We start from the raw sequence: 144,179 nt of genomic DNA on the forward strand, positions 1-144,179 counted from the left end.
GGAACTCAAGTTTATAAGACTCGAGTTCTGTTGTGGACGACTAAATTTTGAGTCTGAAATAAAGTCAAACAAGTACAATAGTTTCACAAATGCGAATTTGTATTGATGAATATGTGATACAATTTTCTGTGATTATAAAAGAGTGATCATTTGATTTGATCTCCTTGAAAAACTTGTTGATTGAAATTATGGTAATGTGATTTTGACTTGAACACCAAATATCCTTCAATTTGGTTGAAGGATAGAACGAAGACCATTGAAATAGAATTATAATGAATCTTTGGCTATGCACTTGTTAGAAATCCTTTGTTCTTCACATTCTTCGTGTGTTCTTTGGGTTCTTTGTCATCGAATGTTTGTGGTGGAAATTCTTCGAGTCTTTGGAGGCTTGAATCTGTAAAGCTTCATTGATTTGTGGTTTCTTAAAGTTTCTGAAGGCTTTTGGGCTTGATTCTAGCAAAATTTAAAATCTAAGCAGGTAGTTTGTATGATTTTGTTTCGAATGTTCTTCATATTCGAATGTTGAAGTTCTTGAAGTTCCTGGAGGCTTTAGGGCTTGAATCCAGTAGAGCTTCTGTACTTCTGATCTTGGTGTCTTCTGATCTCTTCCAAGATGTGTTGGTGTGTCCTAATATGTCTTGGTGTCTAGAAGTGCCTTAGGAAGGCTTCTATTTATAGGAGTTTGGGGGTGAGTGAGCGACACGTGGCGAAATTTGATTGGTAACATGTGTCATAGTCTGATTGAAGGAATTTTAATACTTTTTCTCCAAGACACGTGGCATCTTTTGATTGGCCGAAATGTTTTGATTTTCAAGGTGACACATGTCAGCACTCGATTTGACTGCCTGTATCATTATTTACACGCGCCAAGCTGCTTATGTCATTGCTTACACGCGCCGATGTGTGATTAGTTTTCGCATGCTTTTTGTGTCTATACTTGGCAAATTTCTGTTGGTTTCTGAATAGTGATAACAAAACCTAATAGCAGTGCTTTGTAATTGGCTGTACTTTGTGGTCTTAGTAGTATGATGTGTCAGCTTGTGATAGGTCCGAAATTTTCCCTCTCTACATCTGTATTACACAAACTCGAGTTCCACGCGACATTTACAATTCTAGAATTCCACGTCACTGGGTGCCACCATGGATTCCGTTAATAGAACTCGAGTTTTATGAAATTGAGTTCTACATAAAACTCTAGTTTCAAAACGCGAGTTATATAGCATTGGTACTCTCCTAATTATTTCATGAACAGTGGTATTGCTATATATTTCTGCAAATAGTGATATATTACCATTCTTGCCCTCGCAAATGAGAAGGCCTCCTTTATTTTTGGAGGGGGAAAAGGCCTTAATTATCAGGTTGGAATGAGTTAGGGACTCTCCAAGACATTACTTTTCGGGGTAGTGAGTTTGAAAAATCATAAGTTTGAATTGAAGATTCAAAAAAAAAAAAAGATGTTAAGTATTAGGGTAATTTTAAAAGATTAGCACTCAAAAGCAAAATTGAAGTATCGATCCAGTACTTGAACCTAGATTCTAGTTTTGTGTCCATTTCAATTTTTTGTTGTTGTTGTTGTGATTTTAACTATTTTTACTAATTTTTAAAGACATACATTTTAGTCTTTTAGGGCACGTTTGGTATATGTGTTTAAACAACAGTTTTTAAGTTTAAAAAGTTTTTTTTGAAAATACGTATGGTGAAAAAGTGTGTAAAAATACGTGTAATGTTATTTAAAAATTGAAAATTATTGTTTTAAATTATGTACCAAATACCCCTTAAGAGTTTGAATGTCGAGTACTCAACCAAATAAATAAAAAATTGTAATTAAAGTAATATTATTTTGCATATGAACCTATTATTGATATTATTTTTAATATGCACAAATAAGTTCTTTTGAAAACGTTTGTTTTCATATTTAAATAAGTGTTTAGTATTTTTATTAGTCGAACATTAGAGATGAGTAGCCCACTAGATGTTAGGAATTATGATATAAGTACTACGTGTCTGTCATTTTTTGGTTTACTAGTCATATCACAATGGTTAGATGTTAGGAATTATGATATAAGTACTACGTGTCTGTCATTTTTTGGTTTACTAGTCATATCACAATGGTTAAGGAGATGGTATCTTGTGTGGCAATCATATGGGATCTCCCCATTACAATATGGGATGATATTTTATGACGTGGATAAAGTACTAAATTTGGTTGGAAGAATTTTCTCAAATTCACTGCATTTCGGTTTGTAAGACTATTCATGTGGGTAAGTACTTAGAAAATGAATACCCAAGTTCAAAAATAAATTTTTTTTTAGAGAGTGAGAAAATACTTCAAGTGCAATTCTAAGCTAAATTTAAGTCTATAGCCGAAGAGCCCAGAATAATAGATAGATGTAATTCAAGTAGTAATTGAGAATAATGCTCTCTTCGGGTTGGTCCGAGGTTTAGTTTCTTATATATACTTAGTACAAGTTTTATACCAAATAATACATTGTTCACTTCCCTTTTTTATTTTTTTGTATCTTAGAGAAAATGTTCATCCTTTTTTTTTGGGAGGTTCCTTTCCTTTTATATCCTTCATTCTTGTATCATAACCCTCCACCTATACTACTCAAAGCATTTCTCAGGATACTTGTTCCATCAAAACTCTGCTTAAGGTGGTAGAAGCGGCTTCTAGCTGTGAAGTTATAGTCTAGGTATCATTTTCACATTAATACAGCTAATATGATTGGTGTAGGACATTCAATGCGGAGGTGGGAGGTATATCTTTCAGGAAACTTCCCCCCACTATCCTTGCTCCCATTATGCTCATTTCTCTTTTCCCTGGGCCTTCATAAGATACTAGCTACCCTGTTTCTACTTCCATCCTCGGATCAGCGGAATTCTCGGAGCTTATTTACCCCTTCAGGTTAGTTTATGTAAGCTACGCCGTGGTCTAATCCTCTTTAGTCCTTGGACCCCCCACAATGTGTATTATTGAAAAACTAAATTTGATTCTAAACTTGTTTAAATCTTTTCGTACCCATTAGCTATCAAATTATAAGGCTACACATGAGTATTATTTAAACAAGTTATTTGATATATTAAAAATAATGTTTTTTTTATACTTATTTTATGTATTGTTTGCAGAATTCACACTACCTTTTTTTTATCCTTTATTTCAAATAGTTTAACTTAATTTTTTAAAAAAATATGTTAGTTTTTAGGTTTTTTTTTTTTTTTTCCTTTATACCGAAAATAAGCAATTTTCTAATCAAATAATTTAACTTTAATTTTTTATTATTTAAAATATGTTAGTTTTTAGTTTTTTTTTTTTTTTTTTTCTTTATATCGAAAACAAGCGATTTTCAAACTAATCTAAGTAGGTTGGAGCAAGTTTAAAGAAGAGAAATGCTAAAGACAAGATTAGAAAGTTAAAATGATTAAAGACAGATTAGAAAAATGAAAATTCCAAATTCCAGGTGGGTGAGGCTTTTACTCGTGGCTCGTGTAAAGCACAAGCCAACCTTGTCTTTGTTGTTGGCCATGTTTCTGACTGACTGACTTGGAGTTCCTCATCAGATCAAAGTTTCTTCTTCTTCTTCTTCTTCTCTCTCTCTCTCTCTCTCTCTCTCTCTCTCTCCCCCCTCTGATACTCACAGAAACACACAGTAACCACTAACCAACAAGAAAAAGCTGGATAAACCCTAGGACCCAGATTAAGCTCTGGTAGTTAAGGTTAATGTGTTACAGAGACAGAGACAAGAATAAGTTCAATGGATCAATGGAAGACAGACAACAATAATTTCACTGCAGAATTAGCCCCTTCCACCTCTGCACCCTCCAATCCCAGGTTCTTAGTTTTTCCTTTTCTTTTTTTTTTCTTTCTTCTTTTTTTAATTATTAATTTTTTAATATTCTGTCTTTGAATTTGTTTCTACTTGACAAAATCATTGTTTGGTGGTGTTTCTCAGACAAAGTGTTGATGTGGAAATTAAGGATCCAGTTGCTGCGAGGAAAGTTCAGAAGGCTGACCGGGAAAAGCTGAGGAGGGATCGATTAAATGAGCAATTTCTCGAGCTTGGGAACACATTAGGTACACTCTAGTAACTTTACCTTATCTTTTCACTACATTTTCCACCCAATTATTTGTTACAAGGTTAAAAACAATAGAGAAGTGCTTGGGGGTACTACAAACTTTACTATAAATAGTTACTATCAAACTAATTTGGATTCTGAGTTGTCTTGTCAAGTCACACATGAGTGGGATTTAGTTAGCTCAAGGTAAAGTCTTTTTTGTCTATTAAGAGAACTGGGTTTGAATCTGTATACGCCAAAAAACCAATTCAAATCATATATATATATATATATATATATATTTAAGTCACACATAAGCCCACCTCATGAATTTGGGTGCGCGGATTGTGTAATTGACCCACTTGTTACACTCGGCAACAACAAAAATGGAAACGTAAGTTTATACCTAAATGGTAATAAAATTTGTAATATATGTAACATGTCTCTTACAAATCAGTTGTTATTTCAGTGAGTGGTTGCAGGTGTGTGTTTGCACATTCTCAGATATGCTTGGCCTGTTTGTGTTTGATGACCATTTGCTAGATACAGTCCAGCCAGTTCCAATATCTGTTGTCAGGATCATGTGTTTGTATCATCTTTATGACAATTTTTTTTTCATTTGTTTTCCTACTTCAGATACTTTAGTAATCCCAAATGAATGGAATATTCTAATTTTGCTGATGTAAATAGCTGAAGCTTTAAAAGAACTACTAGATATGTAGAAGAAGTAAGAAATTTTTGTGTGTTGGCTGTGTCATGACAAAATAAGTAAGCTGTTGCAAGGCTTTAACTTTTCAGGACTGCTGTGTGAGTTTATAGCAACACCACTGCTGACTTGCTCTTTCCTGGCTGAGCATATATTAAGCTGCTACTATAATTCAAGTGGAATTTTTTCTTGAAGTTGCTTGCCTAGACTTGGGAATTTGGTTATGAACTAGCTTATTACTCTCTCAAAAAAGAGGGCAATGTTCCCTTTGCTTTCAATATAAAGGATTGATTTAATTCTCATTCAAAAGGAGTTAAGCTACAGCTATACTGGATGTAAATTGCACTTGAAAACTCAAATGGACAAAATTATTTCTTCTCCTTTCAGAACATATACTGTGGAAGCAATGGCAAAACAATATTCCCTCCGTCTGACAATAAATGAGAGTTTGCAAAATGGCAAGCATGTTTAATGAAAAAAAAAATAAAGACAAAATACCTTGTGCCTGCATTTACGACTTAATCTTGAGCATTTTATGAATAAAATTATGCCTATTTTTCTTCATTAAGATGGAAGCTATTTCATATCCTCAACCTAGAAGTCTTGTACAGGTTGACAGATGATGTGACAAGTATATTCATTTCAAAACTTCTTTTATTGGCGAATGTCTTTTAATGTTACTACTACACTACTTTTTAAAGTCCTAGCCTGTTGCAGAGTTTGTACCATTAATAAAATGGTTGTAGAACATGTGCATCACAATCAGTGAATAATTTACTAATTATTCCATTGTTTTGTTTTTTCCCTGTTAGTAATGATTTAATTTTACAAGTGATTACTGATTTTGAGCAGTAGACTTTCTGTTGGTTTGTGAAATAAATATTCACCGTAGGCAGGATATGTGTACATATGTACACCTTCTCTGAGAGCCTGAGAGCTTTTGTATTACCTTGGCTGTCATAACATGTTTGTTTTAAATAATTATCTAGTTTGAAAAGAAACATAAATTTACTTACCCAAAAAGAAAAGAAAAGAAAAGAAAACATTAATAGTAATTGTGATCGTGATCTTAGTTATTCACTGGACTTCTTCTTGTGGTGATGACAAGTTTGCTGCACATTTGGACATTTACATGTTACTAAAAACAAAGGGAGGGAGTAAGGTTGCCTACCAATCACCTCTCCTAGACCCCGCTAAAGTGGGAGTTTTGTGCACTGGATACGACTTTTTACATGTTACAAACAAAATGCAGATCCGGATAGGCCCAAGAATGACAAAGCAACCATCCTTAATGACACAATCCAAATGCTGAAGGATTTAACTGGTGAAGTCAACAGACTAAAGGTTGAATATGCAGCACTTACTGAAGAATCACGTGAGGTGATGTTCTCTCCATATTACCTCAAGGTTTTGAAGCCCGCTGTTTTACTTGTATTATTAATCAGTTTTCACTACATACAGTTAACACAGGAGAAGACTGAGCTCAGAGAAGAGAAGGCATCATTAAAATCTGATATTGAAAATCTAAATGTTCAGTATCAGCAAAGACTCAGGGTTATGTTCCCATGGGCTGCCATGGATCCTTCTGTTGTTATGGGTCCACCATACTCATACCCAGTTCCAGTACCTGTCCCTTCAGGCCCAATCCCTATGCACCCATCTCTGCAGCCATTTCCCTTCTTTGGAAATCACACTACTGGTGGCATTGCTAATCCCTGTTCAACTTTCATCCCTTATCCAACTCCTCCCAACCCTCCAGTGGAGCAGCCGTCGGCCCAATATGCATCCACTTCACAGATTTCAAGCAAACAAGATTCCAAAAGCAAGTCATCAGATCATCAAAGGGGTAGCAATGTGGAAAGATGTGATGATTCTAATGATGTGGCAACAGAACTTGAATTGAAGATGCCTGGATCATCAGTGCAGCAGGTCAATTTAAAGATTTAAATTCAGTGCTTGCAGAAATGCTTGTAAATTGAAGATGACTGAGTTTGTTGATGCAGGATTTGTCTTCTGAAGGAAGGAAGGGCAAGCAATCACAGAGGAAAGAAAGAAGTGCTACTGAAATTAGCTCTTCAAGCAGGTATTCTTCATCTCAAGGTCATCAAGAGAGCTCCTCTAATAGTGTGGGTGACATGCCAAAGTCCCAAAACTGATAATATTCTGGTTGCCTGTATCTCTTGACTGTATCAAACTTCTAACCTAGTAACCTCTCAAGGTAAGGTGTGACCGCCATGACACCCTGATAATAATGTCCAGTCTGACTTTCAGGTGGCTTAAGGCCTTGATATATCATCTAACTGAATCTCCAGTATGAAAACAAGGGTGTTTTTTATTGGCTAGTTAGGAATAATTGTAATTGGGACCCTGCTGCGTGGTTCTCCCTGCACTAGGAGGACCTGGAGGCTCTGGTTGGGGGATGCTGCCATTAAATTGAACTATCCCAAAAACCTGTAATCTGTTTCAGGGCTGACTCAAAGAATGCCTTGAACATGTTTTTGGACTTTGTAGGCTTGAGAATGTAGTTGTAATGACTAGTTATTGCTTAGAGTTTGTAATTATATGTACCATGTGCCTAACTCTTTGATCTGTTCACACGTTTACATGTAAATGGCTAATTGGCACGTTGGTTTTGTTATCTATGGTTCTGGCCTGTCACATTTCTGGTTTATGGTACATCTTTCAAGTCTGTTGAGCTCACCATCCGGTGTCTTGACTGCTCAGTTAGTGTTAATATCGTGTGAAGGCTTGTTAGTTGTTACTGGCAATTTCTTTTGGTGGGTGTAGCTTTTAGGGTTCGTTCGTTTGGGGTGAAAATAAGGAGGATGGAAAACAAAGAGAAGAAAATTATGGTGGAAAATGTTGTTTTCACTGTTCAGTTAGGGAAGAAAAATAGGAAGGAGAGAAAACTCGGGAGAAAGTTTTCTCTCCGGGTCGACATTTTTTTTCCTCCCAAATCGGGAGGAAGATCTAGGGAGAAAAGTGCTATAGTAGCACTTTTACAAAAGTGCCTTATTCCCACCTATGTTTTTTCAACGTTCTCTTCGCTTTTTTTTTTTTTTTTCAACGTGACGTGATTTTGTAACTACTTTTTTGTTGGTCACAAAATCTTTTGCCCAATTAAATTTATATGTACATTATTATAATTTTTTACATTATAATAATACAAATAATAATAAAAATTTATATATATGATGTGATAAATTTTATATTATGTAACGAGTACAAATAAATCTATTTCTTTCATATTATGTAATAAGGGTATAATAGTAAATTTATATAAATTACATTTTCTATCCTTCTTTTTTTCTTTCTAACCAAATAAAAGTGTTTTCCACCCTCTCACTTTTCCACCCCTCCAACCAAATACACAAGAGAGAAAATTAAATATTTTCTATCCTCCTATTTTTTCATTTTTCTAACCGAACGGATCCTTAACATTGATGGACTAGAATGAACCCGGTGAAGGGTATACATTTAAGGCCCATAGCTAGTCAGGCTTAAAAAAATATTGAGAAAAATACAAACCCTTTATATAGTTTTCAAGTTTTGGTCTGAAAATTCCACAAGATAGCACTTGAGGATGGAGGACACTTCTTAAGTTGTGGGAGAAGGCTAGGCAGCTTCTAAAATTTGAAGTTGGAGATGGGCGCCAAATTTTCATTTGGCAGGACAATCGGCATCCTGATTGTGCTACTTCAGACTTATGGATACAGACTTGTGTGTGATGCAGCAAGCACATTTGATGCCAGTGTTTTACAGAATGGAGAGTGGAAAATTGGCAATGGAACCCTGCAAGATCAGAAGAGTTAGTTAGAATTTAGAGTAAACTCAGTCTCATAACACTTGGGGATCAAGAAAAGCCTGTGTGGAAAGCAGAGAACATTTGTTCTTCGAATGTCCCCTTACTAGAAGAATCTGGAGGCATGTCATGAGATTATGTTTGGTAGCAAATGTCCGTGTGTTTGGAATACATTGTTAAATGGGGTACCACAAATATAAAAGGTAGGGGATTTCGAGCAACTCTGTGCAAAGGAAAAATAGGAGCTATGGTGGTGAATGCTTAATAGAAGAGCAAATTATCAAGAGAATTAGTCGGGATATAAAAGGAAGGCTGGGGCATGCTGCAGTATCTGGTTCATTAATTGTCCAAGGAGTCCTATCACCTATGTACTAACTGGGCCTTTCTTTTTTTTTTTGAAAAGAGAAATTCCATTAAAACCAGAAACTGAACTACAACAATGCACAGAAAGCAACCCAGCTACAAGCAGTCTAAATGTATCAAATTTCTCACGACAGTGGGAGACACGCCCCTCCACACCTGATTAACATTATCACTTCTAGTAAACCTGGCCAGCTCATGTGCAACCTTGTTGAAGTCCCTTTTCAGGTGCCGGATCTGCCAACTGCTAAACTTATCAAGGGAGCTCAAAATACCATTGACAATGTGGCCGAAACCCCCATTGGAATCCTTGGACCGAATGCTATTAACCACTGATAGTGAATCTGATTCAATAATTATCTATTGAAGGTCCAGCTCCTTTGCAAGAAGAATCCCCGCCTTAATAGCTAGAGCTTCAGTCTCTTCCACAGTAAAGTTCCCTGGGAGAACACGGCATAGTGCAGCAACAGTTACTTCCCTACAATCCCTTATAATCACCCCTATACTCGACCGCCTCCCGTCATCTGCAGTGGCCCCATCAGAATTGATTTTGAACATCCCAGCTGGGGGCTTTTTCCAACTAATCTCACATAACGAAGACCCCAACCAACTAAACTTTGCAGCTTCCTTAAAGTCTTCAAGCAAACTAGTTGCAAGATTCCAGACTTGCTCAGCCCCCTGCTTGGGCTAATGGGTGATATACACTGTTGTGTAGTTCCTTAATTGTAGTGGTTATTTGTTTGTTCCTAGCTTGGTTTGTTGTAAACTTGTAAGCTAGTGGCTGTGAGGTGGTTGGCTCTGTTTTGCTAACAGGCCTTGTATGAACTTTGTTATGTTTGGTTCTTGAATGAAATAACTGATTTATAAAAACAAGCCTTATAAAAACTGATTTATGAACTTTTTTTTTTATTTTGTAGAAAAAAAAACTTTTTTTTTAAATTTATATATATATAATTTTTATTTTGAAAATCTAATTTATAAGTGGATAAAATAATTTGAAAAATAACAAGAGATGAAGTTTTTTTTAGTGGTCGTATTTTATAGAAAAAAAAACTGTGTTTTATTTATTTATTTTATATATATAATTTTTATTTTGAAAATCTAATTTATGAGTGAATAAATCAATTTAAAAATTAATTGGAGAGTAGTCCTATTTTTATGCAATGTTTTAGTGGGAGTTAGAGTTGTATTTTTACCGAATTGTCTTGCAGCTTTGTCTCTACTTAAACATAGGGGTATAGGGGCATTTTTGAACTAAAAAATTAAGAATCCAAACAGAGGAAGCCCTTTTTTTTTTTTTTTTTGAAAGGGGAAACAGAGGAAGCCCTTTAAATAATAGTATATAGATAAAATAAATAAATAAATTTTTTTTTAAGTTTTGAACGTGAATTATCTATATTTCTAATAAAAAGATTCTCCTGTATAGGTATCATCATTAAGCATTCTTCAAACTTACCGAAATTTTTTATGCCAACAACAAAAACTCCACCGAAAACCCACTACCTGCATACACTTCAATAATATTCTTCCTTTGAACTAAAATAAAAACGGTTACATATATGAATTCAAATATCTCCTTTTTATTTATATTTGTTATCTATTCGGATTCAAATATTTCAATCGTTTAACTCTTTTTTACTTCTTTTAAAAAAACAAAACTATTCATATTTATCCCAATTCATACAATTATCACCACAATTAATTAGTTTTAACTAAAAAAAAAATATAAATCCCTACCGTCCACTTCTCTTTTATTTTTCTTTTTTTAATTATTTTTTTAAATACTCATTCTTATTCCAATTCATACAATTATCACAATAGTATATAGGTTTAATTATAAAAAAGAAAATATTGAAATCCTCACCCATCCACACTTAAAAGGAAAAAAGAAAACAACTCATTCTTATCTCAATCCATACAATAGGTTTAACTAAAAAAAAAAAAAACCTATATGTATATCATTTATTCAAATGTAAAAAATAGAACAATTTCGTGGGATTCTTCTGTTTGGGTTTTAAATTCCAACTGTACAAAATTGCCCTCATTTGAAAGTGTTAAAATTGCAATAGGAATAGGGATAAAAACGTAAAATTACTACTCCCAAATACCCACTGTTATCTCGATTCCCACCAGTCACTAGACTTTCCTCACTTCACAGACTGATTCAAAGAAAAAAAGAAAAAAAAAACCAGTTACTATCCTTATCATTTTTAGTTTCTAGTTTCGCATTCAATTTGAAAAACCAAAGCAAATTTTCATGACAAAATCAAATGGACTCCAAAAAACAACATTTTGTTAAACATTTTCCCATTGTTATCATTCACACAGACGGCATCCAAAGATCCACGACTACAAGCCCGGTTGCTAAAATTTGATATTTATGAAACTTGGTGCTTAAAGGCAAATTATATCTTATTTCTATTGAGGTATGTATTTCATTTGAAGTATATATTTTCTTGAAGTAAAGGATGTGACTTTTTTTTTTTTTGGTTACATTTGATTCCTACATCTACTCTCTTGCCCATCATGTGGTGTTTGTTAATCTTCTTATACTTTTTTTTTTTTTTTTTTTTAAATTTTTACTTGTACTTGCTTGATATTGACAATTTGATATGCTTGATATTGACAGGATTATATGTGGTGATTTTTACTTTGCAGTTATCTTCTACATGTTTCCCAAAATTTGGTATATGTGGTCAAATTTAAGCCACACTTAGTTAAAGTTAGCTCTTTCTCCCGTTACACAAATTTAGCTTTGTTCCTTTGTAATGTTGAGCTATTTTGAGTTAGATTGCGAAAAATTATAATTTTCTTTTGGCTAAATTTAATTATTAATTAATATTTTTTTCTTATAAATGTGATAATTATTTTTCTGTGTGTATAGATTAGTTACTGTCATTGTTTCCACAAGTTTGATATTATCATATTAATACTAAATTTGGTCTTAATGTTTTTCTATTTCAATTAAGATTTTCCATCATATCCGTGATAAATATTGATAAAATTATTGTAAGGATAAGGGGCCCAAATATGGGTATTGGGCCATGGGCCGTGTCTGAGGATATTAAGTAGTCTGAGGACAGGTTATAGTGACAGAGACCTAAGGATAGTGGTCCGTGGAGGGAGTTCGGTCTTGAGGAACTGAAAATATTGTATGAGGAGAAGTACCTCCTCGGCTAAACAAAATAGAGGTCATAAGTCTGACCTTTCATCAAGAATAAGGCACCAGACGATCATACTGGCAAGGATAAATATAAGGTAGGGATAAGACAAAAGAGGGCTAAGAAATATCTGAGAAAAAAGCTGCTACTATCGCATTGAACGCTCTGCAACTAACTCCCTAACCGCATTAATGTGAAGGTGATACCTGAACAGTAACATTCAGCCTTACAACTACCCACAAAAACTTCAGGAAGGTGCGGATGGGATAAGTATCAAAGTCAGAAATTTGATCTACACGTGGAGGGCTAAAATGGAGTGAAGAAGGGGAATATAAAGAAGAAAAACTCCATTACAAATGGGGGATTAGAAAATCTAAGGGAAAATGGCTGTACACTGAAGAACTGTAATTTTAGTTAAGTCTAAGAGAAATATATAAGAACAACCTTCCTCGGACTTTGCTGAGAAGAATTTTCCTTGCTCAAAACTGTTTGTTTCATGCTTTCCAATAGCAACTAACCTACTGTGATCATTATACACCTAACTCATTGAAAGTTTAGTTTCAAGCCCACTTTCTACAAATTCATTGATTTTGGCTCTTTGGGCCATTGACCTTTCTTTTGGTCTTTTGGAGCAAAACGTGCCCTAACAATTATAATCATATTTGTGGTCATGCGATATTAAACGTTGGTTAACTTGGGCTAATGATCACAATTAATTTATATTATGGGTCTGTAATAATCCACAATGGGAGATTTGAGTTGGAACTAAACAATTTTCTGAATATACTATAGGATCAAAGCTTTATTCATCAAATTTTTCTCAATACATTTCTCACCATGTATCTCTCTTTTCTTTTTTCTCTCAGAATTTGAAAAAAATCCCCTTCTTTCTATAAGCTTCTTTCCCTTTATACTTCACCTTCATCTCCTTCATCATCCTTATTTTTTATTGTATTTGCTCCTTTTTCTTCTCTAGCATGAGCTCTAGTATGTGTTGTTCTTGTTCAACTGGACAGCCTTTTGCCCTGTTGGACTCTTCTTTCTTCATCGTTATGATGAATAGAGACTTTCGAGGCTTTTTGTCTTATCTTGATTAGCTATCCAGCATTAAATGCAAGTTTGTTAGACGGATTATTGTAGATTTATCTAGAAATTTTAGAAAGTGTCCTCAAATAATCCCATTTGTTCCGAGATCATTTTTCTGAGGCTCGAAACTTAAGTTGATGTTGTTAACTAAGTAGAGGTATATTACCATGGGTGATTTAACGTGGGACTCATAATGATGCACCTTTGTAATCCGTGGTCCAAGATATATGCCTTTTGTAGAGGCTTTCATCTGGGGATTATGTATTAAGCCTATTCTTGCCCATGGCCCAATATTATTTGGGCCTTGCAAATCTATTATTTGGGCTTTTACACACCATCTTCCTACAATATTCATTTATATCCTCACGAAAAGCATCTTTGACATGAAATAATGAAAATAAGACCCATTATTTTATTGCATTAAAATAGCTGTAAAGTTTTTTTTTATTCTTCTCTATCTTTTTTAGGTTGACTTATTAACAAATTTGTTGGATTGCATAAAGGCTAAATTTGATGAGTGCGGGTGATGCAGAAGCATAGTGGTAACTTATGTGGCAGCCACATAGACGACATGTGTCATTTATTTATTAGGCCATTTCTTTTTTATTTATCTTTATTATTCAGTCAAAGTTAATCTTGAGTCTTGTTGGTAGTTGTTCTAACCTAATAAATCTGATCATAGGGTGATGTAGAGTCAAAGAGTTGTTATTATGGATGGCAAAATAGGCCTGACCCGACCCTAATGGGGCTAGTTTTGGTTTTAATAAAAAAAAAAAAACTCGAAACAGGTCCAGGTCGGGTTTGGGTATTATGCAAACCCGGCCCGGACTTGACTCGTATACATATATAATACTAAAAAAAAATTTCAAAACCCCTTACCCTAGATATAAACATATTCTAAATTCTGTAACACCTAGTCTCACACTCCGCCTCTCCCTTTTCATCTCTCAGCTCTCTCACTCACACGCTGCTCTTCATCTCTCATCTCTCTCACTCACACGACCACGAGCAGTCAAGCCCAGTTCTCTGACTCTCTCATCGTTCTCTGTTTCGTTCTCACCGATCTCGCATAGCCCTGAGCCCTCTCATCCCCCTCACCCTTCTTGCACCGATTCCTTGCCAGTCAGCCACCCTTTAATAGCCTCACTCAGCCACCCCCCTCACGGCCTCGCTTAGCTTCCCTCTCACGGCCTCGCTCCACCTCTTTCTCCTTTTTTTTTTCTTCTTTTTTTTAGGTTCAGTTCATCTCAATCATGTGAGTTTGTGTTTGTGTTTATGATCTCTACGATTGTGTTTATGTTAGGATTTGTGTTTGTGATTTTGAAAGGGAAAATCATAAATTTGAAATTTTTGTTTGGTTTGTGATTTTGAAAGGGAAAATTATAAATCTGAAATTTGTATTTGTGCTTTGTATTAGGATTTGTGTTTGTGTATGTGATTTTGGGTCGGAAAATGATAAATCTAAGATTTGTGCGTTTGTAATTTGTGTTAATGATTTTGGGATGGGCATGACGGGACAAGGCCTACAGGACCCGATGGGGAGGGTTTGGGGTGAAAAAAATAACCCTTTTATTAAACGGGCCTGGTTTGGGTCACGGGGGCAGACTCGCGGGTCGGGTTTGGGCATACAAAAACCCGCCCCGAACACAACATGTTGCCATTCCTAGTTGTTATTTGTATTGGAAGTTATCAAGCATTTACTGTAAGCATTTATTTCACATACAATGTATTCATCCATAAATATCAATGAGAAATCTGAAGAAGAAAAGAAGAAAGTTTCTATTCCGAAAATTATTTGCAAGTTTCCTTGCTTTGGAGTTGAGTGTTCCTCCTAACAATCAAGTGTGTGACTTGGTCGTGTTGAGTGACATCTGCGATTAGTAGTGTAGAGTGACATCCACTACCTCTGGTTTAGTGGCATCCCAGAATTATTCATCCTATCATTAGGTTAAATCTTTGATTTAGCCTATCTAGTGGGTCTCGACCTGCATCAGCGAGTGAGGGATACTATTACTTGACTCTATTACTAAAAGTATTACTTTGGACTGGTAATTTATGTGGTGGTTGTTAAAAATTAGTTTTGTAGAACAAAGATCCTATTTATGTTTGTCTCTTTCAATACATGTACTATTCATATTCTTAATCCACAATTTTTACATAATATGTTCCTTCTTATATTTCATATGTAGTTTTTCTATATATAACTAGTGATTACAAGCTCTTCTATTTTATTTTTGTCCTAAAGGACAAAACTTTACATATATACAAATTCAATGTTGTTGCGTTTTCCAATTACCAAAATTCCAAAGTGAGTGATGAGATTTATGTGTTTTTGAGTGAAATAATTTTTTTTCATGCTACATTCTATCACTCTCCTAAGAATTTTGGAAAATGTAACAACCTCGAATTAGTATACATGAAAAGTTGTGTCCTTTAGGAATATATATATATTGTAAGTGCACAATTGCGCCTGGACCCAAAAACACAAGTGAGCTCAGGCCCAATGAGCCTTAAACAATGAAATTTGTAGAGTGTGGGTTCGCAATCTAGTTTGGTGGTGTTCGAAGCTTGATGAACAGGCTAGAATGTTACAGTATTTGCAAACAATAGACAAGTAGGGCAAATGAACCTCCTCGGACGTAAGCCGAGGACGATCTATGTATTATTTCTCTTTTTCTTTCAAAGATTACAGTTCTTAGTTCTTGTCTAGTTCTATCCACCACCTTTTGTCTAGCTACCTCCCTCCTTAAATACTTCTTCTTCTTCCCTCTTTATCCACGTGTCACACAAATCTTACCCTTAGATCCTCTCCCCTACTTTCCACCACCTTCCTGAAGTCCTTAAACAATGGCCAGAAGGCCCCTTCTACTGTTCAGGGGTCACTTCCCCATTAATGCGGCCAGGGAGATAGGTGCAGGGTCTTTAATGTGGAGGTAGCAGCCTTTTTCTGAGATATTTTTCTCACTTCATGGCCTCTAAAAGGTATTTAGATCCCTCTCTTAACCAACGGTTTGTCCAGAATACTGCCTATAATCTTCATGACGAATCCCAGGGTCATCACGGGTCTTTCCGAGGGGAGATCATTCCTCGGATGAATCCTCGGACCTTCGCCCTATGGGCCGACCTACAATCTTTAAAGGCCTTTAGTAAAAAAAACGGTCCGGAACCCGTCAATGAAGCCCAAGGCCCAAGTACTTGCTCAGGTCCCTTTACTCCCCACGTATATATATATAAACAAAACTTGGTTTTTTTTTACCATATTTAAACTGTTTTTGAAATTTTTTTTGAAACATAATAGTTTTCAATGAAATAAAAAAACAAAATATGTTTTTACAATTCATGCATTTTTTCTTCCATTTTCTTTTAGCATGATATTTTTCTTTCTGATCAAAAGTAGCATGATAGGATTTCCTTTTTTCTTTTTTTCTTTTTTGGTAGATTTAAATTCATCAAATAAAGCTACCATATCAATAATAAAGGCTTTGTTTAAAACTCTTAGTTGGCTATGAATAATAGGGGTTTGAAAATCGGGGGCAGTGGAGCTTGAAAATCAAAAGCAGTTGGAGACCCACATCCAGTCTCTTCTTCTTCTTCAATGACACGCTTGCCATGTTTAAAAGGATTCGTTGTTTTTGTGTAATAATAAGCAGCGCTTACTTGGGAGTTGTCACTTGCAATTCCTTTCAGCTTTAAATTAGGTTTTTCAATTTTTTTTTTAAGAAATCATTGAGATCTTGATCTCTTTTTGAAATTTCTTCAGAAACAGTAGATCCAACAAAAGAATGTCTTCCTTCTTTAATTATAAGAGGTTTGTTATCATCAAAACTTATTTTAACAGTTCCATCAAGATATTGTTGGATGTGGTCAAAATTTAACTTATCAGAGGGTTGATTAGGGTATGTGTTACGAAATGCAATGATTGTAAGAATAAACATAACAAGTAAGTGTTGAACCTAGGATAGTATGGATAGATTATTTAGATCCAATTCCTCTATTAGCTCCAGATATAGTGCCCCTCTTGATATTATAAATGAACAAGATTACTTTGTTGAAGAAACTAGTTTCACTGATTTTAGGAAATGGTGTATTCCTAAAGTTGATACTAAATCCATCTATAAGACTGTTGGGTCCAATCTACCTTCAATTCTCAGTTTAGTGTTCGTACTGTTGAGCAAACATATTCTATTTCAAGAACTCATGAAAAATGTGGTTTGTTTAATAGAAGAAGTATTAATGATTTTCTTGCTAAAAAATTTAGTTATTTGCATATTGGATTAGTTCAAGTTGCTGCTAAACCCCTTACCCAAAAACGTGTTAATGCTTCTGTGATTATATGCTTAAGAGATGCTAGATTTAAAGATTTTCATACTAGTATTCCTGGCATGATTACCTCATCTTTGTTTGATGGTCTTATTTATTTTAACTACTATCCTGATCTTACTCTTGCTTTGGATGATCCTAATATTGTTAAAACTTTAACTTTAAATATTTTGACATCTAGTTGTGATAGGGATGAAGGCAATAAGCCTCTTGCTATTATTTATCGCATTTATTATAGATTGGTAAGTACTACCCTTAATCCTCATGTTAGACTAAGAGATATCAGTGATAAAACTTTGTTAATCTAATATTCCACTCCTGATGCTAAGGGAGTTAACAATATCCTCTTGAGTGCAAGATGTACTACTAAACTATAGATGGACATATTGTTAGTGTATAATAGTGATGGTAGATCACACCATAAGATGGTGCACCCTCACTTATACAATAATCCTCTATCTGGTGGATGATGTTACTTCACCAATCTGCATAAGAAAATAAATTTAATGTTAAAATTAGTTATATATTGAAAAGTTATGTTTCTTAGATAATGTATATCTTTTAGAGAAAAGAAATGTCTTCCAAAGAGGCACAAAGGAGTCTTAAAATAGTGGAATTCCTCATTCATTCCATATGTTATATTATTTTCTCTCTTTGTCCATGTTGTCGATTCCCACCCTAATTGCATTGACATCCACATCATTAGGACAATCATATATCACCAAGGTGTGCAAAAAGTAAAGGCGTAAATGCACTTTTAGTCCCTACATTTTGGAGCTTTTTCTATTTTGGTCCCTACATTTTATTTTTACCACTTTTAGTCCCTAAACCAATTAACACGTGACATTTAAGTCCTTACTGTCACCCAACTAACAGAAAATGCTGACGTGGCTAACAGAGGAATTAAAATATTATTAAAAATCCACTTGGCACTCATCACCCATGCCACGTTAGATTAAAATTAAAAAAAATTAATTTCTCAATTTTAACAAAAGAAAAATATGAGTTAAAATAATAATTTCTCAAGTTAACAAAATAAAAAACAGAATTAGAAATTAAAAGTAACAAGAATTAAGATCTGAATTTAACTTGATCAAGAACACAAACCCAATTCAATATCATTAGTTAACCTATCACATACCCAAATGTTAACAAACTGAAAATACCCAAATATGAACAAAATACCAAATCGATTTACAACCACAATATTAATCAATATTAACACACCCAAAATAAATAAAAAAATTTAAACACATGGCTGCCATGCGTTTTTATATCTCCCAATTCCCAATTTCCAAGCATTAATAGATGGGTTGGATGCCACATGCAGGTTTTTAATTAGATTTTTTGGAAGAATAAGTTCTTCCCAAAGAACATTCATATGTTCTCTCTCTCTCTCTCTCTCTCTCTCTCTCTCTCTCTCTCTCTCTCTCTCTCTCTCTCTCTCTCCCACAGAAGCCGATTTTCATTTATGGAATTTTAGTTTTCTGGGTTTGTTTTTTGGTGGTTGGTTCGGGTTTATGGATTTATGGGTCTTTGATCTTTCTCTTTTCCTTAACTGAATGAGTGCTTAAGAATGGGACTTCGTCTAGATCAAATCTCAAACTTGGGCTCACTTCAACAATGGAGCTTTATGGACCAGTGAAGGCGGGCAACCACGCCGAAATCGAAGACTTCGACACCTCCACTTGAAGACTCGGATTCTCAAGTTCAAAATCTCAGATCTTCGGTTATGGTTTTAGTTTTATATGGGTTTGGGTTCTCAGTTTCATATGGGTTTGTTTGTATTGGGAAGTTGCAAGGATCGGTTGGGTTTGAAGGGATCTTGCTCTAATGGTCTTTGTTTGCTTTGAATTTTTAGTTTTGAAATTTATGGGTTCAAAAAGAGCTAGTAACGAATTGAGAAGATAACGAGTTAACTCACGGGTCGGACAATTCGCCCTGGTGCACCATTATGTTTGGGATCAGAGAAAGCAAAGCAAAGCGAAGAGAGAGAGAGAGAGAGAGAGAGAGAGAGAGAGAGAGAGAGAGAGAGAGAGAGAGAGCAACGTAGCTTTTCTGATAGGAATCTCGGTCCGATTCCGTCTCGGTGGAAGGGAGCTTGTTGGTGGGTGCTGGGTTCGACTGGGTTCGTTGGTTGGGATTGCAGGGTTTGTTGTTGTTGTTGTTGTTGTTGTTGGTCTAATCGGTGTGGGTTTGTTGTTGTTAGTTTGGGTGTGGTTTGTTGTTGTTGGGTTGGGTGTGGTTCGGTCTAATCTATTTTGTTGTTGTTGTTGTTCATGTTCTTGATTCTGGGTTTGATGTTCATGTTTTTGATTCTGGGTTTGTTGTTGTTGATGTTCATGTTCAATTTTTTGTTTTTAATTTTTTTATTTAATTAAAATTAATTTAAACGCTGATGTAGCAATTTTTTAATGTCAAAATAAAATTTTTAATTATTATTTTATTGTGCCGTTAGCCACATCAACATTTTCTGTTAGTTGGGTGACGGTAAGGACTTAAATGTCACGCGTTAATTGGTTTAGGGACTAAAAGTGGTAAAAATAAAATGTAGGGACCAAAATAGAAAAATTCTCAAAATGTAGGGACTAAAAGTGCATTTACACCAAAAGTAAAAATGACACGATGACACAATGAAGACTTATGAGTTATGATTCTATAAAGTATAATTGTATCTGGATCTTCCCTCTATCATCTCTAAAAGATCACTTTATATTAAGATGCATACACGCAAACTCATGATTTCGTTAGGCTTATCTTATAAAGAAGCCAATGAGACCAAGACCCTTGTAAATGTTTGTTTCACGTTGCTATACACCCCAAAACTCCATGACATTTCTTTAAGTGTGTTGGAAAATTTAGACCCTAGTTGATAGAATTAACAAGTTTTAAACTCAAGTTGTTAATTTGATTTATTATGAATAAACCTTGTTAAAACAAACAAAAAAACGTCAATATCATGTCAAAATCATGCACAGCGGAATAGTAAATAAGACAAGATATGATGATCTAAGAAAACCAATGAAACAAACTAGTTTCACAGTAAAAAACTTGGGGGGAAACCTTTCCAAAAAGTAATCCGCTATAATAAAGAGAAGTTTTAGATCTAGTACAAAACCTTTATCCCTAAACTCTACAATCCCTGTAAATGAACTTACAGCAGAAACCTTCTACCGCTTTAGAACTTCTGAACTCTTTAATATATGAACGCCACCCTTTTGCATGAATCCTAGTACGTGACTAACTCCAACAACTTGAAGAAGATGATGTTGGCTGCAAAGTTTTTCACTTCATCAACAATGAAGATCAAGAAGTACTTGGTTACAAAACCCTAAGGTGCAAAAGACGCAGTAACTTCTTGCGGAGAGAATAAGGCACTAGGTCACTTTCTGCATGTGTTCTCCTTGTATATTCACTCAATGCATATGTGACGGCCTTTAAAATAAGCCTTATATATGTCTAGGGTTGTGAGAAAAGAAACCCTACACAAATATACAAGCATGGGCTGAAAATCAGATCTGGAATTTCTGATTTCATAAGTCTCGATAGATTCAGCTTCTGTCGAGCTTCCTTCATTAAGTCTCGATATATTTTCTGTCGAGGTATCTGTTGAGATTTAATGAACAGCTTTTCTTCACTTGTTTCTTGGTCCAATCTTCATGGCTTTAATACTTGGCTTGAAAAACATGTTTTTTAAAGTACTAAACTCAACCTAGATCTACCCAATTGCAAGTAAAATGCATTTTGTCAAAAGATTAGCCAATTACATAAAATATGTCCTAACAAAGTGGAGTTCTCACAAGTTCAGGTTGTAAAACTAGTAAAAAGTGCAAGACACAAATTTTTAGAGTCTAAAATTAATAAAGAGAAAGTAAACATGAGAGAAAGAGAGACGTTGTGAGCTACCATCCAAAGACCACCAGAATACCTTTACATAAAAGTAGTGATGATTACATAATAGTATTGATAATTATAGTGTTGCACACTGTGTGTAAGGGAACACATTTGAAATCATTTTTTTAAAAATGTTTTTAGTTATAAGTGTAGAAAGGGAAAATTCCCGACCTATCACAAGCTGACACATCATACTACCAAAGTCCACAAAATACAACCAATTACAAAGCGCCACGTACTGCTGCTAGGTTTTGCCATCACTATTTAGAAACCAGTAGAAATTCACCAAGTGTCATTGAAATGAAGGCATGAAACTGCATCAGCAGGTGTAAGCGATGACACAGGCAGCCTCGCACGTGTAAGCAGTGACACAAGCACTCAGCACGTGTAAGCGATGACATAAGCGGACCAATCAAGCTGTGACAAGTGTCACCAATCAGACTCCGCCACGTGTCGCTCACCTACCCCTAAACTCCTATAAATAGAAGCCTCCCCAAGACATTGAAGGGGAGACAACAGAGAGAACAGAGAGAAGGAAGAAGATATCTTGAGTTCAGAAACCCAGAAGCTCTGCCAGGATCAAACCTCAAAGCCTCCAAGAAATTCAAGAACTTCAACCTCGAATACAAACAACATTCGAAGCAAAATCATACAAACTACTCGTCCAGATCTCAAAGTTCACTGGAATCAAGCTCAAAAGCCTCCAAAAACCTCAACAGACCATAAATCAATGAAGCTCTACGGAATCAAGCCTCTAAAGCACCGAAGAACTTCCACCACAAACCTTCAAACACGAAGAACACACGAAGAACACGAAGAACACACGAAGAACACACGAAGAACACGAAGAACACGAAGAACAAATAATTTCTAACAAGCTCATAGCCAGAGATTCATTGTAATTCCGTTTCAAAGATCTTCGATCCATTCCTCAGCCAAATTGAAGAATATCTTATGTTCAAATCAAAATCACATTACCACAATTCCAATCAATAAATCTTTCAAGGAGATCGAATCAGAGGATCACTCCTTTGTAATTACAGAGAATTGTACCACACATTTATCAATACAAATTTGTATTTGTGAAACTATTTTACTTGTTTGATTTATTTCGAACTAAAAAATTTAGTCGTTTACAAATTCTGGCACGCCCAGTGGGACATCTCTGCCTCTCATCTCATTCTCCTTCAAAAGAAAAGAAATTCGATCTGCTACTAGCTTCGATGGCTTCTAACAAGAATGCTCAAAAATCGGTGATGGATGCTTCCGTTGCGGATGATTATGTCGGCCCAATCACTCGTAGTCGATCCAAAGCTCTTGATCAACCGCAACCCCAATCAACCAAAGAAAACAAGCTTCATAATATCATCTCTCTAGACTTTCTTGCAAAAACGAAAGCCACCGCTAAGAATTCATCTGTCTCGACGGATCTTGAGATCAATGATGAATCATCCTCAACAAAGACCTTTTCTATCAACTCTTCACCCGTGATGAGAAACCTAAGAAACAAAATGCCTTTGACTCATCCTGTCTCATCGTTTTCTCCATCATATCTAGAGGTCATGCCAGTAATGATGACCAACACCTCTACTGTGGAAGAAAAAATGGCTGAAATGGAACAAAGGGTCACCCTTCTCACAAAAGCACTTGAAGATAAGGACGTCCAAATTGCAACCCTGATGAACAAACTGGAAGTCCAAGATTCGGGTGAATCAAATCCAGACCTTGAGCACCCTCCTGGCTTTACATTGAAGGGAGAAAACGCTAAGGGTGATAAGGGAAAAGGAGGTGAAGGCACTTCTCAACAAGGACATTCCACCTCAATGGCCTCAATATCTGTCCAACAACCGGCAGGACATGATAACGAACACCATACGAGCACAATATGGAGGTTCTTCTACACATTCTCTCATATATTCAAAACCTTATACGAAGCGCATTGACGATATGAGAATGCCAAATGGGTATCAACCCCCCAAGTTCTTGCAATTCGATGGCAAGGGAAACCCTAAGCAACACGTTGCGCACTTTGTAGAAACCTGTGAGAACGCAGGGACTCGAGGAGGCCTCTTTGTAAAGCAATTTGTTCGTTCTCCGAAAGGGAATGCCTTTGATTGGTATACAGATTTGGAACCCGAGTCAATTGATAGTTGGGATCAGTTGGAAAGGGAGTTCCTTAACCGGTTTTACAAAGACGCGCCGCACGGTAAGCATGATGGAGCTTACCAATACTAAGCATGGAAAGACGAACCCGTTGTCGACTACATCGCCGGTGGCGTTCTTTGAGTTTAGATTGTAAGGATAGACCGTCCGAAATATCCGTCGTAGAAATGTGCATCCAAGGCATGCATTGGGGACTTCGTACATCCTACAAGGGGTAAAACCCCGAACATTCGAAGAATTGGCAACTCGTGCGCACGACATGGAATTGAGTATCTCTTGCCATGAAAATGTGAAACCTCCCGTACCTGAAGAAAAGAAAGAAAGGCGAGAAATAAGGAGAAATGACAGGAATACAAAAAGTAATGTCAAACACTCTATGAATGTCAACCCCGCCCTACCAAAATTTCAACAGGAAATGTAAAGGCTAACTAGAAGAGGCCCGAGGGAGGTCAACGACGTGAGACGCGTCGCTCATCACTCAAGGAATGGGAACAAAAGGTGTATCCTTTCCTTGACGCTGATATACCCGAAATGCTAGAACAACTGCTCAACTTGAAATTAATTGAATTGCCAGAATGCAAACGACCGGAAGAAGCAGGAAAGGTTGATGACCCGAACTATTGTAAGTATCATCGCATCATAAGTCATCCGATCCAAAAATGCTTTGTTCTTAAAGAACTCATCATGAAGCTAGCCAAGGAAAGGAAAATCGACTTAGATGTTGGTGATGTTGCTCAGTCAAACCTTGTAACATTTGCTTGCGAGTCGCCTAGTTGCATGTCTCCAACTACTAAGCAGAGGGTGAATACCACGTTCATCCGATTTGGTTCTTTGGAACCTGTTCAAGTTCAACTCTCACAAAAAGCATCTGATTATAATTCAAATGATGATAAAAAGTCAACAATGGATGAGGAAGAGGGTTGGACGTTGGTTACTCGTAAGAGATGGAAGAAAAGACGAGTATTCCCTCTTCATTTGATCACCCAAGAGTCCAGAAGAGCACAAAACCAAATTCAGCCGCAGTCAAGAAGAAAGAATGATAAAAGGAAAGAAAGACTAAGAACGGAAATGTGCGATGATTCGGCACAAACCCAAAAATTTCGAAGTCTTGTCACATTGGAAGAATTTTTCCCCATAAAATTCTTTCAAAACAAGTCAGCGGAGGCTGTTCACACGGTCTCTTGTTGTGAAGTTGATGAAAAACAAAAAGGTGTTGACCATGGTAGTTCAAATGAGACTTCATCATCTTTAGAACAACTCAAATCTCAGGTTGATAAAGTGGAACCCTCGCAATCCTCCACCTCACCGAAAGAAGAAATCATCCAAGCTCTTGAAGAGCCAAAGATTTACACTCCTTGTACCAATACACTTCAACAAACACAGGAATGTTTCGCGTGCTCCCCAGACTTGACTTTCACTGACGAAGATCTATTGTTAGGCCCTAAGCCTCACAATCGTCCACTTTATGTCTCTGGTTATGTTCGTGAACAAAAAATTGATTGCATTCTCATTGATGGAGGCTCAGCTATTAATATACTGCCGAAAATGACAATGAGACGACTTGGCCTTGCTATGGAGGAATTATCACACAGTCGCTTGGTCATACAAGGTTTTAACCAAGGAGGACAACGCGCCATCGGCATGATACACTTGGAGTTAATTATTGGAGAATTGACAAGTAATATTTTGTTCCATGTCATTGATGCCAAGACAACCTACAACATGTTGTTAGGACGTCCATGGATCCATGGGAACGGAATAGTGCCGTCAACTTTGCATCAATGTTTCAAGTATCTTCAAGGTGGAATAAAGAAAGTAGATGCCGACTTGAAGCCTTTTTCTGAAACTGAAGCTCACTTTGCTGATGCGAAGTTTTATGTAGAAGATGATATCCCTAGTGAAGTTCTCCCAGTTGAAGTCCTGTTCACGAAAAGCAAGCAGGGTGAAAAGAAGCATGTTAAATTCATCACTAGAAAGGATATTCCTTCCCCAAAGGAAGATCCAAGATATGGGAATAACCAGTCTAGTGAGTCTACTAGCAATTCAGAGAGAGCAGGTGAAAGTTCTGCAACTTCCAATAACCCTCCATTCCTCCGTTATGTACCATTGTCACACCGCAAAAACGGACAATCACCATTCACGGAATGCCTTCAATCTACAATGGATATGCGAAGACCTTCTACAAAGCTCACGATGAAGGATGTAGCCATGTTGAAAGAAAATCATGTAATGCCTTTAACCTCATCCACAAATCCTTTGCCCTCAAGGCCACTAAATGGATTCGTGAAGTCTTCACAAAGTTTGACAGAGCATGGTATTCTACCAAGTGAGCGGACGAAAGAATGGTTTGACCCAAAGGCATATAGGCTATTAGCCAAAGCAGGCTATGATTTCTCAAAACAAAGCGGCCTAGGGAAACTAATTCCAGAAGCCACTGGAGAAAAGATGCACGGCCTTAGTAAAACGCAAGGAAAAATGCGACTTGAAGGGCATGAAATTCCTATCCCAAAGACCGGAATAGGTTATACTCCAGAACCACCAGCTCAAATATGGATCAATAAAAGAAACAATGCTTCAAGTTCCCAATACATAACAGCAGAGGTTGATGAAAGTCCGAATCAGAGAAAAGATCACTCTTCATCATGCATCTCGCATTCGATCGCATTAAGGCTTCATCGTCACGAGTTACGTTGTTCGACAAAGTTGAATACGGCTTGTTTAACGCAAAGTCGGGACACTTTTGCGTGTGGATCAGTCTTTAATCGATTGGGGGCAACAAAAAGGCCCATTGATACTTGCTCTGAAAGTTTAATAAACTCTGAGGACCAAAAGGAGGAGAAAGCTAATGAGGAGATATGTAGTAGTATTCCTTCACGCATGAAGCGTAACTTTATCTTGGATATCAGCACTGAAGGAGCTCTCAAAGTCAAAAGGCGAACGATTGTACACACAAGTCAGTCACTCGTCCACAATGAGCAAAATGAAGAAGTATCATCCTCGTTTCACATTACAGTAGAAGAAGATACACTGTCAGATGATCAAGCCGCAAAGAATGAGGTCGATGAAGCTCCCCTAGCCTTGGAAGATGGAGTACAGGCTATAGTTGATGAACTTAAAGAGGTCAATTTAGGAACTACTGAAGAACCTCGACCAACTTTCATCAGTGCCCTTCTCACTCCTGCAGAAGAAGAAGGATACCTCCAGCTCCTGGTAGAATATAAAGATGTGTTTGCTTGGACTTACAAAGAAATGCCTGGGCTCAATCCAAGTATTGCTTTACACCATTTGGCAGTAAAGAAGGGCGTGCACCCAGTAAAACAAGCTCAAAGACGCTTTCGGCCTGAGCTTATCCCTCAAATAGAAACTGAGGTCAATAAGCTAATTGAGGCAGGCTTCATCCGTGAAGTACAGTATCCGGAGTGGATCGCTAATATCGTCCCTGTCAAAAAGAAGAATGGACAAATCCGGGTGTGCGTTGACTTCCGTGATCTGAACAATGCATGTCCCAAGGATGATTTTCCGTTGCCTATCACTGAGATCATGGTTGACGCTACTACTGGTCATGAAGCCTTATCTTTCATGGATGGCTCTTCTGGTTACAACCAAATTCGAATGAATCCTAAGGATGAAGAGTTCACAGCTTTTCGTACCCCTAAAGGTATTTACAGTTACAAAGAGATGCCTTTTGGATTAAAGAACGCTGGTGCTACTTATCAACGAGCCATGCAAAAGATCTTTGATAATGTACTTCATAAGTACGTGGAGTGTTATGTCGATGATCTGGTGGTTAAATCAAAAAGGAGGGAAGACCATCTGGTAGATTTGCGATCCGTGTTCAACCGCTTAAGAAAGTATCAGCTTAAAATGAACCCTCGCAAATGCGCTTTCGGTGTAACATCCGGGAAATTTCTTGGTTTCATTGTGAGGCACCGCGGTATTGAAGTTGACCAGTCCAAAATTGAAGCTATCCAGAAAATGCCAGAGCCTAAGAACCTTAGAGAAATTAGAGGCTTGCAAGGAAAACTAGCTTACATACTAAGATTCATTTCAAACTTTGCAGTACGATGTCAACAATTCAATAGATTAATGAAGAAGGATGCACACTTTCAATGGGATGAGGCTTGCAGAATGCTTTTGCGCGCATCAAAAGATACTTGCTTAATCCTCCAGCTTTAGGTGCTCCTATCCCGGAAAGCCTCCGGTGTTGTACATCGCGGCACAAGAAAGGTCTCTAGGTGCTCTTATGGCACAAGAAAATAAAGAAGGGAAAGAAAGAGCCCTTTATTATTTAAGTCGGACTCTCAATGGAGCTGAATTAAATTATTCTCCTATTGAAAAGATATGCCTCGCTCTTTTCTTTGCCGTAGACAAACTGGAACACTACATGCAAGCACATACGGTCCGTTTGATAGCAAAGGTGGACCCGATTAAATATGTCCTCTCCAGGCCGGTGGTTTCGGGTCGCATAGCTCAATGGGCAGTCTTGCTGCAACAATACGACCTTGCATATGTTCCGCAAAAAGCTATCAAAGGACAAGTATTGGCAGATTTCTTAGCCGATCACCCACCCATCCGATTGGGAGTTCTCTCGATGATTTCCCAGAGGAGGATGTGTTTTACATTGATGTAATGCCACCATGGATGATGTTTTTCGATGGGCCGCACGTCAAGAAGGAGCGGGGGCAGGTGTAGTGTTTGTTTCTCCACAACGACAAATACTTCTATATTCGTTCTCATTAAGTGAACTTTGCTCCAACAATGTAGCCGAATATCAAGCATTGATCATTGGTCTACAAATGGCCATTGAAATTGGCATATCGCATCTCGAAGTCTTTGGGGATTCCAAATTAATTATCAACCAAACCTTGGAGCAAGATGATGTCAAGAAAGAGGACCTTGTCCCTTATTGCAAATATGCGAAGAAGTTGCTCGCAAATTTTGAGGCAATTACATTGGAGCATATACCGAGGAAGGAGAATAGACAGGCCGATGCTTTAGCCAATTTGGCTACCACCTTAGCATTATCTCAAGAAGAGACAGCCAAAGTTGCTGTTTCCCAAAGGTGGGTGGTGCCTTCCGTGATTGAAGAAGAAAAAGAAGAAAAGCAAGCCAACGTCATCTCTGTATGCCTTGTCGAAAATGAAGATTGGCGACAAACAATCATTGAGTACCTTCAACATGGAAGACTCCCGGATGATGTACGCCACAAGACTGAAGTTCGGCGAAGGGCTGCTCGATTTATTTACTATAAAGAAACTCTCTTCCGCCGTTCATTTGATGGTTTGTTTCTCCGTTGCTTAGGAGAGGAAGAGGCTAAACAAGCCTTAGAAGAAGCTCATTCTGGAATATGTGGTGCACACCAATCAGGTCCTAAGTTACACTATAGGATCAAGCGAATGGGTTACTATTGGCCTACGATGGTGCAAGATTCCATGGAGTATGCTAAGAAGTGCGAAGCTTGTCAATATCATGCAAACTTCATCCATCAACCACCAGAACCTCTACACCCAACTGTAGCTTCTTGGCCTTTTGATGCATGGGGGCTTGACGCAATAGGACCATTACCAAAATCATCTGGCGGCCATTTGTACATCTTGGCTACAACTGATTACTTCTCGAAATGGGCAGAAGCTGTGCCTCTTAGGGAAGTAAAGAAAGAGACGGTGGTCAATTTTATCCGAACTCACTTGATCTATCGGTATGGTGTCCCTCGATATATCATAACCGATAATGGCAAACCGTTTCAGAATAGGTTGATGACAGAGTTGTGCGAGAAATTTGCATTCAAACATTACAATTCTTCTATGTACAATGCCCCAGCGAATGGATTAGCCGAAGCCTTTAACAAAACTCTTGGTAGTTTGTTAAAGAAAGTGGTATCCAAAACTAAGCGAGACTGGCATGAAAGAATTGGAGAAGCATTATGGGCATATCGAACAACATTTCGAATGCCTACTCAAGCAACCCCGTATTCTCTCGTTTATGGAGTAGAAGCTATCCTTCCCTTAGAACGCCAGATCCCATCACTACGGATTGCCATTCAAGAAGGATTAACTGAAGAGGAAAATGCCAAGCTTAGGTTGCAAGAGTTGGAGGCACTGGATGAGAAAAGGCTCGAGGCCCAACAACGCCTTGAGTGCTATCAAGCCCGTTTGTCAAGCGCATTCAATAAAAAAGTTAAACCACGATCATTCCAAGTTGGTGACTTAGTCCTCGCTGTTCGAAGACCTATCATCATGACTCATCGTACAGGCGGTAAGTTCACCTCGAAATGGGATGGACCTTATGTTGTACAAGAAGTCTACACTAATGGAGCTTACAAGTTGATTGACCAAGAGGGTGTAAGGATCGGCCCCATCAATGGGAAGTTCCTCAAACGCTTCTATGCTTGAAAATCAAGAATTGCTCCTCGGTAAGAGCTTAAACTACCCACTGCAGCACTATAAGGGTACATGATGTTTTCCCATTATCTTTGAAAGTGCACAAATAAGGAGAAATTAATCCCACTTTATGTCACCATTTGTGAGTGTGGCGTAGTGGTTGGATGCCTATGTCACCCTTGAGGCCAAGGTCTCTGGTTCGATTAGAGGTGATACCCACTATTGCACAATTGGTACCCATGAAATGCCGTGGGGTGTAGGGCAAGGATTACACACGTGAGCCCTCCCTTTTTGTAAACAAAAAAAAAAAATAAATAAAAATAAAACAAAAGAAAAACAAAGAAAAAAAAAATCATCAAAAACAAAGCAAAAGAAAAAAAAAAAAAAATCATCAAAAAAAAAAATTTTGTTTGAACTACGTAAATGACTTGATCCCTCTCCAGGGTACGTAGGCAGCTTAGTACTTTTCACTAAGTTCAGTCACATAAAAAGAAGAAGGACTGCCAGTTTAGCTTGAAGAGTTTGTCCAAAGGTCGTCAACATGCTTTCAAGAACCCTTTGATTGACAAGGCGTCGCTTAAGATCAATCAATTGCTCACTATATGATGTTCAAAGATCATTGTGGTAGAAAGTGATAGCTGCAAAGAATTGGTGTTACGTAGCTTTCCTTGAAATAATGATAACTTGATTCTCGGTTGTGGAGTAAAATAAAATCTTCAACCTCTGTTGCAAGGAATGGAGTCTGCATGGCATTGCTCATCTTTTGTGGACATATTCCCACATCTCTGAAGTATACTTTGCATCACTTATCTCCTGGGGGCATCTTTTTTGTACCTTTCAAGTCTAGGCTATATTGTCTCTCTTCTAGGATGTGCCCCTTCACAACTCTGAAATTTGAACCACATCATCTCCCTTCTGAGTGGTGTTGCTTCACATCATGTCTCTAAAATCTGGACAACGTCACCTTCCTCCAACATCTGAAGTTGATGTTGCATCATCTCTCCTCTAAGGGCATGTTCGTGCAATGTCAAAATCATGACAGCATTCTTCTCACATCTTCAAGGTTTTATTGGCATCTCTTTGCATCCTCAAAGTCTTGATGGGAGCTTCTTGAAACTTCAAGCTTCATTATAAAGGCCAATATTAGTACAGCTTCTGTGCAAATGGAGTGCTGACACGACTTCATGGCAAAGATGAATGTTGGCATAGCTTCTGTGCAAATTAAGTGTTGACGTAGCTTCATGGCAAAGATGAATGTTGGCATAGCTTCTGTGCAAATGGAGTGTTGACACGACTTCATGGCAAAGATGAATGTTGGCATAGCTTCTGTGCAAATGAAGTGTTGACGTAGCTTCATGGCAAAGATGAATGTTGGCATAGCTTCTGTGCAAATGAAGTGTTGACGTAGCTTCATGGCAAAAATGAATGTTGGCATAGCTTCTGTGCAAATGAAGTGTTGACGTAGTTTCATGGCAAAAATGAATGTTGGCATGGCTTCTGTGCAAATGGAGTGTTGACACGACTGCATGACAAAAATGGATGTCGGCACGACTTCAATATAGATAAACTATTGGCCCAGCTTCGATGCAAATGAAGTGTTGACATAGCTTCATGGCAAAGATGAATGTTGGCATGGCTTCTGTGCAAATGAAGTGTTGACGTAGCTTTATGGGCGATAGCATTATTGTCTAGCTGAATATTCTCATGGAAACGTCGTTGCAAAGACGAATATCACTAAAAGATTGTTGATGCAAGAAAAGAATGTTACAACATGAAGGCATACGCTCTTGCAACGTTGCTATCAATGAAATACAAAGTCACCAAATGAAGGCAAACACTTCTATGAGAACGTCAGCGTGAAGTTTGATATCAAAACCCAAAGATCAAGGAAACTGAGCTGCAAAACAAAAACAAGCAACAACAAAAAAGCAAAGTCAGAAGAAAATCTCATTGCATGGCTAAACAAAGGATAAAAAAAAAAAAAAAAAAATCTTAAAAGCTGGAGAAGAAGACTGAAGGCTGGTTCTTGCCCAATCTTCGAATCCTTGAAATAAAGCATCATGATTCCCTAAAAAAAAAAAAAAAAAATCAGTGAAAATTTTAATAATAATAACAAATAAATAATGAATTTAAAAAAAAAAAAAAAAGATCTCTACACTTTTATTCAGAAGATTACACTTTGAATAAATGTATGTATGCCCGTATGGCTTTATATAGAAAAATTTCTGGGATAAACAGACAAAAAAAAGAGGAGGAGTCCAACAATGCTGCTTCTCTTCCAAATTTTCAAAGTTCTCTGACAAAGATGACCCAAAGATCAACATTCAGCGGCCACCATAATGTCTTCATCCTGTCAGGGCCGCCACCAGAATTTCTGCATCCTATCAGGGCGGCCACCACAAAATTAGACCAGAGAAAAAAAGAAAGCCATAAGTCCAACAAAGACCCACGACTTTCTCGTCCAAGTTTGTGAAAATACAGACCTTATTTCACAAATCTGACACCACAGGAGTCTTCTACAGCCTTCGATCCGGCAAACCTGAAAGTTACTGGCCCAGATACCCGGCCACGCGCCGCCACAAATTCTCAGTGACCCGCGGGTTTCTTATTCAAAACTGTGCAAATCTATGCACAATTTCACAAAACCGACCATATAGCAGTCTTCTACAGCCTTATAACTGCAATATGTGAAAATTTCAAGCCCAAACGATGAGCCACGCGCCTCCACGTGCCGCCAGAAGGTCCGGCAAGCCCAGCGTCAGTTGCACGCGCTCCCACGCGCCGCTAGATGATCACACGCGCTCCCACGTGCCGGCAGTCTCTCACGCGCTTGCACGCGCCACGCGTGACACGCGCCCCAGGTCGCTGACGTCATGGATGACATCATCATACCGACCTGGTTCAACCCGAAAACCCGACCCGGATCGGACCGACTGGGAAAAAAAAAAAAAAAAAAAACTTTGACAAATTAAGACTTTGACTTTGACCAAAAAGTCAAAATTTTCAAAACGGACCTGTCCCACTCAATTTTTCGCGTACTTTCCAATTTTGGGGTCTGTTTCTTCAATCGAGGCTCGAAAATTGCACAACAGTCCAATTTCTAAAAAAATTGACTTTTGCACAAATTTTGACCAAAAGTCAAAATTTTTAAGATTGACCTGTCTTGCTCAATTTTTCGCGTACTTTCCAATTTTGGGGTCTATTTATTCATTTTAGAATCCAAAATTGCTCAAAATAGTGTGATTCTACAACTATGGGCTTTGATGTAAACTTTGACCGAAGATCAAGATGGTCAAGCAAAACTTGTCCTATCAGGTTTTCGCAAAGATTTTGATTTTGGTATTTGTTTTGAACTTAGAGACTACATCCGCTTCTCCAAAGTACTAGCGGTGTCCAAAATTTAAGCTCTCAAGATCAAAATTTGAGATCCATCCATTTGGTCTGGATTCCCTCAAAATTATCCTCCAGACTTGATCAAGGCTCCCAAAACAGACGAACTCTCACAAGTATGTCTCAAAATTGAAATTACATTGGGTCACTGCTTCAACCTATTATTTTCGTCGGTGCCTACCAGTCTCCAACCTAACGTTCCCATTCGGCGCCTACCATTCTCATCCACCGTTCCCATTCGGCGTCTACCATTCTCATCCACCATTCCGACCGAGAAGTCTCATCCGCCATTCTTAACTACCCAACTACCATTCTTCATCTCTTCGCTATAAATAGAAGGGCCGGATTCGCTAAGTCCATCAAGAAAAAAAAAACACATACACTGAGTTATGAAATGAAAATTTGCTTCTTTCAAATTTTCAAATCCTCCTTCTCACAGCCAGTTCTCACTATGGTCTCGTCATTCTCAATACCAAGCAACCAAGATCACTTCATGATCAGTTTGAATTCAACCCCTTCATGGTTCAGTAGCAACCCTTCTCACAACATCATCACTATTTTAAGATTCAAACAAATTTTGTTTCCTCACATAATGACCACGTTTGTTCATAGAGTTATTCATAACAAGGTCGGCATCGTTGTTCCATGCTTTCTTGGATTTGGTTCACCAGGAAATCCAAGTCCAGCAGAGACACCCGTTCCTAAGACCAGGGCTTCCGTAGTCTCTCTTCAACTGTTTGGTCTCCCAATAGAAGCGGTGGTTCAGAACAAACAGCAGCTTGGCTGGTTTCTAAAACCAGGATCACAAGTTAGCTCCATCTTTCATTTGTTATGCTTTCCCAATAAAAATGCATCAAGTGAAGATGGTAAGAAGTGTTGGGGTATCCTACAAATTGTCTCCCATCCAACACTTGTGATGACCTCCAAGGTACCAGCTCATCAGAAATTAGCCTTTGGTTTAGGTGAAGGGTTACCAAAGCCTCATCCCATGTTTCCGCCATTATGGGGTCCAAAGGTCATCATTGCCGGTACCACAAAACACACTTTCTGGAATTACTCCAACTTAAGATCAGCTTGAAGAATTTCAGAAAATATACTTCTGAAATTACTTCAACTTAATGTCCGTTAGTATGGTCCAGTTACACAGGCGCATTCAACGACTTGTTGACGGACATCATTCAGCATGCAGCCAGTCCCACATCCGAAGGTGTACTTCCCAGAGACATCTACGCCAGAGAGTCCCCAACATGCAGGGTCAGGGCCATGGTGTCATATGTCTCACCCATTCACTTCGCTTCATCACCATCTTCTTTCACCATCAACAACAACATGCCCAAAATCCCTTCTGAAATTACCTCAACTTAACCAGAGTGATGCGATAACGCAAGCACATTCGACCACACTCCCACATGTTCTCTCTGTGACCCGAAGTATACCCTTCAGATATAACTTCACCAGAAGTCCTCAAAAATAAGAGGCTAGCTCCAGAGCTCTGCATGCTGTATGCCAACATTCTCACCTCTTCTCCATCTTCAACACCCTGTGATCGCCACCAACAATCCAAAATACTCTTCCGAAATTACCTCAGCTTAACATCTACCGAAATGTTTCAATCTTGCAAGTACATCCAACTTCTTGCAAATAACTTTCAGCCCCACCAACCCACTCCAAGTACCATTGAATACTCTTCTGAAATTACTTTGACTTAACCTTTGCTCAGAAAGCTCGGTCACACGAGTACATTCAAATACGGGCAGACCCCTTCTCAGTCTCATCAAAACCTTTCATATGGGTGGGTCTACTCTTCTGCAATTACTTCATCCTGCTAAAAGCTCCACCACCTTCAGCTATTTCACTAGAAGAGTCAAGTATAAAAAGGAATCCACTTTCTTTCAAGACTCATTCATTCACCACACTCTAAAAAAAACTGTGTGCATGAACGAGTCTCGAGGGGGCATTTGTAGAAAGGGAAAATTCCCGACCTATCACAAGCTGACACATCATACTACCAAAGTCCACAAAATACAACCAATTACAAAGCGCCACGTACTGCTGCTAGGTTTTGCCATCACTATTTAGAAACCAGTAGAAATTCACCAAGTGTCATTGAAATGAAGGCATGAAACTGCATCAGCAGGTGTAAGCGATGACACAGGCAGCCTCGCACGTGTAAGCAGTGACACAAGCACTCAGCACGTGTAAGCGATGACATAAGCGGACCAATCAAGCTGTGACAAGTGTCACCAATCAGACTCCGCCACGTGTCGCTCACCTACCCCTAAACTCTTATAAATAGAAGCCTCCCCAAGACATTGAAGGGGAGACAACAGAGAGAACAGAGAGAAGGAAGAAGATATCTTGAGTTCAGAAACCCAGAAGCTCTACCAGGATCAAACCTCAAAGCCTCCAAGAAATTCAAGAACTTCAACCTCGAATACAAACAACATTCGAAGCAAAATCATCCAAACTACTCGTCCAGATCTCAAAGTTCACTGGAATCAAGCTCAAAAGCCTCCAAAAACCTCAACAGACCATAAATCAACGAAGCTCTACGGAATCAAGCCTCTAAAGCACCGAAGAACTTCCACCACAAACCTTCAAACACGAAGAACACACGAAGAACACGAAGAACACACGAAGAACACGAAGAACAAAGAATTTCTAACAAGCTCATAGCCAGAGATTCATTGTAATTCCGTTTCAAAGATCTTCGATCCATTCCTCAGCCAAATTGAAGAATATCTTATGTTCAAATCAAAATCACATTACCACAATTCCAATCAATAAATCTTTCAAGGAGATCGAATCAGAGGATCACTCCTTTGTAATTACAGAGAATTGTACCACACATTTATCAATACAAATTTGTATTTGTGAAACTATTTTACTTGTTTGATTTATTTCGAACTAAAAAATTTAGTCGTCTACAATAAGTGTGAAATAAAAACAAAATTTCAGCTATAATTGTGAACACCATTTCACAATTATAACTAAAATTGTGTATTCAAAACATAATTTTAGCTGAAGTGCGTGCAACAATAATTACTATTTATATAATATCATGCCTACTAGGCCACTACACTCCCCAAATGTTGCTCCTCAAATGTTGTAGGGCTAGGTATGGGTTGAATTGAGTCCTTAGTAGCTTCCAATCACCTTACAAAAGAAAAGTGACATTTTAAATTTATAGTTTGGTGCTCACTTATATCTCACTTATATATATGTTGGGTATATATGTGTGAATGAAATCATATATATACATATACAAAAAAGATATAAGCGTGTTGTTAATATAGCATAGTTGGACCTAAAGTCATAGATTTCAGGTTTTAAGTTGAGTGGTGTCTTTGTGCTTACCGAAAAAAAAGGATAGATTATTATTTATATTTTTATTGATAAAAAAAGATTTTGGGGATTTGTCAAATCCTTTAGCTACCCTCAGTAAACCAATTGAAAAAGAAAATATTCTTGTGAACTAGGATTTCAAACAAATGTGGTTGTTCAAAAGATTATTTGTCATTCTTATTTAACCACCAAATCAATTGTAGATCAACTCATCAATTATGTTGGAAACATATTACTACTATTTCTCAAGATTGTCTTGTGAGTTTGAGTTGAGATTTATAGCATGACAAGTTCAACATAATACATTCCTTTGGATTTGATGAATTTCATCATGCAATTCCTAATCCCCAAGAACCATGAAAATAACCCGAGATTACCGGTTATTTGTATTGAATTGGAGCTCTCTGGCTGACGGTCCAAATTTCTAGATTTCTTCAATATAGTGGACATCTGTAGGATTTTATGGTCTGCATCACCTCAATTTTCACTGTGGTCAGCCATGTCCATGGTTTTCTCCCTCTTTGCTCTCTAGGTAATAGATGTCATTACAGCTCAAATGATTAAAATGATTCATTTCATTGAAAAAAAAAATTCAATTTTGCTTAAGGATCACGACCATTTTGCTTTATAGATACTCCAAATCTCTAACTATTGGGTTGCTTTATGAAAATTCTGAGTTAACCATTGGGAGTAATGTTGAAAAGATCAATTTTTTTTTTTTGTTTTTAACCGAAGTTACCCAAAAGCTACAATCTTTGTTTGAAACACATTGTTTTGTTATTTGGTTAAGTGGGGCAGGCTAGTTGCTTAAACCTTTCCATCTCAAAGAGCTTAGGAAGTTGCTTGTTAGCCCCATGGCTTATGGCTACCCAAGCTTATCTATCAATGCGTAGCATACATCAAATGAATGGCAATATGGGCCTTGCCCATTTGAATATCTCCAATGATGTAGGCATATCAAATATATACATAGGTTGTTGATGCAGATGAAAGAAGAAGGGATTGTCTTTAGAGAGGCCCTTTTCCTTTTGATTATGTATTATGGGACAACTAGTTCTCCCAAGAAAGCAACTAGGTTGCTTTTGGATATAAGGGGTGTTTATTCTTGTGAACCAAGTTTTTAATCTTATAGTGTTGTATTGGATATGTTGTGGCTGAAAATTGTTCCAAGGTTGCACCAATGTTTTCTATGACACGTTGAGTAAGGGTTTTTCTTTCTCCTACTGTTTACACATTTGACGTGGTGATGCGATAAAATCACTTTGTTTGTTAATGTGGTGGATTCTGCGTTCTCTCTAATTAGGGACATGGCAAGAAGTTGGCGTGTACGGAATTCGGTGTTAGAAAAATATTATGGAGCAAATAAGAAATTGACTCCTAATGTGTCTACTTGAACATAATATTGAAGTAGTGAAAACCCTTGAGTCCTACGTAGGAAATGATAGAGAATATGAGTTTATATGTTTATGGGTTGGACAATGGGTTGGGCTTTAGACATGTGTGGACTAGGCCATCTCGTCCAAATAATAATAATATTTTATAATTTTATTTTTAGAGTCAGTAAGTTTGTATACAACAGTTATTCCCGAAATAGTGTGTTTGTTCAGCAACATATATGTTCATAGTCCCTAATTTATGAAAGCAATTTTTTTTAGAAACTCTCCCAGAGAAAATATTTTGTGCATTAGCGTTTGAGTCAAAGAAAGCAAAATAGACATAGATTAGTTCGCAGAGCATGGACCTTGTATGCTTATTCTCCAAGTTGTAGATTATTTTATCCTGGGAGGCAAACGTCCGTGAGTCTCAAAGTATCACAGATTGTGTGAGGGGCGAAATCTGCTTTAACGAGATTGTGTTAAACACAAGACTTGATTTGTATCATTTATCATTCAAGCATTTCTATGAGTTTTTAATTATCTTGCAGATTTCTTCTTTTATATATAATATCTAATGATGCCGAAAATTGTCAGTAAGCCACACGGTCCTCAAGTATCCTAGACAAGAATCTGCACAACACAAAAGTTGAAAACCTTAAGAGGAGTATTGGTGTGGTACTAACTAAATACCCTCCGACGGTCAAGTTAGAGAAATCTCTTTCTCACAACTCTAGAGTGCCAGAGCAGGGGTGAATTATGCGTACCTTGATTCATGAAGGTTTTGGGGTATTTATAGTAGCGTAGGGTTGACATTCATGCCTTGGTTAAGAAGTTCTTTTCTTATAGTAGTGAATCTCCTTAATTTGCGTATCTCACGGAGTTCTTTCCTTGTAGGAGTCTTTTTGATTAGGGTTAAGCGTGTAGCACAAGATGTCTCCTTATACACAGATACATGGAGATCAAGTAAGGCCATGTTAGATTTGACGGAGGTTTGCTTATTCTCTTCAGCTTGTTCCAGTTAGCTTTTGGTGTCGTCACCAAGGTAGGGTCGTCAACCTCGGTATGGAGCTGTAGACTCTATGATGTGATCGTCTGTCATAGGCAATGTTGACGGCCTTATCACGCCGTCGTCGTCTTTCGCCCTTTCATGGTTGGACTACAATTTTACCCTTATCAATATCTATTTATTGTTTTTGCCTATCACATATTTTTGTGTTTTTCTTATAATTAGATCTATATGTTGTTTTTTTTTGCTTAATCACAAAAGTAAATTGTTCAAATTTATCCAACATTCAATAGTATACTAGAGTCTGATACGTGCACTTTCTAAGAATCATAGAGTGAATGAAAGCATTGAAACTTTCGGACTAAAATATTTCTTGTCGATCTATGGCCTTTGCAAGCTCAATTGATCGGATGCATGAGGCAAACTAAGTTGGTTGATGGGATGCTTATTTGGGGTTCCTCCCCTAATTCTATAACTTATGGACTTCCTATGCATGAATGCGTAGAATGAGGCAAGTTGATGAAGAAAGGGCATTGTTTAACAAAGTGCCAGGTCCAAATCTTGTGCTTGTCAATACCTTAATTGATTGGTATGTGACTAGTGCATGGTTTGATGAAGCCAAGGCTGTAATGTATGATTGCTTTGCTAAATAACAGCAATGTGTCTCTGACGTCTTTTAGGTTTAACATATTGGTCGTGGACTTTGCAAGAAGGTTGTTTGCCTTCAGCTTATGAATTGGTTAATGAGATGGCATTAGAGGACCCTTTATGATGTTTTAAATGAATGAGTAAATTGTAAATTACACCCTAAAGTTTTGGGGTGATTAAATTGTATGCCCTGAAGTTTCAAAATTTGAATTTTACTTCCTGAAATTTGGGGTGTTTGGATTTTACATCCTTACGTTTTAGAACTTGGATTTTACCCCCCTAAAGTTTAGGGTTGTTTGGATTTTGCACCCAAAAATTTTGAAACTTTAAGGCGTAAAATCCAAACACCCAAAATTTTAGAGAGTAAAATCCAAATACTTCTAAAATATAGGGGTAAAATCTAAATTCTGAAATATCAAGGTGTAAAATTGAATCATCACCAAACTTTATGAGGTAAAATCCAAATTCTGAAATTTCAAGATGTAAAATCCAATCACCCCCAAACTTTAGGGTTGTAATTTACAATTTACCAAAAATAAAATGTCAGATAAGAGAGTGTTTGTTTGAGAATTGTTTATTTTTGGTAGCTTATTTGCATAGTATTTCTCAAAAGATATAGTTTTTGGTAATTTTATGTTAAATGAGTTAAAAAAAAAAACTAAAAACTAGTTTATTTATAATAAAAAAAAAAGTTAGATTATAGGCAAAAAAAAAGTTGAGACAAAAAAAAAGAGAATTTTTGTTCAAAAATTCTCTTGGCATTAGCTTTTTAAAACCTCACATTTTCTTATTTTTATTACTTTTTTTCAAGGTACAAATATACTTTAACACGCTTTCAACAAAAAAAATTAGATAAATTATTTCCAAATAGACATTAATCTATCTACATTGGGGTATAATTGCCTTATATGTGTACTCAGTACAAAAATGAAAAGGTTCAAGAAGTTTTGGAAATGATTGGTGAAAATTTTAGCAATGGATGTAAACATAATGATATATTTACATTTGAATTTGTAATATCTAAAATGTCTAAGGCCAAAAAATATGGAATGATTTTTCCATTTATTTTATATCAACAAATGTGTCACAAGTTGTATATATGATTTTTGCCATATGAATAATTCATTATCAAGTTTTATTTTATTTTATTTTATTTTTATGAAACAAATGACAAGTAATTTAATACAGTATTTATTAAGGTAATTTACTTTTTTTTTTAAATTATTAGTCAAATTCAAGAAATTTAAAATGTTACTTTAACTAAAATCAGTTTCAAGAATTTTAAAATAAATAATTATTTTAATCATCCATCCATCGTACTTATGTACAAAAAATCTAAAAGAGCAATAAAACAAGTGGGAAATTCATAAAGCGAAGTTCGGAAGGCTTAGTGCCCATTTGGTTGGGCTTTTAGGGGCTGAAACGCAGCTTTATGTAAAAGTTGGGTTGCTTTGGGCGTTTGGTGAAGCAAAAACGCAACTTTTGGGTAAAAGTTGCGTTTTGAGCCAAGGAAAAAACACCCAATCCGTTTATGGAGGTCTGAAGGTCCATAAATAAAAAGTTCAGCAATTTTTAACCATTCGTTAGGCGAGTCCGAAAATTACCAAATTACCCTGACCTTCATTCCTCTCGTCTCATCTCTCTACTTCGCTGGGTGAATCTTCTTCCTTTTCTTCTGCTTTCTCCGTCTTCTTCTTCGTCTTCTCTGCTTCTTCCTCTTCTTCTGCTTCGTTCGTCTTCTCTGATTTGTGTGTGTGTGTGTGGGTGGGTGGGTGGGTGGGTGGGTGTGTGTGTGTGTGTGTGTGTGTGTGGGTGGGTGGGTGGGTGGGTGGGTGTGTCTGGAGGAACTGAAGATAAGAAGATCAGGAGATAAGGATGAACAAAAGATGTGGAGGAGAAAAAAGTGAAAGAAAAAAAAAGAAAAAAGAGTTTTTGGGTTTGGTTATGCAACGTAGAAGAAAATATAATGAGTAAGAACACAAATTATTTTTTAAAGTTGTGATGTTATAGAGTATGTAGTGGAGAAAAAATTATGGGTACTAGAACAACTCATTTAAAAGATAAGTGTTAATAAAATTTTATTTTACAAAGATTAATTTTAAATTAGTATTGTGAAAATATTGTGACATTTTATTATATCTCTAAACTTCTTAAGTTAGTACTATTTTTTTTTAGAAAAAAAATAGTACTATTGATGTAAGTGCACAATTGCACCTGGACCCAAGAATAGTTATGGGCTCAGACCCAATGAGCCTTAAACAATAAGAATTTGTAGAGTGTGGGCTTGAAACCCAGGTTAGAAGTGTATGAGGATGAAATGACAAACTAAAGATTCCAAGTACTTAGAGACAAAAAGGAGTAATGTAAATAGACCTCCTCGGACGTAAGCCGAAAGCTGTTCTTATATTATATCTCTCTCTTTTTCCTTCTTCTTTTTAGGTTACAAAAAGTTCCGTCCTGTTTCTGTTCCCGGTCCCTCCTTAAATACTCCTCTTTTTAATACTTTATCCACGTGTTGCCCCCCAATTCCTCCCTTAGCCTAGATATTTCTTTTCTTAGTGCCTTTGAACAGTAACTAGAAGTTTCCCTTCCACTGTTTAAGTGTCACTTCCTCATTAATGCGGCCAGGGTGGTAACTGCAGGGTCTTTAATGTGGAGGTAGCAGCCTTTACCTTTGATATTCTTCCAACATCGGCGCTTCTAGGACATTCAAGGGTTCTCTCCCTTTAACCGTTGGTCTTGACCGTATCATTCCCTAATCTTTACCATGAAGTCTCAGGTTCTTTGATGTCAGTCCGAGGGGAAAACCATCCTCGGCTGGATCCTAGGATCCTCGGCGTATAGGCCGACCCATAGCACCAACAATCTCTAACCCCAGGGTCAGGTCGGCCTTCTTTAACAAGGCCCAAAAGGCCCACATTCCCACCAGGATCCTTTTGCCCCACACAATAGCCCCTCAAAACTCTAATTTTCGACATCCGAGGAGAAAAATAGGGTTTTGATCCGACGAGAACCTGCTCTCCACATTTTATAAGTGACGACACGTGTGGAAATCGTTTCGCGTCCCAGAAGATGACACTTGGCGGTTTCATTTTCGAAAACGCGCGCATTTATTACTGTAAGTTACTCTTTGCCTCCCACGCTCAACGGTGAGATGGGCATCCAACGGTTCTCCTCACTCCACGAAATTTTAGGCGGGACAGACATAATTTTCGAGGCCGCCTTTTCGCACGTCGTGACGCTTCGGGAACCTGCGACTTCATTTAAGTCATCAGGGATCAATCCCATCAAAACAACAACAATCATTCTTCACCAGCAGAAAAACGTGGAAACCCGTACCTTCAACCTTGTAAGTTCTTGCTCTCTCTAGTCTTGACCTTTTCTCCTCGGATACAGTCCTCGGCTACCAATACAATCACTCTCCCTTTTAAAGTTTAGTCTATCGTCTCTTTGTAATGGGAAGATTCAAGTGTCTAGTTGATACCGCCGCTGGGATGGAAGGCTTTAGAGCCAAATACCATATTCCCAGCGACGTAGGGTTAGAATCTTGCTGTGCAACAGCCGTGGCTGGTTCTAGGAAAGAGGGAGAGGTTATCATTCCTATGATAGCCTTCATAGAGGGTGGGATGACCCTACCAATGAAACCCGTAATGAGGGAGTATCTTCGCAACCACCGGTTGTGCCCCGACCAATGCCTTCCAAATGTTTTTAGAGTTTTAGGTAGTGTAGATGCTCTAAACGAGCAGATGAGTTTAAACCTCACATGGCACGATGTCGTGTTCCTATATGAGTCCCACAAACTCTCTAAGGTAGGCTATTATATGAAATCTCGGTCTAGCACCGTTAGGCTAATCTCCTGTCTGCCCAAATCAAACAAAGGCATGAAGGACGACTACCTGATCGTGTCTGGGAACTGGCACGACGGCCTCCACTGCCCAGTTCAGTGGGGGGATCCAGGTGCGACACCATAGGATTAATCTCCCCACAACACAACTTCTCCTAACACACACACAGAAATGCGTATTTGTATTTACTTAAATTCGTTAAATATTTGTGTGAATCTGACCAGGTTTGTTTGTTTGATGTCTTTTTTGCAGATAAGCAACACGTGCGTCCTCGTCTAAGTCACTGTAACGTTGCCGATCTAAACCGAGTACTTCGCTCCGAGGTATTCGTTAGTGCAGACCTACAACTCCGGGCTGCTCATCTCATTCTAGGATACACCCCCCTTTCCAAAGACTTTCAGGAGATAGAGGACGCCATTATTGCCGGCGACCGAAGACGGAAGAGGATAAACGTAGCTCGGCCCCATTTTTGGACGACCGTGACCTCCGGACGCTCACGACACTATTTTGTACAACCGGCCGATAGCAGCAGTCCCCCTCGCCATACACTCACAAACAACTGTCGTTCCAGAAGAGGAGGTGTCTTCTTCACACACTCTTGACGACGAGATAGACCAATTCCATCTTGAAGACACCGAGAGACCTCGCGGAAACCAGTTCGTGGTACTTTCCGACGAGGAGGAAGAAGCCACTGAGGCCTCTGGAATCGCAGGGTTTGTAGTTGCCCTTCCCGAGGACGAATCCGTAGAAGGCATGGGACGAATGGAGGGTCTTCTCACTAATAGGGCTGCCAAAGTTGCAGAGAAGAAGAAAACAGGGATGTCCCAAGTTCCCCCAGCCTTACCTCCTCCTCCTCCTTTAGCTGAGCCAAAACTACCAGCCGAGGATCCCAAGAAGAAGAGGAAGGGAGATAATGAGGGGACGATTACTAAAGACCCCAAGAAACCACGCCAACAACTCCCACCGGCCCAGCAGCAGAAGCTGGACAAAGGCAAGGGTAGAGCCCGTTCACCGAACTTGGGGAAATCGGGGATGAGGCCGTAGTGCACCGAGCACCGGCCACTTGGTCCCCCGATCTAAGGCCGGACGGCGCTCCTATCTCTGTCGGTCCGGTATAAGGGCAGTTCAACAAGGCCACGCCCACCACCCGGCCGAGGTCCTAGAACGCCCTCTTCGCCGCCCAAGGACATGGAGACCTTGGAAAAGATGGGCCAACCACAACTATTCCTCTCTCTAAAAAGAGACTTAGCACTGGTAAGTGTTTCTCCTTTTAACAATATTTATAAGTAAATTGGTTTTTGTTATTCCTAACTCCATCATGCTTTTTTACAGGCTATTCAGGAGGTCTTTGTAGCTGAAAAGTTTATTGAAGACGCTCGGAAAGTAGCCAGGGCTGAGCTCGAAATTAGGGTGGAGACCGAGAAGTCCTTGGGTACGGCCCCTTGCCGAGAACGAAAAGCCGACCTCGGAGGTAGCAGAGCCGAGGAGAGAGAAGAATGGGGTCGAGTCAAACTTGAAGACAATGAAGACCCGAGATAGAAGGACAGCGCAAGCTCCTTCATGCAAGAGATGAAGAGCTCTCCCAAGCTCAAAAGGAGTGCTCGGATACGAAGAAGCGATTGGCGCCGATGAAAGAAGAAGCCAGTTCCTTCCAACTCTCTCTTCAAGCCGCGAAGCGAGCAAGTTTTGATGAAGGGGTAGCCACTACCGAGGAGCGGTGACAGAGGAGTTCGCGGCTTTATGCCGCGAATGCGTCAAAAAGTATGGGGGGAAGCTTTAAACGTAGCAGAGTTCCCCGGTCTTCGGATTTGAGGAAGTCCGAGAACGTTTGGCTTCCCTTAGAAATACAGGAGATTGAAGAGGCTCCCGCCGCTACTCCTATCCCCGAGACAACTCTTCTGTCCTACCTCCGATGGTCCCACGGCAAATTCTGATCCTACGTAACCTTCGGTTCCAATAAATAAAAGGAATTAGGGGTGGATGCATAGAGGGACTTGAACCGGATAGTGGAACCCAACGTCCTTCCACCAAAGACAGCGGATAAAGGAAAGCAGGTTATGACTCCTTTTGAGCTGGAGTTGAGAAAGACCGAGGGCACTAGTACCTCTCAGCAAGATCCTCCTCCAACAGCTTAGGACTTAGCTTAGGGCTTCTTTTTTTCCATTTTTTTTTTTGTTTTTGAATTATATATTGTAATGTATATTCACCTTGATTAATGAAGAACAATTTCGTTTGCTTTTCACTTGGATTGTGTCTGCTTTTTCTTTATTCTTTATGTACTTATTACAAAAGTTTTCCCATTAAGTCATATCGAAGTTTCTCGCAGCATAAAAATCTAACTCCAAGGATTGCATAGTCATAACTTTCACATAATCATGCGTATATTATTAAAGATTTAATACAAGGTGACATGGTTAATTCCTTTGAATAATACCTCGATTAAAAAAGGAAAGAGGACTTCATATAACAATTAAGCCCTTATAATGCATAACACCGTTTTTAGTAGGTTGTAAGATCCGAGTTAATAAACGGTAAGGTATTAACATCCAGGCATAATCGAAGTTAAGTTTAATCAAAGTCATAGTCCGAAGATAAATCTTAAGCAATCTTTCGTTTAATTCTTCAAAATTGTAACTGTAAATGGTAAGACATCAATTTCCTCAAGGTTTGTGGTCCGAGGACTACACTTAACCAAGTTTCGTTTGATTCTCAAAAATTGTAACTTCAAATGTTAATTTTCCCAAAGTAGGAGGTCCGAAGACCCGGCATAACTAAGGTTACGTTTAACAAATGACAAGACATCAATTTCCACAAGGTTTGTGGTCCGAGGACTACACTTAACCAAGTTTCGTTTGATTCTCAAAAATTGTAACTTCAAATGTTAATTTTCCCAAAGTAGGAGGTCCGAAGACCCGGCATAACTAAGGTTCCGTTTAACAAATGACAAGACATCAATTTCCACAAGGTTTGTGGTCCGAGGACTACACTTAACCAAGTTTCTGTTTGATTCTCAAAAATTGTAACTTCAAATGTTAATTTCCCCAAAGTAGGAGGTCCGAAGACCCGGCATAACTAAGGTTCTGCTTAACAAATGACAAGACATCAATTTCCACAAGGTTTGTGGTCCGAGGACTACACTTAACCAAGTTTCTGTTTGATTCTCAAAAATTGTAACTTCAAATGTTAATTTTCCCAAAGTAGGAGGTCCGAAGACCCGGCATAACTAAGGTTCTGTTTAACAAATGACAAGACATCAATTTCCACAAGGTTTGTGGTCCGAGGACTACACTTAACCAAGTTTCGTTTGATTCTCAAAAATTGTAACTTCAAATGTTAATTTTCCCAAAGTAGGAGGTCCGAAGACCCGGCATAACTAAGGTTACGTTTAACAAATGACAAGACATCAATTTCCACCATGTTTGTGGTCCGAGGACTACACTTAACCAATGTTAGTTTAGATTCTCAAAAATTGTAACTTCAAATGTTAATTTTCCCAAAGTAGGAGGTCCGAAGACCCGGCATAACTAAGGTTCTGTTTAACAAATGACAAGACATCAATTTCCACAAGGTTTGTGGTCCGAGGACTACACTTAACCAAGTTTCTGTTTGATTCTTAATAATTGTAACTCCAAATATAAGAGCTAGCCATAACTTTAAAATATTAATTGACAAAAGCTTATTTGATTAATAATAATACCTTCTAAGGTTATTTACATTCCATGGACGTGGTACAACTCGTTCATCTAGGTCAGCTAGCCTATACGACCCTATGCCTGCTATTGAAACAATGCGATAGGGGCCTTCCCAGTTAGGTCCTAGTTTACCCCATGCTGGGTTCTTAGAAGTGCCTACAACTTTCCTTAATACAAGATCACCAGGTGCAAGTGGCCTTAGCTTCACGTGGGCATCATATCCTCGTTTTAGCTTTTGCTGATAATAAGCCAATTGGACCATAGCTGCCTCACGCCGTTCCTCAAGTAAATCAAGATCTTTCTCCAAAAGTCCCTGGTTATTCTCGGGGCTAAAAGAACTTGTCTTTAGAGTAGGAAAACCAGATTCTAGTGGTATCACCGCCTCGGCTCCATAAGTCATAGAAAATGGTGTCTCTCCAGTGGACCTGCGTGGTGTGGTCCGATATGTCCACAGAACATGAGGGAGCTCTTCTACCCATCTGCCTTTCGCATCATCCAACCTCTTCTTTAGCCCATTGACTATGACTTTGTTAACGGCCTCGGCCTGCCCATTCCCTCGAGGATAAGCTGGGGTAGAATATCTATTTATGATACCCATGTCACCACAATATTGCCTAAAGGCGTTGCTGTCAAATTGAACGCCGTTGTCTGAGACAAGAGTGTGCGGTATACCAAATCTAGTAACAATGTTTTTCCATATAAATTTCTTGGAATCAACATCTCGGATATTGGCTAATGGCTCAGCTTCAACCCATTTAGTGAAATAGTCTGTTCCCACGAGCAACCATCTTTTGTTGCCAGCAGCTCTCGGAAATGGCCCGACAATGTCCAGGCCCCATTGTGCGAAAGGCCAAGGGCTAGATAGAGGGTTAAGAACCCCTCCAGGTTGGTGGATATTAGGAGCGAACCTCTGACATTGATCACACTTTCTCGGCATAGTCCTGAGCCTCCCTCTGCATATTGGGCCACCAATAACCCTGAGTAAGGGCTCTATGAGCTAAGGACCTTCCCCCAGTGTGACTCCCACAAATTCCTTCATGCAATTCCTCCAGTAATGATTCTGTTGATTCAGGGTGTACACACAACAAATACGGTCCTGAAAAGGATCGTTTGTATAGCTTCTGGTCCTCGGACCACCAGAAACGCGGCGCCTGTCGACCTACCTTTTCTGCTTCAACTGTGTCTTCGGGAAGGATGTCATTTTTGAGAAAAGATATGATTGAATCCATCCAACTAGGACCAGGCCTTATTAGATGGACGCGAGGTGCGTTAGCGGCTATAAGAGAAGGTTCTACCAAATCCTCAACGAGAATAACCCTTGGTAGACCTTGAGCCGAGGATGTTGCCAACGTAGCCAAAGAATCTGCATGAGTATTTCCACTCCTAGAGACATGAACTAAGGCAAAGGAGTCGAATTCAGCCTGCTGACGCTTGACCTGGGCCAAATATTCCTGCATTCCGGAATCTCTAGCCTCCATGGTCCCCATGACTTGGCCGACCACTAATTGAGAGTCCGAGAACACATGGATTTCCTTGCCACCCATCTTATGTACCATTCGCATGCCTACCAAGATCGCTTCATACTCGGCCTCATTATTAGTAGCCGAGAAAGCCAATCTCAAAGATTTTTCAAAGACAATTCCTTCGGGGGACATTAGAACAAGTCCAACGCCGGACCCTTTATGATTAGCAGCCCCATCCACATAAACTTTCCAAGCCGAGGGCGATACGGCCGTGATCACACCAACCGATTTTTCACCCATGTGCGCTACCTTTGAAGTTTCTTCTAACAATGGCTCGGCAAACTCGCCACCAAATCGGCGAGGACCCGACCTTTCACCGAGGTGCGAGGCTTGTACTTAACATCAAAGGCTCCCAAAATGGTTCCCCATTTTGCCACTCGCCGAATAATCCGCACTACGCAACACAGCCTTAAGCGGCAACTGGGTCAAAACAACCACAGTATGAGATTGGAAATAATGAGGAAGTTTGCGCGTGGCGTGGACTACAGCCAGAAGTGCTTTTTCCAAGGGCAAATAGAGCACCTCGGCTTCATTCAAGGACTTACTAACATAGTAGATCGGCCTCTGCACTCCATCTTCATTCCTTATAAGGACTAGACTCACCGCATGAATAGCCACGGCAAGATAAGCGAATAAAGCCTCGTCCACCTCAGGGCGAGATAAAATGGGTGGCCGAGATAGATATTGCTTAAGCTGTTGGAAAGCCGACTCACAATCCTCGGTCCATCGAAACCCTTTCCACTTGTTCAACAACTGAAAGAAAGGACGGCACCGGTCGGCTCGACCGAGAAATAAATACGTTCAACGCAGCAATCATGCCGGTCAATTTCTGAATCTCCTTTGGGTTCCGAGGCGGCTGCAAATTTTGAATAGCCCTAACCTGAACTGGGTTCACCTCTATGCCCCTATGAGTGTTCATATATCCTAAGAACTTTCCATATCCCACTCCAAAAGAACACTTGGAGGCGTTAAGGCGCAACTTATACTTCCTCGGCATTTGGAAGGTGTCGGCCAAATCCGTGATGTGCGAAGGTACCGTCTTACTCTTTACCACCATGTCATCCACGTATACTTCTATGGTTTTCCCCGATTCTTGCCGTTCAAACATTCGGGTCATCATTCTTTGATAAGTAGCCCCAGCATTTTTTAACCCAAATGGCATGACTTTATAATGATAGTTCCCCGTTGGAGTAATGAAAGCAGTCTTTTCCTGATCCTCTAATGCCAAGGGGATTTGGTGGTAACCCTGAAAGGCGTCCAGGAAACTCATCCGAGGATGTCCGACGTAGCATCTACCAGTTGATCAATCCGTGGCATTGGGAATGAATCTTTAGGACAGGCCTTGTTCAGATCAGTAAAGTCTACACATACTCTCCACTTGCCGTTCTTCTTCTTAACGACAACAGTATGAGCCAACCATTCAGGGTAGAAAACTTCTTTGATAGCCCCCGCCCTTTTGAGTTTAAGAACCTCTTCCTTCACAGCCTCAGAATGTTCTCGGGAAGATCGCCGAGGTGGCTGCCTCCTCGGAACAATGGCCGGATTGACGTTTAGATGATGACAAATAAAGTTCGGATCCACACCTGGAGCCTCATAGGGGTCCCATGCAAAGACATCTATATTATCCTTCAGAAATTTCAACAACTCCATCTTTTCTTGGTGTGGCAATCGTATGCCAACTTGAAAGAACCTCTCTGGATCGTCGGTTATTACAAACTTCTCTAACTCCTCGCAAACAGCCTCATCTTCTGTCATCGCTCCAGGTGCCTCCGGAGCTGTTAATTGCTATGACTCCTGGATGGGCAAGGTTGATAACTCGACTTCTGACTGACGAAGTACTGCAGCGGAGATGCATTGCTCGGCCACTACCCGATCGCCGAGGATTTCCTAAACATTTTCCCCCGTGGGTAATTTAACCTTAACGTGCAAGGTAGTGTAAACGGCTCCCAGGTCGTGCGGCCCATGGCCCGGCGAGGATGGTCGTATATGGAGAGTACGCGTCAACCACAATGAAATCTACTTCAACCGTTTCTGTGCCGGATTGAACGGGTAAACGGATCTGTCCTTTTGGCACAACGGCTCTCCCTTCAAAGCTAATAAGAGGTGAGTCATAAGGAGTTAAATCTTCCAACTCCAACCTTAACCCCTTAAATAGATCAGGGTACATGATATCCGCACCGCCGCACGATCTATCATTACCCTCTTCACGTCATAATTACCTATTCTGAGGGTAACCACAAGAGCATCGTCATGGGGCTGGATAGTCCCTACTTTATCCTCCTCGGAGAAACCCAAGACAGGTAAAGTGCTCTTTAATCTCTTCGGCCTGCTACCCACATCCTCGGCCTGCGAATGGGAAACCACCATAACCCTAGTAGGACCTGAGCCTGTCCTACCAGGCGCAGCGAAGATAACATTAATCGTCCCCAATGCTGGCCGAGATGAACTATTCCGCTGGTTGTTTGAACCAACTTGGTGACTTGCCCGGTGGGGTGACACAAGTCTTGCTTTAACTTTCCCTCACCGACGAGCTGCTCTAGATGGTTCCACGGGGTTCGACCGGTTCTCGGTAGTGTGGCCCACATCCCGATGGTACCGACGAGAAAAGGTTTTGATTTCTTCTCGCAGGGTCCCCTGCCATTTTGCCGGGCGGCCTGAAGAAGGGCTCTTTACGAACTTTTTCTAATAAGCGATGCACCGGTTCTCGGAACACGGTATTTACAGCTGGGTGCCGCCGAGCCGGACTGTCCGAAGTAATCCCCCCTGGGCTTGTGGTTGTGAGATCGGTCCGACCTGAAATCCCTTCTCTCCTGCGGGATAACCTTCTCCTTTCCTTTTCCCTGTTGCTGGTCTTCCTCTACCCTTTTATATTCATCAATACGATCCATAAGACGACGTACGCCGCGGACGGGCTTTTTCGTCAAAGACTTTCTTAGGTCGTGATCGGTAGGGAGGCCTACCTTAAAGGTATTTAGCGCCACCTCATCAAAGTCGCCGTCTATTTCATTAAACATCTCCCAATATCCGTCGGAGTATGCTTTCGGTGTCTCCCCTTCCTTCATGACCATGGATAGCAATGAGTCCGGTGGCCGAGGGACTCGCTACAAGTAATGAACCGAGAAGCAAACGCCCTAGTTAGTTCCCCAAACGAGCCTACGGACCCCGACTTGAGACCGTTGAACCATCTCATAGCCACAGTCCCAAGCTGGAGGGGAAGACTTTACACATCAAAGTCTCGTTATGAGAGTGCACTGCCATCCTTTGGTTGAAGTGACTCACGTGCTCCACCGGATCAGTCCGGCCATTATAGATGGTAAACGTGGGCCGGGTGAACCTCTGGGGAGCCTCCCCTCTCAATCCTTCGTGAAAACGGAGATTTAGAGAGTTGGTGCAACGCCCTACTCATGGTATCGTTGCCTAAACCCCTAGGACGAAGCTTCTTACGTCTCGCGGATTGGCCGGTCGTTCTCCTCACCGAGAGGATGTTGCACTGGTGGGGGAATATGACCTTGAACCGTAGCCATGTCCCCCATCCTTCTGCGAGGAAGAACTAGATGAGGACGGGGAAACCTTACGTTTAGCACGGCGTAAGTTCCTCTACAAACGATTGATTTCCTTCGCATGGATTTAGAGCCCTCATCGTGGGTAGTGCTACCCCTCCATGAGTATTGCTAGCCCCTGGATATTCTGTATGGACGCTTCCCTCACGATCCCTACGTTGTTCAAGACGTTCGAAATGATCTTCAGGTTGTGACCCTTGTGACTCTGCATGATGAGAGCCTAAGCCTGCCATAATATCCCTACTACTTCTAGACTAGATTCCCACAGACGGCGCCAATTGTAAGTGCACAATTGCACCTGGACCCAAGAATAGTTATGGGCTCAGACCCAATGAGCCTTAAACAATAAGAATTTGTAGAGTGTGGGCTTGAAACCCAGGTTAGAAGTGTATGAGGATGAAATGACAAACTAAAGATTCCAAGTACTTAGAGACAAAAAGGAGTAATGTAAATAGACCTCCTCGGACGTAAGCCGAAAGCTGTTCTTATATTATATCTCTCTCTTTTTCCTTCTTCTTTTTAGGTTACAAAAAGTTCCGTCCTGTTTCTGTTCCCGGTCCCTCCTTAAATACTCCTCTTTTTAATACTTTATCCACGTGTTGCCCCCCAATTCCTCCCTTAGCCTAGATATTTCTTTTCTTAGTGCCTTTGAACAGTAACTAGAAGTTTCCCTTCCACTGTTTAAGTGTCACTTCCTCATTAATGCGGCCAGGGTGGTAGGTGCAGGGTCTTTAATGTGGAGGTAGCAGCCTTTACCTTTGATATTCTTCCAACATCGGCGCTTCTAGGACATTCAAGGGTTCTCTCCCTTTAACCGTTGGTCTTGACCGTATCATTCCCTAATCTTTACCATGAAGTCTCAGGTTCTTTGATGTCAGTCCGAGGGGAAAACCATCCTCGGCTGGATCCTAGGATCCTCGGCGTATAGGCCGACCCATAGCACCAACAATCTCTAACCCCAGGGTCAGGTCGGCCTTCTTTAACAAGGCCCAAAAGGCCCACATTCCCACCAGGATCCTTTTGCCCCACACAATTGACATAATATTTTTATAACAATTTCATAATAAAGTTTACATAGTAAGTTGTTATTGGTTCTCATCTAGACCTACTAGTGACATTTTTTTTTCCTACTATTAACAACTTGTTATATAAACTTTATTGTGAAATTTTTGTGAAAATATTGTGTCCATAACTTGCATTAAAAGAGATAATTAAAACAAAAAATTCTTTTTATATAGACATTGTCTTTTTTAGTAATTTACCCTTCAAACTGCCACTTTTATAAGTGCTAGCCAAACACTCAGCTTTTTCAAAAAACACTTTTTAACAGTTTTTACCAAACACTCAGTTTTTTGAAAAATCACTTTTTCATTATACACTTTTTAAAAACTAAAATTTTTCATTAGCCACTTTTTCAAAAAGCCCAACAAAACTCACCCTTAATAAGAAAGTGATAAAAGTGCCGTGGTTTCAAATATCCAATAGAAAAACGCCACGTTATAATCCCAGCGATCTCATTATAAAATTTTAGAGTCCCTCTCTCTGAATTCTGAACTGAACCCTATAAATACCTTAGATAACGGCTCTTTTTCTCTCTCAAAAAGCTTCTGAACTTGAGGCCAAAGAAAGCTCACTCTCTCTCTCTCAAACACAAACACGCCCCCATTGATTCTGAAAACACACACAAGGAGAAAGCTTCTTTCTGAAACTCAAACGACTCGTTTTGGTCAGAAACAAACATTGCAATTTACAACACACTAGAGTTTTTCTTGTCTTCTTCCACTGACTCAGACTGAGAGGTACCTTCATTTTTAAAGCAATTTCTAGACTATACTTTTCTTTATTGTTTGATTTTTTTTTTTCTGGGTTTTGTTGCAAAAGGGTTTGTGATTTTTTTTTTTTTCTGTTTTGATTCTTTAAAAAAATTCAATATTGTTACTTGAATATTAGGGTTTCATATTGGGTTTTTTGTTGATTGTGGGGGAAATATTCCGTTTGGGTTTTTCTTGATTATATTTTTTAGGGTTTGAATTTTCTGGGGTTTGTTGTAAAAGGGTTTGTGTTATATCAGATTAGGAAATTCGATTTCCTTTTCCGTTTGGGGTTTTGATTGTTGTGGGGTTTATTGCAAGAGGGTTTGTGATTTGGGAAATTCCACGTTGTTACTTCAATCTTGGTGTTTCTGGAATTTTTGTTGAGCGGGTGCATTATTGGAATTGTCTGGAAAGGTTTCACATGGTCATGGACAATCCTGACCAGAAGAAGAGGAAGAGGAAGAGGAAGAATAGAGGAGACTCTGTGGCTGAGACTCTGCCTAAGTGGAAAGAATACAAGGCTGCCCAGTTTGAGTCTTGTGGGGCTCCTAAAGTTCAGGCCAAAGGGTCAAAGAAAGGGTGTTGTATGAAAGGAAAAGGAGGACCTGTGTCATTACAGAGGGTTAGAAAGAGGACATGGGGTAAATGGGCGGCAGAGATTCGTGAGCCAAATGATGGAAAAAGACTCTGGCTTGGGAAGTTTGAGACTGCAGTTGATGCTGCATCTGCATATGATGAAGCTGCTTCAACAATGTATGGTTCCTCTGCTCGACTTAACTTTCCAGATATCACAAGTCGCACATCCCCAATGGAATCTGTGAAGGATTGCTGCTGGACTCCCTCTGAATCGGTCCCTTATTCAATGGGAAGTCCTGTGGGATCTGAATCCACAACTGCGGCAAACCCTTCTGAGTTTTGTGCTGATGAGGATGCTCTGTATTATCCTGTCACTGAAGCTGACATGCCAAGTTTGGTGGGGATAGAGGCTGAGGATGAGTCTACTGGTGTGTATGAGTTTTGTGCTGATGAGGGTACTCTGTATTATCCTGTCACTGAAGCTAAGAGTGACTCTACTTGTATGGCAAAATATTTTGGGGAAAATGGACAGGAGAACGTGCTGGACAGTTCAGAAAATGAAAATTTTATGTATGAAATTATGGCTCTATTAAATGATCCTGTTGGCAACACAGATTCAGTGCTTGGTTTTGGTTATGATGCTGATCAACTTGGATTGGGGAAATTTTAGCAGGTTCTTTAACAGTATGCCACTTATACCACTTATTGGAGTGAGCTTTTAAGGTTTAGATTTTGTGTAAATGTCTAGTTTTGGTCGGTATTAGTACACTTGTCAAAAAATTTTGGTAGGGTATGTTTATTCGCTTACTGATTCTGTGTTAAGGTTTATACTTCATGTAAATGTCTAGTTTTGATCAGTATTACTATTAGTACTATTAGTTATCACTTATCAAAAAGTTTTGGTAGGATATTTGTATTTGCATGATGGATTCTGTTTTGAGGTTTAGCCTTCATGTAAATGTCTAGTTTTGGTCGGTAATATAATTACTTATCAACAAATTTTGGTTGCATCTTTTTATTTATTTATATAAATTATGCTTTTAATTTAAAATCTTCTCATTATTTTGATCTTCCACCTTTTTCTCTGTCTTTTTCCTTCTCAATTGATAGTTTGCTATATGTTTCTATAATTGCCCGTCAATGTGTTTCTATAATTTCTATATGATAGAGGTAGTGTCTTATGCTGAATTTTAACTCCTATGGTTGGTGATGCTGTCAATATCTGTTATTATTCAAGTTTGGACTATTCTTTAAATAATCACCTGTGGCACAGCTTGTTACTAGTGGCTCTGCTTCTATGTGTCTCTGAATTTCTTTCATTTTACAATGGACCATGTAGTTGGAAGTTAGAACTTAATATTTTTGAAATACGACTGATTTCATTCTATATACTGTTTATTTGAGGTAAGATATTGTATTGCAGAACCCTATTGGTTTAACCTATTAATTTAAAATGACAATGCCCATAAAGACTGCAATGTCAATATCATTTCTAATGCTATCGTAATAGTATTTGGTAGCATAAGTTTAGAAGGATTTTAAAATTTCAATGTGTATTAGGTTAGAAAAATTTAACTCCGCCTATGTTGGTGCTTAGTACCATATGTTTTGTTCACAGCCGGTCCCAAGCCCGGAAAAAGGAAGAGGGTTGCGGTAGGTAGCCGCATAACATTTAGCCACTCTATTATGAATGGATCCATGATTGTCGACTCAAAAGAATTTGGGACTAAGACTTGGTTGTTGTTGTATTAGGTTAGTTGAAATTTATTATTTGAGTGCTCAAAATTTGCATTTTTTCAAGGAAGCTAACAAGTGTGCAACTAACTTGATATGGTAACAGCAACGACCAAGCAATAGTCCAAAATTATTTTTGATAATTCGATAGTTGGGAGTGGGGGTATTTGAGTCCTGAGTGTTTTCATTGGAAGCACCAGGAAGTGCCAACTAGTTGAGTTATTAGGCTCTTGGCTTAGTCCAAAATTATTTGAGTGCTCAAAAGTTGGCATATTTTTTCCAACATATTCAAAAAAAAATTGATTTCGGAGTTTTGTTGTATTAGGCTATTTTGTTAGCTTTTTTTTTATTAGATTCATATACACACTTGCACCCTTGTGAGTGCAAGTTGTGGTAATCTAGGCATGGAAGTTTCCCTTAATCTTTGCAACTACAGTGCCTCTCCATCCTTGGCGGTTTGTAGCTCGGTGAGTACTATTAATTAATTCCATGTAGTGCTGGCTTAAGATTGGGTTCAGACTTAGGACCGCTTGTTCTAATAGTCCAAAAAGCTTAAGTTATTAGAAGATAGTAAACTTAATCATTTAACCAATATTCTAATGGTGTTTATTCTGTTCAGCTACTGCATGTCTTGCCAAGAGAATTTTGTGGAAAAGCTACATTTGAATTGGCAGTACCAATGATGAAATGGCGCTACCCCTTTGGCTAGTTGACATCTGACAAACTCCTCTTGTTTCTAACATGGTTAGTGCTTGGAAACATTGGTTGAACAGGCCGGCTGGTGCGGACACGAGATATAGGCCCCCAATTATACACACATATGGGAGGAAGAACAAAAAGAAGACGGCCCAACCTGTGGCCTTATGGATGGAGCCTATTAGTTATTGGGCTTGAGATTAAGCAAGCCCGAACATTTAATAATTAGGGTTTTATGTTGTTAGGGTTTTATGTTGTAGCTATTTAAACACTTTTTTGATGATAACACAGCTTTTGAGAAATATAAAAAACGTTTGCTTTCTTCTTACACTGGTGCCGACTCCAGTCCCTTAGGTGCTGACTCCTAGGGTTTGTCCTATAATTTTTTCTGCCCTATTATTATATTGTGGTTGTCCTACGTCAGTTTTGGTATCAGAGCAGACTTCCGATCCACTCAACACCACCGTAGCCAACCACATCAAAGCAAAGCCATAAAAAACAAAAGAGAATGACAGTACCTTTCAAGTTTTTGCCCCATGAGATTCTAAACAAGCCCAAGCCAGTCCCTGCCATCCGTGTATTCCCCCAAGCCCCACATGAGTTTCTCACCCCCAAACCAATAGAGAAGCCAGCGGCGCCTCCCAAGCCGATGACCACCATCCGTGCCCGCCTCTAATCTCAGAACCCACAGCCCACAAAAAAAAAAAAGAAAAAAAAGAAAAGAGAGGAACCCACGAAAGACCCAGCCACCAGCACCCAAAAAAAAAAAAAAAAAAAAAAAAAGGAAGGAAGGAGAAGCAGAGACTCACGGACCCAGCACTACATCCATCACCGCGAAGCCCAACCACCATCGGCCGCCGCGAAGCCCAACCGTCACCAGCCACCAGCCGCCAGCCACCGCGAAATCCAGCCCTTCACCAACCGCCGCGAAGCCCAACGTCACCGCTGCTGAGGACTGCGACCACCGCCGATGCCCAGGCCGAGACGAACAGCCTCCAGCTCCGGCGACTCCAGCCGCCGCCGCCTCCGTCGATGGCTCCAGCCGATGACTCCACTGTCGTTTTTTTTTTCTTCCTCTTTTAGTTTCTTTTGTTTCTAGTAGCTTCCTTAGAACGTCAGCGTTATGTTTGGGAGTTGGGTTAGCAGTGACTTGATTTAAGCTACAGCTGTTTTATTGTATTTCAAAAAAAAAAAAAACTATTGCTGTGACAGCCCATTGGGCTGTAATTGTTCTCACAGGTTCCTCAGTCCAAGTCAATTCATTACTTGAAGAGCAGACCGTGGCTACCTAATGCATTACGTGGAGCCACTGACTAGGGTACAATTCTGACTCTATTTTTTTGGTGGATTCAATTTTATCTCATTAAAAAATATTATCTTTATGTTTTTTATGTGCATATCCCACCATACTCCATTATCCTATCCAATTTGTGCTCAGGTTAATCGTTTTACTGTTTGTGTCCTCTTTTAGTACCCACTCTAAAATTCCAAAAAAAAAAAAAAAAAAACCAATTTCTTTGATAAATCTTATTCTTTTTGTGGAGCTTCTTGGAATTTGATGTTTATTTGGGCTATCTCGTAATACTGTGAACACTGTCACTATTTGTCTGCATTTTCTTCCTTTGATTCATCGATCTAGTCTCTACATGCACTTTGCTTGACCTTTACATTTATATTGAGAATTGATTACTTGAAATTTTGGGAATCTCAACTGCATTCATAAATATTGCGTTGCATGCATCTACGTAGTGGTCGTGTCATGTCAAACCCTGAACATCAATCCATGTCCGAATCTAGGCCCTCTTTAGAACAAACCATAGGAGACCTAGCTAAGAGTGTCCGTGATTTGCTGGATAGGGTAGAGCGAATTGAAACATCTCAAAGAGAGACCACTAACCATGAAGGAGATAACATGCATGGGCAAAATAATAATGGTCACTTTAATAGGGCTCCACACTTTGAACATGATCACTATAATCACTATGGTCCTAGGGATTATGATGATAGGATGTCTAAGGAAAGGATAGAAGCACCCACCTTTGATGGCTGCCTAGATCCATGGGTTTTCACTGATTGGTTACGTCAAATGGAGAAATTCTTTGACTATTACCATTGGGCTGAGAATAGGAAAGTGAGGTATGCTAGAATGAAGTTAATTGGGAGAGCTGATCTTTTCTGGGAGGACCTTGAGGAAACCCTTAGGCGACGACGTGAGCCCCCCATTATTGATTGGATGGAGATGAAGGACGCCCTCTCGAGGAATTATCTTCCTCCAACTTATAGGAGCTCCCTCCTTGAGGAATGGGATCGCCTAAGACAAGGCACTGCTCCTGTGACCGAATACATAGAGAAATTCAAGGAATTCCAGAGGCGAATTCGAATAGTTGAGGAAGAAGTTGTCACACTCAATAGGTTCAAGAAAGGTTTAAATGCTAACCTACTAGGCGAGATTATCACCCGAGGAGTCACCACCTTAAGAGAAGCCTATGACCTTGCTAGGAATTGTGAGTTAGCATCCAAATCTATCTTTTGGCGACGTTCTGAGCTTCGAAGCATTCCTTCCAACCCTCACCCTTTTGGTAGCAAACCTAAACTTGCCTTACCCCCTAAGGTCAACCCCAATAGCACCCCGATACAAAAAGAGGACAAGGGAAAAGGTGTGATCAATGAGCCCTCAAGATTAGGTTCTCGCCTCCAATGCTTCAGATGCAATGGGATTGGGCATGTTGCAGCTAGATGTCCCTCTAGAACCCTTGTCATTCAAGAGGATGATGAAAAGGTAGAAGATGTTGAAGAGCTAGTGTATGACCCAAATGCTGAAGAAGGCCAAGATGTTGAGGCCGAATGGGAAGATGATCCCAGTTACCTCACGTGCATTAGAGCCATCTCTCCTCAGGTTGATGATTCCAAGGCTGTTTTTGGTGTCCCTAGAGTGAATGTGGTGAGGTGTGCTTTGACAGAACAAAGGGAAACTGATGATTGGCGAAGAAGTGCCATCTTCCAGACTTACACTAAGTGTGGAGATAAAACGTGTAAGGTTATTATAGATAGTGGGAGTTGCATTAATGCGGTGTCCTCTAACGTTGTTTCCCGCCTAGGCTTGAAATTGATCCCACACCCTAACCCATATAAAGTTTCTTGGGTGGATACTTCCTCCATAGCCATAAAAGAAAGATGTGTTGTCCCACTTCAATTCCTCACCTACAAGGCGGAAATATGGTGTGACGTAATTCCCATGGATGTAGGGCACATTATCTTAGGTAGACCTTGGCTTTATGATCTGGATGTCACCCTTCATGGGCGATCCAATTCTTGCTCATTTATGTTTGGAGGCAAGAAGATTGTGCTTAATCCTTTGAAACCCAAGCCAATCGACATGAGCAAGAAGCCAGAAGTACCGAAGGCGAAAGGTACGAACATCATAAGCCCAAAGGCATTTGAGAGGGTAGCAGTTCAGGAATCCATTGTGTTTGTCTTGGTTGCTAGGGAACTTCATGGAGAGACTTGTGAGGAGCAACCTGGAGAAGTAAGGTCCGTGCTCCAAGAATTTAAGGATATATTCCCTGAGGAACTCCCCGATCAATTACCGCCCATGCGTGATATCCAACACGCCATAGATTTTGTGCCCGGAGCGACCCTGCCTAACTTGCCCCATTATAGGATGAGCCCTGCAGAACATGCCGAGTTGCAAAGGCAAGTAGAAGAACTACTTAGGAAGGGTTTTGTTCGTGAGAGCATGAGCCCTTGTGCAGTCCCTGCACTCTTAACTCCAAAGAAAGATGGGACTTGGAGGATGTGTGTTGATAGTCGTGCCATCAACAAGATCACTGTGAAGTATCGTTTTCCTATCCCTCGGTTGGATGACATGTTGGATATGATGGCTGGAGCAACGATCTTCTCCAAGATAGACTTGAAAAGTGGCTATCATCAAATTAGGGTTCGTCCTGGTGATGAGTGGAAAACTGCCTTCAAGACAAAAGATGGTTTATATGAGTGGATGGTTATGCCTTTTGGATTGTCCAATGCTCCTAGTACCTTTATGAGAGTGATGACTCAAGTGCTCAAGCCTTTTATGGGAAAATTCCTGGTTGTGTACTTTGATGATATCCTCATTTATAGTAAGTCTAGGGAGCAACACTTAGACCACCTAACTCAAGTTTGCACAACCCTTAGGAAGGAGAGTTTATATGGTAACCTCAAGAAGTGCTCTTTCTTTACAGATAAAGTTGTCTTCCTAGGTTTCATAGTGTCATCTGAAGGAGTTTCTGCCGACCCCCAAAAAGTTCAAGCAATTATGGATTGGCCCGAGCCCAAAACTATACATGAGGTTCGAAGCTTTCATGGGCTTGCTTCCTTTTATCGCCGATTCATCAAAGGATTTAGTACCATTATGTCTCCCATCACTGACTGCTTGAAACATGGGGAGTTTACTTGGACAAAGGCTGCTACTAAGGCCTTCAAGGAGGTGAAACAGAAGATGACTGAGGCACCTGTCATGCGTCTCCTTGATTTCACCAAACCTTTTGAAGTGGAATGTGATGCCTCAGGTATTGGCATAGGGGGAGTCCTTAGTCAAGAGCGTCACCCAATTGCCTATTTCAGTGAAAAGTTGAATGATGCTAAGCAGAAGTACTCCATGTATGACAAAGAATTTTATGCCATTGTACGAGCTCTTTGGCATTGGCGTCATTACTTGTTGTCTCGAGAGTTTATTATCTACTCTGATCATGAAGCTTTGCGTTATCTCAATTCCCAAAAGAAGCTAAATTTTAGGCACGGTAGTTGGGTTGAATTTCTGCAACGCTACTACTTTGTGGTGAAACATAGAGCGGGAGTTGAGAATAAGGCTGCTGATGCACTGAGTCGAAGAGTATCTTTGCTATCAGTCATGAGTGTTAAGGTCACTAGGTTTGAACGACTTAAGGATGACTATCAATCATGCCAAGATTTTGGGGAGCTCTACACTAGCCTAAGTAATGCTTCACATCCCGTCTTGAATGATTATACCCTTCAAGATGGTTACTTGTTCAAAGCCAACAAGTTGTGTGTCCCTCGGTCGTCAGTGAGAGATTTTCTAGTTTGGGAGATACATGCAGGAGGCCTTGCAGGTCATTTTGGCCGAGATAAGACAATTGAGGAAGTGGAACGTCAATTCTATTAGCCTGGTCTTAAGAGGGGCGTTGCTAAGATAGTTGGTCAGTGTCGTACATGTCAACTAGCCAAACATCGCAAGCAAAACACTGGTCTGTACACGCCTTTACCTGTGCCAGATCGCCCGTGGCAGGACGTGAGTATGGACTTTGTGCTAGGTTTGCCCCGCACCTTTAGGAAGCATGATTCTATCCTAGTAGTTGTTGATCGCTTCTCTAAGATGGCTCATTTCCTACCATGTTCTAAGACTTCTGACGCTTCTAAAATTGCAAAGCTTTACTTTGATGAGATTGTCAAGCTTTATGGTTTCCCCAAAACCATAGTGTCAGATAGGGATGTTCGATTCATGAGTTATTTTTGGAAGACCTTGTGGCATTTAGTAGGCACCAAATTGAAATTTTCCACGGCATTTCATCCTCAAACTGATGGTCAAACTGAGGTGGTTAATCGTAGCCTAGGGAACCTCCTTCGGTGTCTAGTGGGTGAAGCCAATCGGAATTGGGATTCAATTCTTCCTATAGCCTAACTTGCATATAATAGCTCTGTCAATAGGTCTATAGGCGTTAGTCCTTTTGAGGTTGTGCATGGATATACACCTAGGAAGCCATTAGATCTTTTGCCCATGTCCCCACATGTTAGGATTTCTGAATCTGCTGAGGCATTCGCACGACATGTTCATGATTTGCATACTGAGATTCACAAAAAAATTCAGGTAAGTAATTCTCAATATAAAATTCATGCTGATACTCATCGGCGTCATGCAAAGTTTCAGGTAGGAGATTATGTCATGATTCGGATCCGACCTGAACGGTTTCCCTTTGGGACCGTTAAGAAATTGCAGGCTCGTAGTGCCGGCCCGTTCAAGGTATTGAAACGAATGGGCCCAAATGCATATGTCATTGACCTCCCTCATGATTATGGTATTAGCTCCTCCTTTAATATTGAGGATCTAGTTGCTTATAAAAGCCCTACAGCTATTCCTGATACTCCTTTTGATGAGCCTTTACTTAATCCTATTGATGCCCCTATGCCTACCCCTTTACCCTTAAATTTGCCCTATGCACATAAAGAATCTATTGATGCTATTTTAGATGAGCAAATTGTTTCTACCAGGGATGGAGGAGTTCACCGTTTCCTAGTTCGGTGGCGCGGGCGACCAGATTCCGATTGCACATGGATTACTAGAGATGAGCTACAGCGACTGGATCCTGACTTACTGGAGTACTATCAGAGCTCTTCAGCTTTACACTCGACGGGGTCGAGTTCCTCTCACCCGGGGGGAGTTGGTGCGGACACGAGATATAGGCCCCCAATTATACACACATATGGGAGGAAGAACAAAAAGAAGACGGCCCAACCTGTGGCCTTATGGATGGAGCCTATTAGTTATTGGGCTTGAGATTAAGCAAGCCCGAACATATAATAATTAGGGTTTTGTGTTGTTAGGGTTTTATGTTGTAGCTATTTAAACACTTTTTTGATGATTGTAACACAGCTTTTGAGAAATATAAAAAACGTTTGCTTTCTTCTTACACTGGTGCCGACTCCAGTCCCTTAGGTGCTGACTCCTAGGGTTTGTCCTATAATTTTTTCTGCCCTATTATTATATTGTGGTTGTCCTACGTCACCGGCAGTTGGGCCAATGCAGCTCAAGAACACAAAGGGGAAGACTCCTGCGTTGGAAATTTGTGCATTGGGCAAAATCAAATCTGGCGCTATTAAGGTGGTTCCTGGAAGCAAGAAGTTCTTAAGTGAACAAGTTGAGCTTGTAAATGGCCGAAAGCTTGATATTGATTCAGTTGGGGGAAAATGGCTACTTGCTACTGTATACCGCCACAATGTCACTTCTTGGCTTCAGAAGGTGTTCTAATTCCTCTGTCTATCTTATTTTTTGGGTGTATGAAGGGCAGTTTTGATGGTTGGTTTTTTAACAAAAGAATAAGGAAGTTGTTAAGTTGATTTACATGCTAAAAAATGTCAGACTCTGAGCTTATGGTTAGGCATTTATGCCAGTTTTGAATTTGTCCTTTTAACTCACAAAAATTTAAATTCTTTTAGAGTCTCAAAATGTTTAGAAGCTTCCTTCTATGATTGTTTTGTAATTGATATTTTTGTCTGCACAAACAAGCTAATGTTGTATTGGTTTATATACAGGAAGGTGAATTCTTCTCCAAGAATAGTTTTCCAAAGGCACCGTTCCCAAATGGGTCTATTAAACGATCCTGTTGGCAACACAGATTCAGTGCTGGGCTTTGGTTATGATGCCGATCAACTTGGATTGGGGAAATTTTTGCAGGTTCTTTAACAGTATGCCACTTATACCACTTATTGGAGTGAGCTTTTAAGGTTTAGACTTCGTGTAAATGTCTAGTTTTGGTCAGTATTAGTACACTTGTCAAAAAGTAGGGCATGTTTATTCGCTTACTGATTCTGTGTTAAGGTTTATACTTCATGTAAATGTCTAGTTTTGGTCAGTATTACTATTAGTACTATTAGATATCACTTATCAAAAAGTTTTGGTAGGATATTTGTATTTGCATGATGGATTCTGTTTTGAGGTTTAGCCTTCATGTAAATGTCTAGTTTTGGTCGGTAATAGAATTACTTATCAACAAATTTTGGTTGCATCTTTTTTTTTTTTTATTAATTATGCTTTATCATATAATTTTTTAAGGGATAATTACACTTTGCCCACCTGTGGTTTGCCTCTATTTCGATTTGCCTATCCGTGGTTTAATTTTTGACACTTTACCCACTTGTGATTATCACCGTTAGTCTCCTGTAACCCACCTTTCTCCTTGCCGTTACTCTAACACAGAAAATATAAAAAACCAAAGCCCAAACAGATCAAAACACACTCACTCCCATCCAACCCAACTTGCTCACCAAATGAAGATCTCAGGAACCCATAAAGGAATGGATCTGGTTGTTTCAAATTTTGATTCCATTGATAAAAACATTTTATGTTGTACACTTGTTCTTTATCAAAAAGATTAGGAATTTTCAACAAGTACAGAATTAACCTTTTAAAAAAAATGTAAGCAAGCATTACTGCATTGCTCAGACTCATTCAAATCGATACCCAAAACGATCCAAACTTTCTTTTAATATATAAACAGCCACACCAATCAACAATAACCACAAACTACAAACTACTAATAAGAAAGGTAAACACTGAACTGCAAGATGGTATCCACGCCGTCCGTGGTGTGCTGATCCTCCTAATGAAGCGACCCCAACGTGGCGTACCCTTTTGCAATCTCATACTTCCCGATCCCACCAACCACCGCTATCTGAGACTCATGCAACGCCGTCCAATGCACCCCAAAGAAACTAATCGTATCCTCCACCACCGTCTGGTCTTGGTGTTGTTGAGATTTATTTTAGATTTGGGAGTTTTGATTGGATTTTGATATGATTTGGTTTGGTAAATGTTGATTGTGGTCGATTCCATTGTTGGGTTGGCTAAGTTGCGATCAGATGGTGGTGGGTATGGGTGAGATCTTTTCTGGGTTTTGGTTTGAGGTGGAAGAGAGTGAAGAGTGGGTTTGAAAATTGTGTTGGTTTTATTTGGGTTTTTTGATTGCAATGGACTCCAAAACAAGATTAGGTTTTTACTTTTTATTTATTTTTACAGCAAGACTGGGGTTTGTTAATTTTTCTGGGAATTTTTGAATTTTTTTGGGTTTTTAGTTTTTGAACTTTTCTGGGTTTCTAATTTTTGTTGGTAGGAGCTTTTTTGGGTTTTTTTTTTTTTTTTTTTCATATTTTCGCTAGAGCAATTGTATATGAATAGTTCATTGCTCTGTAAAAATTGGATCTAAATTTGGATTTATATTAAGTTGTTATTTTTCTTTTCTCATACGGCTTTATCATGCTTTCAAATTTATAATTTGTTGTTTGCTTGTGGTTGAGATGATAGGTTCAAATACAAGTTGAAGTTCTAAGAAATTGCATAATTTTTTTTACCAATAGCACATTTTGATCTTGTTTTCTCTTGAATTTTTATGTTTTGGAAGGAGAGAGACATAAAAATAGTGCAAAAATACATATTTACCCTTCTTTTTAACAGAGGTGGTTTACGGGAGACTAACGGTGGTAATCACAGGTGGGCAAAGTGTAATTATCCCATTGTTTAATTTAAAATCTTCTCATTATTTTGATCTTCCACCTTTTTCTCTATCTTTTTTCTTCTCAATTGATAATTTGCTATATGTTTCTATAATTGCCCGTTAATGTGTTTCTATAATTTCTATATGATAGAGGTAGTGTCTTATGCTGAATTTTAACTCCTATGGTTGGTGATGCTGTCAATATCTGTTATTTTTCTGTTATTATCCAAGTTTCAACTATTCTTTAAATAATCACCTATGGCACAGCTTGTTACTAGTGGCTCTGCTTCTATGTGTCTCTGAATTTCTTTCATTTTACAATGGACCATGTAGTTGGAAGTTAGAACTTAACATTTTCAATGTTGAAGTCAAATCCTTCTCCAAAAAAAAAAAAAAATGAAGTCAAATGACAAAAACTCCTTTTTTTCACTTTTATGTTTTGTATATTGTCTTGTATCTCTATTCTAGTTTCAAATCAAGAAAGCCTTGATAGCACATAGCAGAATAGTTAACATTATTTGTACTTTTCCTAGTACATTTTCAGATCAAATACGAGAATTTCCTTTACTTCAATTTTAATAAGAGATTTTAATTGGGCTAAACTAGAACCAACAAGTTTCAGAGTTGAAATAGTAACAAAGAAGACAGAGAGGTGTGCAATTACTTTGCCCTAGGATTAAATGGATCCCAAACTGTAAGATTATTGTTCTTACTGCCTAGCTAGGGGCATAAACCCAGATTATTGAAACTATGTATAATTACAGGCTTTTCAACTCACTGGCCTATATATTTTCTTCATTACCATAACCTCATATCAGCAACTCAGTTTTCCTCAAAACCTGACTGCATATGAGTACAGCTGCAATTTGTGGCCTGTCTAAATGGAGACATTTCAATGAGAATACTGTAATATAACACATGGGGTGGTCACCATTCCCCCTTGCAATAATCCCATCACAAGGGCCCATTGTTACTAACCATTTTAGTCTGCACATCAGAATATGTTTTTCACAGATTGTATAAACTAATTCAGTTGGGTGGACCTCTATGGACTATCCTTAAGAGTGTTTAATATTTGAACATATTATTCAGAATTTATTCCTAATTTGATTAGATCTATCAATTCTTCTTCATCACCACCCTTCACCTTTTTGTGGAAGAGAGAGAGAGATAGGGAGTTTTTTGACATTCTATTTTAATATATAACAAGTATTTAGTAATTTATGCAAATCATGAATTTTTTAAAGATAAATGTAGATCTTGATTGTATTCATTCTATACTACTATCTAAAAGACTTCTTCTATTTAGGATTGACTTTTTAATGGTTCAAAAATATCCTTACACCCTAACAAAATTTAAAGACAAACCGATAAAAGTACATTTTTAACTCCCATTAAAACATTATCAATAAAAAATGTGGCTTATTTATAAAGAAAAAATAACTATTTTTATGTCTTATTTATATAAAAAATAACTATTTGTAATAAAGAAATATAAATAAGCCATAAAAAATAACTATTTGTAATTTTAGGAAAATTGTGGCTTATTTATAAATAAAAAACTATTTTTATGGCTTATTTATATAAAAAAAAACTATTTGTAATAAAGAAATAACTATTTTGATGGCTAAAATAACTATTTTGATGAGTTTGCTGAATTCTATTTTAATTTTTGTGTTTTTAAGTTTTTGTTTTTGTTTTCTAATGTGGACTTTCAACTATTCAAATGCTTATGTGGACTTTTTAAATGTTAATTAAAAAATTTTAATATTATTTTATGAGAAATTATATGTCCACAATATTTTCACAACATTTATACAACAAATTCTAAGTGACAAGTTGTTACTGGTTGTTATTATTGGGGCAAAAAAGTAATCTTAGTGTTAGGTTCAAATTTGAACTAATAACAACTAACCACCTATGATTTGTTGTAAAAATATTGTGGACATATCATCTCTCTTATTTTATTGGCCTTATAAGTTTCAAGTTTGCCAACTGTGCACTTAGTGTGCCACATATATATTTTCTATTAGTGAGTTAACGATATTGACTAATTAACTGTTACTAAAATGTAGGGACAATAATTATATTTTTGCCTTTAGTTTATTTGGTTTGTTCAATCGTAAAAATTAAAAAACATAGATTTAAACTTTTATTAAGTAATGAATTACATGGAATGGACACCATTAATTTGAAGTAATTTATCAATAAAAAATGAGAATACTCCTTATATTTCTTAGGAACTCTATTTATTTAAAAGATGTAGTAGTTGTCTAAGAACTAATAATTACAAAATTACAAATAAAATAAAAAACCGTGTAAGAATGAAATTATTAGAGACTGAAAACTAAGCCCGTTTGGTGTAGAGATAGCTCAGTTTTCATATCTCAGTTTTTATAGCTCAGTTTTCAAAACTCATAACTCAATTCTTAGTTTTTGAAAACAACCATTTGTTGTTTCCTGTTTTCATCACTCTGACTCAAATTTTTGAGTTTTGAGTGATGGAAACAAGTGTTAAAAACTAAGCCAAACACAAAACTTTTTGTGGGACCCACATGTTTTGAGAACTCAATTATGAAAACTGAGTGATATGATCCAAAAACCCACTCATCCAAACAGGCTAAATTTCTTAATTATGAGTTCTAATAAACTCATTGGTAAAAAATTTTGTCATTAAATAAAGAATGCGCGCAATTATTTCAATTCTGATTGTATCTATAAATAAAAGCTTATAGAAATATAAAAAGTAGGGAAAAGAAAATTACATCTCTATTTACCATAATTCTATTATTATGGTTCAGAACTAATACAAATTTTCAAGCAACTGTATAGTAGCAAAGACATTTGAGACGATGGCATTGTCCACAAAGTGATATCTCCAAATTTTGACATTGACAACCACAATGATCTGTGTCGAAGCATATTCCGCTCCATGTTTTACTACTTTGTTGAAAAAGAATTAAAGTGGAACCAGGATGTAGCTCCTTGCATTCCTCTGTTTGTTTTAGCTTGCAGTCTGCCATTATGAATGGGTCACTAAGAGAAGAAGAAAAACCTATAACAGAGGTAAGTTAACAAAAGGCATTAAAGAGACATATTGGAGTGAAAGAAAATTTGATTTGCAATCACACTAAAACAATATACGCCCTACAGGAAAAATAATAACAATTTAAAAAAAAAAAATCCATTTTTTTTGTAATCAAACAACAATACATAGTTGGTTTTATCAATAGAAAGATATGAAAGAACTCACTTGTGTTTTCAGCAAGGATAAAGATGAAGATGAATAAGTAATAAGAGTAAGACTTAGGTACAATATTTATGTGCTGTTCTTTAGGTTCTTCTCTTAAGAGTTATGCCATGTGAATTTTTTCTCATGGAATGAAAGACTATTTTTAATTTAGTTAAGTAGTCACATGACTAAATCTTAAGAAAGAAATCTAATGAACAGCATCTAAAGTATTGTAACTAAGTTTTATCCAAATGATAAACATTTGTAAGAGACATTTTAGTTTGTAACCTCACTTACGATAGAGGAATGTGACAGCAACCAGAATTTATAGTTTTAGTTATTACAGCATTTTATGACTTGAAAATTCAATATAAATACTATCAAAGCACCCATGCTTCCTTGATTCTTTTTTCTTTTAATTTTTTGTTCTTATTTTTTCAATTGTTTTATTTTATTTCCTCAGCAACCTTATTCGGTGAGCTCTATAATTTGCCAACAGCCAACTCCTTTTATATTTTTTCAAAATTTTTTTTTCTTGGGCTTACTAGAAAATACTGTGAAGGAAGAAAGATATAAAAATATACAGATCCCATACCCCTAAATCCTAACCAACGGAACATAGGAATATAGCAAGTTCTATAAACAAAAGAATGAGCAAATTCTACTCCCAATAAGAATACCCATAAAATTGAAATGCCTTTGGTTGAATTAAAAGGTCAAATTCTAGTCAAAGATGTTAGATTTGGCCCATAGCTCTCCAAAGTTTGGTAGAATTTAATCCATTTTTCAAACTCTTAAATTGGACGGCTTAAAGTTTGAAGTCATTTTTTAAGTTGATTCATTGTCTTAGGCTTTGTTTAGGGGTTTATGAGGGAATGAAATGGAATGATCATAAAGGAATGAAAATGAATGGAATGTATTTAAGTAAGGAAAATAAATGGAAAATAATGGAATGGATTGAAATTAAATAACTTTGTTTGGATGTTTTAAAATAAAGGAATAAAAATGAAAGAAAAAGAATATAATGGAAGTAGTCTTGTTTGAGAGTAACATAGAGGGAAAAGAATGAAACCGTTTTATGATAATATTACTATTAAATCCCTATTTTAAAATAAAGGGTTGAATATATAGGGGTATTTGAGGAGTATTAGTAAAAAATTTATTAAATTTAATTTCATTCCTTCAAATTCCTCCCAATTTTGAGGGGGAATGAAAATTTGAAATTTTAAGGGAATAAAGAGAAATGTGTGTCCCTTCTTATCCATTGCATTCCCTTCCACTTAAACTTCTAAACTAGGGAATCAAGTTACTATTCTCCCATTAAAATTCTCAAACAAGGGAAGGAAAAAATATTCTAATTTTTTTTTTTTCATTCTTTTCCATTTCACTTTATTCTCTCCTCCCAAATAAGGGCCTAGAAATTTTGTTAATGAATTAACATGGCTTAATCTAGATACTTTAATATAAAGGATTTTACTAACGTGTGCTCTTAGGGCCCACAATAATATACTATTTTTTTAAAAAAATTTATTGAAAATTGAAAAAAATTTGACAATTTTTTCAATACCCAATAAAATTTTTCCAAAAACGGATTTTTTAACCGGACCCTAATATAAAAGAATTGTAAGGATTTAAAGAACGAAGGATGGAACTTAGACAGTCCATTCGCAGTCCACGAGATTCCTGTAATAAAAAATAAGTGTAGCCAAGGACGGAGCCACCACACCAATGATATTAGCCAATTTAAAACCAGAGCGAAATCTATCTCTAGATTTATACATTTAAGTCGTAGCTCCTAAGCTAAGTGCAAGCCTTCTCTTGTCACCCATAATTCTGCTACATTATTTATTGTATGTCCAATGCGAAGGGAAAAAACCTTTGATCCATTGGCACTGATTGTTTATAATGACTCCTTTCAAAAGACCAGGATTTCCTAAAGAGTTACCATTCATGTTGAGGTAGGACTGGCTCTACCATTAGGCCAATTAGGCAATTGCCTAAGGCCACTGAATTTTAACCAATAAGTATATTTCTATACCTATAGCTCTAAGAGTATTATTTAGGCCCAAAATATTAGCCTATATATATATAGTAATGCAATGGAATCAACAATAGTTTGTTACAATAATTTCACAACATTCCTAAATTAACAAGTCAACTCACAGATGGGCTCACCACATTCTCTAATTTAAATTGTTTACTATGCTAATTTAGGAATGTTGTGTCTCTAGCATTACTCAAAAGAAATTGTTTAGAGTAATACTACATCCACAAACATTTCCACAAGAAGCAATTTGTTATTGATAGGTAAAAAATTGAAGTTAATGGTGAGCCCAAATTAGAACTAATAATAGATTACTGCATAAGATTTATTGTAAAAATATTATGAAAATGTTGTGGATGAGTATTACTCAATTTTTTATCAAAGACAAAAAAGGGGGGGGGGGAGGAGGAAATTAGCAAAGTGCACGTGGACCACTGTCCACTCATATATATATATATATATATATATATGATGGGGTATAAAAAAAATACAACTCTAGCTTCGTCCATGGAGGTTGTCCCAGGCAAAACTAAGTAGACAAAGGCTGCAAGAACCTCGTCCAGGATAAGGCCGTCCACGCAGTGAGGTGCGTAGACGAGGCTTTGCATGGACAGTTCTATAACACCATGCCATGTCGTCCAAAGAAAACCATCAACCTCGTCTTGGGGGATCGTCCAGAAGGGAACAACCTTGCATTGGGAGCAAGATGCACCTAACTGGAGGTTCCCTGGACGAGGATCTCTGGACAAGCCCTTGACACTTGAGAAAAATTCCTAACTCCGTATCACACGCATAACTTCTAGTGACCGTTTTGTGAGGAAAAATGTAACTCCTAAACAGTTGAAGAAGTGATCCTTGAACCTTCACACCTCCTCAAATCAAGGAGAGGTTACAAGTTTGATAACTGTCTTTAGGACACTATATAAACGCCCATTCAGACCAAACAAAGGTACGTTTTACATTTTCCTAAAAAGTTGGAACTCCAAAATTATAGAGAGAAAACTAAATTTGTCATCGGAGGGTTCTTGGCCAGCAACCCCGGTCACCTTTGATTATTCTTTCTTCTTCAGACCATCAAGCCAGCAAGTAGTCCTCTCAAGTCCGAAGCGTTCAGCCTACTGATTTTCTTCCAAGCTCATATTATCAACGTCCTAACTGATCATCCCGTAAAGAAGGCAATGAACAAATTGGAAGCTGTAGGATGATTAATCCAGTGGGCGGTGGAACTTAGCGAGTTTGATGTGCGATAATTTGCAAAGACCGCGATCAAGGCACAGGCGTTGGCGGATTTCATTGCGGAGTTCATTCCCAGCCAGGATGAGCTGAATAAAGACGAAGGAGATGAAAGGTGGGTTATTAATGTAGACGGGTCATCCACACTATATGCAGGAGGGATTGGAGTCATACTAAAATCCCCAGAAGGTGACAAATTGGAGTACGCATCCCGTTTGCAGTACCAAACCACCAACAACAAAGCTGAGTATGAAGCTCTACTTAAAGGACTAGAATTGGCTAAGTCCCTAGGGGCGGAATCAATAATAGTCAAAGGGGATTCTCAGCTCGTCATCAACCAAGGGAATGGAATGTGTGATGCAAAGGAAGATAGGATGAAGAAATATCTTAGCAAAGTGAGATGGCTTGTCCAAAAATTCACGGAAGTGAGTTTTGTTCAACTCCCAAGGGAGGAAAATATGGAAGCGGATGCCTTGGTGAAAGCAGCTTCGGGAGGAGAAATTATAGACGCATACGACAGAATCCAGTACATGCCAAGCATAGACCTCCCAAACATACAGCAAATAAGAGCGGTAGAAAATTGGATGAGTCCTATAGTAATCTATCTTAAAGAAGGAAGGCTTCCAGAAGACAAGGACGAAGCTAGGAAGCTAAAGGTCAGAGCAGCCAAGTATGTCCTCATAAACGAAGTCCTTTACAAGCGAGGCTTTTCTCAACCTTACCTAAGGTGCTTGGCTCCGGATGAGTCAAACTATGTTTTGAGGGAAATTCATGATGGAGCATGTGGAAATCACTCAGGAGCAAGATCGCTTGTCCATAAGGTCGTCCGTGCAGGCTACTACGGGCCTACAATTCAGGCAGATGCTACGACCTATGTCAAGGTGTGCGACCAGTGTCAGCGCTATAGCAACGTCCCTAGACAGTCGTCAGAGTACCAGACCCCAATGATGGCCCCATGACCCTTTGCACAGTCGGGACTGGATATCCTAGGACCTTTCCCCATGGGAACCAGACAAATGAAGTTTTTGGTAGTAAGGATTGATTACTTTACCAAGTAGGTGGAGGCCGAACCTCTTGCAAAAATCACTTAGCAAAATGTCAAAAATTTTGTTTGGAAGAATATTATATGTAGGTTTGGAGTACTTAGGGTACTAGTATTAGATAACAGATGTCAGTTTGACAACACACCCTTCAGGGACTTTTGCGAACAGTTTGGAATCAAGAATCACTATTTCTCACCCTCCCACCCACAGGCGAATGGACAAGCAGAAGTAGCGAACTGATCCCTACTGAAAATCATCAAGACTCAGCTTGAGGGGGCAAAAGGGATATGGCCAGACGAGTTACCAGGTGTTCTTTGGGCCTACAGGACGACTGTGAGAACTCCGAAGGAGAAACCCCCTTCAAGCTAGCCTATGGAAGTGAAGCCATCATACCGACAGAAGTTCATATGGCTAACCATCGAGTGATGAAGTATCAGGAGAGAGAAAATGAGGAACAACTTCGTCTTGACCTTGATCTCATTGACGAGGTAAGAATGGATGCGGAGCAAAGGACAACAAGATACAAGAATCTTATGGTTAGGTAGCATGATGTCATGGTAAAACCCAAGCGTTTCAACTTCGGAGACCTCATTCTTAAAAGGGTGTCCTTGGTAACCAGGAATCTAGCTCATGGAAAATTGGGACCCAATTGGGAGGGACCCAATTGGAAGGGACCCTACAGGGTAATCAACTGCAAAAGGTAGGGGTCATACTACCTAGAAGCTCTGGACGGATGAAAGTTAGAGCATCCCTGGAATGTGGAACACCTAAGGAGGTACTATTAGTAATGAGCTTTGACGAAATTCTCCAGGGATGAGGTTGATGCTATGAACAGTTATAGCTATGGTCTATGTGTTTACTTATATCTACTGTTGTGTTCTTATTACTACAATGGTGTGTATTAAGAATAAAAAGTGCACTAGCTCTTAAACTTTTGCACTATCTATAGATAAGTTTGTGAAAGACGAGGTTGTGTATTTTCCTTTGGTATTTTCCTAAGTACTTTCATAAGGCACTAGCTTCTAAAGCGGGTGCCATATTTGTGAAACAATGTTTATATAATGATGTGGTTTGGATTTCCAGTGTATTTTATACATAAATTTAACTTCCATAATAATACCTACAAGGGGGGCAAAATCCTAAGACGAATGAAAATATTTGGACGCAGGGATGTAACGTTCATAAGCTTTCCTCAAGACGAGGATAAAGTAAAGAATAAGCCAAGGCATAAAAGGTCATACAATGAAGTACTAGTCCACGGACGAGCATCGGACCAAGACACTCGGGTGCTCCAGGACAAGTCAAACACTAAAAGCGTCTTGACAAAAGGCAAACGCCACGTCAAACCCATGGACGAGGCAAAGGTCCGACAAGACCATTGCGATCTTGAATCGTCCACGCAAACAGGTGAACTCGAGCATCGTCCATAGAAAAAGCACGTGGACGAACCTTTAACATCGTCCATAAGAAAAGCCTATGGATGACCTTCTAATACTTAGAAGTATGCAAATCTCGATAACAGCAGTAATACAGAGGGTAAACTCGTCCATGCTATAAATAATAATGGATGAAAATAGACATTCATTAAAGATTAAAAAGTGTAGACGACCACCGTCCAAAAACCCTTACAAAGTAAGCCTTAAAAGGAAATTGTTAATAAACTCGTCCAGAACATTCTGGACGAGAAAATTGTATTCAGATACATCTTAAAAAAGGTCCTAAAAACAGTGGACCAAAATTCAAAAAATTCAAAAAAAAAAAAACAAACAAACACTTTGAATAATTAATCAAAAATCTCGTCTTCAAGCTGGAGGAGCATCAACATTGGGGTCGTCCTGAGCTGGCTTTATAGAGGCATCGTCCTGAATATTCACGTCCTTTGAACTCGTCTGGAGGAGGGAACTTGAAGCAGCTCCACCAAGGATAAGCTTAACAAGGCTTAAGTCAATTTCAGGGAACTTCTCCACAGCTTCCATCCTGAAATCTTCAAACCCAACTGCGTAGTTAGAGTCCAATAAATCAGTGAATTGTTTGGACCCCTGAAACTCTGCAACTGCGTCTTCCTTAGCCTTTGCAAGGAGGGCACTTAATTCGTCATTTTTCTTTTGGAGAAGCTCAAGACGAGCGTCTTTCTCTTTGACGTCCGTCTTCAACCCCTCGACGTTGCTCTTCAGCTTCCTTGCATCCTCCTTGGCTCTGGTAGCCACTTCAGCCCACTTCTTAGACTCATCCTTCCTCTTTTGGACTGTCCTCTCTATCAGAGTGGAAGTCTATGGCTTTGGTAACACTATCACTAGACGAAGAAAGGGTTACCTCAGACATTTTTTAAAGAAAGCTAAAACCTGAGGACGAGGATGGATAAAATACCTGGATCTAGACGAAGAGACTATGGACGCAAGAAACTTCTAGACAAGGCGCTAGGACGAGGGAGGTCAAAGAAGAAAATTTCAGAAATGAGGAGGGTAGTGGAGGAATTCCACTATTTATAGGCAATGAACCCTACTACCCGAAGCGACGTGACCAACCAAAATGTGACAAATGGCACGTCCCTTGAAAAATGAGCTAACATGACCAGTCACCAATCAAATCAGGACACGTGGCACCCATAACAGCTTACATAATGACACACGCCCAAAAGATGACGCTAATTAATTTACTCCCTGGACAACCTATGGACAAGGGGGCAACTGAAGGGGTATAAAAAAAATACAACTCCAGCTTCGTCCATGGAGGTCGTCCCAAGCAAAACTAAGTAGGCAAAGGCTGCAAGAACCTCATCCAGGATAAGGCCGTCCACGCAGTAAGGTGCGTAGACGGGGCTTTGCATGGACAGTTCTATAACACCATGCCATGTCGTCTAAAGAAAACCATCAGCCTCGTCTTGAGGGATCTTCCAGAAGGGAACGACCTTGCATTGGGAGCAAGATGCACCTAACTGGAGGTTCCCTAGACGAGGATCCCTGGACAAGCCCTTGACACTTGAGAAAAATTCCTAAGTGAATATAACAACTCCGTATCACACGCATAACTTCCAGTGACCGTTTTGTGAGGAAAAATGTAACTCCTAAACAGTTGAAGAAGTGATCCTTGAACCTTCACACCTCCTCAAAGGTACGTTTTACATTTTCCTAAAAAGTTGGAACTCCAAAATTATAGAGAGAAAACTAACTTTGCCATCAGAGGGTTCTTGGCCAGCAACCCCGGTCACCTTTGATTATTCTTTCTTTTTCAGACCATCAAGACAGCAAGTAGTCCTTTCAAGTCCGAAACGTTCAGCCTACTGATTTTCTTCGCATCATCAATATATATATATATATATATATATATATATATATATATATATATATATTAGTTGTTAACAAAAAAATTGTGATAAATTAATCAAGTCTCAAAATGGTTCTATAGATAATTTATTACTAGCAATGAACACAATGTAATAATAATAATAATAATAATAATAATAATAATAAGAAGAAGAAGAAGAAGAAGAAGAAGAAGAAGAAGAAGTTAAAAAAATAAAAAATAAAAAATAAAACATATAAAAAAAATTTCAAAAAAAGTTAAAAAAACATTTAGATGAACAACTAATATATGTATGAGAAATTCATTAAAAAAAAGCTAAAATATATTGCATCTAAACAAATTTTAAATAAATAAATTTTAAGTAAATAAATATTATTTAACTAAATTTAAATAAATAAAATGTCTCAATTTAACCATTGTCTTAAACCCTAAAATTAGGGTGGTAAACGAAGTAAGCTATTCAAGAACAATTCGGTCTCAACTCGATAAAAAGCTTGTTTATGATTGCTTGTTTATAAATAAGTCAAGCTTGAGCCTTAGTTTTAAGCTTATTTGCTAAACAAGCCGAGCCCAAGCAAAAGTTTTTTTTTTCATGAATAAGCTCGTGAATAATAGGGCTAGATATAAAACAAACCATGTTTAGGCTCGTTTATAGTTTGATAAAACACTTGATGTTTATTTATTTAATTTTTTGAGAATACTAAGTATTTTAACACACACATGGGGAGAAGAGAGAAAATTTTAAAGAAACTGGCAGTAGTGTATATCTAAAAGGGTTTAACTCTTTGATACACAATTCATGCTTTAAATCTTTTTAACTCACATTCATTTCTCGATGTGGGATTAACCCACTACCTTTTCTTTTGAGAATACTAATGCTATGTTTGGAAGTTTGGAGGGAGATGAGAGTAGAGGGGAGGAGAGTAGAGGGGTATGGTTAACCTTTACATTGTTTGGATGCTTTTAAAATTAAATAATGGGGAGGGAATAATTATCATTTTCATAGTTTGTAATTTTGTTAATATAGTAAGAGTAAATTTGGTAATTCATTTGGTTAAGCATTTTTGTGCTCTACTCTTTCTCCTAATCTCTCCAATTTGGGGGAATTAAAAATAAGGGGTTAGAAGTAGTTAGAGGGGTATGGTTATCTTCCGCTTTATTTGGATGCTTTAAAAATTAAGTAAGGGGGAGATGAATAATTAGCCTTTAGCTAGAGTCCCTCCAAATCCCTTCAAATGCATCACTCTCATTTCTTAAAAAATATCTAAATAAGGTAATTTAACGAACTCTTCCTCTCTCTACTATACTCCCCTCTACTCCCCCTCCATCGAAACAAGCAATATGTATTTTAACACACATACACACTGTAGACGACTAATTTTCTTAGTTCGAAATAAATCAAACAAATAAAATAGTTTCACAAATACGAATTTGTATTGATAAATGTGTGGTACAATTCTCTGTAATTACAAAAGAGTGATCCTCTGATTCGATCTCCTTGAAAGATTTATTGATTGGAATTGTGGTAATGTGATTTTGATTTGAACATAAGATATTCTTCAATTTGGCTGAGGAATGGATCGAAGATCTTTGAAACGGAATTACAATGAATCTCTGGCTATGAGCTTGTTAGAAATTCTTTGTTCTTCGTGTTCTTCGTGTGTTCTTCGTGTTCTTCGTGTGTTCTTCGTGTTTGAAGGTTTGTGGTGGAAGTTCTTCGGTGCTTTAGAGGCTTGATTCCGTAGAGCTTCGTTGATTTATGGTTTGTTGAGGTTTCTGGAGGCTTTTGAGCTTGATTCCAGTGAACTTTGAGATTTAGGAATATGATTTGGATGATTCCTCTTTGATTGTTCTTCGTATTTGAAGGTTTGTGGTGGAAGTTCTTCGAGGCTTTGGAGGCTTGAATCCGTAGAGCTTCACCAATTTGTGGTTTGTTGAGGTTTCTGGAGGCTTTTAAGCTTGATTCCAGTGGACTTTGAGATCTGGACGAGTAGTTTGGATGATTTTGCTTCGAATGTTGTTTGTATTCGAGGTTGAAGTTCTTGAAGTTCTTGGAGGCTTCGGGGTTTGATTCCGGCAGAGCTTCTGGATTTCTGAACTCAAGATATCTTCTTCCTTCTGTCTCCGTCCTGTCTGTGTGTTCTTCTAAATATCTTAGGAAGGCTTCTATTTATAGGAGTTTAGGGGTAGGTGAGCGACACGTTGCGGAGTTTGATTGGTGACACTTGTCACAGCTTGATTGGTCCACTTATGTCATCGCTTACACGTGCTGAGTGCTTGTGTCACTGCTTACACGTGCGAGGCTGCCTGTGTCATCGCTTGCACGTGCTGAGTGCTTGTGTCACTGCTTACACGTGCGAGGCTGCCTGTGTCATCGCTTACATGTGCGGAGCTGCTTGTGTCATTGCTTACACCTGCTGATGCAGTTTCATGCCTTTATTTCAATGACACTTGGCAAATTTCTATTGGTTTCTGAATAGCGATGGCAAAACCTAGCAGCAGTACGTGGCGCTTTGTAATTGGTTGTATTTTGTGGACTTTGGTAGTATGATGTGTCAGCTTGTGATAGGTCGGGAATTTTCCCTCTCTACAAATGCCCCCTCGAGACTCGTTCATGCACACAGTTTTTTTAGAGTGTGGTGAATGAATGAGTCTTGAAAGAAAGTGGATTCCTTTTTATACTTGACTCTTCTAGTGAAATAGCTGAAGGTGGTGGAGCTTTTAGCAGGATGAAGTAATTGCAGAAGAGTAGACCCACCCACATGAAAGGTTTTGATGAGGCCGAGAAGTGGGTCTGCCCGTATTTGAATGTACTCGTGTGACCGAGCTTTCTGAGCAAAGGTTAAGTCAAAGTAATTTCAGAAGAGTATTCAATGGTACTTGGAGTGGGTTGGTGGGGCTGAAAGTTATTTGCAAGAAGTTGGATGTACTTGCAAGATTGAAACATTTCGGTAGATGTTAAGCTGAGGTAATTTCAGAAGAGTATTTTGGATTGTTGGTGGCGATCACAGGGTGTTGAAGATGGAGAAGAGGTGAGAATGTTGGCATACAGCATGCAGAGCTCTGGAGCTAGCCTCTTATTTTTAAGGATTTCTGGTGAAGTTATAGCTGAAGGGTATACTTCGGATTACAGAGAGAACATGTGGGAGTGTGGTCGAATGTGCTTGCGTTATCGCATCACTCTGGTTAAGTTGAGGTAATTTCAGAAGAGTATTTTGGGCATGTTGTTGTTGATGGTGAAAGAAGATGGTGATGAAGCGAAGTGAATGGGTGAGACATACGACACCATGGCCCTGACCCTGCATGTTGGGGACTCTCTGGAGTAGATGTCTCTCGGGACGTACACCTTCGGATGTGGGACTGGCTGCATGCTGAATGATGTCCGACGGCAAGTCATTGAATGTGCCTGTGTGACTGGACCATACTGACGGACATTAAGTTGAAGTAATTTCAGAAGTATATTTTCTGAAATTCTTCAAACTGATCTTAAGTTGGAGTAATTCCAGAAAGTGTGTTTTGTGGTACCAGCAATGATGACCTTTGGACCCCATGATGGCGGAAACATGGGATGAGGCTTTGGTAACCCTTCACCTACGCCAAAGGCTAATTTCTGATGAGCTGGTACTCTGGAGGTCATCACAAGCGTTGGATGGGAGACAATTTGTAGGATACCCCAACACTTCTTACCATCTTCACTTGATGCAACTTTATTGGGAAAGCATAACAAATGAAAGATGGAACTAACTTGTGATCCTGGTTTTAGAAACCAGCCATGCTGCTGTTTGTTCCGAACCACCGCTTCTATTGGGAGACCAAACAGTTGAAGAGAGACTACGGAAGCCCTGGTCTTAGGAACGGGTGTCTCTGCTGGACTTGGATTTCCTGGTGAACCAAATCCAAGAAAGCATGGAACAACGATGCCGACCTTGTTATGAATAACTCTATGAACAAACGTGGTCATTATGTGAGGAAACAAAATTTGTTTGAATCCTAAAACAATGATGATGTTGTGAGAAGGGTTGCTACTGAACCATGAAGGGGTTGATTTCAAACTGATCATGAAGTGATCTTGGTTGCTCGGTATTGAGAATGACGAGACCATAGTGAGAACCGGTTTGTGAGAAGGAGGATTTGAAAATTTGAAAGAAGCAAATTTTCATTTCATAACTCAGTGTATGTGTTTTTTTTTCTTGATGGACTTAGCGAATCCGGCCCTTCTATTTATAGCGAGGAGATGAAGAATGGTAGCTGGGTAGTTAAGAATGGCGGATGAGACTTCTCGGTCGGAACGGTGGATGAGAATGGTAGACGCCGAATGGGAACGGTGGATGAGAATGGTGGGCGCCGAATGGGAACGTTAGGTTGGAGGCGGTAGGCACCGACGAAAATAATAGGTTGAAGCGGTGACCCAATGTAATTTCAATTCGAGACATACTTGTGAGAGTTCGTGTTTTTGAAAGGGGAGCCTTGATCAAGTACGGAGGATAATTTTGAGGGAATCCGGACCAAATGGATGGATCTCAAATTATGATCTTGAGAGCTTAAATTTTGGATACCGCTAGTACTTTGGAGAAGCGGATGTAGTCTCTAAGTCCAAAACAAATACCTAGATTTCAAAATTAAAATCTTTGCGAAAACTTGATAGGACAAGTTTTGCTTGAACATCTTGATTTTCGGTCAGAGTTTACATCAAAGCCAATAGCTATAGAATCACACTATTTGAGCAATTTTTGGATTCTCAAATGAATAAATAGAACCAAAAATTGGAAAGCACACGAAAAATTGAGCAAGACAGGTCAATCTTAAAAATTTTGACTTTTGGTCAAAATTTGTGCAAAAGTCAAATTTTTTAGAAATTGGACTGTTGTGCAATTTTCGAATCTCGATTGAAGAAACAGACTCCAAAATTGGAAAGTACACGAAAAATTGAGCCAGACAGGTCAATCTTAAAAATTTTGACTTTTGGTCAAAATTTGTGCAAAAGTCAATTTTTTAGAAATTGGACTGTTGTGCAATTTTCGAGTTTCGGTTGAAGAAACAGGCCCCAAAATTGGAAAGTACATGAAAAATTGAGTGGGACAGGTCCATTTTGAAAATTTTGACTTTTTTTGGTCAAAGTCTTAATTTGTCAAAGTTTTTTTTTTTTTTTTTTTTTCAGGCGGTCCGGATCCGGGTCGGATTTTCCGGGTTGAACCGGGTCTAAGTGAGTCGAACCGGGCCAGGAGGATGACGTCATCCGTGACGTCATCGATGAGGAGCGCGTGTCACGCGTGGCGCGTGCGAGCGCGTGAGATGAAGCCGGCGCGTGGCTGAGCGTGAATTTATCCAGAGGCGCGTGGAAGCGCGTGCAACTGACGCTGGACTTGCCGGACTTTCTGGCGGCGCGTGCGTCATTTTTTGGACTTGAGATTTTTGGGTTTTGTCGATCTGGGGCCGCTGGATCGAATGGTAATGCTGCTTTCCTGAAATTAAGTCTGGGTTTGTATAAATATGGAGGTGTAGGCTGCGACCCCTTTGTAGCTTGTGGAGGCGCGTGGATGCGCGTGGCTTGGTATCTGGGCCTGAAACTTTCAGGTTTGGCGGATCGAAGATTGTAGAAGACTCCTGTGGTGTCAGATTTGTGAAATAAGGTCTGAATTTTCACAAATTTGGACGAGAAAGTCGTGGGTCTTTGTTGGACTTATAGCTTTCTTTTTCTCTGGTCTAATTTTGTGGTGGCCGCTGAATGTTGATTCTTTGGGTCATCTTTGTCAGAGAACTTTGAAAATTTGGAAGAGAAGCAGCATTGTTGGACTCCTCCTCTTTTTTTTTTGTCTGTTTATCTCAGAAATTTTTTCTATATAAAGCCATACGGGCATACATACATTTATTCAAAGTGTAATCTTCTGAATAAAAGTGTAGAGATCTTTTTTTTTTTTTTTTTTAGGGAATCATGATGCTTTATTTCAAGGATGCAAGAACCAGCCTTCAGTCTTCTTCTCCAGCTTTTAAGTTTTTTTTTTTTTTTTTTTTTTTTTTTTTTTTTTTTTATCCTTTGTTTAGCCATGCAATGAGATTTTCTTCTGACTTTGCTTTTTTTGTTTTGCAGCTCAGTTTCCTTGATCTTTGGGTTTTGATATCAAACTTCACGTTGACGTTCTCATAGAAGTGTTCGCCTTCATTTGGTGACTTTGTATTTCATTGATAGCAACGTTGCAAGAACGTATGCCTTCATGTTGTTACATTCTTTTCTTGCATCAACAATCTTTTAGTGATATTCGTCTTTGCAACGACGTTTCCATAAGGATATTCAGCTAGACAATAATGCTATCGCCCATAAAGCTACGTCAACACTTCATTTGCACAGAAGTCATGCCAACATTCATCTTTGCCATGAAGCTACGTCAACACTTCATTTGCATCGAAGCTGGGCCAATAGTTCATCTATATTGAAGTCGTGCCGACATCCATTTTTGTCATGCAGTCGTGTCAACACTCCATTTGCACAGAAGCCATGCCAACATTCATTTTTGCCATGAAACTACGTCAACACTTCATTTGCACAGAAGCTATGCCAACATTTATCTTTGCCATGAAGTCGTGTCAACACTCCATTTGCACAGAAGCTATGCCAACATTCATTTTTGCCATGAAGCTACGTCAACACTTCATTTGCACAGAAGCTATGCCAACATTCATCTTTGCCATGAAGCTACGTCAACACTCCATTTGCACAGAAGCTATGCCAACATTCATTTTTGCCATGAAGCTACGTCAACACTCCATTTGCACAGAAGCTATGCCAACATTCATCTTTGCCATGAAGCTACGTCAACACTTCATTTGCACAGAAGCTATGCCAACATTCATTTTTGCCATGAAGCTACGTCAACACTTCATTTGCACAGAAGCTATGCCAACATTCATTTTTGCCATGAAGCTACGTCAACGCTTCATTTGCACAGAAGCTATGCCAACATTCATCTTTGCCATGAAATCGTGTCAACACTCCATTTGCACAGAAGCTATACTAATATTGGCCTTTATAATGAAGTTTGAAGTTTCAAGAAGCTCCCATCAAGACTTTGAGGATGCAAAGAGATGCCAATAAAACCTTGAAGATGTGAGAAGAATGCCGCCATGATTTTGACATTGCACGAACATGCCCTTAGAGGAGCGATGATGCAACATCAACTTCAGATGTTGGAGGAAGGTGACATTGTCCAGATTTTAGAGACATGATGTGAAACAACACCACTCAGAAGGGAGATGATGTGGTTCAAATTTCAGAGTTGTGAAGTGACGCATCCTAGAAGAGAGACAATATAGCCTAGACTTGAAAGGTACAAAAAAGATGCCCCCAGGAGATAAATGATGCAAAGTATACTTCAGAGACGTGAGAATATGTCCACAAGAGATGAGCAATGCCATGCAGACTCCATTCCTTGCAACAGAGGTTGAAGATTTTATTTTACTCCACAACCGAGAATCAAGTTATCATTATTTCAAGGAAAGCTACGTAACACCAATTCTTTGCAGCTATCACTTTCTACCACAATGATCTTTGAACATCATATAGTGAGCAATTGATTGATCTTAAGCGACGCCTTGCCAATCAAAGGGTTCTTGAAAGCATGTTGACGACCTTTGGACAAACTCTTCAAGCTAGACTGACAATCCTTCTTCTTTTTATGTGACTGAACTTAGTGAAAAGTACTAAGCTGCCTACGTACCCTGGAGAGGGATCAAGTCATTTACGTAGTTCAACCAAATTTTCTTTTGATGATTTTTTTTTTGTTTTTCTTTTGCTTTGTTTTTGATGATTTTTTTTTTCTTTTGTTTTGTTTTTTGATCATTCATTTTTTTTTCTTTTGTTTTTTTTTTTTTGTTTCTTTTTTTTTTGTTTCTTTTTTTTTTTGTTTCTTTTTTTTTTTATTACAAAAAGGGAGGGCTCACGTGTGTAATCCTTGCCCTACACCCCACGGCATTTCATGGGTACCAATTGTGCAATAGTGGGTATCATCTCTAATCGAACCCGAGACCTTGGCCTCAAGGGTGACATGGACATCCAACCACTACGCCACACTCACAAGTGGTGACATAGAGTGGGATTAATTTCTCCTTATTTGTGCACTTTCAAAGGTAATGGGAAAACATCATGTACCCTTGTAGTGCTGCAGTGGGTAGTTTAAACTCTTACCGAGGAGCAATTCTTGATTTTCAAGCATAGAAGCGTTTGAGGAACTTCCCATTGATGGGGCCGATCCTTACACCCTCCTGATCAATCAATTTGTAAGCCTTATTGGTGTTTGCCCCCTGCCAGAGAGTTGGAAGTACATCACAAGCAATGGTCACATGGTTTGACCCGACAACTTCATCAAGGTCTAGATCAATCTTGTTTTCTTTGGCAAGCTTCATGATTTGTTCTTTGAAGACGAAGCATTTTTGAATTGGGTGGCCAATGATGCGATGATATTTGCAGTAGTTAGGGTCATCAACTTTCCCTATGTCTTCTGGTCGCTTGCATTCTGGCAATTCAACCAGCTGTAATTGCAATAGTTGTTCTAAGATGTTTGGCACATCTTCATTGGGGAACGGATATAATTTTTGCTCACGTTCCTTAAAGGTCAGACGACGCACTTCATTCTTTTGCCATCCTCCAAGTTGTTTTTCATTTGCCTTTGCTTCTCTCCTTGAAACCTTAATTATGGCAGTGTTAACAGTTATTGGGTCTTTGAGATTGCCTTTTGCATTCCTGTCATTCATCTTTACTTCCTTTCTGCTTTCCTCAGGTACGGGAGGTTTCATATTTTCGTGGCAAGAGATACTCAATTCCATGTCATGCGCACGAGTTGCCAATTCTTCGAATGTTCGGGGTTTTACCCCTTGTAGGATGTACAGAAGTCCCCAATGCATGCCTTGGATGCACATTTCTACAGCAGATATTTCAGATAGTCTATCCTTACAATCTAAACTCAAAGAACGCCACCGACTGATGTAGTCAACAACGGGTTCATCTTTCCACTGCTTAGTATTGGTAAGCTCCATCATGCTTACTGTACGGCGTGTGCTGTAGAACCGGTTGAGGAACTCCCTTTCAAGTTGTTCTCAATTATCGATTGACTCGGGTTCTAAGTCTGTATACCAATCAAAGGCATTCCCTTTTAGTGAACGAACGAACTGCTTTACAAAGAGGCCCCCTTGAGTCCCTGCGTTCTCGCAAGTTTCTACAAAGTGAGCAATGTGTTGCTTAGGGTTTCCCTTTCCATCAAATTGCAAGAACTTAGGGGGTTGGTACCCATTTGGCATTCTCATATTGTCAATGCGTTTTGTATAAGGTTTTGAATACATGAGAGAATGTGTGGAAGAACCTCCATATTGTGCTCGTATGGTGTTTGTTATCATGTCCTGCAGTTGTTGGACAGATATTGAGGCCATTGAGGTGGATTGTTCTTGTCGGGGAGTGTTTTCAATTTCTTTCCCTTTATCATCCTTCGCAGATGTGAATTTATGACCATGGCTTGATTCACCAAGATCTTGTACTTCGAGCTTGTTCATTAAAGTTGCAATTTGGAGGTCCTTATCTTCAAGTGCTTTTGTGAGAAGGACGACCCTTTGTTCCATTTCAGCCATCTTTTCTTCCATGGTAGAGGTGTTAGTCATCATGACTGACACAACTTCCATAGATGATGGAGAAGGAAGTGAATTGAAGTGAGCACGTGAAATCTCATCTTTTGGGTTCCCTTTGATGAGAGAGAAATCGTGCGACCAACTTCTTGTGGAGGAAGAAGGGGATTTGCCCCCATACTTGAGGTGTTCCAAGATGGAGATGTCCTTGTTGATGACCTTGTTTCTTTTAAGAGGGTCTAAGGAGATGATTTTCTGGACCTTGGCTTCCTTGGTTGATTGAGATTGAAGTTGATTGTGAGCTTTAGGTTGGCTACAATTGATTGCTCCAATGCAACTGTTGGTGGTAGCTGTACCAAGTTTAATTGAAGTAGCTATTGTTGAAGCTTGAATGTTCTTGCTAGAGGCCATTGAAGTTGGTAGCAAGATGATGAAGATTTTTTTCTTTGAAGGAGAATGAGATGAGAGGCAGAGATGTCCCACCGGGCGTGCCAGAATTTGTAGACGACTAATTTTCTTAGTTCGAAATAAATCAAACAAATAAAATAGTTTCACAAATACGAATTTGTATTGATAAATGTGTGGTACAATTCTCTGTAATTACAAAAGAGTGATCCTCTGATTCGATCTCCTTGAAAGATTTATTGATTGGAATTGTGGTAATGTGATTTTGATTTGAACATAAGATATTCTTCAATTTGGCTGAGGAATGGATCGAAGATCTTTGAAACGGAATTACAATGAATCTCTGGCTATGAGCTTGTTAGAAATTCTTTGTTCTTCGTGTTCTTCGTGTGTTCTTCGTGTTCTTCGTGTGTTCTTCGTGTTTGAAGGTTTGTGGTGGAAGTTCTTCGGTGCTTTAGAGGCTTGACTCCGTAGAGCTTCGTTGATTTATGGTTTGTTGAGGTTTCTGGAGGCTTTTGAGCTTGATTCCAGTGAACTTTGAGATTTAGGAATATGATTTGGATGATTCCTCTTTGATTGTTCTTCGTATTTGAAGGTTTGTGGTGGAAGTTCTTCGAGGCTTTGGAGGCTTGAATCCGTAGAGCTTCACCAATTTGTGGTTTGTTGAGGTTTCTGGAGGCTTTTAAGCTTGATTCCAGTGGACTTTGAGATCTGGACGAGTAGTTTGGATGATTTTGCTTCGAATGTTGTTTGTATTCGAGGTTGAAGTTCTTGAAGTTCTTGGAGGCTTCGGGGTTTGATTCCGGCAGAGCTTCTGGATTTCTGAACTCAAGATATCTTCTTCCTTCTGTCTCCGTCCTGTCTGTGTGTTCTTCTAAATGTCTTAGGAAGGCTTCTATTTATAGGAGTTTAGGGGTAGGTGAGCGACACGTTGCGGAGTTTGATTGGTGACACTTGTCACAGCTTGATTGGTCCGCTTATGTCATCGCTTACACGTGCTGAGTGCTTGTGTCACTGCTTACACGTGCGAGGCTGCCTGTGTCATCGCTTGCACGTGCTGAGTGCTTGTGTCACTGCTTACACGTGCAAGGCTGCCTGTGTCATCGCTTACATGTGCGGAGCTGCTTGTGTCATTGCTTACACCTGCTGATGCAGTTTCATGCCTTTATTTCAATGACACTTGGCAAATTTCTATTGGTTTCTGAATAGCGATGGCAAAACCTAGCAGCAGTACGTGGCGCTTTGTAATTGGTTGTATTTTGTGGACTTTGGTAGTATGATGTGTCAGCTTGTGATAGGTCGGGAATTTTCCCTCTCTACACACACATGGAGAAGGAAGAAAGTTTTAAAGAAATTGATAGTGATGTATATTCAAAAGACATAGTCTACACGAGACCACTTACCACTACCCATTAATTTGTTTTCCCACTATTTTTTTAACACTCCCTCTAAACTGACCAAGGAACATTTTTAGACTTAATTGTGTGTGTGTCTATATATATATATATATGTATATATATATATATATATATATATATATATATATATATATATATATATATATATATTTTAATCCAAGTGGCCCTACGTATGGCTTTACTCCGGCCCATAATCTATGTAAATTTATGAAATAGGTTAAATGTTAGTCTTTCTAGACTTCTTCTTCTTCTTTTTTTTTTTCTTTTTTTTTTTTGAGATAATACATAGATGTCTTTCTAGACTTCTAGTACTTCATGAATCATAATAGTTACAAATATATGTGTTTGTTTGGATGTAATGCAATCGCCAAGCCTGTCTGACGACTCTGACCATGCTAAATAATAATATAATATATGTTTATTTTTTTTGATGAAATAATATAAGCTTGTTGAGTGTCTACTATCTATAACATTACATAATATATTAAAATATAAGATATAATAGTGTTATTTATAATAAGTTCTGTACTTAGATTCGGAAATGATAGTTTGAGTTTTAAGTAATTTTTTTTATTATTTGAGAAATACACACACACACCTATGTACAGGAGAAGAGGGATGAAATAAGCGAATACACTCACACGCCAACACTAAAACTGCATGCAGCAATTAGTGTCGTGGAGCAAGTGATAAACCTCTTCTCAATATCGCACCTTACCGATGTGAGATGACTCGACAACACTGAGTTCTTTTTTTTTATTTGAGAACACACACACACCTATATATAGGAGAAGAGGGATGAGGAGTTTTAAGTAATTATCTTAGAGTTTATGTATTTATATATTAAATTTGATCATAATTGGAGGTTTTGTTTGGTATTGGGTACGTAAATATAGTAGTTTACACATAGTTGTGCTACTAAAAACCAGGTCTATAAGTTATATAACTAGTTTATAAAATTGATTGGTTATACAACATCTTTATTAAGATGTGTTGTACTAGTTTTTATAATCACATTTCAATTGGCTACTTGGATTGTTTTGGTGGTACATTTCCAGCTATACACCCACTGAAAACTATCCTAATTTGATTAGGTCTATCCATTTTTCTTCATCGCCGTTCTTCCCCTTTTTGTGGAAGAGAGAGAGAGACAAAGAGTTTTTTGACATTCTATTTTAATATATAACAAGTATTTAGTACTTTATGCAAATCATGAATTTTTAAATTTTGATTGTATTTTTTTTTTTTTGAGAAATAATTACAACAAGCTGCTAACCCCGCAGCTCAAATCCTTTCCCCCTAGACCCCTAAGCACTTTGTGTATGGAGAGATGTCAATTCAGCTACAAGGCTTTTGGCTATATTTATTCTATACTACTATTTATAAGACTTCTCCAATTTATGATTGACTTTTCTATGATTCAAAAATATCCTTGCACCTTGACAAAATTTAAAGACAACCTAGGGATGGCAATGGGGCGGGTCGGGGCTGAAGGATGGGATCTTCGCCCCCGCCCCGTATAGATTTTTCTTGCCCCATTCCCGCCCCGCCCCGCATGACGGGGAAAATTTCTTGCCCCATCCCCGCCCCTTAAGGCCCCGCGAAGACCCGCGAAGCCCCACCCTATACCGTAAAACTTTATTTCTTGTTAATTTTCCCTATAACTATTACTATTTTTCCAAATAAAATGTCATGTTTCAATATTAAAAGAAATTATAAATAAATTTATCCTATCAAATCAAACTAATTTTTAGCAAAAACTAAATAATATTATCTAAATCGCCGTTCTTCCCCTTTTTGTGGAAGAGAGAGAGAGACAAAGAGTTTTTTGACATTCTATTTTAATATATAACAAGTATTTAGTACTTTATGCAAATCATGAATTTTTAAATTTTGATTGTATTTTTTTTTTTTTGAGAAATAATTACAACAAGCTGCTAACCCCGCAGCTCAAATCCTTTCCCCCTAGACCCCTAAGCACTTTGTGTATGGAGAGATGTCAATTCAGCTACAAGGCTTTTGGCTATATTTATTCTATACTACTATTTATAAGACTTCTCCAATTTATGATTGACTTTTCTATGATTCAAAAATATCCTTGCACCTTGACAAAATTTAAAGACAACCTAGGGATGGCAATGGGGCGGGTCGGGGCTGAAGGATGGGATCTTCGCCCCCGCCCCGTATAGATTTTTCTTGCCCCATTCCCGCCCCGCCCCGCATGACGGGGAAAATTTCTTGCCCCATCCCCGCCCCTTAAGGCCCCGCGAAGACCCGCGAAGCCCCACCCTATACCGTAAAACTTTATTTCTTGTTAATTTTCCCTATAACTATTACTATTTTTCCAAATAAAATGTCATGTTTCAATATTAAAAGAAATTATAAATAAATTTATCCTATCAAATCAAACTAATTTTTAGCAAAAACTAAATAATATTATCTAAATGTTTAACAAGACAATGTCATAACAAAAATCTCATATTATGTTAATGATGAACAGTAAGTTGAGAAAGACATTTGAATTATGAATGAAAAGACAAAAAAGAGAGTTAAAATTGGTACCTTATTTCCAACTTTGCTTGAGAGAAAAGAGAGATAGAACCACGTTAGGTAGAATAAAATAAGCTGATGATATTTTTGTTTAAATAGTAGGATTTTAGAATATGAAAAAATTATAACTTAATCCTTATTAACGCGGAGTGGGGCAGGGATGGGGTGGGGTGGGGATGGGGCGGGGCGGGTCTAAAAAGTGTAAACCCATCCCCGCCCCGCCCCATGATGCGGGTCTAAAATCTCGCCCCATCACCTTTGCAGGGCGGAGAAAACCCGCACAGGGCGAAGCGGGGAGGGGCAGGTCAAGCGGGGTGGGAAAAAATTGCCATCCCTAAGACAACCTAGTAAAATTACATTTTTTAACTCCACTAAAACATTACTACAAAACATGACCACTCTCTTATTGGTTTTCAAATTGCAATTAGATTCTTAAAAAAAAAAAAAATGATTGGGATAAGGATAAGTAATTTTTTTTAAAAAAAGTGAGTAATTTTTTTAATTTTTAAAATTTTTTAAATCATAAGTGTTTTATTTTGGATAAAAAGGAAAACAAAAGGCTAATTTTTAGGGAAAAAAAAGAATCATCATGGAGGTGTTTTATTTGGATAAAAAAGGAATAAAGAAAGCTAAATTTTATGAAAACTAAGATGAATTTTATTTTTTTTGAGAAAGAAAAAACTAAGATGAACTTGAGGGAAAAGAAACCTAAATTTTAGGAGTTTTTATTTTTTTAATTCAAAATGATTTGTTATTTGACATTGTTAACCCTATCTCTAAAGAAAAGTCACTATTTATTAATAAGGGTATTTTTTGAATCACATAAAAGTTCAGTTCAATAAATAGACTTTTTTTTTTTTGGGTAACAGTAAGGCTTTTTTTTACCATAAAAATGTCTTTTATATAAAGGCTAACATAAAAAATAAAAGTTTTAGATATAACACCTATTCTTTGAGTTATGATTTTTGTGTAAGCTATACCGTGAATTATTCATGGATAGTTAACTCAATCAGTAAAATTTCTTATAGTTGAACAAAAGGCATGCCACGAGTTTATATTTTTACAATTAATTTTTATTTAAAACAACACATGGATGGTTTTATGTTACACTAAAAATACTCATGTTTTTGTTTATAGAATAGAAACTCAATATAAGTTTTTTTTTTTATAGAGATAATTACAACATATTGTTAATCTCATAGTTTTTCTTCCTAGATCCCTAAGCACTTTGTGCATGAGGAGGTGTCAATTCAGTTACAAGCCTTTGGTAACTCAATAGAAGCTAAGTTTCACACATTAACTATTTACGGATAAAAATTTGAAAAATACTATATTCACAACATTTTTACAATAAATTCTAAGTGACAGGTTGACAAGTTATTATTGGTGGGGCAAAAAAGTAATTTTAGTGGTAGGTTCAAATTTGAACTAATAACAATTAACCACCTATAATTTATTGTGAAAATATTCTGAAGGTAACATTCTCTCAAATTTTAGATATCAGGTTATTCTAGGAACATGGCACATTTTTTTTTTTTTCCACAAAATTTTATCAAGGTAAATTGCTAAAAAGGTACTATCAGAAAATAAAAACGATGTCGGATCATAAATCAAAGAGAGCGTAACCCTGCTTTGGCCGGAACCCATAATCTCACCGTTTAGCTTTCATAGATCACTAGTCTCATCGCACGCGCTTTGCGCGTACAATGAGACTTTTCTTTTTTAGTGGTCTTATTTTGTAGAAAAAAATGTATTTAATTATTTTATATATATATATATATGATTTTTATTTTAAAAATCTAATTTATAATAAGTGAATAAATCAATTTAAAAATTAATAGGAGAGTGGTCCTATTTTTTAGGCAATATTTTAGTGGGAGTTGGAGTTGCATTTTTACCGAATTATCCTTTAATTTTGTCTCTACTTAAACATAAAACTGTAGGGGCATCTTTGAACTAAAAAAATGAGTTTTACTGGATTATCCTTTAATTTTATCTCTATTTAAACATAAGATTGTAGGGGCATTTTTGAACTAAAAAATAAGAATCCAAATAGAAAAAGCCCCTTAAATAGTAGTATAGATGAAGTTTTTTCATTCTATAAGCACAGAGAAAGAAAGAGAGAAGAATCAAAGGAAATGATATAAAAAAGAAAAAGAAAAAAGAAATGAAGATAGTAACGTACAACGTTAATGGTCTGAGATCACGCATTTCACAGTTCGGTTCTCTCCACAAATTGCTCACTTCCTTCGATGCCGACATCATTTGCTTTCAGGAGACAAAGTTGAGAAGACAGGAACTAACGGCGGATTTAGCAATGGCAGATGGATACGAATCCTATTTCTCGTGCACTCGTACGGTTGATAAAGGTCGAACGGGCTATGCCGGTAAGGTGTTTGATTAAATGTCTCAATGAAACCACAATGTTTTGGTTTTGCCACACGCTAACTGCTCTCTACTTGCTCTGATTGCTGCTTCAGGTGTTGCTACGTTTTGTCGTGTAAAGTCTGCATTTTCAAGTCACGAAGTGGCCCTTCCAATTGCGGCGGAGGAAGGCTTCACTGGTCTTCTTGAAAATTCTCTAAATGGAAAAGGTGAAGCACATGAAGGTCTAGAGGAATTTCCTAAAGATGATCTTCTTAAGGTTGACAATGAGGGGCGTTGTGTTGTTACAGATCATGGTCATTTTGGTGAGTGTTAAGCATCATCTTTTGTGCTCAAGTCCTTACAGTTGGGTCCATGGGCGTTCCTAAAGTTTAAAGTGATCACTTGTAGTCCATAACAAACTTTAAGTCCTTTTAGTCCCTAAAAAACTTAAACTGATTGATTTTAGTACTTGTGGAGTGGCTTCTGGGCATGAGCATAACTGCTTAGCCAATTAGGGGTGAATGCATTGGATTACCAGGCAACTAGTTCTGGCAGGTGGAGTTAGTTGCCCATAGGTTTTATTGGCTCGAGGAGGGCTCCTCTTTAGAAATGTTCCTTCTATATATAAAAAAGGGTCCTTGTGGAGTGATAATGTGTCAAATTTTTGTTCTTCCACATCATCTTAGTGACTAAAAACGATCACTTTCAACCTCGGTGACTAAAATTGCTTATAGGCTAAAATTTAGGGCCCGTTTTTGTGTTTAAGTCAAGTTTTTATTTGCAATGATTATGTGACAGAGTTTATGTTCATAATTCCTTTTTTTTTTTTTTTTTGGGATGGATATTTATGTTGGGAATTGGCCAGTTCTTTATAATCTGTATGGTCCTCGAGCTGAATGTGATGATGCACAAAGGATCCAGTTTAAGCTCACGTTTTACAAGATATTGCAGGTAACCAACTTGTGTTAATTAGCATTGGGCTTATGGTTAATTGATTGTGGCTTTGGTTATAACATCCATCCATGAAGAAATATGCTATGCACTTTTACATCTTGTGTTATCCATTACTGAAGAGTATTAACTTATATGGTATTCTGCAGAGTCCAGAAGAATGCAAAGTTGTGTATTGTCTATTAATTAGAAACTCAACAGGGAATCTGTGACAGTTTAATTAACTTAAAAATGTTTCAAATAGGATTTTATTTAATTTATTGATTACAATTTTTCCATTATAAATTAGATAATTTGGGTTGCAAGTTCAACTTAACCTACCTTGCATGTTCATGAAGTTCTGTAGTTTCAGGCATTAGGGATGAATACTAAAAGAAATTACATTCATTGAACACAATGGGAAATTGTTTTACTCCTTGCTTGATTTCGGCAATTCTTGTTGTAGAAAAGATGGGAGTCTCTCCTACTTCAGGGGAGGAGGATAATTGTTGTTGGTGATCTCAACATTGCACCCACTGCACTGGATCGTTGCGATGCTGGACCAGATTTTGAGAAGAATGAGTAAGCCGCTTGCCTGTTTTTCTAAGCACAGTGGGTTGGTATGTCCGTGACTGTTTTTAACCTTTAGAATATTCGTATTAGTTTGTGCAAAAATTTGTCTATTTTAGCATAAGAGAACCTACTTTTTCTATTTTAAACACTCACTTTTTAAAACATCTCATATTAGATTATCTATTTTATACTACATTTTTTTTCAAATTTAAATTTTCTTGATTTTTTAAATTGTTTCTCTTTCTTCACACACTACAACCACCATCCACTCTCTTCCTTCATCCTTGAGATATGTAAAGAAAAAAAAATGCAAAATGAATAGTGCCAATGTAAATTTACACGGTTACTGTAGCAGCCATGCATTTTTGCATAACTTTGCATGGACTGATGTGGGTGAATTTTGGGCTTGGTTGGCTAAAATTTGATATTTTTTCTATTATACAAGCACTAATGCAAGTGCTCTTATACCCGTGTAGCAGCCAAAGCTGGTATTAATTTGTTGATATGAATCACTTTGTAGATTCAGAAGATGGCTTAGATCTATACTAGTGGAATGCGGAGGCCCTTTCAATGATGTTTTCAGAACAAAACATCCTGACAGGTAAAGAATTTGTAGTTAAAATGGTTTTTGGATTTGTATTAGTTGATGAAGGATTATTTATTGTCCTTGCAAAAACTTGAATCTTGAATCCTTGATTTGACCCCTGGGTTTTGTTTATCATTAAGATGAGAAGCTTTGATTCATTTAAAGTTATTATAGTTTATTGTGTATCTCATTTTTAACGTTCTCTCTCTCTCTCCCCCCCCCCCCCTCTTTTAAATTTTATTTTTATGGCATCTTTTTTAAATTCAATGTACACTTTCATTGGTTTATATCTTAACTTTTTGACTATTTTCTGCTGTTTCCTTTTTGTCCATCTTGAACTTTTGTACAGAAAAGAAGCATTCACATGCTGGCCACAAAACACAGGCGCTGAAGAATTTAATTATGGGAGCAGAATTGACCATGTTTTGTGTGCTGGATCATGCTTGCATCAAGAGCATGACCTGCAAGGCCATAGCTTTATGAATTGCCATGTTATGGAGTGCGACATTCTGACACAGTATAGACGGTGGAAACCTGGAAATACGCTTAGGTAAAGGATCTGGATATATAGCTGTACAGATTATTGGCATGATGCTAGAAGACTTTAGAAATACTTTGCTAATTTTTCCACGTGATGATCATGCCTGCACCATGTCATTATATGGAATCTCAAATAGAACCTCCATGATGCAACGCACCAAACACATTTTATTCCTTATTCCACAAGTCTAAACCATGTTTATTAGAGTTGGTCTTAGTATGATTGACTTTTAATCATGTGTCATTTTTTGTGCATGTACACATGAGAGAGAGAGAGAGAGAGAGAGAGAGAGAGAGAATAAAATAGTGTTTGTCATTTTTCTGCCTAGCTTATTAAAGTGAAAAGAAATTCAGGCTTTGCAAATGCATATCAGTGATCTCTTTCTTTTAATTCCATTTAACACTCATTCCTTGTCATCTTTGTTAATCGTTAGTACAAATTTTGTGTATGTTCATAAATCCATATATTCAATGTATGTGTATCTCAGCACACTATAGTCAAAGGTGAGCTGGGCCTTGAGGCAAGGTGCCACTAAGGCGCCTTTGAAGCCCTAAGGGGAGGTGCTTTCCTTTAGAGCCAAGGCGAGTTCCTTACACTCCGTGTGAGGTGCTTGAGGTTAGAGACTCGATGAAATTTAAGAAAAATACCATAGAGATAATTCTATTAAGAAGGGAAGTTTTTCCATTTGCTTAAAATAAGTGGGCTATGAGCTGTCTGTATCAGTAAAGAGACGAGAACTTAAAAAAGAAAAAATGAAAAAGAAATGAAAAGCTTCTGGATGAAAGGCTCAGCAAAAATTGGTTTTAAAGACCGGATCCTATCCATTAGGCATAGAGAATTAGAGACACTTATTATAATTTTCCAATGCATTAGATATGTATGATTTGAGTTCATTATTTTTTTAATGACTGTATTTAAAATTTGACTTCTCACTTTGATTGGGTGGGTGCCTTTTTGGCAACTCATGTCTTGACAAAGACTTGTTGCCTTATGGTAGCCTTTTGCCTACACTGTCCCTCTGTTTCTGCGCAAAGGCAAAGATACTACTTTTTCCTGTGTCTCTGCATGTCTGTGCAAGGGCAAAGAGTAACTTTTACCTCATTCCCTACCTACAGGTGGAAAGGTGGGAGAAGCATCAAACTTGAAGGTTCTGATCATGCTCCTGTTTTAACAAGATTACTGGGAATTCCTGACATTGCCCATCATAACACTCCGACAATGTCTGCTAGATATATCCCCATGATTCGTGGTCTCCAGCAAACTCTTGGTACAATAATTTTTCTCATTCGTTGGGCTTTTTGTTTTGTTTTTGTTTATGTGTGTGTCTGTGCGTTGTTGTTGTAATAATTAGATATGTCCATTTTATACAATTGATTATGTCTTCATTGACTTCAGGTAGCGTAAAGTTTTGTGCCATTTTAAGTTTTGAGGAAGCAAGTGGCCACTTTCTTGGCTGAGATATGTTAGAGAAGTATTTAGAAATAATTAAATGAGAGAGATTCAAAATGAGGAGCTAAAAATCTTGTCCCGCCCTCATCCACCATATTCCATATGTATAGGATAGTTGATTACAAGCAATAGGGAATAGCCTTGACAGTGATAGCTAGTGAGGGGCACCTCACCTCTAGGATATGCTGGACTCTTCTAGAATGGTTCAACATAATGCAATGGTGCCACCTATACCATATAAACTCTCTAACAAGATACATTGCATTTTTTTTCTCTCTTCTAGATTACAATTTTAATATATAATCAAATGGATAGAAGGATTTGTTGTGTTTGATATCTGCAAAAGCTTTTCATCTGGTAGACAGTACTCGATGAATGTACTACCATTGGTAGAAGTGAAATATTGAACCTGCTGTTTACCTAAAGATTGAGATAAATTTAGAAATTTAATGATCAATATGGTGAAGTTATATCTTTCTGTGTGAGCTTAAACAATTGATGTCAAGCTTAAAAGTGTTGTTGAGTATATTATATATATGCCTCTTTTGTTTATTTGTCACTTGTCAACCTACTGCAACCCTCCTTTTTCCAGGCTTGGGCTCATTTGCAGACAAAATATATAGCACTAAGCACAAATACATGCACTTTATATATATATATATATATTGGAGACAAATGGAAAAAAAATTGGGTCATTGTCTTTGGAAGCTTAATCCTTTGCAGATCTGAATAACTAGAGGGTTAAATACTTTCTTGTTTACATGACCCAGAAATTTAATAGTTTGTTTTTTTTTGTTTTTTGTTTTCTCCAATGATGGCTTGTTTTCTCTACATTAGTGCAAATTTCCTGGGCCCTTGGTCTTGTGCACTGTCAATGAATGAAAGAGAACTTTGCAAATTTTTTCCCCTAGCTGCTTATGCTACTGCAAACTTACCTGATCCATTGTCTTGTGCAGTGTCAGTCTTAATGAAAAGACAAGTTGCTGAACAAAGTAAATCCTTCGAGATGTCAAGTTCAATTTCAGATGAAAATACCAGAATTGAGATGTGCAATGAGAGGATGAAAAGATCATTTGAAAACTGCAGCACTTCTGGTGTATCCCATGATGAATCTTGTCCTTCAAATCTAGAATCTGAAGGTCTTGCTTCTGATACAGATATTCGGTCCAAAGGGTTTGCTAATGACGCCGTTTGTAAAACCTTGCTTATGTCAGGAAGTGAGCATAGTCAATCAGCGCCCAGCAATGGAACCAAGAAAAAGGCTAGAAAAAGTCAATGGTCCCAACTCTCATTAAGGTCATTTTTTCAGAAAAGTTCAAACCTTAGAGATGGTGCTGACAGCTCTAATAATGATATTTCAATCAGTCAGGAAGATATCCCCCTGTCTGATTATCACTCCAATGATACTCCTGTTGTTGACGTTCAAAGCAGCAGTTCCCAGCAGGATGAGTTGAACTCTAGTGCATCAACTCAGGATCAATGTGAACTAAATTCCTGCTCTCTGGAGGAAGAGAAAACTAATGGTGCTTTACTGGAGTGGCGAAGGATACAGCAAGTGATGCAGAAGAGTATACCTCTTTGCAAGGGCCATAGTGAACCAAGTGTTGCTCGGGTAGTGAAGAAACAAGGTCCTAACTTTGGTCGGAGATTTTATGTCTGTGCTCGTGCTGAGGTAATCTTTCACTCATATATCATATTACTTAATTAATTGTGTAATGACAAAATGTAAAAGGAGAAGTTGGAAGAAAAAATTTGTAAGCCTTGCATGAAAAAAATCAGAATGGTTCACGGAGATTTATGTTCAATGCTATTCAATTGCATGAAAGTAATACTGAAACCAATTACTCAATCCCTCTGTTCAGTTATCGGTTATATTGTTATACATCTGTTAGAATACTGGTTATCCTATTGTGTTCATTCAGCTGATGCTAGGAATTGTTGAGTTGTAGTAGCATGTCTTAGTTGCATCAAATTTTACCTGCAGTATGATGTACAGAGCCATACTGGAATTCACTGTACTCCGCTTTCCTATAATGTTTTTATTTATTTTTTATTTTTTTATAAGATTAAATGATACCATATGTGTTTGTTTAATGAGAGTTTCTGTGGTTGTTTATGTACCATAACTCACTTCAAGTACCCTATAGTAGATTAATGGGATATCCAGACACAAAAGAAAAGGTGAAGGATAGAAAAGAAAGGAGAATGCATCTCTGTATTTATCTGCAGGTCTTTTCACCAGTTCATTGGTCTTCAGCACTCTGAAGAGCATAGTGACAGTCAATGGTATATAAAATTAACTAGAGAGAGGTGTTTTCTACTTACAGGGACCTGCATCCAATTCAGAAGCAAATTGTGGTTACTTTAAATGGGCAGATTCAAAATCTCGCCGCAAATGACATGGCACCATGGACGTTCATCTATCCCCGTCTCCCTGATGGTGTTGTCTGATGTGCTGATGATGCCGATTGTGAAATTATGTAATTCAATCTTTCCGCATTGAATCCTTTTCCTGCGTCGTTTATTTGTAATAGTGCCATGCAGTTTCACTATGCATTTTTTGGGGGTAAGGAGCATTTGATCCCATGTTGTAAAAAGAAAATCATGTGCATAAATTAATGGTTACTTAATCCCTTCGGTAAAGAATGAATTTTCACCTTTGTGAGATGTAATTTAAAATCTCATTCTACCTAGAAAGAAGTGGTATCTAATTTTAAGTAACAGGACACTATTTATACTTTTAAATTCATGAAAAAACTAAATCTTTTTATCGTTAAATGATCATTCGTTTATCACCCCAATGTTCCCCTAGACCATCAAGTCACACTCAAATTTGAGAGAATTGTATCAATGTACTAGTCTAAATTGAGGGCGCAGGGGGAAAGGGGTTTTTTTTCCCCCCGCCGCACGGGGGGGGGGGGGGGGGGGGTTAAATGTGGAAATTGTTCATGACGATACTAATTGCAAAGAAAAACTACTAGTTTCATCCCATTTAACACCTAATTTGGATGGTAGGGAGTAAATTGATACAATTTTTTCAAAATTGAGGTGTCAATTGAACAAATTTATAGTTTGGGGATATCAAATATGGGGCAAAAAGTTTAGGATGGAAAAGTTTAGATTGTCATTTCCTCCCACCCCCAAAACAAAAGAAGATTCTAATTATTGATGGGTCTTATTACCTGTTAAGGTAGAATTTAATAATGGTTTTATCCATACTTTTATTGATGGGTCTTATATTACTTTTGCTATTTCTCAATGTACATTAGACCCCTTTGCAGCCTCCTTAATGAGTTTCTAGAGCATCTGTCCATAAAAACCTTATTTATATAACATTTAAAAATCGAAGCGTACTATTTAATGTTACTAAGCTCTTGTTAAATCACATCATCGGCCACATCACCATTTTATTTTATTGATTTGTTCCTCTAATTTTTTAATAATATTAAAAGAATTTAAGATTATTGAAGAAAAAAAAAAGTGTGCAAGGAGTTCTTTTTAAATTAAAGTATAAAGGCCAGGTATATATAAAGTTGAAATTGTCCAAGCTATTATTAGTAAAAAAATCATCAAAGATAAATATGTAAAGTCAATTGGTCAATATATTTAATATTATCAAAAGATTAGAGGTATAGATCGATAAAAAAAAAGGTGATGCGGCCTATGACTCAGTCCACTTCAATCAATTTCAGTCTACTTTGGTTCATTTTGACGCACTTACTTAAAAATGAGAAAATACAGGTTTAAGTTAAAAATATTGAATACCTATCCTAAACCAAAATTTATTAAAAATATAGATAACAAAATGTAATATTATTATTTTTAATTTAATGATTTGTGTGGTATTATCTTTTTTTTTTTTAATGTTTTTTCCCCCTTGATATTAGTATTTTAGATTTTGAGTGGATTGCACAACTTTAGTGTTTTGATATGATATAATTTGAATTTGAATACCAATTGGGGATTTAAAAAAAAAAATGGATAAGAAATTTGGAGATTTATAATATTAAATTTAGTATAAATTCTTCAATGAGTTGGATACTACTATGAAGTTTGCCAAATGTAGCATTTTCGTTGAAAATTCTTGCTAAATGAAAAGGTAATATCCAGGCCTATAGATATGGGATATGGGAAGCATAATATATCTAAGTGTATTGAGAAATTTTTGGATGTATTAGACCAAATTTAGATAAGGTATAAAAGAAATCGTTGAATTAATTAATGAGTTTGTGTAATACAAAATGATGGACTGGAAAAAAATTGTTATTTAATTTTCAGCGTTTCTTTTAATTAGTAGTATATACTTGTTGCTCCATATTGGAGTTGCATTATGCAATTTTATTTTGAGTTTTGAAAGTTCTCTTTGAAATAGTTTTCTTCTATTTAAAGGTTCTCTTCTATTGTATAAAAGTTCTCTTCTATTTAGTTTTAGGTTTTTTTTTTTCTTGATTATTATATTATATATGTCTGTGTTTGGTTTGCTTAGTTTCAAAGTGTAGTTTAAGAGTTATCATAGTTTTCATAATCCAATTACTTAGCATATATAGATATAAATATATGATTTTGTAGCAAGTTTTGAAGGTATTTTGTAGTTGCACAAAAAATTGCTTACCTAAATGTATGATTAAAAAAAAAGTTTATATTTCATATGAAGAATGGAGTTTAAAATGTTAACTCCATTTGTTAGGGAGTTAACAAAATTACCTTAGTTGTTTTACAATATTTGTTTAAGATGATTGCTTTAGTTGTTTTATACAATTTAATAGGAGTTCTTATATAGTTACAACAAAATCTCACAATATTTTTATAACAAGTTAAGGTGTTGTTAGTTCATTAACTCAAAACGAGTTTATTGTGAAAATGTTGTTAGAATTTATTGTGCCCATACACTTTCTCAATAAGTAGTTGATTTTGTTCTACCTAATTGCCACCCCCCTTGGCATGTTTAATTTTTTTCACAACAGTGGTAATAATAAAATCAATAATATTGCTTTAAATTTACTTACCGGCCTCCTCAGGATTTTGGAAAAAATAAAAAGTTAAGCCCTTATAAAAATTAATTTTGGTCTCTTTAATATTTATAATTATCTCACAAGTCACAAAACCAAAGAATCCAAAAGAAAAGCTTCTGGCCAATAGTCTCTCCAAAACAAATAGTATCGAACATTTAACAAATTCCCAAATCGGGAAATATCACAAAAGTTTATAACACCATGCATGAGCTCACCACTCTCTTTCTGTGTGTGTGAAGTGTGTATATACCGTGAACAAAAGTTTATATCACCTGACACTTGTTTTAGAGGTTATTCAAACTAGCATGTAACTCTATGCAAATGCATGGATGCATTTAAAACTAAACAAAATTTTTATTATAAAAATATAAATAATTAGTCAAATTAATTTTTTTAAAGCATGTAACACATGCATTCATGCATACATATAGATATATTTAAAATTAAACACAATTTTTATCATAAAATATAGATAATTAGTCAAATTATATTTTTAAAGTAAACGTGATTAGTCACATATTAAAATTCTTACCTAAATTTAATACTATTTATGATCATTTTTTTTTCTAATTTTTAATAAGATAGAACGTGTAGTGATTTTTGTTATGTTGTGATTTTTATTTTATTTATTTTTTGAGAAACATGTGGTGATTTTTATTGAGTATATGTGAGTTTTATTTATATATTTTATAGTTCATTAATATTAAATTCTTAACTCACTTGACACAAAAATTAAAAAACTTAACTAGACACATGACACAAATTTAAGTGGATAATTATGGTGTAGTTCCCACATAAATTTGGACATATGACGCAAAATTGGATTATAATTTCAAATTCTAATTCAATTTTCTCTAAGATTTACCTACTAATATATATATATATATATATATATATATATATATATATATATATATATATAGATGACTTATAAATTTGAATTTTTTTAGTTATATGATTATGTTTTTTATGGTTTATTATATTACACTTATCGTTTTCTATACTAAATTAACTAATTTGGCACAAATTTTAAAAATTTAGATTAGATAGAACACGTGGTGCAAAACTAAACTCTAATTGAAATTCAATTTTTATACTAAATTAACTCACTTGGCACAAAATTCTAAATTTTATATTAGATGAGACACATGACGCAAAATTAAACTTTAATTGAATTTCAATTTGAAATTTAATTGGATTTTCTTTATGCTTTATCTATTATTATATATATAGATTTTAGATAATTATTTTTATATGAAGAATATTTTTAGTCATGAATTTTTTTTAACATTATTTTTTACTTTAAATAACGTTATTATATTTACACCCATCTTTATCCACAGGAAATAGGAAGTAAGTTCTAAAATGAAGGGTCAAGAACTGTAAAAAAGAAGAAGAATAATTTAGATAACAGGGGATGTTCCAAATATATCACGGATTCAATTAGCAGCGTCTACCGTTGAGATTGTGAGAAAAATAAGTAAGTGAAGCCGTCATTTATGGTGCTTCCACCCGGAAAAGAAAAGAACCGTTGTTGCTACTTGCTACTATGAGGCATCATCTCTTAATTATTAGATCTCTCTCTGTCTCTTATGATCTTATCCAGAGAACTGAGTTGAATTTCCTTTCCTTACTTATTGTAAAAATAAAAATAAATAAAGGCTTTGAAGCTTATTATGGACTTGTAACATGCAATATCTTGGCTCACTCTAGGTCTCCATATTAGTCAAACATTTGTGGGTTTTTGCTAGGTTGTTGATGAATAAAATATCTAGAACTTGATTTTTACTTACACCTAAAATTAATTGATGTTTTGGTTCAATAATAATGAGAAATAATCAGAAATGAACATCATAAATTGAAACTATCTCTAAAAAAGGGATATTAGTCCAGTATTTAAAATACAGCACATCACCAATCTAGCTGGCAGTGAAGATGCCAAGTTGAATTAAGTTGTGACAGAGAATAAAATCTTGACTGTGATTAGCCTTACCATAATTCCCTTGACCGTAATTATAGTTTTACCATAATTTCCATATCTATTTATGTAGTTTCCAGACTACATATATTACATGTAGGCTAAGGATTCTCTAAATTACAAAATTCTTATAATGAATTCTTGTCGTTTTCTCAATTTTACACATGATTTTTGTCAAGAGTTTTATAACTTGACCAATATTTATTGGTATTTTCAATTGGGACGTATTCAAATTTCTTTTCTCCAAGTCCCAATTATCAAATTGTAAATAAATAAATAAAATACGTACATACATTGTGTGATTTTCAAGAACCTCTCTCTTTCTCTGTCAGAGAGAAAAAAAAAGATCAACAACCACCACCATGAACCCAACACAGCAACACAATCACAGGCTCCTTTTGAATGGCAATCCAACAGCAGATCACAAACTTGACAAAACCATAAGCAAATGGGTCAGAGTGGCCATGGGGGTCATACTCATTCTTGCGTCACTCCTTTCCCTCTTCCTCCTCAAATGCGTGCGGCGCCGCTTCTTCAATCATCGCGACCCTGCCGCCAAGTCAGCACACAGCGACAAGCTTTCTGCCCTTCCTACGTTCAAATACGGTAGTGATTCATTTCCAGCTTCTTCTTCTTCTTCTTCTTCTTCTTCTTCAAAGACGCCGTTTAATCCTGAAACAAGCTGTGCTATATGTTTGGCCGAGTACGTGCATGGAGAGGAAGTTAGGGTTTTGCCCAAGTGTAAGCATATGTACCATAAACCTTGTATAGATCAGTGGCTGGTGTCGAAGTCTTTGCAGTGTCCCCTTTGTAGGGACCGTACGATCGAACTGGAAGTGGAGCCCACGAGGACCAGTAGCACCAACAGTCTTGATCCAAACGTGGTGTTGAATTTTGGCTTTGCCAATGGCTCGGTTTCGGTGTTACGCCCAGGCCTTTGAATTTCTTCTGACTGGTTCATTCTTTGAGTAAAAGGTGGAAATAAAAGCGAGTTTCGAGTTTGACCTCCTATTTGTTACTTCCATTATAGTGATATAAGGTTCATTTGGATAAGTGGTTGTAAAATGATGTTGTAAAATGAGTGTTTGTAAAAAAATTATTGATGCTTTAAGGGAAAAGAAAATATTTTAAAATATTATGTTGTTTTATCATTCTCAGTGGAATTAGGATTTATTTGTTTTTATAAATTTAAATAAAATCATTTTCCTAGTGGAACTAAGATTTATTTGCTTTTATAAGTTCAAATAAAATCATTTTCCTAGTTGAATTAGGATTTTAATTGTTTTTCTTTTCCTAGTTAAATTGTTTTACCTTTTTCAAGTAGAAGTAAGTTTATTATTTTTTTTCTTAAAAGTAGTAGGAGAAATTTTATTTTTATAAATACTCTTTATAGGTAGGTTAATTAGGATGGTGTGTTGATTAATAAAAGCTTGTTAGAGAGGTTTTCTCTTTTATTTTGCTTACTAGCTTAGTGTTCTTGTGGAACTTAGGTTTCATGGAAGAATTGTAGTAATTGTGTGTTACAGATTTTGCTTCTACACATCAATTGGTATCAGAGTAAGGCTAAGTTCCTACCATGGCACAAAGAGGAGCATGTGGGGGAAGACCTGTTGCCATAGATGACATGTATGAACGCGATGAGGTTGCACGCGATGCACAATTAGAGGCATTCTTTCAACGAACAGAGGAGTTGCTTGATGCGCTTTCAAAGCAGCTTACAACCTTAGCCGTTGAAAACCGACCTTAAAACTGCCATCCAAATCCATGTTATGTGGAGGAGGAGGAGGAGGAGTATTTTGATGTGGAGGAGGAGGACTACAATATCAAAAAGGAGAATGAATACACTGAAAGAGTATGTGTAGTAAATTGGGATTCTCCACCAATTTATGATGACTATCCTGAAGATTTTAGTCAAGAAGACAAGATTGAGCTTGATAAGAATAAAGTCATATACATACGAGGTGAGCCCATAACTCACACTGTTGATGAGACTTTCGACAGTCAAAAACAAAAGTTTATTGATTTTACTGATTACAATCATACATTGGTACAATTAGTTTGTTTAGTAGTTGATGAGTTCTCAATTGATGAACGAAGTTTCAATCTACTAAAGCTTGAACTTGAACACATTAAACACTATGATTTCATTGGGGTTGATGAACTTCTCTCAAATTTTTTTGGTAATACAGTTAACATTAATTTGGAAAGGTTAATGGAAAAGTTATTGATCCCTTCTGGGAGGATTTTATTGAACTAGAATTAATAGAGGTCAATGTTGGAAAGTCTGGTTTTATATCTCATACAAAATACACAGCGGAAACAACAAACACGAATCTACTTCATTCATGATTGATAACATGCACTATATAAATTTCAGAATTTAAGAACAAGAGAGCGTACCTTGGTGTGGTGAAATTCAAAACAAAAGATTAGAAGTACTTGGGAACACTTTTGATCTTCACTCCAATTCCACTTTACGCCCAAGAAGTGTGATCTCTCAATCAATTTCCAAGGGAGAATAATCGAGTGGCTTCACTCACACATACACACACACCATTTCATAATGATGTATCGTATATAAAAATTTTGTATGTTTCTCCCTTTATATCTAATTGATTATTTAATTGTGCTGGCCTATTGGGCCTTTCCAATTGGGTTTTAGTGTGTGGCTTGGAGTGAGACCAAAAGGGAACAAATAAGACTTTAGCTCCAATGGGCCTTGGGCTTTTCTGTTAACTCTTGACAAGTCCAAAATTATCATTAATTATATTTAATACTACTATATAAATATAATTGCACTGTGGGCCTTATTAATCAATTATATCCCAATACTTTATTATACATGCAACCCCTACAAAAAATATTCGTAGTAATACAAAATCATGAATGTAAACTGTCACTTTGAAGATTACTACTGATGGGACTGACGAGACCTCTTTCCTTGGACGACCTTATGAAATACCTTCGTCCACCTCGACACGGCATGGACGAAGGTAGACAAATTATTAATAAGTGGATTCAATACCTCGGGCAGTTACCAGCTGGTTGTCAGACCATTGGAGTCTCATTAAGACCCGCACTAATAAGCCCTAAGGCATTACAAGAAGAGCATTAAAACCACAATTAAGGCCCCAATGGCTAGAAACCACAAAGCTATATATATACACTCATCAGAAGCAAAGGGGAGACATAATTTTAACCAAAAAAAATACTCTTACACAGGTATCTCTGATATTTAGAACTTTCATATTTTTCTCAAAAAACTTTTATACACTAACTTTGGCATCGGAGACGTTGTGGTAGGAACCACACTGGTGACCACCTTAGGAGAGCTCTTGTTCAACGTTCGCAGGAATAGTAACGAGGATTCAGCACCATCTGGACAAACCAACTTGACTGGCGATTTATACATCATCAACTACATCTTAATCCTTGAGTACCCAGTTAAATCCTTTAAGTTATTCATCATATATTTATGAAATCTAATTTCATAAATATATATTTTTGTAACTCCTTATTAAAGTGGTTAGGCCTAATACTCTGAATAACCAAACCCATTAAACTTATCTCGAGGGAATATTTTTATCTCCGTTAAGAGATTATGAATTCCGTCTTGAGATTATATGTTCCATCAACACTAAATGTGGCTGCCTAACATACTGAGGTTTTGATCGTGACTTTAGATCTCACTCCTGATATATCAAAACAACCTACATCTTATGATCAGGTCCATTATTCTCTCAAGATTAAAAGTTCATGCAAATAGAAGTCATGAGATTTATTATTCATTTGATAGTCGTTAGAAGAATAATAAATCTCACAGCGGTCTAGTTCAATATGTCTTAACTATTAAAACATATCAACATATCAATTAGAAGTCTTCACTTCCATGATCAAGACAAATCATCTTAGTTGATATGTTATAGTCTTCGTAGATGAAATGCCTAATTTCATCACCGACTACGAACCAAAATTCTGAGTTTACAAAGAACTTATGATTTACTATGCATCTCATGAACTATATGATAATGTCCAAATATTCATGTTACCATTATTTTATATAATAATAAAACAACTTTATTAATTATAACATTAAATCACACATAATGTCATACATAGCATCATATAATAGGATTTAAGGACACTAATCCTAACAGTTAACAAGAGGCGTGAATGAGTGATTCTAAGTAATCTTTGTGGAGGAGGCAATATGAAGTTTATAGATATGTGCATGAAATCTTTTTTAGTACTTGTTTCATATATCCTATCGTGGCAAAAGAGGTCAAGAATAAAAATCTGTATATCAAGATATAATATGAGTGAGAAAAGATTGATAAGTAGCATATTGATTTGTTTTGTCTTGCACAAAAGAATAGGATGGAGAGGATTATTTGGGGTTCCAATTGATCATGGAAGATTGCTACAAAACTCGAGGACGAGTTTTCCCCAACCCCAAGAGAATGATGCAGAACAGTTAAGGGAGAAGAAAATATTTTAATATTTTATGTTGTTTTATCATTCCTAGTAGAATTATGATTTATTTTCTTTTATAAGTTCAAATAAAATCCTATTCATAGTTGAATTAAGATTTTAATTGTTTTTCTTTTCCTAGTTAAATTATTTTTCATTTCTCAAGTAGAAGTAGATTTATTATTTCTTTTCCTAAAAGGAGTAGGAGAAATTCTATTTCTATAAATACTCTTTATAGAGAGATTGATTAGGATGATGTGTTGATTAATAAAAGCTTGTTAGAGAGGTTTTCTCTTTTATTTTGCCTACTAGCCTAGTGTTCTTGTGAAACTTAGGTTTCGTGAAAGAGTTGTAGTAATTGTGTGTTACAGATTCTGCTTTTACACGCCTACGCTACATCTCGTTTGGATAGAACTTATTTTGCTGAAACTGAAAACTGAAAACACTGTAGTAAAATAATTTTTAAATGTATGAATAGTACCGTGAGACCTATTTTTAATGAAAAAATTGCTGAAAAGTGAAGTTTGTGGGTCTCATGAACAGTACACGGTGCACTGTTTACGGTTGAATTGGTCAAAAGTTGCGGCTACTGTTCATGCACAGTTGCCTTTGTCACTTAATAGCTGAGAGGCTGCGCAGAAAAAAAAAAAAAAAAAAAGAGTTGAAACGTGAACGCAATAAATGTAAACGCAATTATTTGTATCCAAACGCAATAATTTGGGTTTAAAAATAGCTTTTAAGCTACCAAAACATCTAATCAAACGGACCCATATTCTCAACAACCAAACACAGTATTAGAAATTTTTTTGGATATTTATTAATACTTTTTCGTTTTGCTATGTTTTTGGGTATTTAGTATTTACATAGGCTTGAAGAGGTCTAGAAATTTTTGCCATTTGTTGATTGTGAAGAAGTACAATTGCGCGGATTATCATTACTATTATATAAAATTAAGGATTTAAAAAAAAAAATACAATCTTTGAAATTGAATGTCAATTTAATTCTTATAATTTTTATTTGGAGTCCTCACTGTGAATGTTAGTGTCTCTGTGCTAATATATGTTTGAGGCCTCTTGAGCTCCGCTCTCGGCGTGAGCCTTTCTCTATACTATGTTAAAGGGATTTTTCTTGGGTTTATTGATTTCTACCCTTAGTAGTGGCTTTTTCGGCTTCTCTATGGGTCTCAAATCGTCCTTAATAAGCTAAGTTATTTTGTAATGAATATATATTTATTGAAAATTTTAGTAATAGAGTTTAATCTATAAAAAATTATTATAATTTTTATTAGTTAGTTAAAATAAAGAATTGGAAACCGAAAACCACTATAACAAATTAACAATAGTGAAAAACCAGCACGTAGTGTTTATAACTCTAATCCTGAGTTAAATGAAGAAAATGCGTAAGACTAAAATTTTAGTAATATACAACATATGTGTTGATGCAGTAAACGTGTAAATAATAAGTGGTGTCATTTTGAGTAATTAAAAAAATCAATTGAATACTATAAAATAGTTAAAACTTAAAAAGGAAAAAAAAGAAGAAAAAGAAGTGGTAAGGCATTTATTATGTTAAAAGGGAAGAAAAAAGAAAGAAAAGAAAAGAAGTTGTAACATGTTTTATTAACAAAAAAAAAAAAAAATTGATGTAGCATTCTGACTGAAACCGAAATATTCTTACATTTCTTAATCGAAGGGCCACTTTTCACTGTACAAGATAAGATAGGATTTGTTTTTTCTTTAAATTTCCCATTGACTCATGCATGATATTTTGTTCTACCCATCACATCAATTTTTTTCCATTGTTTAATAAAGCACCACCCTTACATGAAAAAGGGTATAATCTATAATTTATTTAAGAACGTTATTTTAATTACAAACTTAATTATAGCCTAACTCTTTAACTTTCTTTAAGAAGTTGACACGTGTGTAATGCACAAGACAAGTATTGGTTAAGTATATGTATCTGCGAGTCAAATGCATATAAGATACATGTCAACTTATTAAAGAAAATTGAAATTTCATACTGCAATTAAGTTTGTAGCCAAGCTTAATTCACCCTTTGTTTAAAAGATTTTTATGTATGTAAACAATGATTTTGCTTTTCAATATCATGAGGCAAGTGACTTAACATGAACGGTTCTCTATATAGATAGAGCCGACCCACTTTCTGCATACACTAGTTGGCCCTTATAATTGACAAAAGGAGTCTTTTGGGGGGCCACGCCAATGCATAGTATGCAACCCCTTGAGACAATAATTACAAAGTGGGCAACTAGACAATATAATCGAATTGATTTTTGGTCATGTTAATTAGTGGGTCTTTGTCAAGGTCTCCTCGGTGTCTAAAGCTACAAACATGCGTGATGTTTGGTTTGTTTTGAATGTTAATTTATTCATCTTCTCAAAGTTGAAGTAGTAATTATCAGAAATATTTTCATTACAAAAATTTTGAAATAATAATAAATAACTAGTAGATGTTGCACTCGTAAACCGCGTTATATGACTTTTGATCCCAATTGAAAGGTAGACCCTGAAGTCTGACTCTGAAGCAGACAGAAAGGAGATAGAAATATGTGGTTAGGAACGTTACCCATTTCTCTCATCTCTGCTTGTCCACTTGACCTTTCTCTTTCTTTATAAATATCATTTTTACTTTAATTTTTAATTTTAATATACTTTTACGCAATTGATACTCCATTTGCTAGTCTTCTTTTACATGATTCTAACTTTAACTAAAGAAAGCTTGATGGATTCTGGATTCCTATGGCACCAAGATGATTTTTTTTTTGGTGGGCTTAAATGCTGAAATTATCGTCAGATGTGAATGGTGTAAAGTGCTTTCAAGAAAAGTAAGAAGTATATGCTTGTGTCGTACACATATATGGCTTTTTGCACCTTTGATGTAGCGAGCCTAGCTAGTTGAATCGATCAAGGCTAAAAGAAAAGTGTGAATGTGATAGTGAACTATTTTTTGGGCTGAAAGTGTGATAATGAACTTGGCCAACAATATCTATTACTTGTAATGACTAATGACTGCAATCTAGTGGAGGAGGAGGACCGCAAGTCTTCCATGTTTGTTTGAGTTTTTCTTTCTCCTCCATTTTCGGGGGAGAAAAAAAAAGCACTTTCTACAAAATTTGAACGAGTATTTCTAATTGTGTAAATTAAACCGAAACTTTCATTCTCATGACAATCTAGACTCCATCCATCCCTGTTATACTCAACAGTATTAGAACAAATTCTAGCATCTTTACACGACCAAAATAGTATCGTTTTTTCACTTAATTATCACCTCCATGCATTACATTTTCTTCTTCACATGAGCGAGAGAGGGGGAGCCTGCCTGAGATGCCATTAGACTCGTAGAACCTTGGCATGATGAAAGAAGGAAATGTTTTGTTCGAAAAGAATGTAGCCAAATAATATAATTGAATCAATTATTTTAAGACTACACCATTTGTCATATCTTACTAAAATAATTGATTGCGAGTTGTAGATAAAAATTTTCACTTGGATTTACCACTTTCTTCTCTACCACTCACAATCGACCATATTAAGGTTGTGGCAAAAATTACAACCCATTGAATATGAGTGTCACACTTTTAATACCAAAAGATGAATTTAATTATTTGTGCTCATTTCAGCACTTTTGGTGCCAAAAGATAACACAACTGCACCAATTTAGCGTGTTTTGGATTGGGAGGCTGCGTCCAGCGTCCAGCCTTCAGTTTTTTTTTTTTTTTTTTTCCTTCCCAGCCGCAGTTGTTGACCAAGTCTTCCGTGAACAGTGCATTCGTGCACTGTTCACGGACCCACAAATTTTACTTTTCAACCACTTTTTCATTAAAAATAGGTCCCGCGGTACTATTCACACATTTTAAAATTATTTTGCTACAGTGTTTTCAGTTTTCAGTTTTCAATTTTCAGCAATAAGTTCTATCCAAACGGACCCTTAGTATCCCTAAAACCGAATTTATCAAGCCTTTTTTATATTAGAAGTGTTATATCACCGATTCTCCCAAAGTTTAAATTATTTTAGTGCCAATGGATAACATAACCTATTTTTGGCAATTAGGTAGCATTTCTACAATGAGAAAGTTTGGCAACAAAATTGGTTGTATGGCTACAACTTCCTTTAAAAAAAAAAAATTAATATTGTTACATATTTTGAGAATCTAACTATTGAATTGTATGTTTTTTATGGTCTTAACACACATGTTAAATTTTGTGCCAATCAGATGTTATTTACTATATGGTCTATAAAATTATTTTTTATACATAATTTTAAACTACAAATACTTGCAATTTAAACAATTTATTGATGATATAGTTATTGATCTTTGATTTCTTGGAAATTTTGCAAGTATGAAGGATATAAGAAGAAAATATAACCTAATAGTAGATTTGTCAAAATTCACTTTCAATAAAAAGATATTGAGTAACGTTGTAGCCTTAGATTATATTCATTTTTGTAGCCAAATTTTATTTTTTTTACTAAGAAATTTTGTCCCAAAAGAACCTAATTTCTCATGCCGAACTCTGAAGTACCAAAATTTGTGGCCATTTTGCTGCAAAGAGTCCGCAGTTTCAATTGACAAAGTGCAAGAACAACCTATCGGCCACAAAATTTCTTAACTAAGTTGTAGAAATGCTAGCTAATTGCCAAAATTAGGTTGTGTTATCTTTTGGCACTAAAATTTGCCAAAACAAGCACGCAAATACAAATACAACCTAATTTCTCATGCCGAACTCCGAAGTACCAAAATTTGTGCCCATATTTGTTTCAAAAAGTCCTCAAAATGCTAAGAACAGCCTAATTTCTACAACTTAGTTTCTCTCTCTTCAAAGTCCCCTAAATAACATCACACTACAATATAAAGATAAAAAATTTATACGCTAACAATATTTAGACAAATCAATCAACAATGGAAACTATATTCCAACCTCTTCTAAAAGTGACATATGATATGTTCCAGATACTTATGATGTTGTCTTTGTGCGTGGTAGGGTAACCCAAAAGATAGTGTTATTCCACCTTTCCATGACAATATTATATTCGTATACTTAAACGCTTGTTTGATTCTCTAAACTGCTTGCCATGTTAACTGATGATTGTCATCACTTGATAAAATAAAATGATCGTTTCTAAAGTTGAACAGGTCCCATTGGACATTGTTAAAGAATATTGGGGCCCATCGTTTTTTTTTTTTTAAATAGTTAAATAGGGGTTTATGAGAGCTTGGAATTTCAGATTAGAAAATGTTCTTTTGCAAAATTTTTAATAATTAATTGTGTTGGAGAACAAAGGATCACTATAGAAATAAAAAACAATTAAATGAACGCATAACAATGGTTTAAAGGTATAAATTCACGTTATCTTTAGTAAATATTTGCCCTAACATAAGTGTTGTTAAAAGGTTATTTATAAACTTGTCTCTATAATATAACTAGTTCAGCAAGTAACAATTTTGAAGGAATTTTGTGAATTTATTTTTAATGGTGTTTCTCATATACAAGATATAAAAATGCATATTTTGTGTTATAATTAATAATTATACGATTTTAAGGACACAATTTTAATTTGTATCACAATTTTTATATAATTATTATTTGTGTGCGACGAAGATAAGTACTAAATTAATGTCAAACTGATTTTATAATGGATCACTTCAATGAATTTCAATAAAAATTGTGACAAAAATTTATAATGAAAATAGATAAATCTTTAAGCTGACTCAGCCTTCCCCAACCCGACCTTTGTAGATAAGCATTTCTTGGGACTGAACCGAACCAGACACAGCTTAACCCTTAACCCTAGTTAAACCCAATCCTCTCCCACTTTATTTATTTAAATAATAAAATCCAAGACCTCAGGCCCCCACTTTGCTCTCTCTTTCTCTCTCTCAACTCTCAAGCCTCAAGTCTCAACCCCACACAAAAGTTCACCGTACCATGTTCTCTTACCCTTCTTCCTCTCTGACTACTCCTCCAAAATTCTTGGCCAAGCCTCTCTACCCAGCTCACGCCTCGCCACGTGTCAGATTCCCACCACCCCTCGCTTTCGCCGCAACCGCCACCGCCACCTCATCATCAGCTGAAACTTGCACCAATAGTACTGCGTCATCGTCGTCGTCGTCGTCGTCGTATCTGCCCAACAGCAACATGGCCGCAGCAGCGTGCACTTCATCGCCGTACCAGGTCCTCGGCATCTCCACGGGAGCTACGTGTCACGAGATAAAAGCAGCGTACCGTCGATTGGCGAGGACGTGTCACCCCGACGTGGCGATCTCCACCAATCGTAAGGACACGTCAGGAGGAGGAGGCGAGTTCATGAAAGTCCATGCTGCTTACTCCACCTTATCGGACCCAGAGAAACGCGCCGACTATGATCGCAGGATTAATATCCGAAGGTACCAGCCTTTGAGGGCGTCTTCTGGATTCTCTGGATCTGGATACGCCCGCAGGAATTGGGAGACGGACCAGTGTTGGTAGTACGTACTAGCAGTAACCAATGCTTGACTTGACTCACTGTGTCAACTTACCGAGTTGAAAAACTAATCCGGCGTAGTATGTAGCTATAGCTATAGTTATACTAATATTTCTGCATGGCCTGAGTTGATTATTGTACTGTACATATTTTTCCTCGACCTATATATGTATGAGCGACCTATCCTTACTTACCTTCGGATGGATCATGTATTGTTGCCTGAAGTACTTTTTCCGAATTCTGAAGCTACTGTATAAACGTGTAATACGGCCAAACAAATATCATACCGATCGACATACTTCTTAATATCTCTCTCTCTCTGAAGTAGTTTTGTGTCATTTGTGATTAAAAGAGAAATGGTAAGTATTATTTCGATTGAGTAATTGGGTGTCAACTTGTGATTTGATTACATAATTTTAGGATTAATATTTTTATTTTTTCAGAAAATAAGATTTTTTTTTTTTTTGGCTGAGAAGAAAATAAAGGAGTCTAATGACAAAATATATTTGATACTAATATTTTTCAACAATTCTTGATGTGATTGATGTAAAATGATGACATTAATGTACAAAAAAAAAATAGTGTTTCATATTTGTTATCAGGAACTTTGCTGTTTATAATTTAACGGATGATAATACATTTTTATTGATATCCATGTTAAACCTGTGAAATAAGAGATGTGTACGAATGGCAAATATTGTGAGAATAATTTGCCCTTAATATGTTGTATTAATTACAATATGTCACTTAAATAACTAATTAGAAAAAAAAGATATCTCTATTAATATAAGTATTTGTGGGATGTAGGAGGTAAGGGCCGGGGTTCAAGTCTCTTAAAAGAAGTTTCATACATATATATACTTATATTATGCTATAGTAAAATTTCTATCTTATATTAAAAAAAAAGTTATGTATTTAAATAAATATATATTCTTTTGTAGTAAATAAATAAATATATAGTCATTTGATTAAAAAACATGAACAAATGTGCAAACAAACTTAAAGATTCTAAATTTGATTAGAATCTACAATTATTGTAGGAATTTAAGGCTTGCAAAATTTACAATTATATCCTTAATCAATGCGAGTGGGATTAAAAAGCCTAAACTTAAAAATCTCGGCTCACCACCTTTGTGGTAGAAGGATAGCTTGTGAGGGAAGGGACAGGTCAAAATTGGAAGGCACAAAATTGCCACCCTTAGATCATTAATTATATACTTTATAGTCTATACCTTGCAGTGTTAGTTGTTATTAATGTATAATTTATAATTTTGTCATAATTCTAAGGTGGTCAACTGAGTCAATGGTAGATTTATATGAAAGTAATTGTTCGCTACTATAAATTGATTACATTATCAAATTGTGGCAAATGGTGTAATAATAGTTGGAAAACTGGTTATTTAGAGCATCCTCTCCATCTACGTGGCTTGTGATTCTGGAAAACTAAAAATGCGCAAGTGGAATTACCGGAAATATTGCTAATTTATATTAACTCTCCTTTAAGCCAAGGGAATGAACATGACATCTTTCCACGTCTATAATTTTTTTCTTTTTTGGTAGCATATGATACATGCATTAAAAAAAAAAAACAAAACATGCAAAGCTAGAAATTTTGCAGTTAGGGAGATAGCTTACTAAAGGCAAGACTATTTTATTCAGCAAAAAAAAGAAAAAGAAAAAGGAAAAGGCAAGACTATTTTAATAACTAACTCATGAGTTTTGAAGGTGGCAGTTGAGCTAAAACTCATAGAGAGCGACTAAATCTTAGTTAACCTATGTAGCAATCGGATGAGCTATTCCCATTGACCATATTGGAGGAATAGAAGAATATTAAGAAATTTAAATTAAACAAAATTTAATATATAAAAAAACTTGAATCTTAATTAATATCAACACACAAAAAAAAAAAAAAACATTATAGTTTTGCAATTTTTTCTATGAGGTTTCATTATTTATTGTCAATATGGGTAAGTGTGACCATTTTATTTTGTTAAGCTTGTATAACAATTTTATTTTTATGTAATTGCTATTATCTATTGTGACAAAAATATTTTAAACTAAATGACAAAACTCAACCCACTTGCACTATATTAATTATTGACTCACATAGCCATACTTGTGCATACATAAATAATATACTAAGTGGTTACTTAACCAATCAAATCTAATAGTTGAATAAGAGATCTGAGATTCAATCCCCGCTTACACCAAAAACTGATTGGTGTTTTGGTCTGATGATAAAGAGCTATCATCAAGAGCGGACTCCATAAGTTGAAACTCTCTCTCAACAAAAAAAAAAATCCTTAAACATCATTGACTTTACTTTTTTTTTTTTTTTCTTGAATGACTAACTTTATAATAATAAATTATTACAACACAATAACAATGCATGCACATGTAACAAACCTTATGTATTTCCTAATTATTAAATTATATAATGTTATATTATATTTATACTATACATGCACAAATTCACACACATCACATTTCACACACACTCACACACATAGTATAATATAAATTTATAACAAAGAGAGACTCACAACTTATAAACGCTCACTCTTTATTCTTAAAGCCGGAGATACAAGAGATTTTCAAATAGAGAAAAGAGATGAGATTAATTAGATTCATGAGAGAGGGGGTGATTTATGATTTGCGTTGTTGTTTGGTACTGTGCAAGATTTAATCCTAGGTGTGCAAAAATATTTTTAAGGGGTAAAATAAATTAATAAAAAATATTATATATATATAATTTTTTTTTTCAAGTTATGGGGTTTATTTAAACTCCCGAAACATAGGTGGAGCCGCCACTAAGAACCTGTTTGGATTACGCGTTTAGCTGAGCGTTTTCGCGTTCACGTTTTCTTCTTCTTCTTCTTTTTTCTTCTGCTGTTGCACGCGTCAAGGGGGACAAATTCCACTATTTATGCTACTGTTCATGAACAGTAGCCGTATATTGTTGTCTTTTCAGCCCTTTTCATCACATCTGTGGGTCCCGTGAACAGTGCAATGGACTCACAGATGTGAGTCCCGTGCACTGTTCAAAGGACCCACAAATTTCACTTTTCAGCAACTTTTTCATTAAAAATGGGTCCCTCGACACTATTCACACATTTAAAAATTATTTTGCTACAGTGTTTTCAGTTTTCAGTTTTCAATTTTTAGTTTTCAGCTGTATCCAAACGACCCCTAAGTCTTGGGCTCCAACTATTAATAGGAAGATGATATTAATTCTTATCATGTTTATGTTTGGAGTTAAATTTTGTTTATTATAAAAGAATATATTAGGGCCTAATAAAGATACGTCGATGGTGGGTATAATAATCTCACACACCCAATGTCCTATACAGTATACAGTGTACTCCATGTGAGGGGTGTCCCTTGCTAGGGGTGGCAATTTTTATCCATATCTATGAACCCACCCATTACTCACCTTATTTAGATAAGTCTTAACCCAACCCATTTGAATATTTGGGTTAAATGGGTAAAGACCCATTTGGTTATTTAATTAGATGGGTCTAAATGGATAAATCCACTAATACCCGCTAAACCCATCTAGAATTTAAATAAACAACATAAAGTCTAAATTTCTAGAAAATGACCAAAATACCCCAAAAACCCAAAAAATGACCAAAATACCCCCAAAACCCAAAAAATAACCAAAATACCCTTGAAACCTGAAAATTACCAAAATACTCCAAAAACCTAAAAAATGACCAATATACCCCCAAAAACCTAAAAAATGACCAAAATACCCCAAAACCCAAAAAATGACCTAAATACCCCTTGAAACCCAAAAAATGACCAAAATTCCCCCAAAAGCTAAAAATGACAAAATACCCCTAAACCCAAAAAATGACCAAAATACCTCCCAAAACCCAAAAAAAAAAGACCAAAATACCCTCAAAACCAAAATTACCCTAAAACCTAAAAATTACCAAAATACCCCTAAAACCTAAAAATGACCAAAATACCCCCAAAACCCAAAAAATGCCGAAAATATCCCTTGAAACCTAAAAAATGATAAAAATACCCCCAAAAACCCAAAATTACTAAAATACCCCCAAAACCCAAAAAATGACCCAAATTCCTCCAAAATCTCGAAAATGAGCAAAATACGCCCCCCCCCAAAACCTAAAGAATGTCCAAAATATCCCCAAAACCTAAAAAATGACCAAAATTCCCCCTAAACCTAAGAAATTACCGAAATACCTCTAAAACTTTAAAATTACCATAAATACCCCCGAAACCTAAAACAATTACTAAAATAACTGCAAAACCTAAAAAATGACCAAAATATCCCCCAAACTTAAAAAAAAAGACCAAAATACCCCCAAAACCTAAAAAATTACCAAAATACTCCCAAAACCTAAAAAATGATCGAAATACCTCCAAAACCGAAAAAATAACTAGAATACCCCCGAAATCTAAAAATTTACCAAAATACCCAACCTAAAAAATGATCGAAATACCCCAAAACCTAAAAGAAGAACAAAATAACCCTAAAACCTTCAAAAAAAAAAATGAACAGTTCGGGGGTTTTTTTTTTTGTCATTTTTTGGATTTTGGGGGTATTTTGGTCATTTTTTTAAGGTTTCGGGGGTATTTTGGTCAGTTTTAGGTTTTGAGGGTATTTTGGTCATTTTTTGAGTTTCAGGAGTATTTTGGTCATTTTTTTTAGGTTTTGGGGGTATTTTGGTCCTTTTTTTTTTGGTTTCGGAGGTATTTTGGTTATTTTTTGGTTTCAGAGGTATTTTGGTCATTTTATGGGTTTCGGGGGTATTTTGGTAATTTTTTGGTTTCGAGGGTATTTTGGTCATTTTTTGAGTTTCGAGGGTATTTTGGTCATTTTTTAGGTTTTGGGGGTATTTTAGTCATTTTTAGGTTTCAAGGGAAATTTGGTCATTTTTGGGGTTTGCAGGGTATTTTGGTCATTTTTAGGTTTCGGGGGTATTTTGGTCATTTTTTAGGTTTCGAAGGTATTTTGATCATTTTTTGGGTTTCGAAGGTATTTTGGTTATTTTTAGGTTTCAGGGGTATTTTGATCGTTTTTTGGGTTTTGGTGGTATTTTGGTCACTTTTAAGTTTCGGGGGTGTTTTGGTCATTTTTTGGGTTTCGGGGGTATTTTGGTCATTTTTTGAGTTTTATGGCCATTTTGGTAATTTTTTGGGTTTTGAGGGAATTTTGATAATTTTATGGTTTCGAAGGTATTTTGGTCATTTTATGGGTTTCGGGGGTATTTTGGTTATTTTTTGAGTTTCGGGGGTATTTTGGTCTTTTTTTGGTTTAGAGGGTATTGTGGTCTTTTTCTGAGTTTTGGGGGTATTTTGGTAATTTTTAGGTTTTGGGGGTATTTTGGTCATTTTTTTAGGTTTAGGGGTATTTTGGTAATTTTAAGGTTTCAAGGTATTTTGGTCATTTTTTGGGTTTCAGTGGTATTTTGGTCATTTTAGAGATTTGATAAGTATTTTGGTTATTTTAGTGGTTTTTAAGCATATTTGGTAGTTTTAGAGATATCGGGGGTATTTTGGTCATTTTAGAAGTTTCATGGGTATTTTACTCATTTGAGAAATTTTGGTGATATTTTCCTCATTTTAGAGATTTTGGATGTCCAGGGGTATATTGGTAATTTTTGAAGTATAGGGGTATTTGCGTCATTTTAGGTATTTAATGGTATTTTGGTAATTTTGGAAATCAAGAGGGTATTCATGTAGTTTTAAAGGTATTTGGGTCATACTGAGTTAAATGAGTGGCTTGCTAATTAAATGGGTTGGGTTGATAATAATAATTAATTTATATATAAACGGGTCAGGTAATTACACACCAAACTCATTTATGACCCTACCCACCCATTTGCCACCTCTATCCCTACCATATAACGAGTGATTAGCAATAAGTGGGGATGAGAGCAATGAAATGCGAACCTGCATAGTACATAGAGGAGTTGCATCTATAACCACGCTAGCCATCACTATCAGATTGCAATTTGCTAGTAATAATTAATAAAGGAACGCAAAAATCTTCCATTTGCTAGTCAACTTGGATGGTTGGATGAAACTTGTTTCCTTGAAAAAATTCACTAGCCATCACTATCTGATTGCAATTTGACAGTAATGGAGGAACGCAAAAAATCTTCAATTTGCAAGTCAACTTGGAGGAAACTTGCAATTGTGCCTTGCAAATAACAAGTCTAAAAAAATAACAAAAAACAAGCAAAGAGTTTTACAGCTTAATTAGTCAATACTTTTTAATGTTCTTAAGAGGCTAAACCGAAGCCTTGCTCGACCCTAAGCACCTGAGTGTGCTATGTTGCTTTGTAATACTTTGTTTTTGTTTTTTCCCTCTGGAACTTGACGTACTGACAGTTACTTACCGTATACATACTTTGTATTACGTTGGGCTTCAGTCCCTTTACTTTAATATATTTCTATCTTCACAGTAAAAAAAAGAGAGTTTAAATTACTCTAGCTAGTCTTCTTTCTTTTATTAATTTTTTTTTACTTAACGTAGGAAGGAGGAAAGAAGACAGACAAGCTTTGAGACTTCCCAGGAATTTTTCCTTTTTCATGGACAGAATATTAAAATTTAACAAGCCTGTGAATATCAATTATCTCTACTAATAAAGTCTATTACTTAACTTGACCACATTCCCCTTGGTAATCCATATATATAAGCCCAATGACCTCCAATGAAGGCAAAAATCTAAGTCCATAGACCGCCAAATTGACACCAATGAGTAAAATCTCTTTGTGCTTCTGGACTCCATAATAACAACTAAGAGTGTGCTAAACTGTTTGCAGGAGTAGAAACTAAAAGAAATATTATAAAAGTCATTTCCATATAATTCTTTTCGCTAAACTTCATTTCGCTAGAATTAGACAGTATTACTGCTACAAATCTACAATAGTGACTAGAGTATGCTGTACTGAATTATCAACCAATGTGCCCAACAAATTAAAGTTTTGGGCCGGGGTTTCAAAACTTAGGCCCAATTCTAAAATTTGAAAATAAGGCCCAAGGACTTTGTTGCCGACTGCACTCTCCTAATATATATATATATATATATATATATATATATATATAGATTTGATTAGGATCCTCTAAAATTTTTATGAGTAAATGAATGGTTGAAATTTTGCTACATGATCACTCAATTAATACTAGTTTATATTTGTTTAAACAACAATATTATGGATACATTCAATTTTATAACATATGGAAATTATTGATGATTAATAGAGCACAAAAAGTGATGACTACATGAAAAAAGTAGTAAACAAATAGTGTTTATCACTCATAGTCAACCACTTTAACATGTTGTGAAATTTGGTATATTTTTAGATTTATTTTTGTTTAAATATTGATGATATGACCATTCTAAACCATTTATTTAGGATTTTAGAATTTCATGGTGAATTCAATTTACTTTTAGAACTTTAGAAGATCTCAATCCTTGTTTATATTCTTGCACTCATTGGCCCTGTCTTTCATGACCAAAAAAGAAAGAGCGATGCTAAAATTAATATAAATTTTATTATAAATCTAACAATTAATGTGTCAATTTTTAAAACACAATAAAATTTTAATTAAGAAATTTATTTATCATATTATTTATATGGTACTAATCATATAAATTTTCATGCTAGTTTGTAAACTTTTTGCAGTAAAAGTGTATCTAAAAATTAGTATTTGTTTTAGTATTTTTCAAAAAGAAAGCTGGGAAGCTCCACAAGCTTCATGCACTGAACGGAAGAGTTATTACTGCTAAATCTTTTAAAAAATTTATAACTAGATAATTAAGCTTTTTTCCCCCTTATGGACTAGAATTATTGAGCATTTCAAGAGTTAGGGGAGGTAATTTGGGCATATTTCTGGTGCTGGTCCGAATCAACAAGACTTGGACCAGTCTTCTTTTCTTTTTTCCTAAGCAGACTTGGTCCAGTCAGTTCTACCACTTGGACCAGTCTCTCTCTCTCTCTCTCTCTCAATTGTTACAGGTCAGGAAATAACCTTTTACAATGAAATTAAATGGTTCTCAATTCTCATGTCCTGAGATGACATACAAGAAAAACACTACAAAAATCTAAAACAATTTTTTTAACAAATTGTAATAGAATTGAACAATTTTAAACCAGTTTTAAGCTGCCCAAACAAATGGGCCTTAAGCATGCTTTTGAACCAAAATTAAAACTCAAAAACTGAATTAGACCTTGAAAGTGGGTCGAGTTGATCAGGTTTGGGTTAGAAACGTTCTTCTTAAACAAGTTGCAAAACCTATGACCCTTATAGCTATGGTTAATATCAAGTTAATCCTTATTGTTCATAATAATAATAACAAAATTTGATGATATTACATTTGTCATCCTTTTCAAAACAAATAATAAAACAAATAACAAAATACTAAAAAAATAAATGTCATAACCCTTGAATGCTAGCAAAATAATATGAACTTCGACATCGGATTGCCACAAATTGGCAATGACTTTGAGCTCAAAACCTCGTTGTTGGCAATGACAACCGCATGAGAGAGCAGAGAATGAGTAATGAAACAAGATTTAAAAAATTACTATTTTGTTACAAATTTGCCATTGAGATCATAAAATTAGGATTGAAAACACATAATACATGTCTTCAATTTTGGTGTATGCATAGTAATTTTGAAAATGAAAGTTTTAAGTTGTATTTTGAAATCCAACTTGCCAAAAATCCCCCACATTTTGTCTTTAAAACATAAAAAGTGTTTCTAAAATGAATTTGTAGACAGTGTCGTCATCATCAAGGTTTTCAGACTCGGACCGGACCAGGAGGTCGGACCGTGAAAACTGAGAACTGGATGAAAATCCGGTTTTTTAAGCATAGAGAACCAAGCATATGTGGTAATTCCATGAACCCCTAAAACCGTGGTTGAACCCCTAAAACCGGGGTTGGATTGCGCGGTCCAACCCCTTAGCAATTAAAAAAAAAAAAAACTTAATATAATTTTATTCTACTTAATTAAATTATCCATCTCTTACAAGGAATAAAACAAAATTATAATTAAAATCCTTCAAAGATATACAACTTTACTTCAAAAATTAATCATAAATTTTAATGTTTTCATAGTTATTATTTTATTTTATTTTATTAACTTTCTTATTTAATTATTAAATATATGCTTGAAAATCATTAAATTTTCCTCACATATATAGATATATTAGTCAATTTTGCTAGTTTTATAAATTTAATATCTATATTTAGGCCTTAATTAATTATGACATCATCACAGTTCGAACCCGGTTCGACCTCGGTTCAACCTTAAAAACCTTGAACCTCTTCTTTTTACGGTTCAATGAACGGTCCGGGTCTGAAAACCTTGGTCATCATGTCAAATCAAAAATCCAATTTGTGAACATTTGGATGTGAAATGCGAGAAATTATTAGGTCCCCCAAGAGGACTGCAGAAATGGTCCTCCTGGTCCTTTTAGCCGATAGAATGCTATCATTTATGCAAATGTGACATCATCCAGTGGTTTTTTTTTTATTTTATTTATTTAAATTCTTGTGCTGATTAAGAATCTGACTCATACATTTGTATAAGTGGTATTATTTCATTGGTTGGGAAGGAGGACATTTTAATAGTCCTTCTGGTGTACCTAATACTTTTTTACAAAATGCGCACTTCCTTACCGAAGTTGTCAGAACCTTCTTGATGTGCTTTTTCTTGGCATGCACTGTTTTTTTGTTGTTCTCTTGATCTCTTCAATTTTATTATTTTTTTAAATTCGTTCTCTTCAAATTAAAACTTCCACGTCTATGCTTTTCAACCTGATCATCGTATGCAAATTTAAAAAGATCATAAGATTGAAAATTCATGCTTATAATGTGTAATTGGGAAGTTGAATTGATGATTGATAGTAACATTGGGCCAGATTTAATAATAGCTTTACTTCCTTTAATAAAAGTCCAAAGTTAATTAGGATTCTTCTTTTGCTATTTAAGGTTTTTAGGCGTTTTAAATTAATAAAAATTGTACAATTGGGTCTTTGAATTCATAATTACCAACAATAATTGGATTTGATTATGGCTATAAGGCTATGTATTGATCCTAAATGATTTTGCTCAATGGAGATGTTTTTCTTTTTGAAAATTTCAAAATTAGTTAAAATAATTATAAATATATGTTTTATAACTAATATATATTATATATATGTTAACTATTTTTACTTACAAAAAATTGTAATATTAGTTTTTATTGTATTATGTTTGTTGTAACAAATTAATTTTTTTTAAATAAAAAATACTCAAAACATCATTAAAGTCTATAAAAAGGACTTCATTTGGCCTAAAAAATAATGATTATAAATTAATATAAACCCAATGCTCAATTATAATAACTAACATTTTTCCTTAACTTTTTCAAAATGCTAAGCACCACTTTTAGATTTTAAAGTTTATATCATTTTCTCATGCTCTGTGATACATCTGTTTCCTACTTCATACTTGTAAATGGATAACCAAAGGGCATGATATACCCTTCTAGAGGCATTTGACAGAGACCCTCTATCCCCATTTCTCTTTCTCTTATGCACAGAAAGTTTGCATGGTCTCATTAGCAAAGCAACAGCCTATGGTGATATCTAGGGCTATTCTCTGTGTAGGAATAGTCATTGTCTAACTCATCTCCTATTTGCATATGACAGTATTTTGTTTTGCAAAGTTACTATTTAAGAGCGCCAAAAGATCTTGGACATTTGGGATACCTATGCCAAGTGTCCGGGACAACAAATTAATAGAAGCAAAACTACCATCTTTTTCAGCAAATCCACTTCTGAAGAAATTAGAGACCAAATCAAATTAGCTTTAGGTGTTTCAGAAATAAAACAATATGAGAAATACCTGGGTTTGCCATCTCTTTTAGGGAGAAACAAGAAAGCCAGTTTCAACTATATAAAGGAAAGGGTATGGAGCAAGATTCAAGGGTGGAAAGAAAAGTTCCTATCTCAAGGGGGAAGAGAAGTTTTAATTAAGCCTATGGTTCAAGCTCTCTCAGGCCTTAGCTTACACAATGAGTTGCTTCAAAATCCCTGTGGGGCTATGAATGAAGATTGGAAGCCTAATTAGGAAGTTTTGGTGGAGACAGAAGGGAGACTGAAGGAAAGTCCACTAGGTCTAGTGAGAAACTCTTTGTCACCCTAAATCTAATGGAGCTATGGGATTTAAGGATCTAGCTCTTTTCAATGAAGCTTTATTAGTGAAGCAAGCATGGAGATTATTATATCACAATGACTCGCTCTTTTACCAGTTTTTAAATCAAAGTTCTTCCCTAACTACTCTATCGTGGAGGCTTCTGAGTCTAGCTCTGGCTCTATGCATGGCACAACATCTTGAAGGGTTGTGATGTTCTCTTGAAAGGTGGTAGGTGGAGAGTGGGTTACCATCTTGCGATCATCCAAGGATTTTATCTCCACCTGTTGATGGTTTCGAGGAATAGATCTTATAGACTTAGTTTCAAGATAGTGGGATTCTAGTCTACTGCAATATTTATTTAATCTTCAAGAGGCCGAGTTGATAATGAGCATTCCCCTTTGTCATTCCTATGTTGAGGATAAATTAGTTTGGCCATTCACATCTTCGGCTACCTATACAGTAAAATCAAGTTATCATTTTCTTGCATGTCAAGGATGATGGTGTTGCCTCAAGTGAATCTGCCAATAGAGCTTTAGTTCATAGACAAGTGCAGCTGTGTACAATGCATAAACGGCTTGTAGTTTAGCCATGATATTGAAAACTTGTATGTAGTTTAGTATGAGAGTTTTAAGTATAGGTTAGTTACACTACTGTCCACATGTATGTATTCTGTTAGTCTTTACATGATATTGTTAGGGTAGTTTTAGCTCTAAAATTTGTTATGATTAGTGAGCCTATATATATTATATTTCTTGTAATCTATTGAATATAGAAGATTCAGTTTTTCATTACTTCTCCTTCTAGAACATTCTCTCTAAGAATTACAGATCTCTTTCATGGTATCAAAGGCATTAATGGCGTCCTCTGTAAGTTCTTCATCCTCTGCAACAACAGGATCAACCACGAGTTCTTTAATCACTCATGGTGTCAATCCTTTGTTGCTACTCTTGTCAAATATGGAAAGTATGGCTATTGTGAAACTCGATTACAGCAATTATATGGTGTGGAGACATCAGATCAAAGTGATCTTGATAGCATATTCAATGATCAACTTCATCAGTGATGATGATCATGCTCCAGATCCATTTCTCAAGGATAGCTCAGGGAATTTTACAACTGCAGCTAATCCAAAGTATTTCCAATGGAAGAGTCGTGAGCAAGCCTTGTTTACCTTTCTTAATTCAACTCTCTCCATCAATCTTGGCTCTTACTGTGGGTCAAAAGTCTAGAAGAGGAGTCTAGATGGTGCTTGAGAAAAGGTTTGCATTAGTGTCACGACCTCATGTGCTCAGTTTGAGGGATGAGCTGATGAGTATCAAGAAGGGTTCAGAATCAATGGATTCTTTCTTTCAAAGAATCAAAGAGGTTAGGGATAAGCTTAGAGATGTAACAATCTGTGTTGATGAAGAAGAGTTAATCCATTTAGCTCTTGAAGCCCTGCTTCCAGAGTATGATGCATTCTGTTCTGCGATCAGAACTAGGAATGACATTCTTACTCTTGAAGAGTTAAATACACTCTTGAATGCTGAAAAAAGATCAATCAAGAAGAGGTCCACTCATTTTGATCTTAGAGATTCTACATCATTTGCTGTGGCAGCCAATCAATTCAATCAAAGCTTTACAAAAGGAAGAGGCAAGAATGGAAATAATAGAGGTTGTGGCAATGGCAGAGGTGGTCAGTTTCATAATAATCAAGTCCCTAGTAGTGGTCAATTCCATAATATCCATAATCTAGTGTTGGATCCTCAATTCTTTCCATAGAATAAGTCTTCTTCTTCTCAAGGACAGAAGGTTGCTTGTCAGATTTGTGGCAAGAATGGCCATTTTGCTTTGGATTGTTACCATCGTATGAATTTTGCTTACCAAGGTAGGCATGCTCCAGCTAAGCTTGCTTCCATGGCTGCAAGATCAATTGCTACAACTTCAGGTACTAATCAAAATCAAAATTAATTGACAGACATCGGTGCCTCTGAACACATCACACCAGATTTATCTTAACTTTCTCTTGCTTAGCAACCTGCAATTGGTGAGCCTGTAACAGTTGGCAATGGGCAAGATTTACCAGTGACACATATAGGCAATGGTAAGCTAATTACTTCATCTCATAATTTCAGTTTGAACAATATTCTTAGGGTTTCTCTAATTGCTTCCAACTTGTTATTCACAAATTATGTCTTCAGAATAATGCCTTTTGTTATTTTGATGCATATCAGTTCTCAATTCAGGATTTAACTACGGGGAAGGTTCTTTACAGAGGACCGAGTAAGGATGGAGTTTATCCTATACCCTCTTCTACTCTGCCTTCCTTATCTTCTTCTCATCTCAACTCCAATGGTTTTGCTGCAATTGACACAATAGGCTTGGTAATCCTTGTGCTACGGTTTTACATTCAGCTATGTCTTCTTATCCTTCAGTCAAATTGTCCTGTGTTAGTGACAATTGTTCTAAATGTCCTCTTGTATAAGTGCTAAAATGCACAAGACTCCTTTTCCTACTCATGTATCAAATACTGAATATCCATTTCAATTAGTGCATTCTGATGTGTGGGGCCCTGCTCCTGTGACTTCTATTCTTAATCATAGGTTTTATGTGATTATTGTTGATGAGTTTACTTGTTTTACTTGGCTATTTTTGTTGAAAATTTTGGTTAAAAACATGTTTTTATCGCATACAAAACATGTTTTTATTGCATACAAAACATATGTAGCGGAAAATTAACGGATCTACTTCTTTCACAATTGTTAATATGTACTATGCAAATTTCAGAATTCAAGAACAAGAGAGCATACCTTGGTGTGGTGAATTTCAAAACAAAGATTAGAAGTATTTGGGAACACTTTTAATCTTCACTCCAATTTCACTAACGCCCAAGAAGTGTGATCTCTTAATCAGTTATATGTGTTAGTTTAAGAGAGAATGTCAAAGTATCTAACACTCACATACACACCATTTCACAATGATGTCCCATCCAAAAATTCTGTATGTTTCTCTCCTTATAATTGATTATTTAATTTGGCTAGCCTTTTGGGCCTTTCCAATTGGACTTTAATGTGTAACTTGGAGTGGAACCAAAATGGACCAATAAGACATTAACTCCAATGGGCCTTGGACTTTTCTGTCAACTCTTGACAAGTCCAAAGTTAACATTAACTATATTTAATATCACTATATAAATATAGTTGCACTTTAGGCCTTATTTTAAAATTATATTCCAAGACTTTATTGTACATGCAACTCCTTCATAAAATATTTGTAGTAATACAAAGTCATGAATATAGACTGCCACTTTGTAGGTTACTACATCTTAATTCCTTGAGTACTTGGTTTAATCTTTTAAGTTATTCATCCTAATTTCATAAATATATACTTTAGTAATTCCTTACTAAAATGGTTAGGCCTAACACTCTGAATAACTAAACTCATTAAACTTATCTCAAGGGAATATTTTGTATCTTTGTTAAGAGACTATGAATTTCATCTTGAGAATATATGTTCAATCAACACTAAATGTGGTTGCTCAACACATTGAGGTTTCGATTGTATCTTTAGACCTCACTCTTGATATATCAAAGCAACCTACATTTTATGCGTTTACCCAATTGATTCTCAACTTCAGTCCTAAACTTTTTGAACTTGTCAAAAGCTTCGGACTTTCGTCTCATTAGGTACACATAATCATATCTTGAGTAATCATCCATAAAAGTGATGAAGTATTCATAACCTCCTTTCGCTTAGGTTGACATAGGACCACATACATCCGTATGAACTAATTCAAGTAACTCTTGGATTCTTCTACCTTTTGCATTAAAATGTTGTTTAGTCATTTAACCCTCCAAACAAGATTCACAAACTAAAAATTCATCAAAGTTCAATGGCTCTAAAAGTCCATCTTTGATCAGTCTTTAAATTCTATTTGAATTAATATGACCCAAATGCAAGTGCCAAAGATATGCATCATTAGAAGGAAACTTTCTCTTTAATGATTTTACATGAGAGTTATTATCTAATTCAGAATTGTATAATTCATGCTTATCAAGAGTTAAAATATAAAAACCATCCACAATATTGCCAGAACTGATAAACATTTTATCATTCTTTATTACAACATTGTCTTTCAGGATAACACAATACCCATGTTTACCTAAATAAGTTGCAAAAATTAAATTCCTACGAATATTAGGTACATATAGACAGTCTTCCAATATTAAAACTCTAGAACTAAGACATAAATTAAACATTCCAACAGTTACAACTGGAATTCTGCTCCCATCAGCCAAAGTAAGAAACAGTTCTCCCTCATTTAGTCTTCTAGTCTCCTAGAACTCCTGCAAAGAATTGCAGATATGATTAATACAACCTGAATCCACATACTAGGAATCCGTGAGATTTTGTACTAAACATATTTCAAGAAGGAATGAACATTTCATATCCTTATTCTTGGCAGTTATGAATTTTGGACAATTCCTCTCCAAATGCCATTTCTCACCACAATGGAAACACTTTCCTTTGGTGTACTCCTTCTTTCCCTTGTTGGCAACTCCTAAGGCAATTTGTTTACCATCTTGCTTGGTAAAGTCCTTCTTCTGCTTCTTACCTTTGCCTTTCGACTTAGATTGAGAAAAAGATGTTTCACCCAAATTGGCTTCAACACTGGATGTACCAAGAATGCCTTCCACCACCACTAACTCATTCATTAATTCAGACAATGAATAAATTTTTTTGTTCATGTTATAATTAAGTCTGAATTCCTTGAATGATTCTGGTAGTGATTGGAGTATTATATCCATTTGAGATTCTCCATCAATGTCGACACCTAAAATTTCTAATGTATTCAAATTAGAGATCATCCTAAGACAATGATCCCTCATTGAACTTCCTTCAGCTATTTTGGTATTATAAATTTGCCTCCTAGTTTCTTGCCTTGCAGAACGACCTTACTCACCAAACATTTCCTTCAGACTTAGCATAATGTCCGAAGCTAGTTCTATATCCTGCATTTGATGTTGTAGAACATTTGAAATAGATGCTAGGATATAGCACTTGGTCATCTCATTAGATTTCTACCAGCGATCATATCGCTTTTTTTCCTCAAGAGGAGCATCTAATGAAGGAAAGCTAGGACAAGGTTAACTAAGGACATATTTGTGCTTTTCAGCTGTAAGAATAATGTCCAAATTTATTTTCCAGTTAACATAGTTGGATCCAGTCAGTTTGTTTTGATTAAGAATAGCAATAAGTGGGCTAAATGATGCCATGATAAAATCTGAAAATAATAAACATGAATATAATAAGTGAAATGGACATTATCAATTTAGCATATAAGCATATAATATGGAACCTTAATAAAACCATAATATAATATATGCAATGACAACCCAATCTCATGTTTATAATTCTTTGGTAACAAGTTTATTATAAACACTATGATTGATTGAGAACTATTCTCATTATTAGGGCTATCATGATAACTCTTATCAAATACTAATAATATGCCGTAATACGTTTAACCTCTAAGTAATAATGACATAGCTCATTTGGGAGGTTAATATTACACTTAGTCTAGTGTACACCATTATCTAGAATCATGTGTAGCCACATTTCATCTCCCTTATAGTGTTAAAACTTGTAGTACCATGAAACAAAACACCCTACTTTGGGATCGCGAGACATATACGCCAAGACGAGGTGCTTGTCCACACTACTTTAAATAGGTAAGTTCAATCTTGTAGTACTATGACATAAACACCCTCCTTTGGGATCGCGAGGCATATACGGCCAAGACGAGGTGCTTATCCCACACTACTATGAACTGATAATGGATGTCGTGAGATCTAACCCTTGTATCTCTCTCCTATTAGATATTTTAAAATAAAGGTTTTTAATTTTAAAACATGCATAAACTAATTACACATAGCCTTGCTCTTTATACATGTAAAAAACACTTAGAGAAAATTCTGAATCTTCACTCCTCGATCGATCGAGAATGTACCTCAATCAATCAATATACATTCTACCTGCTCGATCGATCGAGCTTCGCGAATTTTAAATTTTTCAGAATTTTTCTAAGACAATTTTATAACGTTTTTTATAAACAAACAACCATCATATGAACATAATGGACAGAGATTGATATCAAAACTGAATTCCATTGATGCTATAGCCTTAAAGTTCAATTTAACTTACTTAAACTCAAATTTAAACAACATCATAACATCAATATCAGTTTTCATCAAACAATAATTTCAACAACCATGCAGAAAACTATTTTATAACAACATCATAACATCAATATCAATTTTCATCAAACAATAATTTCAACAACCATGCAGAAAACTATTTTATAACAACATGAAACCATTGTTACTAATTCCAAAACTCACAAAACATGTTATACATATTCAAAATTGAAGACCACTCTGATACCAATTGTTGGTTAAAAACATGTTTGTATCGCATACAAAACATGCACAGCGGAAAATTAACGGATCTACTTCTTTTGCAATTGTTAACATGTACTATGCAAATTTCAGAATTCAAGAACAAGAGAGCATACCTTGGTGTTGTGAATTTCAAAACAAAGATTAGAAGTATTTGGAAATAATTTTAATCTTCACTCAAATTCCACTAACGCCCAAGAAGTGTGGTTTCTCAATCAGTTATATGTGTTAGTTCAAAGAGAATGTCAAAGTGTCTAACACTCACATACACACCATTTCACAATGATGTACCATCCAAAAATTCTGTATGTTTATCTCCTTATAACTGATTATTTAATTGGGCTAGCCTTTTGGGTCTTTCTAATTGGGCTTTAATGTGTAGCTTGGAGTGGGACAAAAAAGGACCAATAAGACACTAGCTCCAACAGGCCTTGGGCTTTTCTGTCAACTCTTGACAAGTCTAAAATTACCATTAACTATATTGAATACCACTATATAAATATAGTTGCACTCTAGGCCTTATTTATAAATTATATCCCAAGACTTTATTGTACATGCAACCCCTTCATAAAATATTCGTAGTAATACAAAGTCATGAATATAGACTGCCACTTTGTAGGTTACTACATCTTAATTCCTTGAGTACCCAGTTTAATCTTTTAAGTTATTCATCATATATTTATGAAATCCAATTTCATAAATATATACTTTAGTGTTTCCTTACTAAAAGGGTTAAGTCTAAACTTATCTTAAGAGAATATTTTGTATCTCCGTTAAGAGACTATGAATTCCATCTTGAGAGTATATGTTCCATCAACACTAAATGCGGTTGCCTAACATACAGAGGTTTTAATTGTATCTTTAGATCTCAATCCTGATATATCAAAGTAACCTACACTTCATGATCAGGTCCATTATCCTCTCAGAATTAAGAGTTCATGTAAATAGAAGTCGTGAGTTTATTATCCATTTGACAATCGTTAAGAGAATAATAAATCTCACAGCGATCCAGTTCAATATGTTTTAACTCTTAAAACATATCAACATACCAACTAGAAATCTTCATTTTCATGATCAAGACAAATCATCTTAGTTGATATGTTATAGTCTTTGTAGATAAAATGTCCAATTTCATCACCGATTACGAACTAAAATTCTAAGTTTACAAAGAACTTGTGATTTATATCTTCTGTGACTAAATCTCATACTATGCATCTCATGGACTATATGATAATATCCCAATATTCATGTTACCATTATTTTTAGATAATAATAAAACAACTTTATTAATCACAACATTAAGTTATACATAATATCATACATAGCATCATACAATAGGATTTGAGGGCACACATCCTAACATAAAAGGAAGTCTGATGTGTTTTCGGTTTTCTTACATTTTAATTCATTGATTAAGAATCAATTTAATGCTAAAATCAAAACACTGAGGTCAGATGGTGGTGGTGAGTTTGTTAATGCCAATTTTAAGTCATTTTGCTTAGAACATGGCATTCTCCTTCAATTTTCTTGTCCTTATCCCCCTCAACAGAATGATGTTGCTAAGAGGAAGCATAGGCAGATTGTGGAGAGTGCTTTATCCATGCTTCACCACTCCAATCTCTCCTCTTCTTATTGGTCTTATGCCTTTAGTGCTACTGTTTACCTCCTTAATAGACTTCCATCTTCTGTTTTGCATTTTGTCTCACCTTGGGAGAAATTGTATGGTCACGAACCTCCACTTCATGTTTTGAGAACTTTTGGTTGTGCTTGTTATCCTTTGTTAAGACCCTATGCTTCTCATAAATTTGATCCCAAGTCTAAATAGTGCATATTCCTTGGTTACCCTCCTCAGTACAAAGGTTATATTTGCTTAGATGTTCTTATTGGCAGACTTTACATTTCTTGCCATTGTGTTTTTGATGAGTCAGTTTTTCCCTAGTTTTCCTGTTTCTAGTGATGGGTCATCTTCCTCCCTTTCTGCTTCTTCCTCTTCCTATGATATGTGGTTTTCCTCTTTCCTTCCAATTTCTTCTTTGAGTTTTCCTCAATCCAGTTCTATTTCTTTTGCTGATTCTGCCTTATCTGATTCTAATCTTTGTTATGAGAATTCTACTTCTATTCCATCTGATAATCATTGTTCTGATTCTGCCCTATATGTCTCACCTGTTTCTACTAATGCTCCTAGTCTCTCTACTTCTGTTCTTGTGATTACCAATGCACGTCTTATGCTTACCAGGTCTAAGAATGGTATTTTTAAGCCTAGAGTGTTTGCTGTTTAGACTTATTATAGTTGCACTGAGCCCCCTTCCTATTCTATTGCCTCAAATCTAATTCTAATCTTTGTTTAGAGAATTCTACTTCTATTTCAGCTGATAATCATTGTTCTGATTCTACCTTATCTCTCTTACCTATTTCTTCCTCTACTGTTTCTCTTGAGTCTGTCTTACCTGTTTCTACTGATGCTTCTAGTCTCTCTGCTTCTGTTCCTACTTCTGTTCCTGTGACTACCAATGCACATCCTATGCTTACCAGGTCTAAGAATGGTATTTTCAAGCCTAGAGTGTTTGCTATTTAGACTGATTATAGTTGCACTGAGCCCCCTTTCTATTCTATTGCCTCAAAATATCCTCATTGGGTTCAAGCTATAGACTCTGAGTTTTCAAGTTTGCAGCAGCAGTATACCTGGTCCTTAGTTCCTTTGCCACATTGAAAGAATGTTGTGGGCTGTAAATGGGTGTACAAAGTTAAGAGGCATAGTGATGGTAGCTGTTAGGTTCAAAGCTATACTTGTTGCGAAGGGTTACTTGCAGCAATATGGTTTGGATTATGCTGAGACTTTTAGTCTAGTGGTCAAGCCTATAACTGTGAGGATTATTCTTGCTTTGGCTGTTAGTTTGGTTGGTCTCTAAGGCAATTGGATGTTTCTAATACCTTCCTTCATGGGGTGTTGCAAGTGGAGGTTTATATGAGTCAGCCACCTGGGCATAAGGATGTCTCTAAGCCTCATCATGTCTGTCTCTTGCACAAAGCCATTTATGGTTTGAAACAGGCCCCAAGGGCTTGGTTTGACAGTTTTACCACTCAGCTCTTTCATCTGGGGTTTCATGCTTCTTGTGCTGACAGCAATTTGTTTGGTCTTATTCATTCTCAGCATGTTGTTTACTTACTCTTGTATGTGGATGACATTATCATTACTAGCAGTAATAATGCTCTTGTTGCTGAGATTATTACTCAGCTTGGAGTCTCCTTTTCCCTCAAGGATTTGGGTCCTTTGCACTATTTCTTGGGTCTGCAAATTGAATATTCTGGTGGTGGTATTTTTGTACATCAGTCCAAGTATGCCAAGGATTTATTGTCATAAGTTTCATGTGATGGATTGTAAGCCTTGTTCTAATCAATGTGCTTTTGCTCATTCTCATGCTCTTGCTGTTAGTCCTCTTCTCTCTGATCCAACTGCCTATAGAAGTCTTGTTGGTGCTATATAGTACTTGACCTTCACTAGGCCAAATTTGTCTTATGCTATCCAGCAGGCTTGTCAGTTCATGAGCAATCCTTCTCAGCTTCATCTTATTTCTGCTAAGAGGATCTTAAGGTACTCAAGGGGTACACTGCACAGAGGGATCTATTGTAGGCCTGGTTCTCTCACCCTTTTAGCTTATTGTGATACTGATTAGGCTGGGGATCCTATTGATAGGAGATCTATCATTGGCATGATTTTTTTCTTAGGGAATTCTCCTATCACTTGGTCTGCCAAGAAGCAGTCTGTTGTATCTAGATCTTCCACTGAGGCTGTGTACAGGTCCCTTGCTCTTACCACTGTTGAATTGTATGAATTGAGAACGCTTCTCAAGGACTTAGGAGTTTATTTTCATCACCCTCCTATTTTATGGTGTGATAATGTTTCAGCTCTTGCTTTGGCTTCTAATCCCATTTTTCATGCCAGAACCAAGCATATTGAAGTGGATTACCGCTTTGTCCGAGAAAATGTGTTAAAATAGGGATATGGTTCTTAAGTATATTTCTACCTTAGATCAATTAGCTGATATATTCACTAAGGGCTTGCCTTCCCCTCATTTTCATGCTGTCTTCCAAACTCATGGGGAATCCTCCCCTTCGTTTGAGGGGGGATGTCAAGGATGATGGTGCTGCCTCAAGTGAATTTTCCAATAGAGCTTTAGTTCATTGACAAGTGCAGCTATGTACAATGCATAAACGGCTTGTAGTTTAGCCATGATATTGAAAACTTGTATGTAGTTTAGTATGAGAGTTTTAAGAATAGGTTAGTTACACTACTGTCCACGTGTATGTATTCTGTTAGTCTTTACATGATATTGTTAGGGTAGTTTTAGCTCTAAAATTTGTTATGATTAGTGAGCCTATATATAATGTATTTCTTGTAATCTATTGAATATAGAAGATTCAATTTTTCATTACTTCTTCTTCTAGAACATTCTCTCTAAGAATCACAGATCTCTTTCATTGCAAAAGAAAATCCTAATAATCTAGCTATTGTGAATTCAACTCACGGTGGTGGAATTTGGAAGCTAGTTTGAGGCTTTTCTATCCTTAATAAAGTCAAAAATTTCCTATGGCGGTCTAGTAGAGATGCAATCCTAGTAAAGAAAAATTTGAAGAAATGTAAAATCCTCCTGGATGATAGTTGTGATCACTGCAATCTAACCTTTGAAAGTGTGTTACATGCTTTTTGGGAGTGCCCAAAAATCTCGATGGTTTGGGACTTTGTTCCACAATTTCTATTCCATCAAACACAAAACTTCTCAACTATCAACAACCTTATAGCTTATGCTCATAGGGAAGGAAAAAAATATGAACTTGTTGGTGATGATACTGTGGATAGTTTGGTTTCGCAGGAGCTAGATCAGACTTGGTAGCAAGGACTACCCCATCAAATAGGTTGTCTAGAATGCTCAACAAGCTCTCTAGGGTTTTCAACAGGCAAATTGTACAACTCCATCTTAGACCCTAGCTCCTACTCCCCCCAAATCAGATGGACTCCTCCTCTTGTTAATTCTCTCAAGTTAAATTTTGATAGGGCAACCTTCAAAGATGTTGGTAAGGTAGGTTTGGGTGTTGTGATTTGCAATAACTTGGGACAGGCCATTGCTTCCCTCTCAAAAAAAATTTCCCTACCACACTCTTCGGATATTGTAGAAGCCTTGGCAATGGCGAGAGCTATCGCTTTTGCTCTTGCAATCGGTTGTTCTTCCTTTATTCTTGAAGGTGATTCTGAACTCATGATCAAGACTCTCAATAGTGAGGAGGACTCTCTTTCCCCGTTTAACTATATTCTTGCTTCAGCCAAAGCCACCACAAATGCCAATTGCTGTATTTCTTTCTCTCATATTCTTAGACTTGGTAATTCTGTCGTTTATAACCTAGCTAAACATGCTAGATATGTTAAAGGTTTTTCGGTATAATGGAGGATGTTTTTTCACACTTTTATTTTGTACTTTTAGCTGATAACATTTGAGTTTTTCTTTCAATGAAATTCCATGGTTTTATTTTTCAAAAAAAAAAAAAATCCTTAAAAGTTGTAAAATAATCCAAAATGATCCGTAAATTAAATTTCAAAATTCTATAAAATATATTATTTCTTCATTTTTATTTTATTTTACATCAATTGTGTTTTCCTGACATTTTCTCCATACCCAAACATGAAACACAGATTGTTCAACAAACTCAAGTTGAGAAAATGAAAATTCTTATTTCATTTTTTTTTATTATTCAATAGCGCATGGAAATAAAAGTTATAAAATCATAATGGTGGGCGTCACTTTTAAATTTTAATCCACCTGGACTACTCATGGCATGTACCGTAATTATTGTTTTTATTAGTTTAAAGATAAGATTGGATCAATTTACAAAATTTAGAATATGATAGCCACTTTGAAATTCCAAAGACCAAATAAATAAAATAAAACAGAAAAAACTTTATGGACCAAAGAGTGGGTGTTTACCTTCGATTTTTCGACTAGAACTTTTTCATGTAGAAAATTTTAATAGCACGTTTTAAAACAATTGTACCAAACGACCATGAATCTTTTATTAAGGGGTCGTGTGATTTGGTTTTACGCATTTAGAGTAATATAAGTCAGATTAATTTATATCAAAAACGTTTCTCAAAAAAAAAAAAATTTATATCAAAAACATTTCCAATAATTTAATTCATCGTGATCATGTTTCCCCTTCCTTTTTATTTTTATTTTTTAACTCCCTTTCGTGTGTGAAACTGTGAATCATTTTACATCAATCAATTAAAGCTTAAAGCCACTTGCTCAGTTACTCCCACGATAATCGAATAAGGCTCCACAAGACCTTGCAAGTGTCACGCAATCACAAATTTTGAGTAGATTGTGTAAATCCAGACTTGTAAAGGTAGCCAATAATTTAAAAGTGTCCGACCAAGTATATTTCTCTTTTTCACAAGCTTTCAGTATATAATTATTCCTTGCTGTTAACGACAAACTGGCTATCTCAATCTATCCCAACAAAGAACAAATACGTAAGTGCAGAGTGTCTAAAGCATTAAAGCAGGTTTTAGATTTCTTCAAACATCCCATACATGGGAACAAAACACATCATAAAGGAAATCCATGCATATACCACATTTGATTTTTTTTTTTTTTTTCATTTTTAACAAATAAATTAGAAACAGCGTGGGCTTCTCTCTAAACTTACATTGAAACTTGAAAAGTAGTGATGCTCGATAATAACGTTTTTTTCTTGAAGATATGCATGAAATCATGCACCTTGGCCTAGCTGTAGTTTTACTTTTACCCTAAGTCTGTAAATGGAGGAAGAAGACAACTGCACAAGAAATCAAGAATCACATGCATGATACACCACAGATTCAAAAAATGATTCAGATTTCTTCATTTTACTGTCCCTAGCTAGCTCTCTTCCTAATTAGTCACTTTCGTGTATCATTAATTATTGGATTCAAATTCTAACTGAGGACACGTGATGTACAGGGAGAGGTCAGAATGATGCTATACGCTCTTAATATAATATAAGAAAGCAATGGGGCCATGCATCTTGGGCACTTGCCGTCACTCTAAGGGAATCCTTTCAAAGTTGAATAGAGATAAGTTATCTCAAACTTAACAGGGGACCCTAGTGATAGGTCCCTTGGTGTATCCATGCATGTAAGGAAAAATTCTACCATTAAAATGTCTACCACAATAATAAGAAAAAAACAGTCGCACAATATTTGCAAAAAGATGCATGCAGCATCTTTGTCCTTCCTTCCCTACATGTTTTTATTGGGCTGGCTTTTGGCATTGTTAAGACTAGATTCGGCAATCTACAAAGGACATAGAGATAGTGTTAAATAAAGGAGTACTTTGATGCAACGTTGTGCTTGTCTAGCTAGCTACTGTTTGGTAGTTATAGTTTCTTGGCCTCCTTGTTGGTACGTGTATTGACAATTATTAGGTATGCAAAATTATTCTCTAAACTCAATAACTCTCTCACCCCATGGGGTATCAGGTGATGGACATGTTGGTTTGAAACATAATTGATGTAAATTTGCGGAGGTTTCAGGTTCAATTCAAGATGCTATCAGTTCAATAAACTATGGCCTGGGGGCCATGGCCCCCTAGATTTAAAATATTTTTAAAATAATATATATAAATAAAATTTTAAAATTAAAAATAATTATATTTGGCTTCTCAAAATTAAAATTGATTAAAGAAGCCAATAAACACAATAAACATTTTATTCTTGTGACTCAACATTATGAGATCAAGTGTATCTGTGTGGTGTGTATATTGTATTTGACTTTTTGTAAACTTCAAAACATATTTTTTAGTTTTTTTTTTTTAAAAAAAAAAAATGCAAATGATTTGCGTTGTTAAGTTGTTTGGCTTTGGTTGTTTGTTGTTTAGGACTTAAAGTTAAAAGTGTAGTTCTTTTTCTTTCCTTAGCAATGCTAATTAGTTTTTTTAAGTTCAAAAAAGTATTTGACATAAATATAATTTTATATTTGATTGGTAGATTTAAAATATTTGACATATATATAATTTATATTCGATTGGTAAATTTTGGGAAACCTAGCTACAATAATTGATTTTTTTTTTCCAAAAGAAAAATGCAAGTAATTTAAAAATAATTAGTTATTTTGTGTCTTTTCTTTTATTGATTGGTCAAATAATTTATTTATAATGATAACACAACTATTATAAATTTTACCATATAAGCATTACAAATTGACCTATCAATCATTAAAATACAACAAATAAGTAATTAAGAAATTTATTTATTATATGGTTGATGTGAAACCAATTACATTTAGTATCATATCAGTTTGTAAAATATTTTATAGTGAAATTTGCAATAATTTAGGTGTTTTATTTATTTATTATATTATTGATATGATACTGCTCATGTTTAGTTCATTGTCAAATTAGTTTGTAAATTTAAAAAAAAGAAATAGTAGTAACTTTATCATTATTTTTATTTATTTATTTTTTTGTAAATACTAAATAAATACTAATTTGCATCTTTTTTTTATTTTTAAAGTTTATATTTTGGCTATTGGCTTGAGATAAAATCCTGACCTTTTCCCTGACCCTTTGTCAGTTTTGAGTTGTGACCGTGAATTGTGAGTCTTGTGACTTCTCTCCGTGTTCTTAGGGTCTGTTTGGATAGAACTTATTATTGAAAATTGAAAACTGAAAACACTGTAGCAAAATAATTTTAAAATGTGTGAATAGTACTACAGACCCATTTTTAATGAAAAAGTGGCTGAAAAATAAAATTTGTGGGTCCGTAAACAGTGCACGAATGTACTGTTCACGGAAGACTTGTTCACGGAAGACTTGGTCAAAAACAACGGCTGGGAAGAAAAAAAAAAAAAAAAAACTGAAGGCTGGACGTGGACGTGGACGCTGGATCCAAACACATTCTTATTGTGTACGTACTCTGTAAAGAGAACAAACTGATCACTTCAATCATTCGTTTCGTGTTAAGATTGTTTAAATCACTCACAGTATATATATATATATATAGTACACGACGTTTGTCTAAGACTGACTATGAGGGGGTTTGGATGCAGCTTATTACTGCATCCACGTTTTGCCCCCTTCTTTTTTTTTTTTTTTTTTTTTTTTTTTTTTTTTTTTTTTTTCTTCGCTGCTGTGGGGACAAGTGTGCATTGTGCGCGTCCTGTGCATGTACTTTTTTAGCAATTTTTTTATTAAAAGTGGGTCCCGTAGTACTATTTACACATTTAAAAATTATTTTGCTACAGTGTTTTCAGTTTTTAGTTTTCAGCAATAAGTTCTATCCAAACGGACCCATGTATTAAATTAAGTGTAGTCATACCAATATGTGTTTTAAAAGTATTGATTTTAACCTTAGTTTAGACTAATAATCCACTGAAATTTTAAGCTTATGGTTTATTACGTAATCCAATGATTATTTAGCTAAAACTGATTTTTTTTTAAACAGCTTATTTAGTTATTTAGCTAAAACTAAATTTTTTTTATCAATAGTGTCTGTTTGAGAACAACTTATTTAATTAAAATTAAAATTTTTCACTGAAAGTATTATAGATAAAAGTGAAAATTAGTTGAAAGAGTAGAGTAGAACCTATGAATAGTACCAAAGAGTGCAGTAGGATCCATAAATAGTAGTAAAAATAATCTAATTAGTAAAATAAGCTAGCTTTTTAAGCAATGCCAAACACAACCTTTAGTAAGAACATTCAATACTGATTTTGGAAATTGTAATGTTACGTCTACTTATTTTCATAATAAATCATATGTGATAAATTGTTATTAGTTTTGATCTAAACTCACCACTAATATTACATTTTTATCCGTCAATAATAACACTTACTGTGTATGATTTGTTATAAAATTATTGTAGGCGTAACTTATTCCTTTGAAAATCGCCACAAATTGATATTAAAAAGATTAAATTAAATTGCTTCCATGTTAGTGAATTCAAGTGTAATTTCACTTCTAATTATTGTTAGATCAATTATTAAAAGAGCGTTTAAAAAAATATTCGATCGTTATGAATGATTTAAATCATAAAACTCTATTTAAAACACTAGGAAGGTCATCCATTTATATCATGGAGACATAAAAAAAAAACTTTGGATATAGATTTCATCTTATTACTTACCTTATTCTCCAAAAAAAAAAAAAAAAAAACTTCTTATGGCCCCATGAAAAAATATAGACAAAGGAAGGCGATAGAAATTTTATGGTGACTGAAATTAAAAAATATAAAAATATATAAAAGAGATTTTGGAGAAAATTTATCATTGTTTTCAAAACCAAACTGAAATATATGTTTGGTTGGATTACGTTAATGGCAAACTGGTCATCAATCCAACTTCTAAAATCCATAAAATCGAAAATGCAAATTTTTTTATCGTGAATTGTGGTCAAACTGGGCACGACTTTGTTAGTCAGATACAGTTTTCCTCTCTAGAAAAATTCACTCAAAACTTCAATTAGAAAGCTAAAACACATCGATCTTGTTTACCAAAAGCCCATTTGTTGTCAATTTTGTTCATTCTTGTCCAAAAGCATTTGATTTGTTTGTCATTGGGCAGCCTCAATTAATGACCATCGACTACATCTTAAGTCTTAACTGAGATAGCCAGAAACTTCAAGGTTTCAGGTCACTTCAAGTATCACACGTGAACCGACTGGGAAAAATATCTCAAATATATCCATATTATTATACAAAGACATCAAAAGCTAATAATAACAAAACTTCTTTTCTTCAAACTAAACAAAAGGTGAAGGTACATGTTTCCTATGATCCTTTCACTTTGCAAACCAAACAAAATAAAGATAAATTATTATTTCCTTTCTTTTTTGTCCTATATCCACTGAGAAAAGGAAGAGGTCAAGCCTCCCTGGGTTTTAAACACACTTACAAAAATTAATTTTCTTCTCTGCAGCTTCATTTATTTAT

At 36.5% G+C, this 144,179-nt stretch overlaps 7 protein-coding genes across 8 annotated transcripts; all 7 read left to right on the forward strand.

The window, feature by feature from the left end:
- The first annotated feature begins 3,480 nt into the window (after window positions 1-3,480).
- Window positions 3,481-7,399, forward strand: LOC142623520 (transcription factor bHLH121-like). The gene is made up of 5 exons (XM_075796961.1): window positions 3,481-3,829; window positions 3,951-4,072; window positions 6,012-6,139; window positions 6,221-6,688; window positions 6,763-7,399. Exons 1-5 carry the CDS (start codon window positions 3,753-3,755, stop codon window positions 6,913-6,915), a joined length of 948 nt encoding a protein of 315 aa, XP_075653076.1. The 5' UTR covers window positions 3,481-3,752; the 3' UTR covers window positions 6,916-7,399.
- A 20,942-nt stretch (window positions 7,400-28,341) lies between these two features.
- On the forward strand, window positions 28,342-32,518 carry LOC142625246 (uncharacterized). The gene is made up of 2 exons (XM_075798934.1): window positions 28,342-28,743; window positions 32,435-32,518. Exons 1-2 carry the CDS (start codon window positions 28,342-28,344, stop codon window positions 32,516-32,518), a joined length of 486 nt encoding a protein of 161 aa, XP_075655049.1.
- Window positions 32,519-53,909: 21,391 nt separating this feature from the next.
- On the forward strand, window positions 53,910-55,635 carry LOC142623727 (dehydration-responsive element-binding protein 2A-like). Its single transcript, XM_075797177.1, has 2 exons — window positions 53,910-54,109; window positions 54,539-55,635. Exon 2 carries the CDS (start codon window positions 54,546-54,548, stop codon window positions 55,368-55,370), a length of 825 nt encoding a protein of 274 aa, XP_075653292.1. The 5' UTR covers window positions 53,910-54,109; window positions 54,539-54,545; the 3' UTR covers window positions 55,371-55,635.
- Window positions 55,636-58,865: 3,230 nt separating this feature from the next.
- On the forward strand, window positions 58,866-62,291 carry LOC142625247 (uncharacterized). The gene is made up of 2 exons (XM_075798935.1): window positions 58,866-61,077; window positions 61,351-62,291. Exons 1-2 carry the CDS (start codon window positions 58,866-58,868, stop codon window positions 62,289-62,291), a joined length of 3,153 nt encoding a protein of 1,050 aa, XP_075655050.1.
- Window positions 62,292-93,309: 31,018 nt separating this feature from the next.
- On the forward strand, window positions 93,310-100,357 carry LOC142623493 (DNA-(apurinic or apyrimidinic site) endonuclease 2). Of its 2 annotated transcripts, none has more exons than XM_075796924.1 (9): window positions 93,310-93,614; window positions 93,708-93,917; window positions 94,460-94,545; window positions 94,996-95,106; window positions 95,618-95,698; window positions 96,033-96,233; window positions 97,340-97,491; window positions 98,630-99,345; window positions 100,001-100,357. In XM_075796924.1, the coding sequence occupies exons 2-9, from the start codon at window positions 93,858-93,860 to the stop codon at window positions 100,070-100,072; spliced, it is 1,479 nt and encodes a 492-aa protein (XP_075653039.1). In that variant the 5' UTR covers window positions 93,310-93,614; window positions 93,708-93,857; the 3' UTR covers window positions 100,073-100,357. The 2 variants fall into 2 exon arrangements, with proteins under 2 accessions (XP_075653039.1, XP_075653037.1); XM_075796922.1 differs by having other exon boundaries at window positions 93,316-93,614; window positions 94,991-95,106; window positions 100,001-100,209.
- A 4,668-nt stretch (window positions 100,358-105,025) lies between these two features.
- Window positions 105,026-105,714, forward strand: LOC142625248 (RING-H2 finger protein ATL16-like). The gene has a single exon (XM_075798936.1). The coding sequence runs from the start codon at window positions 105,026-105,028 to the stop codon at window positions 105,602-105,604; it is 579 nt and encodes a 192-aa protein (XP_075655051.1). The 3' UTR covers window positions 105,605-105,714.
- Window positions 105,715-115,002: 9,288 nt separating this feature from the next.
- Window positions 115,003-116,002, forward strand: LOC142623855 (chaperone protein dnaJ 11, chloroplastic-like). Its single transcript, XM_075797328.1, has one exon. It carries the CDS (start codon window positions 115,085-115,087, stop codon window positions 115,622-115,624), a length of 540 nt encoding a protein of 179 aa, XP_075653443.1. The 5' UTR covers window positions 115,003-115,084; the 3' UTR covers window positions 115,625-116,002.
- The last annotated feature ends 28,177 nt before the right edge of the window (window positions 116,003-144,179 follow it).

Source organism: Castanea sativa, chromosome 2 (assembly GCF_040712315.1).
Source record: "Castanea sativa cultivar Marrone di Chiusa Pesio chromosome 2, ASM4071231v1".
Classification (NCBI taxonomy): domain Eukaryota; kingdom Viridiplantae; phylum Streptophyta; class Magnoliopsida; order Fagales; family Fagaceae; genus Castanea; species Castanea sativa.

What these genes read in the sequence shown, in the direction of transcription:
- LOC142623855 (XM_075797328.1), top strand. Translation starts at nt 115,085, where the DNA reads ATGTTCTCTTACCCTTCTTCCTCTCTGACTACTCCTCCAAAATTCTTG.
- LOC142623727 (XM_075797177.1), top strand. Translation starts at nt 54,546, where the DNA reads ATGGTCATGGACAATCCTGACCAGAAGAAGAGGAAGAGGAAGAGGAAG.
- LOC142623520 (XM_075796961.1), top strand. Translation starts at nt 3,753, where the DNA reads ATGGATCAATGGAAGACAGACAACAATAATTTCACTGCAGAATTAGCC. An exon ending in TCTGCACCCTCCAATCCCAG is followed by an intron (nt 3,830 to 3,950) that starts GTTCTTAGTTTT and finishes GGTGTTTCTCAG; the next exon opens with ACAAAGTGTTGATGTGGAAA. An exon ending in CGAGCTTGGGAACACATTAG is followed by an intron (nt 4,073 to 6,011) that starts GTACACTCTAGT and finishes AACAAAATGCAG; the next exon opens with ATCCGGATAGGCCCAAGAAT.
- LOC142625247 (XM_075798935.1), top strand. Translation starts at nt 58,866, where the DNA reads ATGCATCTACGTAGTGGTCGTGTCATGTCAAACCCTGAACATCAATCC. An exon ending in TCAAATTAGGGTTCGTCCTG is followed by an intron (nt 61,078 to 61,350) that starts GTGATGAGTGGA and finishes CTTTCTTTACAG; the next exon opens with ATAAAGTTGTCTTCCTAGGT.
- LOC142625248 (XM_075798936.1), top strand. Translation starts at nt 105,026, where the DNA reads ATGAACCCAACACAGCAACACAATCACAGGCTCCTTTTGAATGGCAAT.
- LOC142623493 (XM_075796922.1), top strand. Translation starts at nt 93,395, where the DNA reads ATGAAGATAGTAACGTACAACGTTAATGGTCTGAGATCACGCATTTCA. An exon ending in AGGTCGAACGGGCTATGCCG is followed by an intron (nt 93,615 to 93,707) that starts GTAAGGTGTTTG and finishes TTGCTGCTTCAG; the next exon opens with GTGTTGCTACGTTTTGTCGT. An exon ending in CCAGATTTTGAGAAGAATGA is followed by an intron (nt 95,107 to 95,617) that starts GTAAGCCGCTTG and finishes ATCACTTTGTAG; the next exon opens with ATTCAGAAGATGGCTTAGAT.
- LOC142625246 (XM_075798934.1), top strand. Translation starts at nt 28,342, where the DNA reads ATGGCCATTGAAATTGGCATATCGCATCTCGAAGTCTTTGGGGATTCC. An exon ending in ATGGAAGACTCCCGGATGAT is followed by an intron (nt 28,744 to 32,434) that starts GTACGCCACAAG and finishes CTGACACCACAG; the next exon opens with GAGTCTTCTACAGCCTTCGA.